This window comes from Lissotriton vulgaris, chromosome 2_1, assembly GCF_964263255.1.
Source record: "Lissotriton vulgaris chromosome 2_1, aLisVul1.2, whole genome shotgun sequence".
In the NCBI taxonomy this organism is placed as follows: Eukaryota; Metazoa; Chordata; class Amphibia; order Caudata; family Salamandridae; genus Lissotriton; species Lissotriton vulgaris.
The window spans coordinates 607,009,106-607,153,284 of record NC_141687.1 but is presented as its reverse complement, the minus strand read 5'-3'; positions in this window follow the sequence as shown (position 1 = coordinate 607,153,284).

The window sequence follows — 144,179 nt, the reverse complement described above, 5'->3', positions numbered from 1 at the left end:
GGGGGAGAACACCACAGCCTTACTGATGTAGCAGGTTCGGGTCATGGGGGAAGGGGGGCTATGGGGAGGAGGAAGGGGGAGTAAGTGGCCGGACGTCCACTTTGGTAACTCACCACAGACTTGTCCGCTGGGCATGACTGGGACTGACAATTGTTGGGGTTTCAGGGGTTTGAAGGAGGGAGGGGGAGGAGGGTGCTTGGTTGTTTGCATGAGGGATTTGTTGGGGTATAGAAGGAAACGGGGAAAGAGGGGTAGGTTGTTTGGGGGAAGTTCGCGGGGGGTTGGGGGGGAGAACAGGGACCGTCCAGTGCTATTGATTCAGTCGCTACAGCCTCACTGTGCTCCTACACGCTATCTGCACCACAGCCGCCCCTCTTGGGCTGTGACCCTCTGCTTGAACTTTGGTTTCACCCACACAGATGACAGCTCTTACCGTAGTCACCCTTAATGTGAAAGGGTTAAATAACCCTGTCAAGAGGAAGGCGGTGCTCTCCTTACTGGAAAACACACACGCAGACATTTGCCTCTTGCAGGAGACTCACCTCCTGGCCAGAGACTGTCAGAGGATGCGCTCCCACAAATTCCCCACACAATTTTTCTCTTGCAACACTACCAAGACAGCCGGGGTAGCAATTCTAATGTCCAAAACATTTAAAGGGGAGGTCCTACATAAATTTGCTGAACAGAAAGGTAGACTCCTCGCTTATAGGGTTAAGTAAGAGGGTTTGATATTCACCATCGGGTCAGTGTATAGCCCCAATGAACACCAAAAATGATTCCTTCACTCGGTCATGGTGGATGTCACCGCCACCCCAGATAGGCACATAATTATAGGGGGAACCTGAACATGGTATTCGATTCTTCCTTGGACAGGTCAACGCAGAGGTATCCGCAGACAGGGGAAATTTTGCAGACGGGCAAACGCCAACTGGAGGAGTTAGATCTCCACGACCTTTGGCGCCGCCTCCACCCCACCGCCCGAGACTATTCCTATTACTCGCACGCAGATAAGACCTAGGCACGGCTTGACCACCTGTTAGTCACGGGGCCGGTCTGTGACTTGGCCACAGCTTCCGAGATAGGGGTTCTCTCTTTGTCTGACCACGCCCCGGTTACGGGGACATTTCAATTACCACCGATGTCGCCCAAGCGTGGGGTCTGGCGCCTCAGGGATACTCTTTTGCATAAAAAGACGGTGGTGAAGCATATTCACGACTCGATACGTGATTACCAAATGCACAATGATAATATTGATTACACCCAGGCGACACAGTGGACGGCATTAAAAGCAGTGCTCTGAGGGGAATTCATTGCCATCTCCTCCGCGGAGAATAGGGAACGACAGCAAAAGCGGGATGAACTCACAAGTAAAGTGCGAGAGCTGGAACAAGTTCACCAGAGGACAGGAGCTCCCAGAATCTGGAAGCAACTTAAAGTTGCGTGGAAACTTCTGTCAGCCTTAGATATGGACAGGGCGGAATATGCTGCATTACGCTTGAAGCACGCATATTATACGGGTGGAGACAAATGCGGCAGGCTTCTGGCACACAAGCTCAGGGAAGCGCATCAAAGGCACTTGGTGAAGGAGCTTTCGACATCTACTGGGGTGTTGGTTACGGAGGATAGCCAGATAGCGGAGGGCTTTTGCCGATTCTATGCTGACCTCTATACGGGCGAACCCCCGTCGGCACAGGCGGAAGCGGACTATCTGGCCTCGGTGGACCTTCCCTCTATCACTCCAGAACAGGCGGAATACCTCGAAAGGGACATTCGAGTTGAGGAGGTGATTACAGCCATTTCCAGGCTTAAACACTGGAAGGCCCCGGGCCCGGACTGCTACACATCACTTTTCTATAAAACATTCTGCCCTGTGCTGGCCCCGATCCTCACGCGCCTCTTTAATTCCTTCTCCACTCCTGGAACTATCCCTCCGGATCTACTTTGAGCAACTGTTTCGGTCATCCCTAAACTGGGGAAAGATCGGACGCAATGTAGTTCCTACAGACCGATCTCTCTCTTGAATATCGATCTCAAGTTGTATACTGGGATCCTGGCGGCCCGTTTGACACTTCATCTCCCGGGACTGGTGGACCCGGATCAGGCCGGATTTGTCCCCGGGAGGCAAACGGTGGATAACACCAAGAGGGTGGTCCATAAACTAGAGAAAGCCTCCCGGATACCCGGGGAGAGGATGCTGCTAGCCGTTGATGCGGAGAAGGCCTTTGACCGGGTGCATTGGCCGTATCTGGAGAAGGTATTATCGAAAGCGGGTATTGGTGAGAAATTTCGCACCCTGGTGTTCAATTGCTACAAATTCCCATCGGCAGTGGTGCAGGTTAACGGCTGCAGCTCCCAACAGTTCGCAATAGAAAGGGGCACCAGGCAGGGGTGTCCATTGTCCCCGCTCCTATTCGCACTTTATATGGAACCCCTCGCCCAGAGGATACGCCAAAACCCGAGTGCGCTGGTAGTAAGGATGGGGAGGTACATTCATACCATTAGTCTCTATGCAGATGACATCATATTGACACTGGCAGATCCAGAGAGGGCACTCCCAGCATGCATTGATGAATTAGAGACCTTTGCTGCCGTCGCAGGCTTCAAGATGAACATGGGGAAGTCGGCGGCCCTTGACGGTTCGCTGTCTGTCGCCACTAGAACTGACTTGCAGGGCCGGTTCCCCATGCACTGGTCTAAAGATCTGGTGCCCTATCTGGGCATACTTCTGGCGCCCACGTTGCCCGCTATGGTGACCGCTAATTATACCGCCCTAGGTACGAAAATAAAGGAAGAACTGGGTTGCTGGAGCAAAGGCACCTTGTCCTGGCTGGGCAGAATTGCCGCGGTGAAGATGACCATCCTGCCGCAGGCGCTATACCTGTTTCAAGCCCTCCCGCTGCAGCCCCCGAAAGGATGGCTCCAGCAGATTCAGGCGGACATTGCACGTTTCATAAGGCAGGGTCGCAAGCCCAGGCTTAAAAGGGCCCTGACTACACTGGCACCTGAGGCGGGGGGACTGGGGGTACCGGACTTACGCAAATATTTTCAGGCAGCTCAATTACGCTACCTAGTGGAGTGAAGCAAGTGGGAGTCTGACAAACACTTGCTTTTTCAAGACCAGGCGGTGGCGGGCCGGACTCTGCAAGAGGTGCCCTTTTTACGTAGGGCACATCGCCCACCCAACTTATACGCGTCTTTTATTACACGGGTCCCGATGAGAGTGTGGGACGCCACAGACGCGATGCACGCACTCACCACCTTCCCTTCACCGTTCACACCACTGATTGACAACCCGGATTTCCATCCCGGAATGGAACCATGGGCCTTTGTGCGCTGGCGAGCTGCGGGATGCAGGGCACTATTTCACGTATATAGTCAGGACGGCGTCATTCCGTTTCCAGACCTCAGGAAGGAATATCAATTGCCTGAAATGGAACGGTTGCGCTACATGCAGGTGCGACATTGGGTGCTGCAGCCACAGGTGCGTGAGTCGGCAGATAGGAAGCTCCTTCCCTATGAGAAATGGCTTCTAACACGCACCTCAGATACGAAACTTATCTCAGATCTGTATAAATTCTTGCAGCCTTCTTCCTTTGATCTTTATAACCCTGGTAGGGAACGCTGGGAACGAGAACTAGGGAGATCCTTAAGTCGCACGGATTGGGACCACATCGCTTACCAAGCTCGTCACTCCGCATACCTCACTGGGCTTACAGAAACATTCACTAAAGTGCCCACATACTAGTATTACACGCCACAGAGACTGCATAAGATGAACCGCAACATTGACAACACTTGTTGGCGAGCCTGCGTGCAGATAGGCACCCTCACTCATGTTTTATGGGACTGCCCATTACTGTGCCCCTACTGGAAGGAAGTCCTGGATGAGATTGACTCAAACTTCAATATCAAATTGCCCCACTTCCCAGCATACGTACTGTTGGGCTTACCCAATGGACTAATGTATCCTCTGAGGTCTCGTAGTTGGAGGCAAATTGCGATAGCACTGGGCTCTGCCGTGCAAAATATACTTATTCACTGGCGCACCACAACACTCCCCTCCACAACAGGTTGGCTGCATGGATTATGGCATGTCCTGGGAATGGAAAAGTTGTCGCTTATGGTGGCGGGAGAGGTGGAGCAGTTTAATGACCTGTGGCAACCGTTTCACTCACTGCTTGTAAGGGAATTTACAGAACTTACATGCCCCGATATCTCCGTTTGTTGAGATTGACTACACTAGCAGATTCAGATGACCAGCGTGCCTAGGACTGTGGGCATCTGAGGGAGAGGGGCAGTTTGAGGGGGTTGAGCTGGGAGAGGGACCGTGGCACTGGACAGGGGAGGAGAGGGGGGGTTTGCGGGGTTGGGAAGGGGTGGGGGAGTTTGGGGGGGTTTGTTCATTTTGGAGTATCTTGTTGCAGCATACGCACCAACCATCACATTTGGATGACCGTTGCGTTTTGCCGAGCCCTTGCGCGCTGTTGCGCTACTATATGGTTATGTCTTATGCACTGCTTCTTTGTGACAACTGATTTTTTGTCATTTGTGAATGTCTCAATAAAATGCTTTAAACCTAAAGTAATGAGGCTCCTTCTGGTCTTAGACTCACAAATCAAATTTGGCATCTTTTGACTTTCTCTGCTAGACTTGGGAAGTAGATGCACAGAGATTAGAAAATTTCAATATTTTTTGCTTACCTATGCCTTTGTATGCCAAGATTGAATTTTTCTGCCAGGATACGTTGAGAGTAGGGGAGCACGACTCTTGACTACAAGACGTGAGAGGCAGTGTTTTTTCCATAGACCTGCACAGTATGGGTAAGCAATACTGTGTAGTTGTGGACAAGTGAAAGTTTGCAATCACTCTCAGCTGAGATTGTGGCTATTTAAGTTTCCAAAAACATAAAGGTGAGTTTGTGGTGGGTTTGCTAGAGTGAGAGAAAGGGTATTTGGCAATATCTGAATTGAGTAATGGAGAAGCACAGTAGCAAACATCCCAAGTGCTTACCTTGTCCTCTTCAAAGTCTTCACTGCTGAAGAAACGTTCAAGGCATGACTACAGTGAAGAAGATTTGGTGAAGAATAATGTTGGGTGTAGGCTGGAGATCTAAGCTTCTCTAAAAATAAATCAAACCAAGGTATATCAAAGTTCTGTAGAAGCACATAGCAGTGGCGGCCAGCATGGCTCGCGGGTGGCGAGGGTTCATTTGTGTAGGGGATCATACGGAGGGGGGTCACACGAGGTGTGAAATATAAAATAAATAAACTTACCTTGCCGCCGGGTCTTACCTCTCTGCTCCTGCTCTCCTCGTCGAACTCGAGGAACAGGAAACACAGCCAGGGCCCACTGACCAAGCACAAAGCTGCAATACAGCATTGTAATTGGTCTGAGTGTCCTGGTTGGACGCTCAGCCAGGGAATGGGGCCCTGGGCATGTTCTCCATGCAGGCTGTAATTCAGCCGGCATGGAAAACTGGGAAAGGACGCATGACTGTTTTGAGCGGCCCGAGAGCAGCCCCTCGCACTCGCGAAACAGCACGAAGCATAAAATGATAATAACTGAAAGTTATTATCATTTTAGGTTTCTACTTCACACTGCTTAAAAGCAGTGGGGCGACGCTCCTCCATCATTGTGGAGTTGCCGCCACTGGTGCAAATATATAGCTTCTGAGTCCTAAAGTACTAGAGGAGAAGATATGGAAGTTTCCTCTAAGGGCCAAAGAAGTACATATATAGCCAAAGATGTCTTACCAGACATACTAACCCATATACATATGGTTATGTTTTTGCCATTCTAGAAGAACCTGGATGTTCCTCAGAGACATTACTACTGCAGTTTCAAGGACATCTCCAGTAGAACACATTTATGAACATATTCTGAATGTCATCCATAGAGAATGGAAAGATCCTAAGAAAATCTCTATGCCCGAGTTGATGGCAAAAATGTATCCATTACAAAAAATGACTGAGAATGTTACAGATGTACTGCATGTGGATCCAATGGAAGCGAACATAGATAGTCAAACTTCCATGGCAGAGGAATCAATCCATCAACAGAGAAAAAGATAGATTCATCCTTGGTAAAAGTTTATGGTGGATCAACGCGGACTATGAGAGGTTGAATATTTTGTGCTTATGCAGCACAGTCGCTAATTTCGGGCTTCAAATACCTGTTTTAAGCAATTTTGAATGGAACATCATATTTATCCTTGCTTGAGACAAGTACTGTCACAGGCCATCCAAAAGTGCTCCAGAAAGTGGCCATAATACCCTTCCCAGAGACAGGGAAAGGTTGGGGATTGTACTCAATAATGTTCTTGCTGCTGAAGGTATAAGGAGGGTTCAGAACAGTTATAGATATGAATATGCTGAACCATTGAATTCTGTCCAGGAAATTCAAGATGGAGACACTTTAAAAATAATTCCATTGATTCAGCCTGGCCAATATATGATACAAAGAGGCATACATAATGCATATACCACATTCTGATAGCAAGTGACCATCAACAATATCATAGACTTTGTATTCAGAACTAACTCTATCAGCTTTAGGTTCTTCCATTTGGCCTGATTTTTGCTTCTAAAGTGTTTTAAAAAGTGGTGGCCCCAGTGGTGGCATGCCTTAATCTTTATGGATTGGCAGTGTATCCATATCAAGATAACTTGTTGCTCCGTGATAAATCCATTCAAGAAACACTGAAAGGTCTGGAAATTATCAAATCTTGCTTGAAAAGTCATGGATTCATCCTCAACTGTACTGAAAACCAGTGACACAGGACTTCGAAATGATGGTACTAGGAAAAAAGAAGTTTCAGGATTCCCTAAAGTAGTTTATGAATCCTGTTTGCCTGAAGATAGGGATTTGACAGTATGACAAATGATAATAACAATAGATAGCAGCTACCTTGGCTGGGGAGTTCTGATGAAGAATGTATCAACCCAGACCCGATGGAATGCAGCAGGGAGCCAGAAATCTTCTGAGTAGGGGACAAGCAGCGCTCTACAAATCCACCTTACATTACATTGGGTACCAGTGACGGCCGACACAAACATAACGTGGAGGGCGGGTGGAGGGGGGCATGAGGGAGCACAAGAAGGGGAGCGCGGGAGGGGGAACACAGGGGGTTCATACAGCTGGGGTGGAGAAACCTGACTGCACATCCCTGTTTGACGGACCTAAGACGGCCGGCCAAACAGACATGCACACTTAGAAATGCACATACCACTCCATTCCTCCCCCTCCCATGGCCCAGCCCGCCCCCTCCCTACACACACTGACTCATCCAGAAGCTGAAAAGTAAAACGATAATAAAATATTGTTTTATTTAGCAGCTGCTGGCTCTGAGCCAGTGGGAGGATGCTCCTCTTTCATTGCGGAGGAGCCGCCACTGTTGGGTTCTTACTTTATATTGTACTATATCCATCCTCTTTACCAATCTCACAAAGTGCCAAGTTATTCAACCTGGACTATTTATGAGACTTTTCTTATTTAATCAATTAATACACTGGAATGGAGTTTATGGGGGTGCCCCACCATAACACCTCAAGCTTTGACCTGTCTTCATATTAATATAGATATCTACAGCTCTTGATGTTTTGGGGTAGACGCAGCGTGTAGATCTATTTGTTGTGTAGCGAAAGAGATAAGACAATGAAAGTTGGCTTTGGATTTTATTGTGTTGGAGATGACTGATGATGTTTGCCTGCTGTTCGTGTTGTAGGATTGGAAATGTATGGAGATGGAGACAATGTATGTGTGAGAAACTGGATTATTAACTCGGAAAGGAATGCACTGGGTGAACAGCCACCAAATTAGGTAGCCGATTGACCAACAAGTTTAAATCAGGTACCAATGTGGAATCAAGAAGCTGTGACTCAAACCAGTCAGGCTTTTCTTAGAGAGAATGTGTCTAAAAAACTTTAGCAGCACCAAAACACGTTTATGATCAGTAAATTAGTGAAATACCCAAACCAACTTAGAAAAAGCACAATACGATTACCTTAACATTATGTTATGTTACGTTATGTTGTGTTACCAGATGTGTAAACCATGACAAACTAAATCACAGAGGTAGTGCTGTCAATACCCTGAGGGACATGGCTTTTGTAGTTCGGACTGGACTGTTCCCATGGGGCACAGGGTCAGAGCTGATTTGCATATCGCCATTGTCTAACCCGGGGTGGTGTGGAGTGCAAAAAAACGATGGATTTGGGCCCAGATCTTTGGACTGGGGTGAGTGTGTGACATTGATCCACACTCGGTCCATCACCTGTTGTGTTTGTCAATCCCCTGAGGAGCAGCTTCACAGATCCTAGTTATTGAAAAGGCAGATCTTCAGAATCTTTTTGAACCTTAATAAGGAAGAGACAGGTCAAAAAGGACCTGGTAGATAGTTCCGGAGCTTTGCCACCATCACTAAAGAGGCTTTGTCACCTGAGGGAACCAATTTAATTCTAGACACAACCGGAAGTTGTGGCCAGAGAGCGTGATGGAGTATAATTGAGACATTTCAGACTCAATTACTCAAGGCCACTGTGATGAACTGCTTTAAATACCAGGCAAAAATACTTAAATATCACACTCCTTTTCACTAGGAGCCAATGTGGGGACTTTAGGGCCTCAGCAGCAGTAATTGGCAAATAGAACCAGGGGTTATGTTTTTTTAGAAAGAGTCAAAAGTCACCATTAGCATATGATGGAGGCGAAAATACAATACACCAGTACTGCACTATGAAAAGTGGCAACTGGATGCCTCTTTTACACTAAAAATCAAAAACAGTACAATGAAACTGTTTGATGCTATACATATGGGGCAGAATCAGTTACTTTACAGATTAGAGCATCAAGAGGTCTCAAACTCATGAACTCTTCTGGCCATGTCTGTAAGGGGGGATAGACTTCTCCGCCTCTGCTGCTTTTGGACTACAGCCAAAAGACAAGTTCCAACCTTTACAGGATGCTAAATCTCTTATTCCTCGTCACTCTCAGTATTCCCAAACTTCTCGGAATGGATTCCAGAATGACAGTCACAGACAGCAGTGGGAGATAGGCTTATCCAACCCCCTCAGGTAAGGTATCAGCACAAGTTCCAGTTCTCACTAGTCAGATATTGTATTTGTCCTTCATTTTCCATTTGATAACAGGCGGCCGGCTGTACTGAACCAATGTGAATCAGTTGAAGAGTGTAGGTACAAGGGAAAGCACAAACCAAGGTCTCAGTCTTCTTCCAGGTAGGCAGCACACATAAACCAGGCTGTTATCCTTTTTAGGTCGAGCATTCGAGACCTACTGTAACTTCTCTTGTGGGCTTAAAGCCCTCCCCCTGCTTTCCATTTTTTTGTTTGAGTGTCCTTTAAAACTTCTGTCTATTGTTCTTTATCTATTCTTCGGGGGACTATTTTTTTTCTTCATTTCCTGATCTGTTACTGTTTACCTGGCCTCTTCTTCCCTAGAAATCTTTCTTGCATGGTTCTCTTTTGCTCTCTTTCTCTTCCTTGCTGCACCTTTTATGTATCTCCTACACTATTACAGCTCAACTCTTTCTCGCTCTTCCATGCTCCTCATATATCCTCGGCGAATGCATAGGACACGCAGCTGTTTACTTGCACAGTCAGCCCCACGATGCACAGGTGCCAGTGAATAAGGAAGGGGTGGCCCTCGGCGCAGCAGCCAGCTAGCTGTGTTCGGGCCACACGTTGTGGTTACAGGAGGGGAGCTGCTCCTGACATTAGTGGAAAGTACTTTTGAAAGCAGGATGGAATTGGTGAAGTCATGCTGCTTATTCCCAAATCGAAAGTGTAACAGAAGATAATCCCAATGCAAGGGGGAATCATATTTCCTCAAATTCTGCCCTGAAATTCCATGTATGAACACCTTTAAATGGCTTGCACGTATTTTCCACAGGAGACAAAACGCTTGTACTATTCGGGACAGCTCTCCACCAAATGTCCATCCAAGCCCTCCAACTACATGCCTCGGTCCTGGAAGAGTTGACTTAGCTGTCATGAAAACATAACTTTTTGTTTCTTTCATGATTCACCAGAACATTTCCCTATTATGATGTACTTCAATGCAAGAAATGGGCACTCTGAGCAGTCATGGTTTACAGCTAAACCATCTGGGACTGGCTGTAGATGTGCTTTCCGTGGCTACCTCTTCTTATATTTCTCTCCTCTCTCCCCATTCAACCTCTTTCTCTCTTTTCTTCTTTTTCACTGTCTATCCTGCCTTTCTCACCTCTCTCATTCATTATCTGCTTTTCTACTCCACTATCTTCCTTCTGTGTCTTGTTCTGCTGTCATCCTTCATTTCTTCCTTCCACTTTATTCCCTCTGGTCTTCCATCCTCCATCTATATATCCCCGTCCCCAGCCTCGCCTCTCTGCTATTGTCTTGTATCTATTGTGCTCTTTCTCGTACACCTCTGTTTCTCTACCCTCCCTGCTCCCCATAATATGCCTACTTTCTTTCCTTTCTCTAATCTCCTCTTTTGTCTAATGTCTCACTACCTTTTCACCTGCCTTTTTCCCTGTTTCAACCCTGCATTTGCTTCTCTGTCCACCTCTAACAATTTGTTTTCTCTTTGACTTTCTACATTTCATGGTCTTTATGTGCCTCTCTCCAGACTGCTGACCCCTCGTTCTTCCTGTGTTTCACTCCCCACAGTAACTGACTGCCTCTTTTCATTTCCAAAACACAGTCTGCTCTCGAGTATCTATTTCCAACTACACATCTAGCAACTGTGTGATGTTTATTCTATGCCAGAGCCCCTTCAAACGAAACTTGAAATAAGAGCCAATTCAAATGCTTGTAAAGAATTTTTTTTTATGGAGGTCTCTTAACATCATTGCTGGAGCCACATACATCCACTCAATAATACATGGGTAAAAGACATTGCCATTTACAACACCAATAGCTCTAGCTCAAGCAAATGCAAGACCTATTGCAATTCCATTGCTTGTTCTCCATGTCTTCACGCCTCATAGTGTTTTCTGCTCCAGGAGTAGAGCCCCAAGATACAAGAGTCACTCACTAGCAGTCGCTGAAGGACATAAGACCTATCCTTTTTTTTATCATATGAATAATGTCTCCTGCAAGATCTCGCAAACATTTCAAGAAATATTGTTGAGTTGTTGTTATACGCAATAAATGGATGTTGCCACTCATGATGCAGGACATATCCTTAACTGCATTTTCTCCAATGATCTTTGTATTAGGCTAGGGACCATCGTGCAATACATTTTACCTTGGTACTCGTGGTAACTGAAGAGGTTGCAATGAGAGGCAGGCTTTTGGAATATGAAATAGCTATTAAATCAGAGAAATCATCATATTTTACTCATATGACATAATCCTTTAAAACTCCTGGAGATCTTTTTAGTCTAATTAGCTCATTATCAAATCCTCCTATGTCCATTCAGCACGACAGCTCACAGGTCTTTTGTGATGGAATGCCTAACTATATTTACATTCTAAGATTGCTAAAATGAATCCCTCCCTGGAGAATCTTAATTCTAAGCTTCTCAACTCAGATTATAATATACATTTTTCATTTCTCAGTTATTCTTCTAATGTGGAAAGGGAACACTCTCTATCTGCCTTTCTCCCTCTTTCTAACAAACAGACCGACCAGTTTTTAGAAGGGATTAAATCAGGCTCCCCGTTGGAACCCTGCTCCCCAAAGGTAATGAGGTTAGGAAGAGAGATTATTGTCCCTCACCTACAACGACACTCAACTTGGCCAACACTTCTGGATGTTATCCATGTATCTGGAAAACAGCAGTCATCAAGCCTCTATTAAAAAAAGACAACTTAGAGTCTACAGAATTTAAAATGATCGACCCATTTCCTTACTTCTGGTTCCTGCTAAGATCTTGGAGAAACATCTGAATGCACAAATCAGTAGGTATCTGGATCAACAGTAGCTACTGGATCCCTTGCAGTATGGATTTAGAATCTGCCATGGGATGGAAACTGCTTTAATAATTGCAGTAATTAATATTCGCACCTTGATCAATGAGGGAAAACAGTGCTCCTGATGGTACTTAATTTGTCTTCAGCATTTGATACCATCTCTCCATACAAGCTGATTGATTGGCTTCAGGAATTTGGGGTCACAGACTCTGCTATGAAGTTGCTAGCTTCTTTCCTTACTGACAGAACACAAAAAGTCAAGATGGACCAATTCTATTTGGAACCCATCCTTAATGCTTGTGGAGTTCTGCAGGGGTCTTCTTTGAGCCCTACCCTCTTTAATATGTATGGCTCCCCCTTGGCTAAACTGGTTGGATCCTTTGAATTGGAGGTAATATCTTATGCAAATAACACAACTGATTGTGTCTATTAGCAAAGACATAGAGGCCTTAGCTGTCAAATTTAACAATTGCATGAAATCAGTGGCATTATGGATGGAAAACAACTATCTTCAATTAAATGGGAACAAAACGAAGGTTCTTATGTTTGGAAATCAGCACCACCTACGGGCTCATTCTAGGTGGCCTGAAATGCTTGGACCATGTCCTTGCCCAGTTGACTTAGCAAGGAATCTTGGTGTCATAGTTGACATCAATCTATCCTTTAGTCTCAAGGTTAATAAAATGGTGTCCTCTTGCTTTTGGATCATAAGAACTCTCAGAAACATATTTTGTTGCCTTTTATTGGCTGCATGAAAGCAAGCTGCAGTGGCATTGATCCTATCCAAGATGGATTATTCTAATGCCCTTTATATAGCTATAAAAAAGGTTTCCATTAATAAATTACAACTGGTACAGAATGCGACAGCAAGATTGGTGCTAGATATTCTTAAATATCATTCAGTATTGGATGCCACAAAGAAATTACACTGTCTCCCAGCAGAAAAAAGATTTTGGTTTAAAGCATTGTGCATTATGCACTGGTAATTTCATAATTCAGGACCTGAGGGAATCAGGCCTATCTTCCACCGATATGCCCCCACTATACAATTGCGGTCAGCTACCAAACATCAGCTTGTTGTTCCGAGATACAAGAGGTTATGATGGGGAGGGAGTTTGTTTTCAGTTGCAGCGGCTAAGCTTTGGAATACTCTGCCTACTTGTATCTCTGGCTCATAATCATATCTTCCCTTTCGAAAGGCTTCGCGACCTAGCTTTTTACCTTGTAATAATTTGATCTGTGAAGAACCCCTGCTCCTATCAGATAGTGAAGCTGTTGCTTCGGGTATTTGTTTGCGCTGAATAATAAAGTCATTCATTCATTCAGTATTTGCATTAGGTACCCACACTATACCCTCCAAACATTCTAGCATCTCTCTTATATTACGGCAATAACAATCTCTGTGTCCTGCTCTAGGTGTTTTTGGAGATCCCTACTGCTACCAATGAAACAGCCACAAGGCCTGGCTGTAAACAGGACAGGCCATCTTCGAAGTTAGATTCCCACTATATCTTTGACTTTACTTTAGAAATGTTCCATAGATCAGGTCTGTGCTTTGTTTCGTTATTTGGGGACATGTCTCTGCTCTCCTCTCACATTCCTTTGCATGGGTGAGTGATCGGGATCCTGAAAGAAATCTTCCAAGAGGGCAGTAGCCCCAGACAGGCCTTTGTTTAGGGCAGAGGTCTTCAAACTTTTGGATGCCGAGACCCCCCCTGTCAAAATGTTCCGGTGTGAGGACCCCCTTCTGATTCGCACATTCAACAGATACTTAAATGGTCACCAAAAATCATTTTGATAGCAAACCTCATGGATCACCTCTCAGCTACCTTCTCTCACCCTTCAACAGTCGCCCTCCTCTCTACCCTCACCTCTCCTCATTACGTTTCCGCACTTCCTTCGCCACTTCACAATTCTCCTCATCCCTGACCCCTTAAATCGAATTCTCACCCTTCCTTGCTGCCCTCGTCACCTCTCTTGGCTGTCTCCTCTCATCCTCTCACTCTTTCACGTCTCTCACCTTGCGTCTGCTCACTTCACTCACATCATCCACCCCTTCTCTCCAATCCCCTCTCATACCCGCATCCTGCCTCTCACTCCGCACCTCTCTCCTTGCCTTCCAGTCGGCCTCGCATGGACCCATCCGCATTCATAACATATTATGGTACGTGTTGTGCGCCCAATTTTTCTTCTGTATGTATAGGCACAGTATGTTTGGTTTTATATTTTAGCTGATTATTCCTATCTCTTCGTTATACATCATCTTCCAAGTATTTGCCCTTATTTTTCTCTTGCTCCTTATGCAAAGTTTGAGGGGCACTTCGCAAGTTTGGGGTAAAGTAACCCTTTAATCCAGATTGTCCTTGAGCTTTTTTGTTGCTATGGTTCATAGGACACAATATATGCAAAAAAGCTGAATAGAAATGACAAAGTCTGGCTCCATGTTTGCCTCTGTCTGTATCCTCATGCAGCACTTTGACACTCTTCTGAGCCTTAACTGCGCTTCGAAAAATATGCAAAATAATATGAGAGGCCTTAAAATTTAGCAACGAAAACAGGCCCGAGGCTAATATACACATACCTTATTAAAACAGCCCTTTTTACCAGGCCTACGGAATAATCTACCTTATTTTAAAAAAAAATAGAGAATCTACAAGGAGGAAGAAATTATAGTGGGAAACAGTTTCAGGCAGGAAATTCTTATAGATAAGAATGTGTGTGTGGTGAAAAGTCAGGGCATGGTGGACAAGGCAGCTTACTTACAAGTTCTACAAAGATTCGGTTGCTTTGGCAACATGGAAACAGCTTAGAGAGGCAAAGGCAGCCACGAGGAAGAAGCAGGAAAAGGACACCAGCTGGAAACAAACAGCAGCAGCAACGAGATAGACCGGGAAAGGCAACAGGACGGAGTGCAAGAAAGCAGGACAAAATAATAACGAAGCACTCCTGAGCATTCCAGAGCTGCATATTTATGGCCTCAGTTCCCGGCCCGCATTTCCTGATGTTCATCCTGCAGTCTCTCTGATTGGAGGACAGTCGTGGATGACGATGTATTCTTTTACAATGTCCTCCAATCAGCGAGCACATTGAGACACACCACTCTGAATCCAAAACGGAGAGCAAACGTTTTGGATTCTGGATCCAGGCAGTTCCATGCAGGAGTGCAACCGGAAATGCGCGACCCCCTTTGTATGTCTCCACGCCCCCCAAGGGGTCGCGCCCCACAGATTGAAGACCCCTAGTTTAGGGTGACTAGAAGTCCCAAATTTCTATGGACAATCCTGTTTTTTTTTTTAACTTCTGCCTACTGCTTTGCAAACATGAAATATATGTCCTGGTTTTGAGGGGACTTTCAGGTGAGCATGAGCACTATAAGTAAGTAGTTTCACAAGCTTTCCTCTCCATTGGATCCCCTTGCACGCAGCATGATACGAAGTAACACGCCTCTTTACCTTTACCACTGCTGTCTTTTCTCCCTTCTGTCCGTCATAAGTGGTAGGAGCCCAGCTGGGCACGTGCCAAGGCATGTCTAAGCTTGCCAAACTAATGTGACCTCTTTATAGGAATGTACTGAGCTGCATGCAATGCAAGTGTGCCATTTATGGAAACAAAGAGACATGGTGTTCATGTCACAGGGCATAACTGGTTCAGTATGTCCCCACTGCGCTGGATCACAATCATTTTCATTTTTTTGTAACATACTTTTATTGATTTTCACATTAATACAAATGTTATAGCCCTCAATTTTCTTCAGAAACGTTGCATTCATTCATGCAATGAAAGAAATCGAAAATACCTCCCACCCACTCACCACCCCTCCTCGAACTCCGGAGGAAGACTTTTGGTATTCACAGAAGGCATTTAGGAATCCTAAAGTTAGGACTCCTAACTTCTGTGAATACCGAAATGAGTAAGTGCCTTCTGTGAATACCAAAATGAGTAAGTGCCTTCTGTGAATACCAAAATGGTAGTAAGTTCAGGATTTTGTCTTTAGTTAGTTCTGTGATTCGGGCCCAAACTAACATTGTTATACATATCTAGTGGTCATCCTACAATCGCAACAGTGATATACATTGTCACATATACATCCCATGACATGAGCAGTACACAGAAAGGTAACTGTCCCACACAGTATCCTATCTTTGCCTGATGTCAAAACCTGCATCTCAGAACTATGCTTTCCACTTCTATGATTGTAAGTCCTTAGCCACAAACTCCTCCATCATTGAAATCCATTCTAGCAAAATAGGTATCTTTCACATCCCTTTTTGTTCCTCACGTTTAAGCTCGGCTCCCTCTGCCCTTCCCCATCGAACCATCTCATTGTACCAATCTAAAAATAGGGGCGATCTGGTAGCTTTCCACCTCATGGTTATATTTCTTTTTGACAATATCAGTGAAAGGTTTGTGAATTTGCAAGCAGGGGTTCCCTTCTTCCTCTTGGGACCTAATCCCAATAAGCAACATTCCAGTGACTGAATGTTCCTCGCCAGTGGCACACTATCTACGATTTCCTGCACTGTTGTCCAATAATGAATGAGTCTCTGGCAATCCCACAACATATGCAGTAAACTGGCATTTGGAAAGCTGCAGCGGGGGCAATCACCTGATATCTCTGGGAACATTAGACTGAGTGTGTGTGGGGTTAAGTATGCGCGGTGTACAATCATGAGCTGGATAAACTTAAACTTCGGGTTCCTAGAGACCTTGCGTGGGTGTTCCAGTAGCATCTCCCATTCCTTATCTGTGAGTGTACGGCCAATATCTGCACCCCACCTGTCTTGGGTCGACTGAAGTGACGCCAAGGTGTGCGTACGGATACCCCGATACAAGCACTTTGTCAGGTGACTACCATTACCCATCAAATATTGCATGTGTGTCACCGGCTAATTCCCCCTCCTCCCCCGGGTCCACACCATTTTTATATAACAAATGATATGTGCATGGAGCAGGAACAATCTATTCAGCACTCCCATCTCCCGCCCAAATGCATCGTGATTCATCAGCGTACTGTTGATAAAGAATGCACCTAGCGTAGACACTCCTGCCATCGCTCGATCACAATCATAACCCTTTTTTTAACTCAGCCACTCATTGCTTTAAGTCTTTACCAAAAGACATACATTTCAAATAGAGCAGACTATTTATATTTTACTTTGTGATTACTGAGAAAACACTGATATTTGTTATTTTGAATGGGGTATATTGTTGTTAGGTTTTAAAGTGGCATCTATGGCGAGTGTGATTTGCTAGCCGTGTGCTATTACTGCCATATTGTAGTCCTATTTCTTTGTCTATAGCCTATCCCAGTCTTGTTTTAAAAAATCTGGCCACGCTCTCTCCTTCAAAAGGAACCTGATGGGCTCATTTACCTATTTAAAAGTATTCTGGACTGAGGAAATCTAATTGCAGTAACTCCAGCATTCAAGAACCTGGCACACCATGTTTATGGAGACTACCATCGTTCAGGCGAGTGGTAACAATTAATATAAAAATTAATGTTTCTAAAATGTTGTCAAAATGGAAGTTTACCAAGGAACTAATCTTCTACTCCTGATCAAAAGGCTACACAAATTATGTTTCTCAATTATTCTTAGGCTGAAATAGGCATTTAAAGAGTTTACAGTTAAACAAGCTTTTACAAATTGCAAAGCTTACATTAACTTGTATATTAAATAGCATTAAAAAAATATATGATACTGAAGATGCAAGGTGAGTTACCTCTTTAGCATTTCTCACTTTTATATATTAGAACATTGGAACGTTGGAAGCTCCATTGAAAACATTGGAGTAGCTCCGGGCATATAATGGCTGGTATAAGCCCGGAGCTCCAACATTTCAATGCTGCTTTGTGGCTGTGAACAAAGGCTTCAGGGAGCCTGAGAGGATTTTAATGCCCTTGTGCTCCCTTAAGCCTTTGCTTAATTTGTTAGAACATTATGCCCTCTAGTGGCAGAATGTTCTAATAGCCTTATAGCCCTTTGTAGCAGGGCTATACCGGCTAATAAAGTCCTGCTGCCTTGTTAAAGTCCCTCACCTTCAGCGAGGGCCTTTAACTCGGCATTGTGTCTTTAATAGCCAGTATAGCCCGCAACGGCGGGCTATAAGGCTATATTATGCATCTGGGACTCATGGCCTCTAAAGCACATTTATCGGATGATTTAATATAGACTAATTGCCCGTCGTAGCGGGCTATACCGGCTAATGAAGATCTGCTGCAGCGTTGAAGGCCCCAGCCGAAAGCGATGGACTTTAGCAAGGCAGTGGGACTTTACTAGCCGGTATAGCCCTGCTACTAAGGGCTATAAGGCTATTAGAACATTCTGCCACTAGAGGGCAGAATGTTACAAAAAAAAAACAAAGCCTTCAGGGAGCTCGAGGGGATTGAATTCCCCTAGGGCTCCCTGAAGCCTTTGTTCACAGACAGAGCTGTGAACAAAGAAACATTGGAATGTTAGAGCTCCGGGCTTATACCAGCCATTATAAGCCCAGAGCACGCCATTGTTATCAATGGAGCTACCAACATTCCAATGTTCTAATTAATGTTATTTGTGTTTAAACATATCAAAAAGATTTCTTCTAGCACGAGGCTGCTCTTGTCTCGGCCTACAGAAGTTGCAGTTCTCATTCCATCTTTTAAGTCACTCATGTGGTGGATCGTGCAAACCCAGAATTTAACTTACACCTGATTCTGGCTTTAATACCACTTGTTCAGTTTCCAAACAACTTTGCTGCAGCTTTATTTAAAGGGTAAATATTTCAAATGGGGTTTGCCAATTAGATATCATGTTTTATAGACCAGAACATATGCACTCTGAGGTGTTTTGCAACCTCCCAAAACCCAGAGAAACAAGCACTGGCGTTGCCAATAGGTCTCACAGTAGGAAAGTTGGAGCTATTACAATTGCAAATAACAATGCCTTTTATTTTTGTTTTCATATTAAAAACATAAAGGGCTTTGTCATTCACAAAACCAATAGCTCCAACTTTCCTACTGCGAGACCTATTGGCAACGCCAGTGCTTGTTATTTCAGCAAGCTATGCACGCTTTTGGTCAGGGGAGAATTCATTGACAGTGGTAAATAAAAAAAATTTTACTCCCATCCTGGTTATGAGTAGGTCTCTAAGTGAAGGAAAGGGTGAGGTCCTCAACCCATTCGCAAGAAAGAATCTACACTTTTAGGGAATCCATCACTGGCGTGTTGCCAGTCATGCACAATCAGAGAACATAGCTGCAATGTTGGACTTTCTGAATATGCTCAGTGCTGCCAGTTTTATAAAATAACTATGAGAACAAATATGGTCCTTCTGAGTTGCCCCATATACATATTCTATGGTGCTCAGGTGAACGATGGGTCAGAAAGTCCAAGCTTCCCACAGTATATCACAGCTACCACGCCCCCTCCCTGCTGTGATCAATCAGCACCGCTGTGGATACTGCATCTGTGGGCGGCGGTCATGACGTCATGGACTCAGCACATCCACGCTGATGTGTTGTTTCCTGTGAGGAAGTGCACGCCCGTTCACTTTGGGTTTGTGTGAATTTGCTTTCCTCAACATGTGTTGCATATTTTGTCTGTTTCAAATGTGCACATTGTTCTTTTTCTAAATAAAGCACTTTGTGGCACAAGTTTAGAATATAACGAGGTCTTGATACTGCCTTAACCAAACCGTTAAGGGGCTACCACCTGGCAGCGCTTTGGGGTAGAATTGAGAAATGTTTTATTTCTTTATATAATTCTGTCCTCGTGAGCTTCTGCAGAACGCAGGAATCAAACGATTGAGGCAGAAGTAAAACATGTCAGTCGCTGGTATTGACCTCTTTGACCTCGAGTTCTACCCCGTAGTCTGGTTGGTTCTAAGCTACTGTGAATAAAGTACACATTTATCGGTTAAGACACAAAGTAAAGTTTATGATGTCTTATGTGTTTGGATCTGTTCAGGGCGGGTGCTTTTTGAATGCGCTATAATATTCCACGAGTTCCTTGCTGCGCTTGACAGCAGCGAGGCAACTACTGCGTACAACAAGATGTGGGAGCACTGTGAGAAACGGGCATTCAGCAAAATCATGAAAAAATAAAAAATTGGCTTCTCTGCAAAATAATGTTCACAGTGTATGTAGTAAAATATGCCTGCCCAAAGCCATATATAGGGAGTACTCAGCTTTCCAAAAATGACTGTGATTAAGGGACTCTCAGAGGAACGTCGGAGCAGACAGCGGGACAGTGAGCCGCGTGCCCGAAGGAAAGTACACAAATACACGTTTAAATGGATATAAAGCAAGGGATAGCGTGCCAAGGTGCACACTAGCTCAAAGGGAGGGTAATTGGCTTGCAGATGTCACCAGAACGCTGCGATGGCTTCGTTGAACAAAATGCCCTTTTTCGGTAACATGTTACATTTTACACTACATGCCTAGTTTCCTTTAATAATTATGAAAATGGTCCGTCTTTTTTTAAAACTTGGAAAAAACGAAAGCAGTAACTAGATTATTTTAACTAACTGATTGGTTGTCGGTGGCTTTTAACAACAAACTAAAAAGAGCGAGGAGGGGGTGCGAGGGATGAGTGAGGATGGGGTAGCAGGGGAGGGAACACGGCCTGGGGGAAGCTGTCTGGGGAGGGGGAGGAGAAATCCAAGGAAGGCTGTGTACGGGGAGAGAGGGGGGGTGCTGGAGCTGGGGAACAGATGGCCTGGGTGAAGCTGGCTGGGGAGGGGGAGGAGAAATCCAGACTTGAAGCACCGGGAAACTGAAAGTACGGCCGGCCGGCCATCCAAGAATAATTAGGGGAGGAGAAGCCACAGAGCGCACGCTGGGCGAAGCCCTTTGATGTGCTGCGAATAAGCATGGGCGGAAAATCCGTTACGCTCGCGGATTTTGCGGATTTTCGGTAAATTCGCAATCCGCGAGATTCGCGAATTTCCCGTAAAATCCACAAATTCGCACGCAGCGGATTTTTTTTCTTTGCGGTGTAAGTTCGCAATTGCGAACATGTAGGTGCGGCGGGCAGCAACAATCTCGCACTCGCGAAATTACAAAAATTGCAATTCTGCACAAGAAATCCACTAGCAAGCAGCATAGACCTTCTGAAAATGATTATTTTTATCAGAATAACTCCTCAGGTTGACATTTGCCTGCACTTTTTTAGATTTGAGGCCTTTTGATTTTCTTTGGATAACTTTTGGATTAGAAATCAACTTTCTCATATAAGCTTGGTGGGGCATTAAAGTTGCTGTAATGCTGCTCTGCAGAAAAACGAGTTTTGCAAAAGTGAAAGCAGGTTCAAAAGTTCAAACTCATCATTAGTAACCGTTCCCTGTAGTGCTTCCTGACAAGGGCCCCTCCAGAGTTCAGTTGCTAGTTGCAACAATTGTATGACCCTGCTCTGACCCTCACAGCAGGCTCATAGAATAGCTACAAGTAGGCCACAAAGGTCCTGGAAAAAAAATTGCACTGCAACAGAAAGCAAATTACAGATAAGGAAGCAGGTGCCAGACTGGAATTTTAAAACAGTGACACATTAATAAATCAACCCCAAATTAATTCATGTCAGTTGAAGCAGGCAGGTGTGCTTGCTTTTTCCCCCCATAATCTACAGTGATGATGAACCAGAGGGTGGCATAAGGCATTGATGTACCAGAGGGTGGCATGGGTGAAACAGAGGGTGGCAGGGGTGACACAGAGGGTGCTGGGAACCTATGATGATGAACCAGACGTAGAAACACATAATCGTGACCGTTGCGAGCCGACATGTAAGTTCGCAATTGCGAACTGTTACAAAACCCTCGCGAACTGTCAGAAATCCTTGCGAACTGGCAGAAATCCTTGTGCACACAAAAAAAAAATCCGCAAATTCGCGGATTTTGCGGATTGCGAGTTCGCAAATTCGCAAAATTCGCAAACGCCAGATTCGCAAAATGTACCCATGCTTAGCTGCGAAGATGAGCGGCCGGCTGATGCGCCTGCTTGTTTGGTCACGTGATTCACGTGAACTTAAACAAAACCGCACGAACGAAACCCTTGGTTTCACGAGCGTTTTGAGGACATGAATTCTCGCTCCGCTCAATGCGCTTGTGCGCATTGATAGGTCGCGAGACCTAAAAATATGCAAGCAAATCCAGCACCAAAGAAGCTGAAAAATCCGGGGAAGCAATGTTAAAAGTTGAATTTTCGTATATTATGCATTTGCAAGATATGTTTTTTAGGTCAGGCTTGATATCGCAGCAGTCTGCAAGACTTATTGTTACCAGTCTTTTAATATATTCATTTAGTGTGGCTTAAGCCCCGCCCAGAGGAGCATTTCTATCTTTCTTCGTGCCAATAACTGTTTGGTGTATCATTCCACATCCTAGGGTGTGCTGGAATTACAATGCCTGGGTGACAATTTAACATCTCAAAAGAACACTAAATCAATGCATTTTAGTTACATTCAGTTATTTATGTGTTAGCACAATAAAGTCAGCCATATTGCTTTTGCCAATGCTTGTTCTTAAAAGGGTGAGGCCCAGCGAAGTACAGTCTATGCCAGGTGAGATTCTGTTGCCGGAAGGTGATTAATTATGTAAGCCAGGTATGTTTTTTTGTTCTTGGGTGGACAGAGACTTTTTACGTATGCCAGCATTGAATATTGTTGGGTGGAGGGTGAATTTTGTTATTGCGCAGAGGGTGACCTACAGTGTATGAGTTCTGTGCAATGTGCAGTTTTATGAGGAGTAATTGATGAAGCATGCCTGGTATTTTGTTTTGTTGTTGAGTTGATAGTGATTGACAACCCGTTTGCTATGATTTGGGTGTGGGTGATGGGTGACTGATGATGCAGGTCATCTATGGGCTTTGTTGTTCATTGGAGTGTGGCTGATGATGTGTGCCAGTCATGGGTTTGTTGTTGCATGAAGGGTGGCCGATGATATGCTACAGCTGAAGGTTTTGTTGCTGGATGTATAGTATCTAATGATGTATGAAACTTATAGATGTTATTACTGGGTGGACAGTAAATGATGACTAATGCCATTAATAATTCTTAGTGTGTGGATTATAATTGTTGATCTATGATTGCTATGGAGTTTGCTGTTAGGTGGGTGGTGTCTGATGCCTAAGTCAGTTATGCATTTTGCAGTTGCATGGAAGTTGACTGATGATGTATGCCAACGATGGGTTTTGTTGTTGGGGTGTGACTGATGATGTATGCCAGCTATGGATTTTTTGTTGTGTGGACAGTGGATTTTGGTATTCTGTGGATGATGAGGATTTGTGGCAACTTTAGCTTTTTATTTTCTTGGCTGGAGAGTGACTAATTGTGCCTGCCAGCTACTGGTTTTGTTGTTGAGTAGGAGGCAGTGTATGGCAGTTGTGAACTTTTTTGTTTGGTGGATGGCGCATTTTGTAATTGCTGTCAGGATGACTCTCTGTATTCAGGCCCACTGCAAGTTTTCGCGTTGATTCATTGGAAGCTAAATGTTGATCTCTGTCAGCTATCAGAATGTTGTTGAGTAGACAGATTATTTTGTTATTGGTTTGAGGGTCACTGATGATTTATGCCAGCTATGAGCTTTGTTTTCGGGTGGTGTGGGCTAGTTATGTATGTCAGTTGCAATTGTGTAATTTGGTGGAGAGCTACAGGTAATGTATGCCAGCTCAGGTTTTTCACCCTAGGCGGAGGTTGACAGGTTGTGCATTCCAGCTATGCTTACTGTTATTTGAGGGCTGGCTGATGATGTTTGCAATAGCATCATCTTAAGGATTTTGGGGGCACTAGGCAAGAAATATTTTGGGCCCCTGTTCACAACAACTTTGAATTTATTATCTGATTTTCCTCAAATTTACGTTGTGGGAAGCCAAACAATATTGAATTATCTGATAAAGGATGAGAAGGAGATATAGAGGTAATATAGAACATGCATTTACAATGCAATAGGTCTTGCAATTACATTATTTTGAGCTATTGACATTGTAAATGCCTTTAAAAAAATTCAAAGGCATTGTTATTTACAATTCCAAAAGCAACACCTATTGCATTGAGTAGCGCGCTGTCCGTGAAGAATATAGGCGCAACTCTAGTGCCAGGTATTATTAGGTATGGGCATTGGGCTTGGAGCTGGCAGAAGGAAGTTACCAAAGATACCAGACATAATAGCAGTGTCACATATATGGGGACAAAGTCTAGCTATATGGTGGCCAGCAGTTTGGAACTTCCTCCAATAAATCGATTGTGATGAAAAGCCGACTGAGTTATTTGCACAACAGAATGGGATAATGCAATGTTCCTGCTTTAAAACATGGCAGAATGTTTAACCCCTTCCATGCTGGTGACGAACCCCAGCCGTCACGCTCTGCGGCGCTCGTGTGCTGATGACGGCTGGGGTTCATCACGGCCCCGCCCTGTTCTTTTGTTTACCGCACAGCGGCGGAAACGGCCCAGCATGGAAGGGGTTAAATAGGCTGAACTTTCAAAAGAAATAAATACAACACATTTATTAAATCTCACTAGAGTTTACTCTTTAATCAATGACCCACCAATTGTAAAGAAAGAACATATGCACAGGAGACTAAAGAAAACAAAATCCAGAACTAAGTGCTACACAAATAGAAATAGACCTATGACCCGGTGTCCTTAAAATGGGTCTGTTTCATGCAAAAACAAAGATTATACCAATTGGCAATACTATCTCGAGGTGGGTGTGCCTACAAAACGTGTACCTCTGCCACTGGGCAAAAAACAGCAGATTGAAGAGGTGCGTACATCTAAATCTCTTACCCGGTTCTTGCTCTCTGTTCCGCCCGCCCACCTAGCAGGTGGTTGGTTCAGCAGAAACACTTACATAGCGCAGTCAACCAGCATGAAGGACGAATGGTTCTCCTTCAATGGCGAGCCTAGGCTCCTGTGGGTTTACTCTAGTCTCTGGACGCACTTTCCATTCCTCAGCATTCAACAGCCAAGAAAAAACAAGCATTGGCCATGCCAATTGGTTTCGCCATATTAGTGTATTATGAAAATATGTTCCCGGTGCAGTGCAGAGTTGGAAAAGCATTCCAATGACACATGCGTGGCTCAGACAGGGCAAGAGGGGAACCCTTGCCCACTTGTAGTTGTCTTGTCATCTGACTCCAGCCTCAGAGAGGGCGAGGGCAGAGCCATGGAGAAGCACCAAGACAACTTAGCAGTAGGCACCTTTGGGATGCCTGTGCGGCCCCTGTACGTTGGTCCTTCTGCGAGTTATGCACCCCTGGAGATGGTGGCTTCATGAAATGTAAAAGTGCAGTTTTAAATCTGGGCATAATTTTCTAAGAAAACCGAGTAACAGATTTATAAATGGTGAAAAATGCAATTATTATAAGACTAAACTAAAAGCTACATGAAGCGTTAAAATACATCTGACTGGGATAAGAACTCAGGTGCTGCTCTAAAGATTGCTCTCAACTCCTTAAACATTGGCATCTTAGAGAAAATGCTAAGTGACACAACACTGCAAAAATAAAGCAAACAAGCAGGACCTATGATTATATTTAACACAAATCATTATAGGGTTTCAGAGAATAATGGCCAGATTACACCTCCTTAGATTAGAAAAAAGAAAATTACTTGAAAGCCCTATGATCATTGTGCACAAAAGCAATTAAGTGATCTTTCCCAAATTTACTATACAAAACTTCCGCACACAGTTTCTGGACTTTAACTCAAAAATATAAAATGGTCAACAAGAGTTCTGAATGGGAGGGGGTCTGATGTGAGATGAGCTCCAGGGCCGGCTCTAGGCTCATGGTGGCCCTGGGCAGGGAGCATAGGTAGGGGGCCCGGAAGAGGGGGTCCGGGCGGGGTGGAGCGCGGAGGCCAGTAAAGAGAGGAGGGGGTCAGGGAGTTTAGAAGTGGAACAGAGCCAGAGGCCGCCAAATCCCTGCCAGGGGCCACCACGCAAATATGTATCCATCCTCAGAGGATTAATATATTAAGTATATATATTGGCGTGGTGGCCCCTGGGGTTTGGTGGCCCTGTGCAGGTGCACAGCTTGCACATGCCTAGAGCCGGCCCTGTGAGCTCTGTGCCACCACTTCAAGTAAGAGCAGAGAGTGATTATGGGGGTTAATCACATGCAACTGCTACAGCGGGACACCAGAAATAAATTCTAAACTCACATCACATTTCCCTGAAACCTCAAAACGCTCTTTCATTCATCAGTGGGACCCATAACACTGCACACTTTCTTTGCTCATTTTACTTGACTTCAGGGATTGGTGAAGGAACAAAGGAGTCCTACCATAACATTTGGCGGAGTGTCTAAACCTATTTAACTAATTATTATTTACACGTTATAGTTTAAACAATTTTCCATGGTTTCAATTAAACATCATTTCATTCAGACACACCACCAAAGTGGCAATGGAACTGCTAGAATGAAAATCAGGCGTAGGAAAAACTACAAGGCCAGCTTTTAATCTTCCATTATCCTAATTTTATTTAAAGCAAACTTTTAGCATGTCTGACATTTAGGCATTAATTAATTATTTATTCAGCAAAACTTAACTTTATTTCATAAATGATCATTTAATTTAAAAGCTCGGAAAATAGACATTTATTTCAGAATTAAGTAAAGTTTAGCAAAGAACAGATAGTTCCCAACTCATATGATCCTAACATCCCTAACTAAACCCTCATCTTATCCTTTCAGTCCTACAAAGAAAAACAATCAAAAGCAAAGAGTTCTTACATCCATAATTCGATCTTCAGTCCAGCAGCTTATCAGCTTATCTGCGGTGTTTAAATATGTTTTGACATATGTGTTTACGAGGGGTGCAGAATTAAGAAGTTTGAAGACCACTGCTTTATGCTATTGCACTTGGCAGAACTGGGACCTTAAATTACCTGAGAATTGCTGAATACACAAAGTCTAGCAGGCTCAGGCTGGTGGGCAGGTCAAACACCCTTGAGTCTTCTGAGTCCTCCTCCCTTAAAAACTGGTCTGACCACACTACGCACAAGTATTCCTCAGATAGAGGTTCCACAAAACAAATCAAGGTAGAATAGACATTGGACATCACTGAACAAGTTTATTTGCCAATTCTAGAGATCGGTTAAAAGAGAAACGTGTAGTAATGTCTGTAGTGATTGTTGTGCTTGACGCAGCCTTTTATTCATCCAAGACGCACCAATCATTAAAGGTAGACCAAAATCAAATCCAAGTAAGAAAGGGTATGGGGGGTGCATCACAAATAGGTGTATGTGTGTGGAGTGCACTGTAAAAGGGGTGAAGATGCTCAAGAGATCTTGGTTCTGTATTAGGATGGACATATTAAAGCTAAGGCTTGCAGTATACAAGGAGAGCATTCAAAGAGGTACGGCCAAGAGCAAAGGTGGGGGACATGTTGGTGGCAGTGCAGAGAGGAGGGGTGCACAGCCAACGTGTGCATTATACAGTTAGTGGTAATGTGCAGGGGCGGATTGGCAAGGCGGGCATTCGGGAATGGGCCGAAGGGCCGGTGCCTCAGTGCCCTCTGTGGGCCGTTTTTTTCTCCCCTGTCCCAGCCCACAGAGAGTGGACTAGGAATGGGGAGAAAAAAAACCGGCCCACAGAGTGCACGGAGACAGAGAAAATGAAAGCAGCCTCGCTGTGCGGCCAGACAGCGATTGTCAGCTGTGGGCTCTCCTTCACCCCTGCCCTGCCAAGCAATCAAGCTGAGGCTGGGCTGGAGAGGGGTGATTGTTTGCAATAATCGGCCTCCCTGGGGGCCAGGTGTTTCTCAGGCCTTTGAGCCATTTGCACCTCGGCCCCCTGGTGCCCATGCAGCCCAGAAACGGTGTTAGTCTTAACACCTCGCCCACAGCCCTTCCCATTCAGGGCATAGTGGGCGAGGAAGAATGGGTCTTGCTGTGGGGTCCTGGTGATGTTTGGAATTTTTTTATTTAATTTATTTATTTATGCGATTTTATATAGCGCGGACTTTACCCGAAGGTGTCAGAGCGCTTTACACAAGGAACAGCAATAATACATGAGGAGAAAAATTACAAGTGGACAAATTACAAAAGCAAACGTTAAGTTACATGAATCAAAATTGACAATAGTGAGCAACCAAAATAGAAGAGGAGCAAACGATACATTACAGGAGGAAAAAGTGATGTGTGCAGGTTACAAAGGCGGACAAAGTACAAGTAGAGGTATAATACTGCAATAAATGGCAGACACTCCAGCACAAGAACAAACGTTACGTAGGCAATGGTGGCACTTGTGCAAGTATCTAAAGCAAACAAAAGTGAGAGGTAGCATACAGTGTGATACCAGAGAAAAGTGACGTGTGCAAGTTACAAAAGGGTACCATACACAGGTACAAGGGTAATACTACAGTAAATGGTAAACACTCAAACTGCCAGAACACACTGGGAAGGCACTTCCCATGCACCAGCTTCACCTCAGCCTCCCCCTGGCTACCTGGCTACCTTGGATGACCCAGAAAGCTGTGTTTTGTGCTCCCCTGCCAGGACATTTTCGCGAGGCCTGGAGGGCTGATTAATTTACTAATTGCAGGGGCCTTACCTGTTCATGTGCTCCTGAGCTGAAGGTCTGGGGAGGGCTAAGTAGGTTAGTAATAGCAGGGGCCTTGCTGCTTTTCAGGTGCTCCTGTGCTGGAGGGCTGGAATAATTTTGTGACAGAAAGGGGCCTTGTTTTTTTTAGTTGCTCAGCATGTAGGCCATTGGCACCTTTGCCCTGTGTCCTGTGCAAGAACAGTATCCTCCCACTTTCATTCCTTGTCTGTGCAAATAGTGTTTCATGAAAGGGCACACCCCTTGAATGTGGGCCACGCCCCTTAAATATGGGCCACGCCTCTTGAATGTGGGCCACTTTTTTCGTCAGTGCCCGGGCCGAATTGTGATCCCAATCCGACCCTGGTAATGTGTAATGACCGAGTACTGGGAGATTCACTGACAACGGAAACATAGGGGCGAATAATGACATGAGAATATAAGAAAGTAAATGCATGGGTGGAGTACAGTACACAGTGAGGCGGAATAACACACTGGGAGAGACAGGGACAACGAAGACGTACTGCTTCATACAGGGTGAAATCAGATAAAACCTCGGAGCACAGGCTCAAACATAGCCTGTGAACATGAGAATATAAGAAGGTAAATGGATGGGTGGAGTACGGTACACAGTGAGGCGGAACAATGCACTGGGAGAGACAGGGGCAACGAAGAGGTACTGCTTCATACAGGGTGAAATCAGATAAAACTTCGGAGCACAGGCTCAAACATTACCTAGTACTACCCAATGTAATTTTAGCAAATGACTTGTTGACACAAAGTCTATTACAGGAGATAATTTTGAAAACCAGCCTTCACAAAAATAAAATTAAACATCTGCTATAATTCATATAAACCAACATGTGTGTCAACTGTATTCTCTGCGGCAGAGGTGTAGCAGATTACCTTTGATCTAATAAAGAGAAGGAAGAGCTGCACATACTTCGGTATAAATGTCTCAATAACACACTATGCTCGATTAATTATCCGCCAAAAGACCCACTAACACAAGCATCAAAGCAGTGCAAAACTATGCTTGAAACGCTCAATAGAAGCAAGAAAGTATAAGGCAAAGCTGGAAGGTTTACTGTGCACAAGGACAACTATAGAAATGTGTGTTTTATTGAGCATTTTTAAATTACTGCTTCTATTCATTAGTAAAGCACAGGTTGAAAAGTCTAATAAACCTCACACCATGAAGAATGGACATGTTACTCTACACTTTATTTGCCTACTACAACTCTATCAAGCCGAATAACAACAACAACGCACTTTTTGGACTGGCCATAGTGGGCACCGGTGCGCCGCAAGGGTCGGGCCGGTTTTGAGCCCCTGGGGGACGATTTTGTTACAGAGCCGTTTTTGCAGCATAGCTGCAAAAACGGCCCTGAAGCAAAATCGGCTGAAAACCGGCCCTAGCAAAGCGCTCGGGGGCACCTCTAACCCACCCGCCCTCCCCCCAGTGGGGAGGGGGGGGGGGCGGCCGAGAACTTTGCCAGGGCCGGTTTTGGTTCCCAGTCCGGGCCTCGATTCAAGGTACTTAGCCTGTCTATTTTTGCAGTCTTTACACGCACCTCTGCTTCAGGGAATAGGGGGTCTTGGGGGGCAGCCGAGCCTCGAGGTCTGCCCCCCGGGCATATTGGCAGGGGGAGGGGGGCGAGATGGCGGCAGCCATATTGTGCCATTTTGGGCTGCTTTGGGATAGCCCAAAAGCTGCCCAAGTTTTCAAAATAAAGCCCAATGGGTTTATAGGGGGTTACAGCGCCTGCCCAGCCACCATTTTAGGTTTTGGTAACCTGGTGGCTGGGGGAGCTGCAGGCTATGTTTTTTGTCCCCGCCCGCCCTCCCTGGGTTTCGTAGTTTTTGGGAGGTTTTGTTAGTTTTTGTTAGGTTTTGACTGGCCCGTTTTTGGAACAGGTGCGCTGGGGTTTCTGATTGTGTGTTGTCGCTTGGAACAGGTGCTGGCGGCGTTTCTTTTGGAAGTTGGCCAAGTTTGGCTGGAGTTTTGGTAGTTAGCGTTAAGTTGGGGAGTTGGTGTTCAGGAACCCGGAAAGGTTAAACAGGTTGGAGGTTTTACATTGGTGCTCATTAGTTACAGTTGCAGGAAGACGGATAGGAGGTTAGGTTTTGGGGGGTTAAGAAGGTCATAGGTTAGGGGATAAGATTGTGTATTATGGTGTATTTATGTAATGTATTTGCATTTTATGTATTGTGTTTTGCAGGGTGAGGGATGTTTTCATCATGTGGGGGTCGTAGGGGTGGGGGAGGAAAGGCAAGGGGTCAGGTAACTCGATGTTTAGAGAGGTTTTAGTTTTGTAAGGCGAGGAGCCAGTTAATAAAGTTTGTGATGTGCACCTGTTTCAATAAAGTAGCCTTTTACACACACAATACGGTTGTCAGTCTGGCTTGTCCCCCTTCTCCCCCAATCCTTGTTCGCAGTTGGTCTCACGCTTTCAACTGAACACATTAGATGCGCGTTTAGCTGCTGCTCGCGTGTAACCTTAGCTGTTCTCTGTCACCAAACGCACCATTTTAATTATTTTAAATTCCACCTGCTGCTAATGTCACTTTAAATGTTAACTTTTGCCCAAGGCTGGAGAGAAAGGCATCACCACCCACGCTCCAACACCATGAGAGACGCTATGGGGCTGAGAGTTGCTGCTTTAATGAAAAGGGTACTGCGCTGCTCTGTGATATACCAGGTTGTGCCACTTAAGTTACAGAAGCCAAGAGAAGCTGTGACGTTCCCAGAGCACTGACCAGTACCACCCACCGGGCTGTGTTGCGGATGTAAGCTAGGGCAGGCGGCGATCAGCAGCACGGAGACCGCAAGGCTCCGATCCCCCTCTCCGGCATTGGAACACTTGACGGGGCTCTCCTCGATGCACGGGAGCCCCAGCCACACTCAGGTGGGAGACGCCTGACTTCCGTTTTTTGCGTTTTCGGTTTCCCAAAGTGGGCGTGCTTGTGAGCGCGCACTATTTTCAAACAAGCATCTGCAATGCAATACAGCTCGCATTTACGGGAGATGTATTGCATTACAAATGGGAGCTTTGGAGTTTAAGAAGGCACAAACAGGGATGGGGGAGTGAGGGGAGGGCGAAAAAACTGTGAACTGCGGGAGGGGGCGGAGGGGAGGACAGAGGGCAGGAAACAGTGTTCCGGTAAAGGGGCTGATAGCCTCGGAGGGAGAAAATTGACGACAAAGACGTCAGGAGGCGGGACTAGCAACCCAAACACCAATCACAAAGCAGGAATTATGACTTAAGCCAATCAAAAGTATGGGCGGAAAGTGGGCGGAGCTTCCCCCACTATAGTGTATACAGTATCTTTCCCCGAGACAGCGCATGCGCTGCCTAGGCGAAACCTAATTAATCAAAACACCCGAAGGTGCACGTGCTACCGCTGTGTCACAGGAAGGACGGACACATGTATGTATTTCCCTTAGCACGAAGCTAGATACAGAAAAAGCATCTTCCTTCATGGCATCCGCCCACCCACTGGACTTCAAAGAAATGAACCTGTCTGCTGTTAACACTTCCCTGAACTGCGGCCGAGTGACTGAGAGCTTGTTTCTAGTTATTGGAGGCCTCCTCCATCTAAAGAAATCTCACGCCTTTCCTTGCCACTTTAAAGCTCAGGAGTGATTTGTGCAACGACCATGTGTTACAACACTAACTGGAATATTTCACAAGAGGCCCTTTTCTCTGGAGAGTCCGCTGTGCGTTAGAACAAGCGCTCGCCATTGAGGGAAGGCAGTCGCTTGTTTATATTTGCATTGCGATTTCACTTTCACTGTAAGTGAAAGTGCGATGTAAAAATAAACACGAGCTTGAGTGAAACAGATGGTGAGTTAAGAAATTGCTTAACGACAGCCGTGAAGCAGACTAACCAGTCCGGATGGGCTGGTTAAAAGGGAGAAAGGGCAGTGGCCAAAAAGAATAATTTTCAATGGGAAGCCAGCGTTTAGCATAAATTCTGACGCGACCCAATGAAAATGATGGGCAGGGCTTCAAGTCCCCTTCTGAAATCTCCTCGATCACTATATGTCTCGCTGAGCGGGCATCATATGCACTGCAACGCTAGACAAAACCTAAAATAGTTCCCCTCCCAGGAGCCTCTTGGAAGAGGGCGAGGACCTAGGTTATGCCCACTTTCCCATGCCTTAAAACATCGCTGCTTTGTGACCTATTGTTGTTTTGGTGGTTGAAGGGTGACTGGCGATGCCTGTCAACTATGGGCTTTCGAGATTTGCAGGGGTGTCAGGATGAAGGTAATGCAGGCATATGCCAGATATGTGTTTAACAGGAGGGTGGTGGACATGGTGCACTATGGTTAACTCATGATATATATTACACCAAAGCAGAGGGTTGCTTGGCTGGGGTTTCAGATGATGAGAACCGGCTACGGTCTTTTTATTGGTGAAAGCCAAAGGGTGTCTGATTGCGTTTATAGCTATTTATATTTGCTAGCGGTAGGCATAAAAAATGCTCCATACTAGCAAGAATTTTTTTTGAGTGGAGGATACAGCGGGGAAGGTCCGGACAGTCCTTTTATTTCACCGGGCGTTTCCCCTGTGGGTTGGAGCCCGTGGAGGTCGGTTTTAAAAGCCAAGGACCCTTCTGGTGCCTCTGTCACTTTCCCCAGCCCAATCAGTTTAATTACAGCAGGCACAGGAGGCTTCAAGAGAGGGAGAATAAGAGAGAGTGTGGCGGGAAGTAGAGATAAGTGATCAGAGATGGACAAGAGAGAGGAGTAATGGATGATGGACTGTAGTTGTGAATTTATTTGGTTATGGGAGAGCCCCCATCAATATATGCCAGCTATCAAATGTGTTTGCTGGGCTGGAGAGTCCGATGGGGAGGGGGTGGCAAGGGCGATTTATGCCAGCTATGGATTTTGACTGGGGGAAGGGACAGTCTTTGCACTTCTTGTTATTCCTATTGGCAGCTGTGTATTTTCTTTCGGAGGACGGACACGTGTTGATTGGTGATACATTGTATTGCAATTGTACTGTAATTGCATTTATATAGCGCTTACTATCCCTGACGGGGCGTCGAAGTGCTTTTTCGGTGGGTAGCACGCTACTCCGGGACCCACAGAGGATTAGTGTTGAATTAGTATAGTGAAACATGCAAGTACATTTTAAGTGGTGGATAGGTTGGTCAGTTATTTGGATTTGGAATGATAGCAGAAGGATAGAGTAGGACAAAGGTTAGTATTTATTTATCGCTCGCTTGTTGACGCAGGCTATTCAGGGGGCCTATAAAGGATTAGTGGTGAATTAATATGGTGAAATATGAGGTAATTTCAGTGGTGGATATTAGTCTGTTACTTGGAGTGAGAAGGATAGCGGATGGATAAAAGGGGAAAAAACATTTGCATTCATATAGCACTTGTTACCCCTGATGGGTGTTGAAGCGCTTTTTTGGCGAGTAGCACGCCACTCCGGAACCCATAAAGGATTAGTGTTGAAATTTAGTATAGTATAAATAAGTAATTTGAGTAGTAGATATGTTATTCAGTTATTTGGGCAGTATATTAGTATAGTTGAATATGGAATTTGAGAAGTGAACATGTTAGTCTGTTAATTTTTATAGAAAAAGGATAGTGGAGGGATAAAAGAGTGAAGGTTTTTTTTTTTTTAATGAGAAAAAGGGCAGCATTTCTGGCCTTAGTCCCGACCAGTCTCGAACAGGCCCAAACAGGCAACGACCCTTGTCCTCTCCACCCTTGGCTGAGGCGCCCTAAGCCTGGCCTTTTTTGTAGCCCTAGTAATCAGGTGACCCCTTCAGCCAATGGGAACCCTAGCCCTAACACTATCCAATCACAACACTAGCCCTAACATCTAGAACCAATAGGAGACCGGGACCTTGCAGCCAATCTTAACCCTAGTTCAAGCACCCAATCAGTTCAAAAACCCTGATCTCTACGTCCAATAAAGGCCTTAGCCCTACCACTAATCCCACAACTGGTCCAACAACCAATCACACCAGAAGCACTAAATAGCTACTTCCAATTAAAGGTCTAACCCTAGCCCTAGTCCCACCCTACTCCCAACAACCAATAACATAGGAAGCCCTAGTCCCTACTTCCTATAGAAATCCGAACCCTAGCCCTAGTCCCAACCCTGCAATGATTGAATCACATACCGAGAAACCAATCAGAACCCTCAAATACCCAACCAATGAGGACATTAACCCTAACCCAATAGAAACACCAGATACAACCACCAATCAGTGTACACATGTGCCAACCACCAGCACACCATATAAGGTCCCAGCGACCTCAGAAAAGTTTTGCTGGCCAGGGAGTTGGAAGCTGCTTGCTCCTGTTCAGAATCTTCTAGGAGACAGACAGACTCAATCCACAACTTTGGACTTCAGCAGGTAAAGGCTTCACTAACTCGAAATCTAACAATACTGTTTGAATAAAGCTTTACTCCCCCTGCTGGCCAAAAAACGAAGTGTACAGGCCCCAGTAAATACAGTTTAACTAGCTCACAGAAGCATCCTCTGATGTAGAAAATCCCTGTTGAGGTGTGTGTGTGGGGGGGGGGGGGGGGGGGGGGGGGGGGGGGGGATCGGGGGAGGGCTTTCCAAATATAGATTTTGTTGGGGGGGGGGGGTTGCCTGCTTGTGAACATCGATACATACAAGTTGTGTATTACGTTTCCAAATATAGATTTTGTTGGGGGGGGGGGGGGGGGGGCTTTCCAAATATAGATTTTGTTGGGGCGGGAGTTGGGGGATTGCCTGCTTGTGGACATCGATTCATATAAGTTGTGTATTACGTTGGGAGGCTGAGAGAAAACAGGATAATAATGAATGCTAGCGAGAGATTTTGCTTGGGAGGAGGCACCGGTGATGTAGGCGCTATAGATTTTCGGAGTGAAGGCAGAGGACGACGGACTGTGTGAGCCAGCTATGGATTTTCCTACACTCTGTTAGCAGTGACTTAATGAACAAATATACGAAACCAATGCTTGGGGCTATGCCATAATTCACATCCGCAAAGCATTCTGGGTAGTGGAGGTCACTGGGACACCAGCTGAGCACACTGAGGCAAGGACTGCCAGGACAGAGACCTCTCAGCCTGCCGAGGAGAGAGAGGGGAGGGCACTGCATGGGAAGTGCGATAAAAAATACTCAATGAGAGAGAGAGAGAGAGGGGCTGAAAGACAAACAGCAACCGAGTGCGCGAGACAATGCTGGAGAAATGCATATAGAAGGAAAGCGACTAAGACCGTACATGTTAGATACAATAAACTAGAGAATTAACAAAAGGAAGATAACGAATGGGAGAACAATGGAATTAAAAGGAAAGGTGGTAGATAGGGAAGAAAGAAACAACGTGAAATACAATGACAAAGGAAAGGGCACAGTGAGCATAAGGCCTATAATGGTCGATAATGTATCAAAGGGATTTGCGGTTGTAAAGCCTGCGATGTGCAAAAAACACAGATTCTGTAACTATAAACTCTAATAGAGAATGTGCAAAACGTTCATTATTAGTTCAAATGTCTTTGCCTCTGTACCTAGTATGAATCCTTTTCATTTGAAAGATAGAAGGATATGACGATTCATAAAAAAATATATCAGTGCTTTGAGACTGCGATTGTAGTCACAAGCCATTGAGGACATAGGGAGGCCAGGAAGGAGGTGGGGTTGCATTTACAAAGTGGAAGCTGTCCATGAGAGTCACTTGCACATGGTGAAGGCAGGCTCTGGCATTGGAAAGATAAATGCCTCCACCGAGCACTTGGCATCATTGGAACTGTCTTTTTCTTTCCAGCCCTTGTCCCTTTGATAGACAGCGACTGCAATTAAAAAAACTGAATTCTAAAAAACCACAATTTTGTGAATGTGAATGGAGGGACACAAGTCTGCTGCCCGTTATAGGCTTCTATCCTTGCATTCACAGGCATTCGGCAGGATTCACAAAGCACACTTCTGCCTCTTTAATATGAATATTGAATCCTACTGAATGCCATTTTGTGCAGTGATATTTTTTATATCTACTGTGCACACAAATAATTTGCAGATGCTGCACAAAGATTGCACCTGTAGCGTGACCTGAGATTTGCACATGAGGCCATGAATGAAGGCCACTGAACAGAAAGAGAGTGTACGGAGGGAGAGTCACTGAGTGTGAAATACAAGGAGAAAGAGAGAGACCGAAGAAGGCAAGAGAGACAAGGATTGTGATACGCTATGAGAGCGAGGGTGAGAGAGAGAAAGAAACTAGTGAGATTGCAGGACGAGAGGAACGTTCAGAATGTGAGATGCATGAAGAGAGAGACAGAGACAAGGAGAGGAAAGCTGTGGAGACTCTCAATACGAGGAACAATGAATGAGAGACTGTAAAAGTTCGTGCACGAGACAATGAATGTGAGATGCATGACGAGAGAGTTAGAGGAGGAAGATGAGAGATACATGGCACGTGAGGAAGCCTGGCCACCAATTAGCCTGCAGCTCAGAGCACAGTAGGCCACGTAACCTGGCTGCCACGATGAAGCCAATCACAGCCAAGGAAAATTCAGTCCAACTTACTCACCAATTCCATCTGGGTGGCTCGTCTAGATGCCTGAGACAAGTGGGTGGGTGTACCTTTCTAATGAGATATGGGCTAGAACCATCATGTCTCACACCACAAAACTCACAGCATTACAGCTCCTCTTATCATCACCTCTATGCATCCTTTACATGTACCCATGCACCATCTCAAACATCTCAACAAGCAAAGGTTGCAAGCCTGCACGATAACCAAGTATGCATAATGCACATAATTGCATCAGCATCCCATTCCTCACCTCGCAGAGCAAAACAATCTAAAAGTGCTTCCTGTTGTTTCATGCTCATGCAGAAGCAATGTATGCAATGGACATGAGTGATTTAATCAAGAGAAATAGTTTTGATGCCATAGTGCTTGAAAAAGCCCGTCAGGGAGACCGGTGGTCACCTACAACACTACAGCATCCAGCACACCGACTTTCTGAAACAACTGGATGGGGCACTGTGTTTGTTCATCAAGGATTGGGGCCATGGACACTCTAGCCTTCTTCTTCCATTTTCTTCTGTCAATCACACAACAACGTTTCACGTCACCATCTGTCAATGTGCACAAACTCAGCCATCAATGAAGAAAAATCCAGACTGGTTCATGCATCCTACCCCAGTACAGATACAATGTTGTCACTGGTGACTTCAGTCTCCAGGGAGAGGGACAAATGACAAGAAAACCACTCACCTTCACTAGAAGCAGATGTTCCCAGTTTGCCGTATTTCACAGGTGGAGAAGTGTTCTGATTTCACGGGGGTGGTCTCCTCATCCTCTTGGCTGAAGGAATTTGTGCCCAAGAAGGGCAGCACCATTTGAGGCTTATGGCAGGTGGTGATGAAGGCACAGGCGGGGTTTCTGCTAGGTTGAGGGCTTGTGATTTCCCAGAGAGCCACGTGGGGGTGCTTGGTCAAAGGCTACTAGGAAGGGAATTTTCTTGTGCAGGGGATGGTGCGAGATGTCTGCGTTGGTCATTGGACTTGCTGAGCCAGAGGGGCTGTGCTCCAAGCATCTGCTCGCTGCACTGCGGATGTTTTTTACTGCTGCAATAGGTCACCAAAGCTCCTGTTTTTTAAAGAAACTTGCAAGCTTTGAGCTCCCCTTAGAGTGTGAAATTAAAAAAAAAATGCAATAAGCTGAGTGCTGGATGATTTTGCAACTTTGCACACCTTTAGGTATCCACCAAGACCATAAAGGATTCCATCGTCAACCTGCCTGATACCACCAACATTGCCCAGCTCATGATGACAATATCTCCTCACACAAAGGTGAACATCCTGGACCAGTTGTGCACCTAAATGACAAATCTCACCGGCCATCCAACACAGCACGTAAAGTGGATTAACAATGCTGCCTTTGCCTTTGCCCTGCTACACATAACTCCAAGTGCACTCAAAGTCTTTGAAGAAGATGTAAAGATATTTCACTTGTTCACCATGGCAGCCCGGCATCCATGTCTGACACCAGCACTTCATCCATTCCCCTAGGATGAAAGCAACTCCATACCCCACTAAAGCCCCACTCTGTGAAGGTAAGCCCTTTGCATCATGGTACACATCATGGTACAGCCACGAATAAATCAACAACAAACAAGTCATTGCCCATCAGCAGAATATTTCGCAGTGAACATAGGTGTAAAAAATAAAATTCATGATGGCTCAACAGGCCTTCTGCACCATCTACTGTCAGCCCGTTGTAGAGGCCTCCTACTACACGACCACTCTCTGCTACGCTTCCACAGAAGCAGGATGCCCTTCAAGATGATCAAGAACTGTGTAATCCCTATACTCACATCTTTGCTCGAATACTCCAAGACGAAGTACACACCAATCGCTTACTTCTTCAAAGACTAAATTGACAAGATGCTGGTGCACATCTGTCATTAGTGCAGCAGGTACAGTGGTACTGAGCCCAGCTGGTTAGGAGGCCCACTGGACCACAGCTATGGACATCCATTCAAGGACTAAAAGGGGTATTTTGTCTTGCTTTCGGTTTCGGGCCCAGGGAACCCTTGCTTTGCTGCCGACAATATCTTTTGGCACATCACATAAACCCTCGACATCACCATATCCAGACAACCTTGTAACCAAATTAACACTTTGAATCCCCTCTCCTCTCACGATCTGGAAATGTTCTTCCTCCAATATCTGATGGTCGCCATGTATTAAAACTAAATCATGCAGTCATTTCCAGCTAATCAAACATTTGCTGAAGCCCTAAACGCCTCGACTTAATATTGTGCAATCTGCATCTCCAAGGGTTCCTTTCTGGATGCCCTCAGGACAGGAGAGATTCCACCCTTCGCGAAGAAGCTCCATCCGGACCCTCTGACCTTACAGGTTACTGCTTGACGCACCCACCTTTCTTAGTCTGAGTTTAAATTGCAGTAAGGTATTCAGACAACAACCATCCAAGAGGGCGATGACACCCTATAGATCCATGGCACTGGTGACGACACAGGCTCCCTCTCCATGCTTGACCTTTCTGCATCCCTCAGTTTTGCCCACCATCAAGCCCTGCTTCAAACCCTCACATCTCACATCGCCTTGAATGGCAGTGCCCTTCACAATAATTTGACTCCAGCTGATGATTTCCTCAAAATATGAGCCCATTTTGTTGGTCCAAGACAATCACCCAATGGCGTTTTCCTCATTCAATGAGCTTCAACATGTACACTGAGCTTCTGGGAGGTCTACTGGGTGATAAGGATGCCACAGCTCACCAGTACACATGTGGCGCACAACTCTCGCTGAAAGTCTCATCTGGCTTCCAGATCTATCGCCTGAAGAATATTTTGCTATAAACCAAGACCAGTATCTGAAGGCTCGCCTTACACTTAACCCCACTAAGATGGAATATGTGCTCTTCTCTACTGACTGCAAACAAGAAGTCACGGCAGCTTGCCCAAGGTGAATCTTAAAGGATTCACTCTTGACGCGCCAAAGGCTCTAGGTCCTGGGGTTTCTACATTAACACCACCTGCAGCTTCAGAGCCCACATTGTGAATCAGATGACAACAGCCTGGAAGAAACGGGCCTGCTCCATAGAGTTAAGTAGTTAAGCATCTCCTACTGAAAGAGCCTTGAGAACTGCCAGCCAGGCCCTGGAACATTTACATTTCATCTAAGACAGTACTCTGCTGCCCATCGCCCCTGAGATCTATCTGACTCCACGGACGAGGGCGCTCCCTCCAGAAGCACACGGCATCTGAGATGTTTGCAAGTCCAATAGCAGCAGGGGCGGATTGGCAAGGCGGGCATTAGGGAATGGGCCGAAGGGCCGGTGCCTCAGTGCCCTCTGTGGGCCGTTTTTTCTCCCCTGTCCCAGTCCACAGAGAGTGGACTAGGAAAGGGGAGAAAAAAAACGGCCCACAGAGTGCACGGAGACAGAGACTAGGAAAATGAAAGCAGCCTCGCTGTGCGGCCAGACAGCGATTGTCAGCTGTGGCCTCTCCTTCACCCCTGCCCTGCCAAGCAATCAAGCTGAGGCTGGGCTGGGGAGCAGTGATTGTTTGCAATAATCGGCCTCCCTGGGGGCCAGGTGTTTCTCAGGCCTTTGAGCCATTTGCACCTCGGCCCCCTGGCGCCCATGCAGCCCAGAAACGGTGTTAGTCTTAACACCTCGCCCATAGCCCTTCACATTCAGGGCATAGTGGGCGAGGAAGAATGGGTCTTGCTGTGGGGGCCAGGTAATGTTTGGAATTTTTTTTGTTTTATTTATTTATTTATGCGATTTTATATAGCTCGGACTTTACCCGAAGGTGTCAGAGCGCTTCACACAAGGAACAGCAATAATACATGAGGAGAAAATTATAAGTGGACAAATTACAAAAGCAAACGTTAAGTTACATGAATCAAAAGTGACAATAGTGAGCAACCAAAATACAAGAGGAGCGAACGATACATTACAGGAGGAAAAAGAGATATGTGTGCAGGTTACAAAAGCGTACAAAATACAAGTAGAGGTATAATGCTGCAATTAATGGCAGACACTCCAGCACAAGAACAAACGTTACGTAGGCAATGGTGGCACTTGTGCAAGTATCTAAAGCAAACAAAAGTGAGAGGTAGCAAACAGTGTGTTACAAGAGAAAAGTGACTTGTGCAAGTTACAAAAGGGTACCATACACAGGTACAAGGGTAATACTACAGTAAATGGTAAACACTCAAACTGCCAGAACACACTGGGAAGGCACTTCCCATGCACCAGCTTCACCTCAGCCTCCCCCCTGGCTACCTGGCTACCTTGGATGACCCAGAAAGCTGTGTTTTATGCCCCCCTGCCAGGACATTTTCCCAAGGCCTGGAGGGTTGATTAATTTACTAATTGCAGGAGCCTTACCTCTGTTCATGTGCTCCTGAGCTGACGGTCTGGGCAGGGCTGAGAAGGTTAGTAATAGCAGGGGCTTTGCTGCTTTTCAGGTGCTCCTGTGCTGGAGGGCTGGAATAATTTTGTGACAAAAGGGGCCTTTCTATTTTTTTTAGTTGCTCAGCATGTAGGCCATTGTCACCTTGGCCCTGTGTCGTGTGCAAGAACAGTATCCTCCCACTTTCATTCCTTGTCTGTGCAAATGGTGTTTCATGAAAGGCCACGCCCCTTGGATGTGGGCCACGCCCCTTAAATATGGGCCATGCCTCTTGAATGTGGGCCACTTTTTTCGTCAGTGCCCGGGCCGAATTGTGATCCCAATCCGACCCTGAATAGCAGCACATGACCCTCAGAGACCTTCACTAGCTCTCAAGACCTCCAGTGGAGTGTGCACACCCTGCAGCAGCAGCAGCATTACACAGCTGGGACAAGGGAAATGATGGACAGAGAAGACAAGATGCCAAGCGTCCTCTTTCTGGGCTCATAGTATCTGGAATGCCTTACCAGGGCGTATCTGCCAGAGTCCAACCTATCTCAACCTAAACTAGAAGGTGAAAAACCATATCTTTAGGCAACTTCCCCCAGATGCCAGAGCAGCTCCTAGTTCCGCTCAGTCCCGCCTCACTCCTTTCCCTTCCCAGCAGGGCTCTCCTTTCATCTCCCAGACCTCCGTGCGAGCCTCTCCCCAGGACAATCTCCGTCTTCACTGCTAACCCCTACTTTAGATGTTCACCCCAGCGACCCGCCTGCGTCTGAACCACCTGGTGTAAAACCACCACCGCGTGCACCGCAGCGCTGCTTTGTAGCGAGGTCCGAGCATCAGCCAAACTTAAAGCGAGAGAAACACCGTGGAAGGGATCAAAGGTGAAACTCAGTGAAACAGAGAGAAAGGAAGAGGGAGGGAGAGAGAGAGACAAACACACAGAGACAAAGAGAGAGACACGGAGAGACAGACAGAGAGAAAGAGAGAGAGACACCGTGACTGGTCGTAGCGAGTGGGCGCGACAGGGACAGCAATGCACGGGAGATGTAAAGAGAGAGAGAGACATGCAATGGGGACTTAAAGGGAGGAGAACGCGCCAAAGAAGGAGAAAGAGCGCGGGCGAGAGGGGCAAGGAAGACAGTCAAAGTGAAATACAACCGGAAGAGGGAGGGAGAGAGGCGCAGACATAGACGCAGAGAGAGACAGGAGTGCGCTGTTAAGATATGGATGCAATGCAGAGGTAGCCCGGGGAGAGGAGGTGTGCCGTTTGTTCTTCGTGATGTTTAGAACTAAATACAATATTAAAGGTAACACGAGTTAGCAGGCAGCACTATTTTAGGTATATGCATTACATTTATGCGGCATTATTCATATGTACCCCTTCTTCTCCTTGGTGCCCCTAATATTCAGAAGGGGGTCCTCTTTGACAGATCAAACTGTTTGTATATCAGATGCAGTTATGCCTCGCTTTGCCAAAGCTGCTCTGATTTGGGTTGTCATGGCAATATAGTTCAACTCAAAGGCATCGACAAAGAATCCGGCGAGGGATGCCGCGGGAGCGCGAGAGGCAGGCAGGCACGCGCCCAGGAGAGTCAGGAGCAGGCGCGAGGCGGGGTCTGCTCGAGAGGACCAGGAGCTTCCTGGACTAGGAGAGGACTTGCACCGCGTGCCCAAGACTGGCCGTGCACAGCTGAGACCTCAGGGTCCGGGCAGGCACCCCTCCATGTTTACACTCTTCTTCCGCTCTCTGAGAAAAGGTCACGTGTGCACGGAACTCACCAAGAGAGCCTATGGAGTGAGCCCGCGGAGTGCGCTCTAACCCTCCGGCTCACACTGGGCTCAGTGTGGGCGGCATCTCTTTCAAGAATATACCTCCCCCACCCCCACCTTTTACATAACTCACTGAGCGGGCTCTAGGGAAGAAGGATACATTCCGCACAGAAGTCACTGAGTGTGGTGTAAAGAGCAAGTCATGTTACAATTAACTCACTGAATATGGTGTAAGGGTCGAAAATAGCCTCTTATGACACAGGACTCACTGAAAGTGCTCTAAAGGTAGACAATACTTTCATAAGCACGCTGGACACCAGTGACTGCATAGTGTGGACTGTGAATAATGTGACAGTTATCTAGGACTCGAGGAGGGTAGTCTATACTATGACAATGCCATCTCACTGATGCTTGACTCACTGAGTGCCAATTACTCAGAGCTCACTGAGTGCGGTGTGTGGCGTAAAGTGTTCTTTCTGCACGAGTATAGCAGTGTGTTATATTACTATCCCATCACAATGGACGCTCTGCATATGGTCTGGAGTTTAAGAATGTTACTCAAATGTTTCTTCCCTTTTCTGATTTGCCTTTTCTCCATACCCGTGCATCCCCCCAGCCTCCCTTGGTGCTGTGACTGCATCCGCCCTCCCACCCCGCTTAATGGAACTCCTTTGTACTCTCTACCATTCCTATGTGTCTCTTAGCGTATATCCATTCGTATCCCTTCCCTACGTGTATAGAGATAACTCTAATCACTAACATATGCAGTAGACCTTTGTACTCTCTACCAGGGCTTTAAGTGGGATGAAAAAACTGGCGGGTCTCTCAAAGGGGCGTGCCCAGTGTAATTAGGGGCGTGGCTTTAAAACACAGAAAAAATCTGTGCGTGGCATAGTGTGCCGCCCGACTTGTATTTTGTGGTTTCTGTCATTGCATCCATATATGTGATACAAGTAACATCATACCTACAACAAGTAAGGACTATTGGCTTTGTCAATGGTTGTTAGTTGCAGAAGATAAATAAGGTGTGACTATGGCTTGTATATAATATTGACAAAGCTTCCAATTAAAGCCCTGGTAACCCTACCACAATGTTGCTGCTCTTGCGTTTCAGAAAGAGAAGGGAAATTCAGCAAGAAAATGACGCTTTAGATGATTTCCCTCCCCCCAAACCCTCACACAACGCTCACCTGGCATGACGTCATGCCGTAACATCACCACTACTGAGAAGTGAGGAGTGTGAGCAGTGCACATCCATGTGCCTGCTGTCTCTAAACGGGTCTCTATCTGACTTTGTTTTGCGCCTGGCACTTTTTTCTGGACTGCAGTGACTGCAGTGACAGCAAACTACTGTGACTGCAGTCCGGAAAAAAATATGGACTGCCTATGTCAGGGCTCAAAACAGAGCCCGATAGAGACCCGTTTCGAGGCCTCCTGAAAAAAACTGCCGGTGCTCAGACCCCTTGAGACCCAGCCCACTTAAAGCCCTGCTCTCTACCATTCCTATGTGACTCTTATGCCCAGATGCATCAAAGTACTGTTTTGCGATTCCTAATTTGCGAAAATTACCGAATCGCAAATTAGGAATCTCAAAATGGTATGCATCATTTTTTTCGCATTTTTTTTGTGATTCGGTAAAAATCGCAATTTTTACCGAATCACATAAAAATGCGATTTTCAAATTGCGAATTCGCAATTCCCATTCATTCCTATGGGCTGAAATGCCCATAGGAATGAATGGGAATTGCGAATTCGCAATTTGAAAATCGGAATTCAACAAAGCATTTCAAGGGTGGAGAGGGGGGTCCAATGGACCCCCCCCCTGCACCCATGAAATGCACTTTTACGAGTAAGTTACATACACACATGTCCTAAGGACATGTGTGTCTGTAACTTAACAGTTTAAAAAATGCATTTTTGTGCATTTTTAAACAATTTTGCAAATTACCACGAGGTTCAAACTCGTGGTAATTTGCACTTGCAATTTTCAAATTTGCAAATTTTTAAACAATGATGCATTGCATTTAAGGAATCGCAAAATTGCGATTCCTTAAATGCAATTGCATTTAAGAAATTCGCAAAATTAGCGAATTTCTACAAAAACTAATGATGCATACCAAAGAGCATTTTTGGAGTCGCAAACGGCCGATTTTAAGGAATCGCACCGTTTGCGACTCCAAAAATGCTTGATGCATCTGGGCATTAGAGTATATCCATTCGTATCCCTTCCCTATGTGTATAGAGATAACTCTAATCACTAGCATATGCAGTAGACCTTTGTACTCTCTACCATTCCTATGTGACTCTTGAGTATATACATTCGTATCTCTTCCTTGAGTGACTTTACTATTTGTACATTTGCAATTTTTCTTTCTGTTTGTATCTCTTCCTTGTGTGACTTTACATCTTGTACATTCGCATTTTTTTCTGTTTGAATCTTATAGGTAACGCATGTAAGTAATCCTTACTCCTTATGTTTTGCAACTGCAAAAGCGCTCTGACACCTTCGGGTAAAGTTCGCGCTATATAAAATCGCATTAAATAAATGAAATAAAAAAATAAACTACACTCACCTAGGGTGGTCTAGAGAGCGAGATTACCTCTTCTTTAAAATGGACTCGCCGGGCATGGTTTATAGATTAAGATTGCATTGGCCTCGCTGGATGCGGGTTACGAACGAGGAATGCACTTTCTGCTCGCACTGCCCCAGCCCCTTGAGCTCACTTATTGGGAAGACCTGCCCTGCTTCCACTGAACTCACTCACTGGGTTTGATTCTTAATTGAAAGGAACCATCCCCTGGCTGTGCAGTGAAACCCTATCTTTCTCACACGGCGCTCACTCACTGCCTGAAGTCTACAGGTGGGTAATGCGCTTCATACCTACTCTAGACACACTCGGTGCGGCCTGCACAACCAGAACGCACTTTCTTGTGACGCTGCCCTGGCTCGCACAGTGCTGTCATATTGAGAAAGCAGACGAATCCGCCGCACTCTCGAAAATCCCCGCGTGGGGGCGTTTCACTGTTCGCGGCAGGTAGTGTAACAAGCTTCTTGTTTGGCCGGAGCGGCCTCAGTGTCACTCCCTGCCCAGTTCCTCGTCCGCTGCTGTGGTACCGAGGCATAGCGCCGCTCTTCACCAGCTACCTCTAGGCGGTCCTTCCGGCTGCACAAGTCGATATATTAATACGTGAAAGCGACGGAATTAAACATCTGCATGAGTTGGCCGAAGCCTCGTTATCAACCAAGGTACGCCGAGGCATCTCCAATATCCGGGGGGCGATGAACACCCAACTTTCTAAATATATCAACGACAACGACCTTCTAAACGACACCCAGTTCGGCTTTAGACAGGGCCATGGAACGGAAACAGCACTGCTCAAGGCAGCAGATGAGATTAGAACAGCTATGGACAAAGGAGGCGCAGCGGTCCTAATACTACTGGACCTTTCCGCTGCATTTGACACGGTCGATCATGTCACCGTGATCGACCGTGTCTCAGCTTTAGGCATAAGAGACAAGGCCAAAGACCTCATTGCCTCATTTTTAGCCAACCGTCCACAAACAGTTAAAATGGGTAACTTCACCTCCCAGACCTTCTCCCTCCCCTGCGGAGTTCCACAGGGCTCCTCGCTAAGTCCGACACTTTTTAATATCTATGTGTCGGACTTGGCGAGAGTAATAAAATCCCATGGAATTTCCCTCACAACGTATGCTGACGACACCCAATTAGTGCTATCTGTGCACAATGACAGAACATCTGTCGCAGCAAATTTTCAAGAAGGGATGAAGGCGATAAGCTCCTGGATGTCATCTAACTGCCTCAAGCTGAACTCCAACAAAACGGAGGTGATGACATTCGGGAGCTTGCAGCCGGCCTGGTCCCCTCAGTGGTGGCCATCACAGCTGGGTACGCCCCCCCAGCCAGTAGTCAAGGTACGAAATTTGGGAGTCACTTTCGATAACAAATTGACTTTTCTCCACCACGCCAATTCCGTGGTATCCTCTGCTTTCTTCATCCTAAAAAGAATAAAGAAACTTCTCCCCTACCTGCCACAATCCGCTGGTAAAACACTGATCAGTACCCTAGTGTTCTCCAGAACCGATTATTGTAACTCCCTACTGCTGAATGCTCAGGAAAAGGTACTTAATAAGCTCCAGACTGTGCAAAATGCCGCGGCCAGAATCCTTCTATCCATCCCCAAATTCACCCCAACCTCCCCGTACATCAAAAAACTACACTGGCTCCCTATTAGGAGCCGAATAAAGTTTAAGGCTCTCTGCATAGCCTATAAAACCTTGAATAATCCCGGACCAATGTTCCTAAAAAAAGCCCTCTGTCCAGTTGAACATCAGAGAACATTACGATCAGCATCAGCCCACCTGCTAAAAGTTCCACGGACAAAAAAAACCAACTGGGGAGACAGATGCTTCACCATCGCAACTGCCAAACTATGGAACACCCTGCCACTCTACATTAAAACCGCCCCCACGCTGCTAAACTTCAGAAAAAGTCTCAAAACCTGGCTGTTTACCTCCTAAATTTTTCCCCTAAAGAAGTGACTATCTGTAACATTAGCGCCGAGACACCCGTATGGGTAATTGTTGCGCTCTAAAAATTGCGATAAATAAATAAATAAATAAATAAATAAACGCCCCTGTGACCCTCGGCAGGCTGCCCCGCGGCCTGCAATAATGCCGATCGGACACCGCGCCTGACGCCTGCAAGGAGGGAACGCTACAACTCGCTCCCAAGGGGTCCGATAAGGGCTGAGTGATGCTATCGCATTTAGCTGGTAATGGATAACAATTTTCTTTATTGATTGTATGTAAATCCTCGGACAAGAGGCACCAGCAGGGCCTGTGAAATACTGCCCGGGAGGCAGCGGCGATGCTTAGAGCAGATTTGTAGGGTTCCTCCTCCCCCGGCCTGGCACGGCTCGCGCTTTGGCTCCCACTCCCAGCTCTTGTTCGCGCTGTAAATCTGAGCTGTGCTTGTCTGGGTGCCACTGAGTGCTTTCAGCTTGTTTCTAGTTCATCCGATGGAAGTTCCATTGATGGAGGTCATTGCAAAGTTGGCGGGAGATGTGTGGCGCTGTGGTGCGGTCCTCTGGGTACAGCTGTGCCTGTACACATGAAACACTGAAGGTGGTGGGGAGGGAGCTGCAGGGTTGTGGTGTGGTTGATAGGATGGAGCCGTTTGTGGTAGGTATTAGAGGGGCTGGAGAAAAAAGAAAGAAGGAGACCCCCTGTAAAGGCACAGAACAAGGTCAGGGAGAAGAGGGGAAAATAGTCAAACCTAAAAGATAATCTCCCTCATGACCACAGTTATTTATACATCGGAATTAATCCCAATGGCCACTGTCAGCGCCCAAGCCAAAATGTGAGCCCACTCAGAAAAAATGATTACAACATACCTCAAAAAATATACACTTTTTTATTTTCATTTCATTTTATCAAAATACTTTTTCATAACTATACAAATCCATGTAACATTTTTCAGCATAATAAGGTCGCAAATCAATACAAATGAGAAAAATAATTTATATAATCAAATCATGAGGACCCGGGAAGAGACAAACAAAAGCATCACAACAACCCATTCAAACCCAAGTCACACATATCCAGACACACCTTCACATTCATAACATATCTGGGGAACACAATTACAGAGTGACAAAGTAACTGGGATGACCAAAGATAAAAACTGCACAAGGGCAGGGTGTTATAAAGGCTGTGGTCGACGCGTTTCGGTGGCTGCAAGCTGGTAGAATGCCACCCATTAGGACCTGCCAGATATAATGCCCCAAAATAAAGGGGGAAAGGCCACTCCAACCTGGAAAGGTAACATCACACACTCCAACAGTAGGTATAAGCACCTACTTAATAGGTGCCGATATGCATCTTTAGTTATAGAATCCAGGTTTGTCAAGGAGCCCTCAGCCAGGTGAGAGCACCAATCTCAGCGTCTGAGGGAATTAAACCCAATAAATCATTCCTAGTGTTACAATTACACGAAGTTCGGAAGCCTTTATTCCTGTAGCTCGCACATTTTCTTTATTTCTACGTAACCCCTTCGATGCTGATGACGAGCTCAGCTCGTCATCACCCACGGGTGGCGTGTGCTGATGACGAGCTGAGCTCGTCATGTATCGCAGTAATTTTAAAAATGCAGCACAGCGCAAAAATCACCGCAGCAATGCGGTTAAGCACCGGGACAGTGTGGCGAAGGGATGATATCGCAACAACCAGTAAAAGAGCTCTTTCACTGGTGTGGTAAAGGATGGAAATGAGCATGCATTGAAGAGTAGGCAGGAGAATGTACCGGTGCAGAAGGTATTAGGTAGTTGCTGATGATATTGTAAAAGTATAACGATTGCCAGCGATACTACTGCATAACATACCATATTATAACATAACATAATGTGTTTGTAAAGCGCACGTTCACCCAGAAGGGTATCTTGGTGCTGAATTACAAATATTTATTGCTACCCAACTCCATGGTACTCATTTTATCGACCTCAGAAGGATGAAAAACTGACTACTAGAAATATTGGCTTTTACACCACTCACTGTTTTATTCCAGATGCAAATCTCAATCTATTGGTCTCCGCTCTTTCAAAATACCTCTTTAAACCTCTTAATTAACTCTCTAGACCCTCCTTACAAAAAGCATCTTAATACAACTTAAGGTGGAAACATGGTTTTCTGCCCAAAATGTTATGATGACATCTACTGTATAATACGAAATGCTGTTACAGCTCTTTCCCGGGGACATTTCCTCCAGGTCAACCTTGAAATAATTTTCTCCTGAAAAAAGCTCTGAAAAAATTGGACTCCAGACTTATTTTTTCCTGCTTGTAGTGTTTTAACTTGTGAACGCTGGCAATACCTCTGCCTGGCATTACCGGTGTCTCTGGCCTTAGCATTACAGGTGCAGTGTTACAGCATGTGCTAATGCTTCCAGGAAAAGACGGCTAGACGACTAATGAGGGCCCTGCTGCTTTCTTTGTTGATTAGCTAGGGTCATAAGGACTGCATTGAATGTAAACACCCAGGCCATCTTCAGTGTTGTTGAATATTCCTGCTATGCCTCTGCCCTGGTTCACACCAGGCACTCAACGTTCAGTCAAATGCGGACCACCGTATGACCACTAAACCATACCTCTTCCCTGACACCTACTGCATCCAGGTGAATGGCAAAAGAGTGTGTGGTAAATTGTTTCGGCTCGATGTCCATGGAATGGGGCATTTCACTAGTCTATCAATCGCTAAGATTGAAGTCAGTTGAACATTCCCACTTCAGATCAGACTGGCGTTTCTGATTATCTTTAGAGAAGGGAAAACAAAGCATTTCCAAAGTGCGCCATTGTCTTTATAGAATGAAAAACATACCTGCCAACTCACACAGTTCCACTGTGTGACATATGATATTGGCCCCCATCACATGGTCTCCCGATGGGGAGCCGATATCGCAAGATGTCAGGGGCAACGAGCTGAGAACCACTATAAATGGTGGTTTTCCAGCTTGTTTTCTAAGGCTTTGTACTCTTGTCGACCATTAAGGGGTGTGAAAACACCCACGGACCCTGGCACCAGCCTCAGCAAGCTTTTTTGGGGAGGAAGTGGGAGCTTGTGGGGTGGGTGGGGTTCAAAAGTGCCTCATAGGCACTTTTTGGCATGAGGCCCTGCCCCCTTCAAGTCCCCGTCCCCTCCTCACACAGTGAGATTGTTCTTCAAGTTGGCAGGTATGGAAATATCTGGTTGGATCTGTGGTGGATATTCTATTTACTCTACTTGTAAGCCCACAATGTAATCCTGGTTCAAGTGTTTTTATTCAATACCAGAAAGTCTGTGCAACCCCTGTTTCAACTTCCCAACTAGAGGCCATAATGCTGGTAACACACCATGCTCTTTCCTCCACAAATGTAATTTCCACTGGAGGATTCTTGGACATAGGAATTACCATCTCCTCTTGGCGATGGCAGTTTGTTTTCAGAAAACAACAAAACTTTGCTGAGCAGGCCCATCCAACATGGAACCCATTTAGCAAAGCTTCAGTGCCTTCAAAAGAGCTATCACAGTGGCATCTCCACTGAAGGTAGTGAGATCCCCAGCTGCATGGCAGGATCAATCAATGCTGGGCATGGTTCGCTGCCAAGGGAGTGGACGCCATAGCTTGGCCTAAGTTGCTGGGCTGTTAAGCATACCGTTAAAGGGGGCTCTAAAAGAGGCCCTAAGTTGTCACGTGGGTTGTGAGAACACTCAAATCAGTTCTGAATGGGATCCCAGGCAGCCCACTATTCTCTCAGCTGGAGCCCTGCCCTAGGTATCCATCTCTCCTCCTCCTACAATCTAAGGGTGTTTGCGTCCCTGTCTGTTCTTCGTCCTCGTTTGGATCTCTAATAGCATAAATGTATATATATCTCTGTTTCCGCCTTGGACGACTCTTTGTGTAACCATCTCCTCTCCCACTTTCAATATTTTTCTTTCAGTCTTCCATTTCTCGTTGTGTACTTATCTAGCAGTCTCTCTCCTGCTAACTTTGGTTTCTCTCTTCCTAACGTTGAAGTTCCTGCCTGCCTATCTATCCTTTTTTCTTTGTACCTTTGATGTTTCTTTTCCTACTTTCATGTTTCTTTTCCTACTTTCAATGACTAATCGGTGTGCGTGTGTGCACATATCACTCTCCTACCTTTGACGTTTCTTATTAAACCCATATATCTGTTTATCTTCTTTCCTTTAGTTTTTTCTTTCTGGACTTATCTATCCACCACTCTACTCTCCTCTCCTCCCCACACTCTGTATGTCTTCCTTTGTGTACCTGCCAAGCCATCTCTGTTCCGACATCCTATGCCTAAGCGCTTATCCACCCACCTACCTTTGAGGCCTCTCCATTTGCCATCAGTATCTCCATGGCTGTCTCTCCTTCCATCTACCTTTCTCCCTACCCGGTGCCTGCCTATCCGACCATCGCTGTGTGCTACAAGTGACTTGAAGTTGGCATCCTGTGCATCTGAGAGATGGGCTTTGTTGGCGGAACACCTGCTCCACTAAACATGTGTGTCATGGCGGCCAGCCCAGTACTTTGCTGGCTTTTCCAGTGAGACCTTCTTTATTCATTTGCCGTGAAATCAGTAAAACTGAGCAGATGGAGTGGACATAGGCACTGCCAACAAGCGCCTTGCCATTGGCTCGCGCCAGAGCTGGCGCGCACACGCGCCGCGCGCTGCGCGATTGAGACGGCTCTACGGGCCTGTCAGGAAAAAGGCCTTTTTTAGCCGCTGCAGAAATTACTTTCCGCTAGCGGGACCTTTCGATCGATCGGCCCTAACATCCATACCAGTTGAATTCCCGCGTGTTGTCAAGAGGTTTTCGGAGCCTAATTATTTCACCTGGCTCTCAGTATAGATTTTCCGGCTTTCACAATCACTTTAAGAAGGACGAGTGTGTTCTGCAGGCGCTCCCGGGAGGCGAGCATCGTGTGGGGGCAGGCCAACAGCCAGGCGAGCAGGAACCAAAATGGTGGTCCGTGATATCAAATCCAACCAAATTTGCAAATCCATCACTTTTATGAAGTAAAGCTTTTGCTCTCAAATGTTGTGCCTAGTGCTGCAGTTTGAGCGATTTTGAGACTGTGTTTCCATTCTTGCACTATAAGGCTAGCCTAAGTATAGTTGTCAAACAAGAAAAAAATGTGCCAGCAGCCCTTCTAGCCTTTCGTGTGAATATGTTGTTTTTTATAAACTTCAAATGTTTTTTTCTTCTTTCTATTGCACTAAAATGTTCTAAAGCCCGGGACTCTAGGTATGCCCTTTGTTTGAGCCTACGGTGAATGTATGCACCAAAAATAATTTTTAAAAATGCAGCTAAAAGATTCAGCGTTTGCCATTTTACTTATTCACTCAATTGATTGAATACGTAAAATGGCATTTTACTTATTAGATCCTATTCTTTGCTACTCCAAAGGACCGTCAGTTCCAGCTAGCCTTTTATACTACTGATAATATACAAAATAAAGGGCACCCAGTGTCCCCAGGAACCCGGGTAGTAATATGTAAACAAAGAATGAGGTTCCCACGAGGGAAGCTGAGCCTGTGCTTTCGAGGCAAAAGAGATACACGTGGGCAGGAAGAGGATTTTTTTTGACCATCTATTAATATTCTGCTCTGCAGAGTCCTGTGCAGGTCTCGCATATACACCATTATATATAACACACAGCCTCGGCCGGTGCAGGGAAGAGCGGTAGGCCAGGTCGGGAGTGGGGGGCGGGCGGGGGGGGGGGGGGGGGGGGTAAACAGGTAATTGAATAGACGAGGATGAGGGAAACCACTGCTCTTACCTGCACCGGCTGATAACACAGTTATTAACAAATCGTAACAAAATACATGAAGTAGGTGCTCTTGGCGGGTGGCCCACTGTAAGTGAGCGGTGAAGATTCAGTGAGCAAGAAGTGCTTTGGGAAACATAAACCAGAACATTTTGACTTATAGATGCACAAATTCAAGGTTAGTGAAGCACTTTGTCCAGGTCCCCACAGATGGCACGTTGGTAATAAAGTCAACAGAAGAACACAACGACGTTTGGACCCCAACAATTCAACTTATAAATAAAGTCTTCATCGGGACAATACAAGTAGACACTTACAGTAAAGGATACATAAACTCTTAGTAATGGTAGAAGTGTGGTATTACTCAATAAGTGATCTCCAACAGGAGAAAAAGGTAAGGCATCTTACCTCTTAGTGTAAGAGATATGTATGGGATTAGGTTGTTGTGACTCAATCAGTTTCACAATTCTGATCTTTAAGGTATAAGGCTGTCATTAGGAAAAATAAGCTGCGTGCACACAACACAAGCATTGGTGTCTGCATGCATCGATCTGATGAAAAGATAGGAAACCCTGACGTGTCGTCCAAGGATGAGGCCAGCAGAATGACCTATTCAAGAAAAAAAACACAGGGTGGATCTGTGTTATCTTACTGGCACAACATGAATGTAATGTGCAAAACACTACGTGGTGCCAGTGGGCACAGTGGGCTGCAGTGGTTTGACTTTGTATAATGCCAAATGGATAAATGGGGCACAAGCGGAAAAAAAGCAAAGACTGGTGAGCACAGCCAACAGGAGAAAAATTGTCCTAGGCGAACTCACCCGTAGCCGTACAAGTGCCAGGCCCCAGGACCATGTATAATGGTCTGCGATGGTCTGACAGAACAAGAGTCCTTTGTAGGAACTGATACAGTGATGGTCAGAGGATGGGATATTGAGGAGATTGTTTTCCTGGAGCACCCAGGTTTGTCAATTGGAGCTTTTTTCCCCTCTGGGATTCTGGAGCCACCTTACTATTGGACTCAAAACTGAGCACCATGACACCCCCATAGCACTTGATCCTCAGGGTTGTTGCATATACTAGGACACTGGTCTAGTTCTACAAGGTTTGTTTTTTTCTGCCCTGTGTTCCCAAACTTAGTTCAGTTACCAATGCTTGAGCGTGAAAGTCGCAGTTATTGTAGCCCCACATAACCCCACTTGACATACCCATCAACGTGTCCATGGTTTCTGGGTTACTTGCAGGCCTCTGAAGGAATCAGGGACACAGTGGTTATTCAAACCCAATTTCATTGTATAGAATAGCACACACAAGTACTGTACTAAGAAAACAACCTATATATTTAAAAGTGTTTATCTCAATAGCCTCATTCTTTTGCTTAACACATGGGTAATAACCACGCAGAATAGATGTAGAACAGTCCTAATGCATGTCATTAACTGTTAAAATTATATCAACACTTAGAGGGCATGGAGTATCTAACTTGCCTCTATAGTTTCTTAGGATTTGGAGCACTGCATATCTGTTCACAGCAGGAAAGCTGTGATTATCAGACTTTCTGCCAGGAGAGAATATTCACTCAAACGAAAAACACACGTATCAGCAGTGCTGCGGTTCTCCTCTCTGTATCAGCTCTTTATTGGCTCTCAGCAAAGGAACGTTTGATGGAGCAATTCCAGTAGTATGGCAGTCTGGCAGAACGACCTCTTGCGATAACCTGGGGAGAAGACCTCTCTGAATCAGTGGTCAATTAATGGATTTTTTACAGGGTTGACTGCTTGCTCTCTGTGGTTCGCATTGTTCCTGTGCATTCTTGGTAATTTGTTTAAGGTGGATATAATTACTCAATGTGACATAATAGTATAATTTTGCGAGATAAATTGGCCTTTAGAATAGCACATAGAACCTTTCTAAATAGGTGCAACACAGCCAGAAGAGCACATTTAGGCACCCGAATCACGGAAGCGAAGAGCTCCTCTAAAGAGCTCTTCAAGATTCATAAGGAGTTTACCAACCCCAGATCTAATAATCCTTCCCCCCCGCCTACGCAAAGGCTATGTGATGACTTAGCTAATTATTTTAAACAAAAGATTGATAAAATCTATAGCTCCTTTGGATCGGAAGAGGCCTGTAAGGCGGGAGCACCCCCCCTTGGAAGACATCCTATGACCTAGTCTAGAGTCTTTCTCAGCTATTACCGTTGAGCAAGTGGTGCCCTTATTAGCGCACACGGAATCAGGCTCCCCGATAGACCTGACCTCCCCTTTTATTATCTTAGAACTTGCTCCGGTCTTGCTTTATTCGCTCTCTGAAGTCTGTAATATTTCACTAGCCACGGCCTTGTTCCCTCTTAAGTGGAAGAAGGCGCAAATTAAGCCACTGCTGTAAAAAGCACTAGCTGACCCCTCAGAATTACAATACTGCAGAGCTATTTCTCTCCTTCCATGCTGCTCAAAAATTATGGAGGCACTGATTAATAAACAACTCTCTGGTTATCTGGAACAAAATAACCTACTTGATCCTTCCCAGTCGGGATTCTGTGGATGTTATCGTACAGAGTATGCATTGACTGAAGTAACTGATACAATAAGGATGTCACTGGATAAGGGGACTCCCTCGATGTTAGTTCTTCTTGATTTGTCGGCAGCCTTCGACACCATCTTTCATAGAATCCTTTTGGATAAGCTACAAGAGATTGGTGTCAGAGGAATGGCCTTAAAATTGCTGCAAAGTTTCCTGACCAACAGAACACAAAGTGTCCAGTTGGACACCTTTGTGTCATAGACCACGTTAGTGGACAAGGGGGTCCCTCAGGGATCCTTCTTAAGTCCTACCTTCTTCAATATATATGTGGCTCCTCTGGCCTCCATCGTTAGATCCTCCGGGTTCGAGACAATCTCGTATGCGTACGACATTCAAGTGATGGTCCCCAAAGAGTCGGACCCCGCAGTGACCAGAGCAAAGTTTAAAAATGGTATGTTAAAAATAGCCATATGGATGAGTAAAAACTTCCTTCAGCTCAACTCCAATAAAACTAAGATCTTGGTGTTTGGTAAAGCTGAGGAATTGTGGACTGCTGAATGGTGGCCGGTAGAACTCTTGGAAGCTCCGATACCAAAAAAACAGGCAAAGAACTTGGGTATCATAATTGATGACAAACTCTCCATGGATGAGCATGTGAAGACTGTCTCAGTCACCTGCTTCAGTATAATGCGAATGTTGAGAAAAATCTTTCCTTGGATTCCACTCATGGCCAGAAAAAACCTTATACAGGTGCTTCTAGTCAGTAGACTATACTATGGAAACTCACTACTAGTTGGAATTAGGGAAGATCAACTATCAAGGCTGCAGGTAGTCCAAAATACAGCAGCCCGTCTTGCCCTCAATAAACCTGCAACCACCCGTCATTACCTCTCCTGCAACAACTGCATTGGCTTGCTTTCAGGAAAAGAGCAGTCTTTAAGCTCTTGTGTACAGTGTTTAAATCCCTTCAGGGGGGATGGGTCCCGTCTACCTTAAGAAGAAACTAGATCTGAACACTCCAGTGCGTCAGCTGATATCGAGCAACCGGAAATTGCTCTGCATGCGGAGAATCAAGAAAGCTAAAAGGGGCGGTCGTGCTTTTTCTCACCTAGCACCTGTCTACTGGAGTAGATTGCCAGATGAGATCCGAGCCTGCCCTAATCTGGCACAGTTCAAGAAACTGCTCAAAACTCGGATATTTTAAGAACAGCTCTTTCATATGTTGTCCGCTACTCAGGCACCGGGAGATCCCTTTGGGGATGATTCGCTGCGCCCTACAAGTCTTAATAATAATAATAATAAAAGTAACAAGAGCACCACAAGGTTACAGAAATTACACTACATATGCTGGCAAATTTCACCTAGGTCTAATTTGAGTTGCAATGATCCTGCTGTCAATACTATTCATGATCCAGTCCCTTCTATATAGTAAAGGTATTAGTATGTCATACAAAAGAAAAGCAAATTCATAGAGTATATATTCTGTGAAATGATTTCACCTAAATTGCTTTCTTGAAATTTTCAAGACGAATATAATTTACTGTTTGTTGGAAACTAAGGGGGCCATAAAGACTTAGGTTTTACTGCCAGCATGCCACTGTGGTGGTCCAGATAACGCTGCCAAGCTGGTGGCATCCCGCCTGCTATATCACAAGTTTCCCACCGGGCTGGTGGTGTTTGGGAGGTGGAGTCATGGTGGCAGCACACTTCAGCTCTGGCAATGAGCTGAAAGCCATTGCCAGCAACGCTGCAGTGCCTCCAACCAGTCGGGTACACTGCTTTCTTGCATTACATTGTGTAGGAGAAACAATGCCCGCACCCAACCCAAAAGGTATTGGAGGGAAAAACATGAGCACCAGTCATTTTTCACAAGGGCACATTCACCCTGGAACCAGATGTTCACCTCATTACCTGACTTTGCACCGAATCTCGCATGACAGTGTCCCCCCTAGGAAAAGATCAGTGGATGGCAGGTCCTGTTTGGGCCAGTGGGAAGCTTGGCAGGACCTCCTCCATGGACCGCCTCTGCCTCTCCAGTAGCAGAAATGATGGCGGTGTTGTGGTAGTTGAGTTAAAATATGTTTCCCTATGGACCAGATCGCTATAATTGCACCTCATGCACACCACTCTTTTACGGATTTGGAACAGATCAAAATCAAATTAAGTATGTATCTAATCAAATGTATTCAATACAAAATAGTTAAAAAATTTCTCCTATATCTAGTCACTCGATATAATAGTACATTTTGAAATACATTACAAATTTATACATATTAAAACATATATTCTTTAAAATATTTTGAAAAGACACAGTATTTTAACAATAAATAATTAAAAAACAGTATATGAAAGGAAACCAAAACCGGGGCCCTTTTTATCTTCCCTCAACGTTGTTAATCTGTTCCGTGCTACAGACACAGCTATAGCTGGGTATACGGTTATTAGGCTCTGTGTCCTGCTTCAGATTTAACATAGACCAAGGCGTCAGTGCGTTTCGGTGGGGTAAGATTATTTTCCTCCACCTTCATCAGGACAAAGTGTCATAAATTTCCTTCCTCATTCAATTCATATATCTAACAGAAAATATATAACAAAATCGGTGCATCATAATAGAAACTAATGTAAACAAATATAAAAACCTGTGCAATTCCCCTCTACAATTTCCCTATTTATAGGCCTCATTATTTGCCAATGTCCTATTCTAATACAGAGAAATCACTAATCATCATACTTAATGCCTAAAATATAATTGTACATACTATATTGAAAAGTTCCTAATTCTATTGTTCATACGAATCCGCAAGCTCACACTCACAAGTTCACATCTTGTTTTCCCCAGTATATTATATTCTGAGGAGGTTAATTTAATCCCTCCTTTATTATTATCTCGTGGGGAACCTTTCTAGATAATGGATTTATCATTCTCCCACTTCTCCTGCCCCCTTGGGTGGCTCTCTTTTATACTTATAATCACGTTTTTACCTTAATTTTAAGGGATCGTCTCTTATTTCAAGGGTATGATTTCTAATCGAAATTCAGTTGAGGTATACTTTCTGCGGAATAAGAAAGAGTAAAAGCCCTTTTTATCATATGGGGACACATACTCTTGTCATTAGAGCTGGAGACTGACTCTTCGTGTTGCAATCAGTTTTCCATGTATGATTTCTCACCTGTTGCGTGTTACGTCGTAGCATTCTTATTTAATTGCCTGATTTAGCTGATCTGCTTTATTAAATCTCGTTTGCAGCAACCCTTCTGCCAGGCCCTTGATATGGTTCTTTGCTCCACACTCGATCTATCTATAAATGATGTATATATACGTATATTTTTATCAATTTTCTATTTTCACATGTCTCTCTCTTCTATCACGTATAAAAATTACCCGTGCTTACCTCATTTATCTTTTATTTGTAAAGAGACATGTTCTGGCTGGGAATGTTTTTGATAGCCGCCTATCGTCTTGCGTAGCGTTTTCTCTGTTGTTGTTTTCTTATGGCAGAAATTCAGGGCTGTTCAGACAATTAAAACAACAACCACCCGCATTAGGTTCGATAATTCGAATGACCGGGATTCTTCACTACGATCTATAGACCCGGGTACTACAATTCCCAGAATCCCTTTGCATGGCCCCTTTCAGACCCGTCTGCAGCATGTACCTCAATATATTGCCGTCTTGCTGCCTCCTTGTTATATCTGGGTCTATTTAATCTGGCGATATATATATAAAACGGGCACGGTCTCTTTTCACATGTTGGATAGCCCGTGATGACAGGAAATGTAAAAGTTATTTGTTCACGGGCATATCCCTCCTCCCCCGTTGTCCCGATCAGTTTGTTAAGGAGCTGTCAATGGCCATATCCCATAAGTCGTGGGAGTACCTGCATTCCTCGGGTGTGCTCCACATTTACCCAAAGGGGGTCCCGAACATTTTCTATAAACAGCTGTCAGCAGCCATGACCCGTGGGTGGCGGAAGTACCTGCCTTCCTCGTATTTATCGAAAAGGTGGATGTCCTACCCTTACGGTCTCCTTCTCTTCCAAGTGACGTGGCCCTACCCGGGCATTATAGTTACCCCTTCATCCTTACCAATATAGCTTCTGCTGTATCCGGCAGCTACCGCGTTCGTCTTCCTTTCCACGCACGGTCAAGGTACTGTTCCCTTCAGTGTGCCCTTCTATATACACGTGATGGCTCCTAAGTCTATTATTTCTTAAAAGGGCAATACAGCTCCAGCTATTCTAAAAGGGGCGATATTTTGTATACAAAACTTTATTAGCCCGGGCTCATTATACCTCCATACGATGATATTTTAGAGGCTAGATTTCATTCTAATTTCAAAATCTCACCAACGCCGGGCAACTCCCCATCGTTCTTCTCTGTATTATATGCCAGGTCTTTCGAGCTATTGTTTCAGTTGTCTTGTGCTCATGAATTATCAATTACCCCTTCTCTACTTTTCAATAAAGTGTCCCATCCATCACTAAGGAACCACCCCCACACCCCGCTCCCCAATCCTTCTCTGGGACCCGGTGGGAGGACATCGCTACCTCATAGGCCTTGAACCCTTGCCCAATATCTTCATTCTTATGAAACTCCTTAATAGCATCCTTGAGAACGAACACTCTTGTTTCTACAGGCATGGATGGTGTACTGCCACCTGAGGGAATAATCTATAAACTTCTGTCTTTCAACTCCAGCTCCCTCAACATCTTTTCAAGCTCTAACTGCATCCTATTTTCCTCCAAGGCTAACTTTGTATTCTATAACTCCATATGCCTACCCACCTTGAGCTTGGCTATTTGCATCGTATGCATTATATCTCTTTCCCTGTCCTCCAGCTCCTCTGGGAACAGGCCCTATGAAGAAACACTGCTGCCTGGCCTTGAAGGTACTTTCTCCCCGGTCAGGCCCAATGGCCCATCTGCATTCTCTGCCTCATCCCTAGAATCTTCCAGATGCTCAGTGGCATTTCTAGATTCCAACCAGGACTTGAACTCTGTAACTTTTGAGCCGCAACAGGCCCTGCGACACGCTTCTCTGGTGATGTGACGGCGACCACTGCGGAGGCGACACGCTACGTCAATGATGCGACGGCAAACAGCTGCAGTGGCGACACGCTTCTTCGGCGATGTGACAGCAACTGCTGCAGCGGCGACACGCTTCTCCTCGTTGCTGCGCGCTTCCAGCTCCCAGCGACTCGCAGTCTTGTCAGAGGGCCCAAACAACAGTAGGCACCTCTCTGCGGGCAGATTTCGACAGCAAGGTAATTCAGGGGAGCTGGTGGTGAAGTCTTGTATCCCTGAATCTTCAGGCAGGGGGCAAGATCAGTTCAAGCCCTTGGAAATACTTCTTCAAGATTGCAAAAGTACACACAAAGTTCCTTCTCTCCTTTCCTTGGTAAATAAAGTAACCACTGCAGGCCAAATCCAGCAGCACAGCACAGGGGAAGTCTCCTCCTTCAGCTTCCTTGGTTCTTAATTCCCAGAAGTGATCTAAAGTTCTGGAGTCTGGGTCCCCCCTTTTATACACCAAAATCCTTTGTCTCTGAAGGCAGAGAGTGTCTGTTCCTAGTCCAAACCAGTTCTGTGCAGTCTTAGAGCACTTTGTTTACAGGACTCCTTCATTCCTTTGACAGTGTGGGCCTAGTTCATCAGATACACCACAGGAGGTGGAGCCAGCATTGTGGAAGGCATGCACAACCCTATTCAGGCCTAGGTGTTACTCCTCCCACCACTCCTCATGCAGATAGGTCTATCCAGCCTTGTGCTGACTCACCCCGTCTCCTGGAGCCACCCCAGCCCCTGTCACTCACAAACCAGACATGTAATACACAACCTAGCAGAGGCAGGCTTGGATGGTTAGGCAAGAAAATACCTACTTTCTAAAAGTGGTATTTTCAAACACAGAATATTAAAACCAACTTTACTAAAATATGTATTTTATCATTCTGAGTTCAGGCATACTAAACTCGAATTTCTACCTAGTTCCCTGAGTCAGTTAGGATTATAAGATGTTATAATCAAACTGCCCATTATGGCCTATGGGAACAGGAAGCCTTGCAATAGTGAAAAATGAAATTGGCTGTAATTCACTATCAGGATATGGTACACACATCAGGGCATGTCCTACCTTTTACATACAATGCACCCTGCCCTTGGGTCTTCCTTAGGGGTCACTAAGATGTAGGAAAGGGAAGGTTTAGGGACTGGCAAGTGGCTACATTTGCCAAATCGTCATGGCAGCCCCAGGCTGCACACATGCTCTGCAATAGAAGGCCTGAGTCACATTTTACAAGCAACCTCTGTGGGTGGCACAAGCAGTGCTGCAAGACCAGCAGCAACATTTGATTTACAGGTCCTGGGAACATATGGTGCACTGTACTAGGGTCTGACAAGTAAATCAAATAAACCAATCATGGAGTCACTAATCCAATACAACGCTTTACAATAGGGAGCACTTGCACTTTGGCACTGAATAGCAGTGGCAAAGTGCCCAAAGCATCTAGACCAGCAAAACACATAGTAAAAATACAGGAGGCAACATCAAAAAATGGAAAGGAGACCCACGCCAATGGTGCCAGGTCTAACACAGAGTCACTGTTGCTCTAGGGTGTGCTGCTCCATAGGCCTGCCTGCAAGACTGATGGTGAACTTCAGTATGGATTGTAATGGACAGGCCTTCCAGGTTAACACACACTTGCCACATCTAAGGTCCACCTGCTGGGGCGAAGACACCAGGGCTTCTAAGGTCTTGCAGGTCCTTCTAAGGTCTAGCATGCGAATGTGCTCCCTCAGGAGAGTGGGCTAGGGAATGGTCATGAAGGCTGGACTTGGTTCCCCAGTTCCAGATTCAGCAGCTCTGGCTGTAGTGCCATATCCTCTCCCCCACTGACCATCATACTGCCCCACTCAGAGAAACGTATGCTGCCTTCAGCTACAACCCAATTTTGCCCCGCTATAAGCACCTGTATGTGACTCAATTCAAATTACACACAAGAGTAATGTGTTGCCTGAAAAAAAAGTAACAACCTGCTCGAAAAAGCAAACACTCATAGCGAATGCAAGATTATGTAAACCATGTGAAATGTAAGCAGGGACAATATGGTTACCTTAACGCTTTTACACTCACTGTTCAGAAATCAGTGAGCGCGTTTGCCTGAAAAGTTAAGGACATGACTACAGGGTCCAGAAAGGACCTGTTTCAAAGTACATTGCTTATATCCTTACAAAACGTAATCAGTATGGTTTAAAAAGACCACATCCATAAACACAGAGCCATAGTACGCATTTTGTTTTCCAATCCACCCATTACCCAGGTATTACAGTACCTCCAGGAATGGTGCATGTCTCCACCCAGGGAAAACAACACCGTTCAAAGAAAGACGAGAAAATAAAAGTAGGGTTCACTGCAAATTCTGTGAAGTGGTGCTAATGTGTTTAGGTGTGAATGAAATCAATCTGGCCACTTTGCAACCACTCTGTCTTACTTTATTTAGTTATGTATTTATTTTTCATATTTTAAACCTTTTATTTCACTCTGTCCCAAGGCTGCACTTTGGAATAGAAAAATATCAGAAAAAGACGTTTCCAGCAAAAGTGTTTTTCTCTTTTAGATCCATTTCACAGGAGAGCAAAAATTAAATAAGGTAAGAGGGGGTAAGAACCGTTTCCTCAAGTCACAGTTTTCAGTAGGTGAAGAGGAGCTAAACAGAAAGAGAGGGAATACGAAGAAGAAAGAGATGGGGCAGCTACCAGTGGCTGAGCAGAAGTGGACACTGTCCTTGTCATCTCTGGGCAGGAAGGAAGAGACTGCGCCCTTTTCTTACTCTGCCTGCCATCCCTGAATGGCCACGAACGCCAAGCCTTATCTGTAGGCCGTGGCTATTTCTGCTGTCCTGGGACGCTTTTTTTTAAAAAAGTAGGGGAACGGAATCTATTGAATAAAAGAAATAGGGGCACGACATAACTCATCCATTCCATGTTTTTTCTTCCAAACTGGAGCTCTGATACTTAGACTCTTGTTATATATTTTTTTGCTAAATAAGAATGACTTGTGTTAGCATGCAAAAGAAAAACATGTAATAGATAAATGGTTCATCATAAAAGGTCTGAACACTGCCAATGTCTTTCTAGTTTCCTTCTTGATTGCACAAGGAAAGGGTGAATCCTCCCAGAAGCCAGAGGGCCACCCCCTACTTAATAATCATGACAAATTTATCAATTGTCTCCTTTGGTGGGTCCCAGTTAGTGAGAAAAATCCACAAAGGACAGAAAAACACTCCTTGGCAATGTAAGTATATCTCTGTTGAAGATACCAGACGATACAGGAGTTGGCAAGCAAACCTCTAAAACCCCACTGAATTGGGCATGTCAGGTACAAAAATGCATCAAAGAGTGCAATGAACATGATGAAAAATAGGGGAATGAATGTGTTGTGATGCATTCATCCCCAGACTAAAACCACCTTATACATGAACTAAAAAGGAAATGTCATCATAGGAAAAGCGGTTGACACTATCTTGGATTGGGATCTTCAGGCAACAAGCACTAGAAGAATGATTCTCTCAGATAAGATTATGTTTAAGCCTTGTCATGCCCACTGCTTCAGGAGAATGAGTTTTCATAATTGGCTGGCTTAACAAAAAGAAACCCATGTTTGACAATCTTCCATACCTCCATTCTTCTGCACTTCTGCAGCAGTTTCCTTATCCCTGTGCTCCATAATAGAGGGGGCTCAGCCACTGAAAGCTTGAGCCAGGCTTGAGCCTGAAGTCTAGCTCTTGCTTAGTTCAGGGTCATGTTGGAACCTCGAGCCCCTAACAAGGTGAGCTTTCAAGTGGCTATGCCTGACATCCTCCCTGTACCTAGAATGTGCTGTTATGGCTAGAGCTGCAGACTTTGGAACTGGGGAGCCTGGTTCAAGTCTCAGCATCATCACAACATCCTGTGATTCTAGGAAAATCAAATACAGCCTGATTCATGAAGTGAAATTGCGCCCGCAATCGCTGCGAAAACGCAAATGCGGGCGCAATTTCCGTAATCGGCATTCAACAACAAAATAGCGAATTCGCTAACACATATTAGCGAATTCGCTAATATAATCGCAGAATCCCTGCCGCTGAGCATTAGCGATTCGGTAATAGCGACACACCACGGAATCTGCGTAAATAATAGCGAATTCGCAATAGAAAATCGCAATCGGCATCCAAGAAAAATCGCTATTTGCGAAATACCCAAAAATCGCTATTTGCACGGCGCAAAATAAGGACAACTCAAAGCAGGTGGTAACCATGAAAGGCATAGAAATTTTTTTTCAAAAAACCGTTGTCCTATCACCAACAGGGCCACGCCTGACCAATCACACATAAGGACATTCAGCAGCAGCATTAGGCTTTCCACAATGCCTGGGATGTACATGGTGGTGAGGCGGCGAAGGCTACAGCGAGCAGCACGGAGGAGACGCATGAGGCAGGCAAGGATTTACCGGCTGCGGGTCACCTTGCTGGGCCAAACCAGAGAACAGATTTATGCTAAATACAGGCTGAATGGGGAAATGATCACCTGGCTGATACAAGAACTCGACCCCATCATGCAGCACCCAACAAGGCGAAACAAATCTGTGCCCTCACATGTGCAGGTATTGTGTAGCCTGCACCTCCTGGCCTCCGGAAGCTTCCAGGGGGTAGTAGCGGCCGCTGGGGGAATATCCCAGCCCACCATGTCACGCTGCCTCAACAGTTTTGTAGACGCCATGCTCACCCAGCTACACCGTCACATCAAATTCCCCGCCAGCCAACAGGAATTGGACATGACAAAGCTACAATTCTACAATGTAGCCCATTTTCCACATGTGCTCGGATGCATAGACTGTACCCACGTCGCCGTCTGCCCACCAGCTGGCATGGAGTATATGTTCCGCAACAGAAAGTGCTACCACTCCCTCAACATCCAGATGGTCTGCAATGCCAAGACATACATCACTGACATTGTCTCACGGTACCCAGGGAGTACCCATGACTCCTTCATCTTCCGGCACAGCGCACTCCACACACGGCTGGTCAGGGGAGAGTTTGGGGAAGGACACCTACTTGGTAAGTACACTTTGATTGAAATGTCACATTGCAAAGATGTAACAGCGCAGCACAGGCAATCACCATCTGCTCCTCCCATTCAGGTGACAGTGGCTACGCCCTCCGTGAATACCTCCTGACCCCATACCTCAACCCTGCTACACCCCAGCAACGGCGCTACAATATTGCTCACATACGGACAAGAAATTGCATAGAAAGGACATTTGGCCTGCTCAAGAGCAGGTTCCGCATACTGCACAAGACAGGTGGGGCCATGTATTACAGTCCTGCAAAGTGCTGCCGCATAGTGGCTGTCTGCGCAATACTACATAACATTGCAACCAAGCGCCGGATACCTGTTGACATCTCTGGCAGTGAATCTGAGGGGGACAACCAGCCACCTGCACATGCGCGCCATGCACAAGGGGAGACCCCAGCAGAAGGGCACAGACGTCGCAACCACATCACAGTGAACAGTTTCTAGTACAACCACTGCCATCACCCCACTAATCAACAATGCATGCAAAATGTAAAGAAGACACAACGCTAATGTGTGTAGGAAAAGAAATGTATTTGTTCAATTCACAAAAGTAAATGTAATGGTCCGTGCCAAAGGTCAAAATAAAAGTACCTGTTCAATTCACAAAAGTAAATGTAATGGTCCGTGCCAAAGGTCAAAATAAAAGTACCTGTTCAATTCACAAAAGTAAATGTAATGGTCCGTGCCAAAGGTCAAAATAAAAGTACCTGTTCAATTCACAAAAGTAAATGTAATGGTCCGTGCCAAATTAGTCCCACAAACAGTATTACGCCATACTGCTGTGCTTGCCAGGCTTCACCTCAGCCTGTGCCAGTGGTGATTACAGTCCTCTAGGTGTGCCTAGAGCGTGCCCCTCCACAACGCCTCTGAGGGCCTTCCTCCTCCGGGGCGTCAGGCAATGGGGGGGTCCTGGTGCTGCGGGTCGGTAGTGGGGCCTGTGAGGCTGATTGCGAGCTCAGGCTGGACGCCCCCTCACTCGCATCATCACCCCCCACAACAGATGGAATGGGTGGAGGGTGAAGAGCCACGACAGCCGTGGTGAGGGTCTCCAGCACCCTCGACATGTCCACACTGCACTGTATGACAGTGTGCTGCTGTGTCAGACAGCGCCTCGCCAGTAGGGATGTGGCATTAGCCGACACATAGCTTGCCCTGCTGTAGGTGCCAAGCTGTGTCAACAGTTGGCGGTGGTGCCGGCGTTGGCCACCGTACATCCTATTCATGGCGCGGGTGTTAGCCTCCACGGCTGCAGCAATGCGGGCCATTCCATTGCCCACACCGGCCAGGTCGGCCCTCATGCCTTCAATCTGTGTAGCAACACATGCCACGTTGCGGCCAATGTTGCATAGTTGGAGGTGAATTGCCCCCTGCTGCCGTGCCTGGCGCTGGTGTATGTGCAGCATCCGTCGCTCGATGCTGAGCCGCGCCTGTCCATCACCATTGGCCCGCCTGGTAGCAGCTGCGGATCGCTGGCGTGACCTGCCACGCCTGCCCTGCTGGCCGGATTGTGAGGCTGGGGGCTGACTGGACAGTGGCGCAGCCCCGGATGTTGAGGTGCCAGCTGATGGGGATGAGGCCACTGGTGTTGCAGGTGTGCTCGTCGCTGGGGGTGTGCCTGCTGGTGTGGCTGTGGCAGTCGCTGCGGGGGCCACAGGAGTGACTGACCTGGCTGCAGCTCTGGGAGGAGCAGCGGTGGCAGGGAGCACAATGGGGGCTGCGATGGCAGCAGATGAGGGCGCTGCAGCAGTTGCAGGTGGGACGCTGCTGGTGATAGTTGATGGTGGTACAGTTGCAGCGTTAGGGGCTGGTGCCTGGGTATGTGTTGGCTCCTCCAGGACGCTGTCGTCAATCACCAGCCTGTCACTGTCACTGGTATCTCCACCTGTGGGGGTAAGTGGAGGACCATTAGTTGTATGCATCTGGCAGACGTGCAGTTGCTACATGCATGCTGGGTGACATTCCCTGAATGGCAGTGGCTTTGTGTGCATTGGGACCTGACTACATCTCCCACAACAGCTGCATTGTGGTACTACTACATTGTGGCCAGACTACATCTCCCACAATGCTTCAGGACAATCCTTGATGTGCAACAATTACATGCCTATGGGACATTGGGGGGGCCTATTTGGTCATGGACATCCATAGGGGGCAGGGTCGCAGTCGCATGCCACTTACCTTGGGTGTCTTGTGTGGGGGCGGATGAGTCCAGTGCAGTGAAACCCACAACGGCCTCCATCTCGAGGGTGTTTTCCACCTGGTCCTCCAGGGCGGTGTTCGGTGGTACCGTCGGACCTCCTCCTCCTGTGCCCGAGGACTCCCCAAGGCGCGCCGCCACCTTCTCCTTGGCACGGCCTCGGAGGTCGTACCACCTCTTTTTCAGTTCTTCAAGGGACCTGGCCGCCACTCCCACCGAGTTAACTGCAGAGGCTATCCCCTGCCAAATGCGGCTCTTCTCCATTTCCGGGACCCTCCTGGAATTTGCACCGAACAGTTGGTCGTGGTGAGCCACGACTCCCTCGATGAGGTGCTCCAGCTCCTGCTCGCTGAATTTGAGCTTTCGCTTCCTCCCAGCCGAGCTGCTGGTCCCTGGTGCAGCTTCCTCTGCCATGTTATGGGTTGTGGCTCTGTGGTTCACTCTGCAAGCCAAGATGTGCAGCTGCTCTTCTATCTGCTCCCTGTCTCTCTGCCTCGATGTGCAAAATGGTGCTGGGAACCGGCAGCTTCCTGGTTGTGATGTCATCACTGGGCTCGAAATGCGACTTCCCGTTTTCCCGATCTCGCGAGTTTGCGATCTCGCAAATAGCGATATCGCTAATAGCGATATCGCTATTTGCGAGATCGCAGTCCAGCCGCGGGTAGGCCGAAATAGCGATTAATCTGCGATTAATCGCAATTTCGATCGGATCGCTATCGGATTTTGCGATCGCGTGCGAATCGCTTTTTTTATCGCAATTCTTCATGAATTCGGATTTGCGATTTCTGAATAGCGACTCGCTATTTTTCGCTATTTCAGAATCGCAAATGCCGATTTTCATGAATATGGCGGATAATCTCACATGCCTATAAAAAATGAACGTGGCCATGTGTGATGTAACTGGTGCTCATGTAAAGCGCTCCAATACCTTCTGGTAGTGTTTGCACTATATAAAACATGTAGAAAAATGCACAAACAGGTAAAAATTAGCCTTAACATAAGGAAGATCAAATAGAGATCCATTTAGTGGCTGATTTGTACAAAGTAAAACTAGAAAATCAGGATAAATCGCAGCTGCCTATTGTGCAACTTTTGCCACTTATTTTATTTCACCAAAACTTATTTTACTTCATTATCACACATGAAAGCACTTACAAAAATATGAGGTCAGAATAACAGCTGCGCAAAAACCTATTGTGTTTGATTTAGTTGGCTATAATGTTACTCCATAATAATCTCGGCCACGTAAAAGGGTTTTTTATGACAACTGTCTTGGCACGTAGTTCACTAATGATTCGGTTTTAACAACTATCACTTTTAATAAGTACTTCTGAGTGCAGTACTATAATGGACATATTAATGTCAAAGCTTACACATGTTAAAATAATACACTTTTTCGAATTTTGAAGAGGTATTATAATATTTTATGTGATGTTTGCTGTAAAATGTATCCAGCAAACATGGCTCAGCTTGTGCATGGGCTCTAAGAACCAGCCCAGACCACTGGCTTGGCTCGCTAAGTTCTGTCTGTTAATGTGTTGGCTCAGCTGCCTCGACTCCATATGACACATGGATCAACCCTCCCATTAACCTTGCCTGTGGAAGTGCTGATGCTGGCAAAGTAAGCATGCTACCTCTTCTGGCAAGTGTGGTCCTCACCATAACATTTTTAAAATCCACAGACAAAACTCAAGTATATAACATATGTCAACAAGCATTTACAATTCAACTGCCTCGCCTTTGCAAAAGTTAGAGCTATTGGCATTGTAAATGACAACATTTTTATTTAGGTATTGGTTTTGAAAACAGATAAATAAATGGCATTGTCATTTACAATGCCAATCGCTTAATCTCTCACAAATGCGAGACCTATTTCATTTGCAATGCAATAGGTCGCGTATTTACGCGAGTTTGAGCTATTGACATTGCAAATAACAATGCGTTTTATTTGTTTCAAAAACACACACACAGCCACACACACACAGAGCCACACACACACAGAGCCACACACACACACTGCCACCACACACAGAGCCACACACACAGCCGCCACACACAGAGCTACACACACAGCCACACACACACACACAGAGCCACACACACAACACCAAGCCACCACCTTTCTTTGGTGGTGACTGTTGCACTCTCATTTTCTGGTGGAAGGGCTCTCTCAAACAGTGATCTAGCCACATTAAATTTTTTTTCTCCAGAAACGAAGTTTTGGTTAGATTCTGTGGCGGGCTTGTGTGGAGCGTCACTGCGCGACAATGAGTGCGCAGTTTACTGCAATGAACAACATTCACAGATTTGTGCACAAAATGTTACATTCCGTTTTGCAAACGCTGTAGGATCATCGGTTTAATAGTGCAGCATGATCTGGCAAGCTCAGAAAAGATGTAAACGAATACTGCACAGTAGTGTGCTAGATACGTAGCAAAGAAATTTAACAATGATGTGCCAAACTGTCAGCATCAGGACAGAGATAAAAGACGTACAGTTTACTCATTCCACACTGCTCTTGAAGGGATAGTCGAATATACTGCTGGGAAAGTCTCAAAATCAGCATCCAAATATTGTACTTTACTACGTTAGGCACACAAAAGTGACAAAAGAACTTGTCAATATTCTCAGAAATTCACACCAGCAGGAGGAAAATACTGGAGTGCAGGGTACCAAATCCGCAGCATAAATAAAGAAATATGGCATCTTAGTGTGACAAAAGCATAGCACGAGTGCCAGAGAAATTTACTCCGGTTTTGTGCGCTCGCTCATAGTGCAACGCAACGCAATGCTCTGCGTTGATTTACTTACCATTATAAAAGCCCGCAAGTGCAGAGAAAATCTACTCATGCCCACGTAACCGCAGCCTACAGCAACATCATGGCATTCTGCCCAATGTACAGAATCGGTAAGTCAATAGTGAGCTATTATGTGGCAATTGAATAGCTTTAAGAAAGGAATATTAGGTTAGATTGTAAAATTGCCAGAGAATTCCCATAGAATCCTGTAGTACAGTGTACATCTGCGGTGCCAAGTCTGCGTAGTTGTCAAAGCAACACTGCACTAAGGTGTGCCAGGAACTAAACTGTACTCATGGCCACTGGAAAAGTACGACTTTGCAACAACAGCGTTTGCTGCTAAAATAAGGATCCATAGCACACACCACACCACCCTTTGTAGAGTTTAATGGAAAAAATGTATCACATTTGTTTGGGTTCAAAAGTTACCACGAAAAATGGCCCACACATGTGCAGCACTGCGGCACAGGCCGCACATGTTAACTGATCGCCTTCTGGTTCTGATTGCTGTACTCGGGTATTATAGTGGTACTTGTTAGATTCTGTGGCGGGCATTGTGTGGAGCGTCACTGCGCTACAATGGAGGGTGCAGCATACTACGTGAAATAAAAACAGGACTAGGCAGTCTAAGCGGATATTGCCCCCTAATGAACAAGTCAATTCAGATTACATACCACAAGGGCCCGCAAGATCCAGCGCTTGGCAGCATCGACATCTCCGACGCAAGCTTCATCGGCAGCCCCGAGGAGGAGGAGGGCCTGTTCCACATCCGGCACGACTGCGTGCTGAAGGTGAGGGGGTGGTGCACTGGAAGTGAAAATGAGGGCACTAAAAGGTAGCGCCGCTCTCCCCGGGGTCAGGAGGTCTCCTGCCCTCGCAGCAATCTCACGAACACTCTCTTTGGCGTCGCCATATTTCAGCGTTCTTTCTTCCGGCTCCAAGTGTCTGTTCTCCTAGGGACTGCTCATCTTTGCCCCCAGAGGCCGCTCCATGATGTCTCACAGGCTCCCTGAATGTGGTCTCTTTCTCAGGGCCTACTCTCTTCTCTCTGTCTCGAGATACGTTTTGTCACCAAGGCTGTCTCCTGACAGAACTGTTTAGCAGTTCATGTTTCCAGTGATGTCTTTCTGTTACCCGCGACGCTGCCGCCTTACCTACCATAAGGGCCGTAGGATCCAGCGCTTGGCAGCATCGATATCTCCGACGCAAGCTTCGGCCTCAGCCCGAAGAGGAGGAGGGCCTGGCCACATCTGGCGTGACTGCGTGCTGAAGGTGAGGGGGCGGTGCACTCAAAGTGAAAATGGGGGCACTAAAAGTTTCAGGGAAGTGAATAGGACCTGCCAAATGGGAAGCTTTGGGTGGTGCAAGGGTTGCAGTGCAAAGGGTGGGTGGGTCTTGAAAATTAGAGAGTAACGATGTGAGTAACAAGCGCTGGCCTTGACGTCGTCATTTTCTCTTTGTCTGCCGACTTTCTGCTGTGGTAAAAGGTTCCTTATCTTCTTTATGGGGCGAAACAGATGGCCCCATAAAGAAGATAAGAAAGCTTATACCGCAGCAGTAAGTCAAGTAAACCGGTCTGAAAAGGACGGGGCTTACAGAGAAAGAAAATCGTCAATAGGACCTCTTCTCCAATGGTTGGCCACAGTTTAGCATGAACGGTGACCCCAGCCAATGGAAAAGAGGGGCGGAGCTTAACCTCACTAGTGAAAGTTACTCTATATCATTAAGTCTCGCCAGCTCGACTGAGCATGTGCGCAGTCTTTCGCAGGCTGAGACCTAAAAACGTTATATGGAACACAAAAATACAAAACATACATCTAACTGAACATAACAAAAATCGATAGGCACAACTATGAACATTTAAAAAAACAAATTAACAAAAATTACAAAACATTTCCTAAATATATAAAATATTATAAGAAACATATGTAGTACTTAGGTGAACAAATCATCTTTAAACGTGCAAAATTAAATTGGTTACGCGTAAGATGATTCATACAAATAATCCAAACAGTGGTACAACATAAATGAAATAAATCAAATTACTCATTGGCCCTCATTACGATGTTAGTTGGAATTGCCTCTGACCGACACTGTTTTGGTGAGGGACCGCCCGATAAAAGGTCAGCAGTTCCGAACCTCTAACTACGATGCGACCGCACATAGTGCAGTCAGAAACGTATATTTTTCTTTGGGAGCTTGTGCAGCGGACAGAAGCGGCGCCCAGCACAAGCTCCCATTGAGAAATAGACGTTTGTGAACCTCCCTGCACAGCATGGCAGGCCACTCACAGTGCCTACCACTTGGTGCAGGGATGTTCTGGGGGGCAGGCTCAAATGAGGAGGCCGATGAGGGAATGGGGCCTTGGCAGGCGTCGCCTATGTCGCATTCTAACAGCCTTTCCATGCCGGAAAAGCAGACATGCAATGGCTGTTGGAAAACGGCTCGAGAATCCTGACGGTAGAAACGCCATCTTTAAGGGATTATGGTGAGTTTCCGACTAACCGACGGGCTCTGTGAGCCCGTTGGAAAGCGTTAGTCGGTACCTCCAACTGCTGCCTCAAACCGCACATATCATAACGCATCGGTTGGACTGCAGCAGGCAATGCCGGTCAGACCGCAACCGATGAGCCATCGGTTGTGGTCCAACCTGCATCGTAATTAGGCCCATCTTTGGGATACTATAGGAAAGTCATGCAGGACATTCAGAACACAGGAGATGATAAAAAAATATATAATATTCTTTTCCAACAAAAGGAGATGCAAAAATAAGGTTCCATATCAAATCCACTGCTACTGTTCATAACCTGAAAATTATTAAAAAAGAAAGGTCCAATAAGCCAAATATTAGGAGAAAATATGAACACGTTGGGGGAAAATTCCAATGCATTTTCCCACAGTAAGTTCATAAAAATTAATTAAAGCAATTCCAAAAGGAAAGATCTGCACCTGAAACATTAAACCAGCGCATGTTCTCCACCACCCCAAGCAATACAAAAAAAACAAAAACCCCTACGAATATGGTATCACTGCGAACTATAACTTCATTACAGACTCCAAATACATTGTTAAATATACACCCCTTGATACGTTCTATAGTAATACGCAAAAACATACTAAGTTACTACTCACATGCGCTATTCAAAACATCTACATACAAAAATATGTATTTAAATTTCAAATACCTTGAAAGCTTAACTTTTCTTACGAGTTCTGATGAAGAAGGAACATGCAGCCACCAACCCCAATGTCAACTGGGCAATGATAGGAAACAAACTATTGGAAAAAATGCAGCCATGTTGAAAATGAAAGAAAGACCACAATACATTGCAGTCAAAGTAAGCATATTAGTAACGTTTGTATTATGTTTAAAACATTTTTAAAAGTGTGATTTTATATAATATATTTTTAAAGAATACATATTTTTTAACTGTATAGTAAAACTATACATATGATAAACCTAAAACATACATAAATATATTTATTATACAATGTGTTAATAACAATATTTACAGTTGATTGACATACAAAAGCATTTATTTTTTTCATAGTTTACAAACAAGAACAGTTACAATATTGTTTTTTTATAGCTTCTATTATTAATCTTGATATGAAAAAATAACTATATATATTTTTCATTTACTTTGAAATGTACCTATATGTGTACCTTTGCTTTTTTTATATTATTATTTTTACAATTGAATGGCTATGTTTTTGTATTTTTTTTTGTACTCCCAAGCAAACATTTCTTTGGTGTTATTTATTTAATTTTCCAATATGTAATGTATTATTTTGTAAGGAAAAGACACGCTATTTTAATATCACATGTAAATATCTACTTTTACTGTATTAAGTAAATTTCGTATTGTTTAATTTTTAATCACATTTATATATTGCAACTGTAGTAACATAATAACTGCAATTGATAAATCATTAGAAAAAGCACTTGAGCTGATTTACAAATCTAACTGTAACTTTACACTCATTGGAAAAAGTGTAAAAATTGCAGGACTAACATTTACTTTTCTAACTTCGGTCCCACAAACAGTGATGAAAGGAAGTGTGTAATTGAAGTGTCAGATTTAACATTGAAATGGTCCTTTTTACTGAGGATTCGTAATGGAGAAGCAACACTTTTTCGACTCTCTGTTTGAGTTTTTTTAATTAATATTTTTATTCTTTTTTGTTATAATATTTTCGATCAAAACTGTATTTGTACACATGTTTTTCAGGCTATATTAGTTTTCTTAGAAATAGGCTTCTATTATTTTGTTTAAATGAATTTACATCTAGCGAGGGCATAAATGTGGCAGATATGGCTGGGCACAGTGTCCCGGCTCTCAGAAACCAGTCAAGACTCTGTACAATATAGTGGAGGGTGCCAATGATGTCACAAGCAGAGTACCCCTGATATCAGTAGCCAACTCTGACTCTGTCCCACTCTGTGTAGATAGGTATTTGTGGATGTGTTGGTGAGAGGAGCCCCTAGGTTCTTACAGCCCAATAATCCAATAGAACCTAAATAACATGCCTACAAGTGGGTGGGTAAAGGTGGCGTTTAACTTCAATTCCATAAGGTAATGTGTTCCAAGATATGGCACAACAAGACATATCAAAAATACAGTCAACTAAGTGAGGAAAATGTATTACAAAAATTCAAAAGATACAATACAAAAATTGTAAATGCTGCTGCATAAAGGCATTGCCACAAAGGCTCTCTTTAATAGGGCACAATAAAGAATAGAAGCAAAAGCTGAAACATTTTAAGTCACAAAAGAGCAACTAAATCAGTAAGAAATTGGACAATATTCCTAGTGGCACCAGAAAGTCATCTGACTCACCCCTAAATTTGAGGGTTTTTATACAAAATCTATTCATAGAACATAACTAAAACTGAAAATTCATCATCATATGAGTAAATAAAATACGATTTTGACTAATCAATAATTATGAAACATCGTACTGCCTTCCCGTCTAAGCACTTTAATGCATGGGCAAAGTGGGCTCTGGCCCAGGACCCCAGCCTTTCAGGGGTCCCCCTGACAGAGTCAGCTTCATTCTCCAGGGGTTTGCCCTAATGACCTTGAATATTTCTTAAGCAGATTGTTTTAAATACTGTTTTCCTTTAATGTATTTTTTATGCAGCTGATGTGTGAGAGACTAGTACAGCCATTTATTGTGTTTATGTTTCATGCAATTAACACAAAAAAGTTTCATTTAGATCAAAACAAGGCCTACCATATAAGAAATGGGAGGGCATCACAGAGATTATTTGCAGTAATATTGGTGAGCTGCTGCTGTGTTACAATATTGAAAACACACATAACTATCCCTGAATATTAGATGTAAACACATTTAGGGCCTTATTTATGCGAAGTGATGCATCGCTGTGTAAAAACAGGGATGCGTTACTTCTTAGTGTGCCCTCCTTGCGACATGATGGATGCGTCATATTTACTGTATGACGCATCATGTCGTAAGGAGTTACAGATACGTCAGTATTTCTGACATATCTGTAGGTGCAAAAGTGATGTATTGCTGGGGTTTCTGAAAATAGACACAACTCCAGCAATGTGTCCTTTCACATGGGGCAAGCCCCATGTGAAAGGGCCTGCATCAGTCTTACACCTACTGTGAGGCAGGTGTAAGATATTGATGCAATGGCGTCCTAGAAGTGGCGCACTGAGTTCTCATATATTTCAATGCGCCACTTCTACGAGGCTTTTTGCGGGACAACACCCACCCTGCATACATTATACCTGGCGAAGGTATAATGTGGTGCATGGGTTTACAAAGTAATGCATCTGCTAGATGCGTCACTTTGGAAATAGGGCGCAACATGATAAATTTTTTATGCTGCCGGTGCGTCACAAAAAGTGACGTACCGGCGGCATAAAATGTGAAGCAAGGTCTCATAAATAAGGCCCTTACGATTTGGACGAGTGTTCCTTTGCACTGTCAGGGACCGTATGAAATGAAATAGTGTATTTATTAAAGCGCGCAGCTACTTAGACTAGAGAGTCCTGGCGCGTGACAGCTGGAGGAAAACATGCGTAAAAGAACCATCAGTTAATAAAAAGCCAGGTTTTTAAGTACTTCCTGAAAGAGAGAAGGTCTGTGGTTAGTCTCAGAGACTCATCGAGGCTATTCTACAATTTTGCGCCTAGAAAGCCAAGGGATCTGCCTCCAGTGCGGGCACAGCATATTTTAGGCACAATGGCCAGATTGGCATTGGAAGATCTTAGGGGTCTAAATGTCCTGTAGTGATTGACACATTTATTTAGGTAGCCAGCTCCTAAGCCCTGAAAAGCTTTAAAGAAGATGGTCATCGCTTTGAAGTCGATCCTTTCTTTTATGCAGAGCCAGTGTAGAGACTTAAGAATAGAGGTCATACTAGATCGGGGTTTAGGTCTCAAGATGGCTCTGGCCACCGTGTTTTGTACCACTACTAGGCGCTGGATAAGGGATTTGGGAAGACTAAGGTACAAGCTGTTGACACAGTCAAGCTTTGATGTCCCTAGAGCATGTACCATGATCTTTCTGCTCTCAAGCATCTGGAGTATGCCAAAACAAGAGCAAGTTAGATTTTGGATTTGAAAGCGTATAGAGAGTGTCTTGTCTATGACAATTCCTAAGTTTTTAACTTTTTCCTTCTTCCGCGAGCGGGGGCTGCAGATCTTTTGGCCTCCAAAAGCTTCAGTCAGGCGTTTCTGGATTACCAAAGAAAACAACTTCAGTTTTGTCAGGATTGCACTTCAGCTGATTGATCTAAAGCCAGGTAAAAACCTTTGTGAGGCAAGACCTAATCATTGACCTGTCAAAGTCTGTTCCTTTTTCACACATATAAATCAGCTGAGTGTCATCCGCATAGGAAACAATTTTGGCGCCCTCTTTCTCTAACAGAAATGCAAGGGGGATAGATATATAATAAAAAGGGTAGGACTGAGAATGGAGCCCTGAGGGATACCTACATTCATGGTCGTAACTGGGAATGAGAAAGGGGGGAACCAGATGTCCTGAGATCTATTTGGCAAGAAGGATGACATCCATGTTAAGGCGGTGCCCCCCAGGTCGATGTTATCAAGTCTATCCAGGAGCCTCTTACGTGGGACCATATTGAAGGCCGCCGACAGATTGAGCAGTATCAGAAAAGCCTTGCCTCCCTGGTCTAGCTTACCCTTGAGAAATTCAGTCACTTCCAGCAGAGCGGACTCCTTACTGTAGTTAGCCCTGAAACCGGATTGGGACTCATGAAGGAGCTTCCCATCTTCAATGTATTTTTGGAGGACCTTGTTTACATACTTTTCTAATACTTTGGAGAGGGCTGGAAGAAAGGAGATTGGCCTGTAGTCGGCAGGGTCCGTTGGTTTGGCGTCAGCCTTTTTTCTCAGTGGAAGAATCATAGCAATCTTCCATAATTTCAGCATGTTGCCTGAGGAGAGAGAAGCATTAAAGAACTGGTTTACCGTGGGGTTTACGGACGGAGCTAATAAGTTCAATATAGTCGTAGGACGTGGGTCGGTAGGAGAGCCAGACTTAATGCTTTGGAGAAGGGTCAGTTACTCTGCAAGCTGAAACTCAGGTAAGCTAGTAAAGATGGAGGATCCAAGACGTGAGATTTGCTATTAGAACTAAGGTAGAAGCTCAGTTCTTCCTCTGAGATGTTAGTGAAGGCTTGTTGGATCATGGAGATCTTTTTGTGGAAGAATTGAGCTATTTGCTTAGACCATTCTTCCGTGCATGGCCCTTGCTTTGTGCCGGCTTTCAGGGTGGTAAAGCATTTAACTATGCTAAAGATTTCCTTACTCTTATTTTGGTCATTTTCTATCTTGGTTTGAAAGAAGTTTTTCTTGGCTGCCTTCACGAGAATGTAATGAGCTTTTAAGGTGTCTTTATATACCTTCCTGTCCTCAGGTAGATAGGATTGAAGCCATTTCCATTCCATTGTTCTACAATTTCTTTTGCTAGATCTGAGGCAATCGTTAAACCGTGGAGCTGGTGGGGCTGACCTCTTTGAGGAGCGGGAAAAAACTGGCACCACTGCTGGTTCGGAGACATGAATCTATTGAGAGGGTGTTCGAGTCGGGGCAGCCAGACAGCTCCGGTGAGGAACGACCGAGGGCGTCTGCTAACATTGGCATGGATATTTTATGGAACCTCCTGTAATTAGGGACAATCTGCCCTGCGTTAGCCCGAGGGGCTGTGGCAGAGTTGGGAATGAAGAATTTTAATAAGAGGTGGTCAGACTAGCTAATAGGAAGAGGTAGGCTTACTGATATGTCAAAGTTGTGAAAGATTTGGTCTAGGGTACGGCCCATCTCATGGGTGGCTGAATAAATAGATGGAAACATGTTGCAGGCCTGCTGCGTCTCCAACAAGGACATTGTTTGAGGGTCTTTTCCATTGTCCATATGTATATCGAAAGCTCCCAGAATAAGGCAGTTGTTGTATTTTAAGGACAGGGAGGTGGTGGCTGCATTAAGCATAGTAATACAATTTCCAATTGCACTGGGAGGTCTGTAAATCAGAAAACCAGCTATGCTATGATGGGGGAATAAGGTACAGCGGATGCCTAAGGACTCTGCATCCTCGATGTTTTTCATCGGGATGGGAGAGCAGTCTATTTTTTTATTGTAAATTATGGCAACACCGCCCCCCTTCCCACTCGGTCAGTCCCTCCAAAGGATTTTATAACATGTAGGGATGGCCGCGGTGATAGTGGGGTTGGAGGCTTCAGACAGCAAGGTCCCAGTGAGAAATAAGAGATCAGGCGGTTCGTCTAAAAGTAGGCCATAAATATGTGGTTCAATTTAAAAGGGTGGCCTTTAAGTCCTCTTTTTTGTTTTTGTTTTTACACTTATTGTTAGGTGGGAGGATCTTGGGTGTGAGTTTCCTGGCCAGGAGGAGAGACCAGTTGCACTTATTGCATCGGAAGTCCACCTCCAAGCTCGGATCAGCCTCTGTACACTGACATAATGGAGGCCGCCTAAGGCTAAGCAGTTTTTCCCTATTGTAATATAGAGGAAGAAACTCACCGGAGGGGAACTGGGCAGCATGGTCGGTGCCGGACTCCTCTGGGCACAGACGGGCTTGCCTTTGGCGCGCCTATGGCACGCCAGTAGCACGCCTGCTGCGCGCATCCGTTTGCATCAGGAATATATAGGCTAATGTCTATGATGCAAACTGGATTGCTAATGCAGCTTAGGAAGTGGAAACTGCATAGACGGAAATGAAGAGCCCGATAGTAGCCCCAGCCCTCTGCACAATTGGCGTATCAGCTGCAGCAAACCAGGGCTGGAGGAAAAGCGAGATGCAAATCGGAGCAGCTAAGAAGGTGTAGGCAAGCAAAATCAAGTAAAGAAAATGAGCCACACTTATACAATTTAAAAAGTATTAAAAACGTAGTAGCAGGGGACAAAACACAGAGGGGCAGATTTATGATGCCCTTGCGCCGCAATTGCGTCACTTTATTTGACGGAACTGCAGCGCAAACAATGCGCCCTATTTACAACGTGACACATCTAGGAGATGCGTCACGTTGTAAAGCCCTGCGCCATAAGGAGGCGTTCCTGCGCAGTGGGGGGCGTTCCTGCGCAGGAACGCCTCCTGAAAGTGGCTGAGTGAAATCTATGAGATTTCACTCAGTCACTTTCAGGCCAATGCTGCGTTAAAACCCTGCGCCTGCTTGAAGCAGGCGTAGGTCTTGATGCAGCATTGTGTAGATGCGGCACCCCCGAGCCTTGCTGGAGCTTTGTCGCGCTTGCGACGCAACTCCAGCAATGCGCCACATTCCCGGCACAGATGCGTCACGCATCTGTGCCGTTTTTGCACCATGGGTGGCGGAGCTGTGGCGCACTGTGGCGCACGTTAACTGGCGCATCCCTGGGGATGCGCTAGCTAACATAAATCTGCCCCAGAATCTTACCGCTGTCAGCTGCGCATGTCCATTTACATAGGTAATATATAGGCTAATGCCTATGATGCAAACTGGATCGCTAACACAGCTGAGGAAGCGGAAACTACGTGGGAAACAGGGGCTCAAATTGGATCATTTATTTTTATTTTTATTTACAGATTTATACCGCGCTAGGAACTCGACTCCCTAAGGAGTATCTCTGCGCCTTTGGCATCATCTGTGAAGCAATAGCCCTGTCTGATGTACAGCAGTTGCTCTATCAGAGTTAGTAATTGAACAAGAAGGTTTTTAATTTTTTCCTAAAAGGAAAGTGTTCCCTACAAACTCTGATGTCATAGGGGAGATCATTCCAGAGTTTTGGACCAGCCACTGACAGAGCCCTTCCCCCTTGTCTAGATTTCCAAAACCTGGGGACACATAACAGTTGTTGATCTCCAGATCTCGAGGCCCTTACGGGGGTGTATGGAATGAACTTTTTGGTCAGGTAGTCAGGACCTTTACCATTAAGGCATTTATGGATTGTGCAGCAAGTTTTAAACAGCACCCTCTGTTTTACAGGGAGCCAATGGAGTTTATTTAATAGTGGCATTGAGGGAGTACGGGCCGGAGCATTAAAAACAAGTCAAGCAGCTGTATTTTGCACGACTTGTAGTCTGGCCATGACCCCCTCATTTGCGGCCAGCAGCAAACCATTGCAATAATCCAGTCTGCTCAGCACGAGCGACTGAATCAGTGTTTTCCTTGTGATATCAGGTAACAGGGGGAATACCCGTCGGAGAAGACCAATGACATGGAAACAGGAGCTTACAACCTGATTGGCATGATGTTTAAGGGCAAGCTCCTGATCCAACTTTACTCCTAGATCTTTCACTACCACTCTGGGTACAGGGACTGGGCCTAGATCATGAGGCCACCAGTCAGGAGTCCATAATCGTTTGGCTTCCCCAAAGAGCATAACCTCGGTCTTAGAGACGTTACACTGAAGGAAATTAGCTGCCATCCAATGTGCCACCTCTTTCATTCCCAGTGCAAAGGAGTTACACACCTCAGGAGTCATGATTTTGAATGGGAAGAGGAGTTGGGTATCATCTGCATATGATACAGGGATGAACCCATGAAATCTCATGATGTTAGCTAGGGGTGCCACATAGATGTTAAAGAGCGTTGGGCTCAAGCAAGAGCCCTGTGGCACCCCCTTTGAGATCTCAACCTCCTCTGACCGATAAGGACCCAGTATGACTCTCTGAGTGCGGTTGGTGAAAAAACTCCTTAACCAGGCCAACGCCTTGCCTTCCAGACCGATGTCAATTAGTCTGGAGGTCATGATATCATGTGACACAGTGTCAAACGCCGCTGACAAATCTAGGAGCACCAGGATAACGGAAAAACCCTTATCCTGTATCATCCGTAAATCGTCAGCGACGGACAGCAAGGCGGTCTCTGTACTGTGCCTGGGTCTGAACCCCGATTGGGATGGATCGAGCCCCCCCCGCACTCTCGATGTATTTAGATAAGTGCCGGTTTACAGACTTCTCAGTAAGCTTCCCTAAAAAAGGGAGGAGGGAAATGGGTCTCAGGTTTGTCAGATCTGTCCACGGAATGGAGCTGTTTTTCCGTAGAGGTCTTACCAAAGCATGCTTCCAGTCTTGAGGAACTACCCCTGTGCTCAGAGAAAGATTGACGACCTGCTGGATTCCAGCCCCCAGCTCATCACTCAAAAGTGCCATGACCCGTGCTGGGATGATATCTGAAGGGCACCCACTCTTTGTCTGAGTGATTAAGATGGTTATCTCCTCCATCGATACCAGTGGAAATTCCGCAAGTTTACTGATCCTATTATGTGCTGAGCTAGGGGGAGGCTGAGGCATGCTATCGCTGGAGCCCGTGTTATTAACAGTGGTTTTAGAGGCTAGGATCTTAGCATAGATGCCTTCAATGATCATAAATTCAAAGCTGTTCTGAACAGGGGCCCCCAAAATATGTTTGGCCCAGGGCCCCCAAAATCCTTAAGATGTCCCTGTATACCATTACATGAATATTCATGTAGACCAATCTATGCTAATGTCATTAAGATATGACAGGACAAACTAGTTACAAAATAGAGAAACATTGGTGAATGAATGCAGTACAGAAACATACGGAAGAGACTTTGAGCGGTTGCTACATTACTAAGCCCATGTTGGAAAAGCTTTCTTCGAGAACAGTGAGAACAACGTCAATGAAAATAAACAAACATGACTTTACCTGACTTTGTGCACCAGAATTATTAAACAGTGTAGGTGAGGGTGAGAAATCCATTTTAAACAAGATGACGTTGAGCCCTAACTGAGATGTACTAAGCATAAGCAAAGAAAGGGCTCTTTCACATGTCATAGAAAAATCGTTTCAAAGGCTGTAGCATCAAATAGGTGTATGGATGATAATTCAAGTGTAGAGCCATATATTGCATGCTGTTAATAATGCACAATTTAATAAAAATACACAAAAACCTCAAAAGATGTATGATATTCAGTCTCCCTGGAGGCAGTAACCAGACCAATCCCAGACCTGGAGAGGCAAGTGGATGTTGGTGATGTCAGAGGAACATTAATTCCTGTTGTCGCACCCAGCCCTGGACCCATATCCACACAGAGCAGCTGGATAAGATAGGTTCACTCTGATGTCAGCAGCAAGCATATCACACCTAGTTCCACAAGGGGCAAATGGGCGCCAGTAATCCCTTGGGCACAGTGACCCTGCTGTAAGTAGCCATTGTGGCCCTCTTCCTTCCGCACACAGGATAGGCATGATTGTGATGTCAGGAGCACACTGATTTTGTCTTAAAAAATCAACCCTGGTCTAGACCAGCAGAGGGCAGTCGTGTGGAACGTTGGGGCACAGCTATTCCTGCTCAAGAGTGGACCTGGACATGGACCAAAGATAGATCTGTTCCTAATCTTCAAGTGCCACTGGGAGCTTCTCTCCACTGCAGAGTTTTCTCAGACCAATATTCATACCAGTGAATACACATTTAATGGTGGCTCATGGGTGTGTACATCTTTAGTGCACAACATAGGGTTTATGGTGAAAGGACAGAACGCGGAAGTAGGCAAAGTCCACTGCAGATTCAAGCGCCTCTCTCACTGTGTTCAGTGTCACTTCCACCGAATACCCTGAGTGACAGCCAGTCGCACTGCCCTCAGTGCCAACTCCTCACAGTACCTTTGGTCACAGTTGCTCACATTGCTCTCAGCACCAACTCTCCATGGTGTGCCAGTTCCAACTCCCCACACATGTGGTCCCCAAGGTCACTCCTTACATCGCCAAGCAATGCTAATAGCTTACGCAGCTTTGTGTGCCTGTTTCACACTACCAAGCGTAGCCATCTGTTCACACTGTCCTCATTGCCAACTCCCTACACTACCCTCAGTGCCAACTTTTCAAAATGCCCGCAGTGGCAACCTTTCCCACTGTTCCATCACCACTCTTCACCCTGACCCAGAACTAACTCCTCACTCTGCCCCCATTTTCAAATCCTGACACTGTCCACAGGTTCCAGCTGCTCATACTGCTCACCAGTGACAATTTTTCATATGCCTCATCAGCTCCAGCTTTTCACAATGCCCATGTGTGTATCTATCTCACACTGCCACATACAAACTGCTTATGAAATCCAACTTCATACATTGCTCAATAGTGCAGCACCTTAAACTGCCCATACGTGAATTACCTTTCCCCTATCCACTAGAGCCAGTTTGTCACAGTGATCATGGGTGCCAGCCTCTCATACTGTCTCCCTCTACTCTCTTGTCACATTGCCTTCCAATGTGATCTCCTTGACCCGGCCACCAGCGATCACCAATGTCACTGTTTGCCATGGCCCACTTCTCACACTGCCTACTAGGGTCATCGGTGTTCAACAATGGCTGTTCCTTACTCTGAACCCCTAATCACTTCTGCCACTGCCCGTTTGTCTGACCTCCCTCACCAAGGACACTTGCTCCAAAGGGCTTAATCTTCCTGCCTGAGAGCACCCTCTTCTGGAACCAGACATGTTGGAGAGCTTGCCGCCCAATTCATGGGCACACTATGGTCTTTAAGGTATTCCTTCCAAATAACAGATACCCAATATATGCACTATTCCTGTTGGTATAGCGCCTTCCCTCTTACCTTTGTGAATTAATAAATTCCCTTGTAAGAGGAAGGCTGAAAAATCACCACTCTATTGTGGCGACTAGAGAGCCTTCTCATTAAGGAGTGGGTACTAAAAGAAATGCCCTGAAAGTAGGAGGCTACAAAACGACTAGCCTTCTTTAGTGGCCCTTAAGCCTTGTTGGTAAAATGAAAGAACCTACCCGCAATAATGGACTGAAGCACTTTACAATTAGGGGCGGGCAGCAAACTCCACTTCGCTGGAGGAGTTTGCAGAGTTTTGCCACTTTGTTCTCTGCTTGGAGCGCAGAGTTCGGCAAAAGCTCCACCGCTGAGCGGAGTTTACCGTCCACCCAAAGTTATGAGTCACATCTGCATCTATGAGTGACACACAGGCCCAAAACACAGGCTGGTGACGTACTCCCAGCACAGCGGCGCAAAGGAAGGGGGAACCTATAGCTGCACAAGGAGCAAGTATGTGAGGTGCTTGGGCGGGCTCGAGATGAGCCATTGTGCGGGGCTCATGACGCGCCACTGGCTCCATGCGTGCTACCCACATGGGGATATAATTTAAAAGTTTTGAGAAACACAGAAATGCAAGAGACCTGAAACCAGAACAGAGAATATGGGTGCAGAACTGAGAAGTCAACAAAGAAGAGGCAGGGACAGGCACCTGTAAGGTAGAGGAAACACCGAAAGCAACTGCCATATTAGAAGAGCAGCAAGAACAGCGTTCTTGGCACAGATGAGAATCAACGGCTGCAGGCACTACTCTCTGCAGAGCCCGCACAGCGGCAGCCCCAGGACGGAGAATGCTGCTGCCAACTCCAGTATGCAGCGCACTACTGTTTTTGCTTCCACTTGTTGTGTCTGAGCCTGCAGAGGTCAGAAACATTTGATTCCGCTGACGCTGAGCACCCGTCCTCCTGCACTGGATAGGTTCCTTCAGTGTGCGCGCGCTCCAGCAGTACTATGGACCTATGCAGTGCCGGTCCTAGGCCTTCTGAGGCCCTGGGCGAAAGGGAAGATGTGAGGCCCCTCTAAGTGACATCACAGAAAGTGACTTTGCAAATTAATTGGTGAGAACGTACAGCAAATCACCAACTACCATTCAATTAACTATACTCTCGGCTCTCAGCATACCTGCTTCTCGAAGCAACATTTCAGCACAGTATGGCTCAGGTGCGAGCTTTATAAAACGCTCTGCGTCCTGAAAGGCAACCCTCGTGTGCTATTGTATATAAATCACTGTGCCAAACAGCTAGCAATTACTGTGCCAAGTAGCTAGCATTGGAAAATAAATGGTCCTTTTGCCCTGTAAAGAACTGGATAGAATCTGTATATCCCTGCCCAAGTCATGCACTTTTCCAAAGATTACCAGCACATAAATGTACACTGATCCCTGCGTTGTAGCTCATGGACCAACAGATTGTGAGAGTCTGTTTTCCAATTTTGAAAGGGCACATGAGTTCCCCGGGAGGCTCTGGCATCAGAATACATATGTCAAAAAACCCGAAACATTTTAAATATCATGATAAAGAAACTAAGAATTGACAAACCAAGTAGGCTTGCATATTGGCACATGCACACATAAAGCACACAAATATTGGCACATGCACACATAAAACATGAAAAATATTGGCACAAGCACACATAAAGCACGCAGTTATTGGCATATGCACACATAAAGCACACACATATCCACAGACACACCAAAACACACACACACACACAGAATTTTTCTCAAGAGCCTAAAGACACACATTCACTAATGCACACACCCCAACAGGCACACATAACACTATACAGCTGAAGGCTCAGGGTGATGTGCCTCGGGGTGGTACTGAGTGATGCAACTCAGGCCACCACTAATTGATACGCCTCCATAGGACACTCGCTGTTGTGCATCTGGGAAACAGGATAATGTACATTTGAGGGATAAAAGGTTATTTGGCTAAGGAGGGCCTACAATGATGCGAACCAGAGGGCAAAGAGTTTTGTAAAGTAGTGGCCTATGGAAATGTACTATAAGGGCACACTCATGTAAGAAGCAGGTGGGTTCATGTTGGTGTCAGAGTCCTCCCATGTCAGGGAAGAACAGCTCCTCCAAACGTCTTTTAGGTGAGACACCGCAAAGCCCTTTTGTTTGTGACAAATGACACAGAGAGGGCTTTTTGGTCAGCCTTCTTCGGATATTGGTTGCTTTGGACCTTTTTTTAAGACAGTGTCATTCACATCTTGGTGGTTTTGGACTGATCGGGACTGTGCATGATTTTCATTTGCAACTAAATTGGATACCACACTTCTGCATCTTTTGTGTCTAAACGTGCTTCTGTTCCTAGAAGTGATTTTTGCTCCTAATTGTGCTTTCCCCCCTAAATATTACAGCACGATTCTGCTAAATGCGTCTGTGTACCTGTATTGATTTTTAGGTCTCGCCTTTTCCATTGGAAAATGGCGAGAATTCAAGTGCTCGATCGAGTAGTCAAACCACTGCAGTTTCGACTGCAGTTTCTTCACAGTGCATGTGACCACAAGCCTCTCGTGAAACGAGCCCAGCCAGCCCAGCCTCCCTCACACAGCTTCTCCCAGCCATATGGTTGTTCGAGTTGCCCACCCCCTCCCTCTCCAGCGCCTGCCTTCCTTGACTCGCATTAGATCATCAGAGGCAGCCCAGCCCCCTCTCCATATTGGCAGCCCACCCCCTCCCTCTCCAGCGCCTGCCTTCCTTGACTCGCATTAGATCATCAGAGGCAGCCCAGCCCCCTCTCCATATGGGCAGCCCACCCCCTCCCTCTCCAACGCCTGCCTTCTCTCTCTGCGTACTTGCTCCAAATTAAGTGGTTAATTGGGCCGCTTTGATTTCCAGTTTACTTCAAACTTCTATCACCAGTGTGCATAGGTGATTTCACACAATCTCTGTTAATCTCAGCAGAGCGTTTTTGACTTGGTTCATTTACACAAATAGCCCACTTCTGCTGCTGCACCAGGTATGACTATCTTGCCACAACCAAACCTATCCGCCACCAGTCTTCCTTTAACATCTAACCCATGTTTAACAATCTTTAAAAAAAAACATAACATACAGCCTAACACTGGCTGCTTGGCTATAATTCGTAATCCATAAGCATCAAACTATTTTATAAGTAACTGACTCAGTCCTAGCCTTACCAGCCCTTCACACCAAAATGCACTCTGACAGGCATCTGTTGCTTCCCCAGCATCTCGGCCTCACTTCTCCTCCCCCCTAATTACATCCCGCTTTCACTTGAAAGGGACCGCCAATGCTTGTTTTATTAGCTCCCCATCTCTCATTCTGTCATCTTCCCCCTCGTCCCTCCCCCCCACTGGGTCTCTTCTTTCCTTTTAAGAAGGGCCGCAGTTCACTAATGGAAATGTGGCATTGCATGGCATTTTAAACATTTTGTGTGTGCGCGCGCACGCACCACTGGGATGTGCATCTTTGTATTGCAGAAATAAGCAGCAGATTTAGGGCATTGTTTCTGCAAAATAAGAAATTCCAATGGCAGTCTGACTTCATTATGTTTCTTGCGGGAGCCCCTTCTTTGGTTATGCCCCTCGGATTTCCCCAATATCTTGCACGCACAATCAGCAGGTTGCTTGTCAGAATGGTGTTATAAAGAATAACATTATCCCGGGGCCAATAGAGAAGAACCTTCAGATAGTTTAATATGCAATTTGACGGTATGAAAATTAACAAGGATAATCTTGTGCAAAGGTACACCACATATTTGTACGCAAACAGACCTTCAATAATACTCACATGCGTGGGAATGCGCACATCAAGGCACAGGCTCATGCATGAGCACAGGTGCCTAAATAATTATACATGCAAATAGACACGCACTCACATTTCTATAAACATGCACATTCATACATGCAGTCTCATATGCATACATTGCATTTCCATACCAAACACACATGCAAGCCCACACTGCACAATCACACGTGCACCCTCACAAACAGCCTTCTTCCTTCCTAAAACACAGCTTATTTTTGTTAATGGCTTTTTTATATGCGTGTCTGTGGTGTTAAAAATGTCAGCATAGCATTCCCCATAGCTCCCCGTGACCCCCTCCCTCCCTCTTCTCTCCTCGCTCCTTGTGCTCCCTCCTTCCACTCAGCATTGAACATGTGCCCCAGTGCCTTCAGAGGAAACCACGACTCTTCAATCTTTTTAGAACAACGTCCGCTCATCTCATTCTACCTCTCCCTTCCCCCCACCCCGTGTTGGTCTGTCACCTCTTGCTTTCGGAGACAGTTATATGGCTGCAATAAAGCACAGCAGCAATGCCCCATTCTCAGCTCTTCACAGCGCACTCTCTAGCTGTGCTGTGACAAAAGGAGAAGGAAGGGCCCTCAGCCCAACCCCAGGGGGCAGCCACTTATCCTGATAGCGGGGCACTTACTGGGCAATAGTATCTCGTCCCAAGGGGATTTACAGAAATGAGGATTTAATGGCAGATAAGCACATGCAGCCTGCCAATTTCCGGTCCAATTGGACATCAAGGCCCCATATAGGCACAAAGCTTTAGCGCACAAAACTAGAAACTACTGCACATGCAACGCCACTCACACATGCAACGCCACTCACACATGCAATGCCACTCACACATGCAACGCCACTCACACACGCAACGCCACTCACACACGCAACGCCACTCACACACGCAACGCCACTCAACCACGCAACGCCACTCAACCACGCAACGCCACTCACACACGCAACGCCACTCATACACGCAACGCCACTCACACACGCAACGCCACTCACACATGCAACGCCACTCACACACGCAACGCCACTCACACACGCACACATGCAACGCCACTCACACATGCACACATGCAACGCCACTCACACACGCAACACCACTCACACATGCAACGCCACTCACACATGCAACGCCACTCACACACACAACGCCACTCACACACGCAACGCCACTCACACACGCAACGCCACTCACACACGCAACGCCACTCACACATGCAACGCAACTCACACATGCAACGCCACTCACACACGCAACACCACTCACACATGCAACGCCACTCACACATGCAACGCCACTCACACACACAACGCCACTCACACACGCAACGCCACTCACACACGCAACGCCACTCACACACGCAACGCCACTCACACACGCAACGCCACTCACACATGCAACGCAACTCACACATGCAACGCCACTCACTCACGCACACATGCAACGCCACTCACACATGCAACGCCACTCACACATGCAACGCCACTCACACATGCAACGCCACTCACACACGCAGCGCCACTCAACCACGCAACACCGCACAACCATGCAACGCCACTCAACCACGCAACGCCACTCACACACGCAACACCACTCACACACGCAACGCCACTCACACACGCAACGCCACTCACACACGCAACGCCACTCACACATTCAACGCCACTCACACACATGCAACGCCACTCACACATGCAATGCCACTCACACATGCACACATGCAACGCCACTCATACATGCAACGCCACTCACACATGCAACGCCACTCACACATGCAACGCCACTCACACACGCAACACCACTCACACACGCAACGCCACTCACACACGCAACGCCACTCTCAGACACACAACGCCACTCACACCCACGCAAGCCCACTCTCACACACGCAACGCCACACTCACCCATGCAACGCCACACTCACCCACGCAACGCCACTCACCCACGCAACGCCACTCACTCACGCAACGCCACTCACCCACGCAACGCCACTCACTCAAAGCCACTCACACCCACGCAGTGCCACTTTCACCCACACCGTGCAGTGCACAATAAGCTTCGCAGTAGGAAAGTTGGAGCTATTGGTTTTGTAAATGACAAAGCCCTTTATGTTTTTAAAATGAAAACAAAAATAAAAGGCATTGTTATTTGCAATTGTAATAGCTCCAACTTTCCTACTGCGAGACCTATTGGCAACGCCAGTGCTTGTTTACTCCTGTATATTGTTTTGTACCTTAAAGTGTCCCCACATTCTAGTTGATTAAGTACCAAAGGTGACTAGTCTCCTAACTCTGTTTTTTGCACCTAAATGCACTTAATGTCTCCAGGTTCCTGCTAATGTTGTGCCAAAGGTGACTAAGCATCTTGAATCGTATGTCTGAAACATTCTAAGTATTATAATATAAATACGAAGCAGGTCTCTTACCTTAACTGCTCAACGACGACTTAACGAGGAGGCCCGGGGCCCAACCGACTCCTGCCTGCAGCCGTGCCCACGCGGCCCGATCCGAGTAGTGACTGACTGCTCACGAATCGTGCGCGTGCATGCTGAGTTCATCACACTGAGCGGGCTGGGGGCTGGCCATAAAATCATGTCCAGGGCCGTCATTGGTAGCGCTTTCGCGTGCTACCAGATTGGCAGCCCTGGGACCCACTGTCACCCGCATCATGAGCAAGGACGGCGTCACGTCGCCACCACTAAGGCACCACCACCACCACCACCACCAAGCTAGTTGGTGGGGTGCGTGCATCACGGTGCGTGCGGTGCTTGCGCAGACAGTGTTTAGTTCCCGGCTTCCTTCCCTGCTTTACTTTTACTGCCTGCGGCCCGGCCCGGGCCCGGGCCCCTGCGCGAGCGCGACAAGAGTGCTGTGCGCACTGCGCAGCGCTTTTCCCATGATTATAATGTATTTATTCCCGCTGCCCTGAGCGCGAGGCCCTGGGCAGCTGCCCATACCGCCCATGGCTAGGACCGGCCCTGGACCTATGTCTGTTGCGTTGTCCAGCACCGGGACAAGGACACCGACAGGTAGAACTCCTTTCGGCAGGCACCAAATCCGGAAAGGCAGTCTCTTGCCTGTCTGCATGGGCAGTAGCCCACACATCCTGCAGACCATTGTCTCCTAGTCGCCCACGCAGGTGGCATTCTCCAGCTGGAACCCATCCCCTCGTGTTACGGTTTTCAGATACCTACTTAGCAAGCTTCCTCGGACAGCGCATGCGCACAACAACGGAATCTGCAATACGGGTGCATTTAAAGTGCAGGTGGTGTCTAAGTACTACAGAGAACTGTGATTTACAAGTCTTAACCTATTAGCTATTAGGAAATTTGAAAGATATTGGAAGTTTTTTTAATGAATTAGAAAAGTTTAAAGAGAGATCATAACATTAGGGTTGGTAAATCGAAGCAGCAGCTTTCACTATAATGCATTAGTACTTTCTCTTATTGCACTTTAGTAGCACTAGCACTTTCATAATTCTTGCACGTTATAGAAGGATGGATTTTGTATTTTGTTTTTTTAAGTCAATGATGTTATGAGCCGCTACAGCCACAATTTTTCTTTTTAATAAAATGTTGCAGCTATGATGGCTTTAGGCGATAAGAAGGCACTAGCACTTTATTGGTATTGCACTTTAGACGCACTAGGAGCTTTCTTCATTGCTGCTGTGTTTTAAGATAAATTTGCACTTCGTTTATTTGTGAAGGAGTGTATGACTAGCTGCTTCAGCTTTAGCACTTTTTTATTATTAGCATAGGGAGTACCACAGGGCTAGATTTTGAGCCCCACCTTATTTAATATTTATGTGACACTACTGGCAGAACAAGTGGAGCAATATAATGTGTCGATCGTATCTTATGCAGACGACACGCAGCTGATTGTATTGCTGTCTCAAGACAAGGACCAAGCTGCAATCCGTTTCTCCGAGTATCTAGTTGATGGGGCAGAGTGGATGCCGAACCACTGCCTTAGACTAAAGGGTAGCAAAACTGAAGTAATGATTGTGGGTAAGGCACCCACCATCTGGTCATCCGCGTGGTGGCCGGAATCTCTAGGCCAAGTACCCACCCCCAAGCCAGAAGTTAAAAACCTCGGAATCTGGTCCGATGACAAGATTACATTTGACAATCAGATCAGGAAAGTAGCCGGCAAATGCTATGGAGCAATGAGAACCCTGAGAAAGATAATTGATCTCCTCCCACCCATAGCGAGAAAAACAATAGTTCATGGCGTAATAACCTCCCAGTTGGATTATGGGAATGTACTATACCTTGGGGCCACAAAGAAAGGACTCTCTAAACTAGAGAGCGTTCAAAGCACGGCAGCAAGGTTGGTACTCAGTCCACCGAAAAGAGTCAATATAAAGAAAGCACTGGTAGGACTGCACTGGTTGCCAATAGAAAAAAAAGGGCTATTTAAGGCAATGTGCTATTGCCACCGCATTGTGACACTGAACAGCCCAAGATACTTGCAACCACTACTAACCCATTATACCCCAGGACGTAATCTAAGATCTATGGGTAAATCTTTGATCATGGTACCAAGAATTCACAGAGCCAGAATGGGGGGCGTCGCTCTTTTAGATACCTAGCAGCCAAGACTTGGAACAGCCTTCCAGTGACACTGAGAACAGAGACATGTGAAAATAGATTCTGCAAACAATTAAAGACAGGGCTGTTTTCCAAAAAGGACTAGTAGGAAAGGTCATCATATATCGGCTGACAGGTGTAGCAGTTGACGTCTCTCTCTCTCTCCTCAGAACTCTGTTTCAGAGTCTTAGCACGGGGACACAGCGGCGGTGTAACCAGGCGCTCTATAAATGGATAAATAAATAAATATGGAGAGGCTGTTATTTCGATTTTTTGTAGAAAATGGTTTTAATAATGATTTTAAGTGTACTATGTATTTCATGACCCTAATGTTCTGCTCAATAAAATAAAATTGAAAAAAAAGTCTTAACCTGTAAGTGGCGTATGAGGAACTCCGCTAAATCACGCAGAGTTTTTGTGTAACTCAGCAGAATTCGGCAGAGTACTACTCTGCAAGTTTCACCCACCCCTATTTACAATGCTCAAAGAAATTTATAAAACTGTGTTCAGATTGATTGTACTTTGAGACAGTCCTCAGACCTGCTTCTGTAGCTGTGCTCCCGGGCGAAGTGTTGAAATAAACCAGCTGTTCCTGTTTTGCCGAACCCCTTTAGTCTTTTATTTTTTCAAGTTAAATTCATATTCGAGCAACAGCCCCATACTAGCTGGAACCCTCACCTCCACGATCCCCCCTTAGAGACTCCTACACTGGGTTCTAGGGTTCTTTGGGCATCCTTCAGTCTCACCCATCTAGCTTCCAGCCCTACTCAACACACAAAGTTGGTCTGAAAAGACAGGTTTTAGAGGTCGACGACCAATAAGAGAATAGACTAGCCAGTAAGTCTTCATTTCTACTAACTTTCATACTTGCAGCCCTTTTTAGCTCTCGCCTAGCAATGCAGCGCATGCGCTGCTTACTTGCGAGACTATTGTCATCGGTTTTGCTTTGAAAGCAGGGTGGAAGCTCCACCTATGCTTCTGATTGACAGAGGTAAAAAATGCGTGCTTTTCATTGGAAGGGAGGCATGTTTTGTTCCCTCCCTGTCTCCTGCTCACCGTGCCTGCCCGGACAGGGAATGTGCACGGTGGCCTACCATATACACACGTGCCTGTTTTAGTTTGAGTTATGACCGTTACTGTATTTTTAAGGTATTAGTATTTTTCGTTGCAGTTTACATGTTTTATCGATATTTGTTCTACGATAATTGTTCACTTTATGATATTCCAGCTTAAGCATATATTTCTCCTCCGTGTTAACAACACGGTACCACACTCCAATATGGTGGCCATGAGGCTATGGTATACACTCACACTAGGCTTCTACACTTGCTTGTATTGCCTTGTATTTCCACACGCAGAAACCGCGTTCCACAGCAAATCACTTCATGCATGGACATGCAGACTGATACTACACGGAACGGTACACTGTACACAGATTTGCGTCAACGCGCAGCATGTAGCGCTTTTTTTAATGAGAATATCACAGTGGGATATGGATAACGCATTCGATTTCACGTAGTATGTGTACCATCACAATACACCGATTTATAGCTTGTACACACCTGCACAGGCACAAAGCATGGAGCGTTTCGTTTTTAGCTTCTTTTCACCTTGATAGCACCACAAAATATGCGCACAGCATGGAATTTGTTAGTTCAGCAATACATACACTAGTTTACATGTGGAGACACAACCTATATTGTCATTATGTGGATGATTGATCTGCTCCAACACATCATGTAGGTATTTCGGTTTCATCGATTACGATTACGGTTATTCTTTAACCTGACAGCTTTGGCATGAATACGGGGTTTCATGTACTTGTTCAGCGCATCCATTTAATTGGAGATGGTTTAATTAAATTACTTTTTCATTCACACTGTTTCACTATGCGAACATCGAATCACACCTTTTCTCCAAGTCACAAATGGAAAATTGGGCTTTCCTTCTCTTTACCCTGGATATCGTACAGAGCTACACCCAGACTGGACTGGACTCGTCTGTTGCTCGTCACCCTTAGACCCGCCCACCCGCACTGGGCTCGGATTAGTCTGTTGCTCGTCATGCGAGCGCTCGTTTTAGGAAGGCACAGAGAGCAGACGCCGAGTCTTGAACCACGTTCCCCCAGTTCGAAAGTCCACAGCTCTGCATGTTATCCCACATCATCTCTCCAAAGCAATCAGCTTTTTTATTAGTTAGGGGGATTTGTCTTCATTTGCTTAAGCAGGGGCGGCCCTAGGCTCATGGCGGCTCTGGGCAGGGAGCATAGATAGGGGGCCCCGGAAGAGGGGGTCCGGGCGGGTGTAATAACCGACTTTTCCGACCCTCTTTAGAGGGAGGATGATGGAAGATGACTCCAGCCTATTACCCGTATAGTATAGGGATTAGGACTATAAGTAGGACCTATCCATGAGGCACAGTAGTGCATTTTCGTACCCTTTTCTTTAGATCAGGGCTTATAAATTTAAGCTAGGGGATAGATATATAAGTATTAGTGAGGGTCCATCCTTTTGCAAGAGTGTTAGTATATCTTCCATGGAGTTATGCGTATTTGGGCCTTGTAGGCCTTAAACGGGACAGACTCCATTTTGCTTTCTGCCCGGTAGCTTGAGAGGCTTTCTAGGTAAAGTGTAATGTTTTAGTTTCGAGGTGTTGTTCGCTTGGAGAGATCCGGCTCAGGCTGGCCCTTATCGAAAGACTGTATTTTTCTCCACTCCGAAGACACAACTTCAGGCCGGCCGGCTGGGAACGTGTCCTTGGTACGGGGAGGTACAAGAATTTGGTGGGCGGCAGGTTACTGGCCGTAACTTTCCATGAAGGGACAAGCTTCCATATTAGCGAAAGTTTTAGGCAGTGAGTCAGTCAGTCTGTAGGCGGCAGCTAGTCGTTAGCATCTATGCCATTAATTATTTCCGAGGCGGACAGTCGCCATTTTGAAGTTCGAGGAAGATTTTGAAACCGAGACTCTTTCTGAGGAAGACTGAAGGAGAAGTAGCGCGGAGCGCACAGAGACAGAGAGAGAGAGAGAAAGAGACGGTAGTCAAGAGCAAGCAAGGTTCCAGTGACTTGGAGGGAAGCAGAGGAGATTTTGCATAGCGGTGCAGACGTGTACCCGTGACTGCTGAGGTGTGATTCCGAGACGAGCCAAGACACAGAGACGAGAAGGGAACCTAGATGACTGCCGAACCCCAACTTCATATTAACCAGGTGACCTCCGCCCTTTCCCATATTAAGCGCGCATTCTAACCATTACTTTTCTTTGCAGAATATACATTGTGTAGTATTGTGTTTATTTTTATTGTAATAAAACACCCCAGTTCTTAGTGAACCGACATGTGCCTTGTATTCTTGTTTGATCGGGGTAACCTTGTCTTCTAGTCATGCATAGTTTGCGTGAACGGATGCGAATCCCGCTCAGGTAAGAGATGGATGAATAAAGAGGAGGAAAAGGGGACATTTGATGTCAGGAGCAGAAGGTACATATTGCAATCTGGAAAGCAATACCAATTTCTATTATTGTAGTTTTATCCTGAGTAGACAATGAGAGAATTCCCTAAGTATACATAGGAAAGTGATTGTCGTTGGTACACGGCGTTAATGAGAGCACCTGAGATAGATGGTGTGTAGGTCTGCTGGATTGCGGATCGTGTGTGAATGAGAACACCGGAGGGACACGGTGTGGAGGTCTGCCGGATTGCGGACCGTGTGTGAATGAGAGCACCTAAGATAGAGGGTGTGTAGGTCTGCCGGATTGCAGACCGTGAGTGGATGAGAGCACTGGGACTGCAGGCCCATGTGTGTAGGCGCGCTGGATTGCGTGCCGAGTGAGCACTGAGGGAGATCAGTGTGTGAGAGTATATAATCAGACCTGCCCCGGGGTAGATTAGTCTGGGCCTAAGTGGCCGCGAGACTAGATGGTGTGAATAGGATATTGTAGAAAACCTATGCATGTTTATTGCAATTTTCCCTATCCTTAGGTACGAAATGTACATACATATATCCATACCCATTGTAAATACGTTCTAAGGAGGGAGGTGATTACGTTCCGGCTGGGTTAGAGGGGCTCTCAGGAGCTGATCCCATCTGGTCCAAAAATCTGGTCGGTACATCTGGCGTCACGAACTGATTACGAAGCCTGTGTGCGCTGTATTGTTTTCATCTTGTTGGTTTGCACTCGGCTCGTATGTATTTTCTTTGTTTATAATTGTGTATATATTTTTTTTGTGTGTAAAAATGTTTTCGAGAAAATCGAAGTCTACTTTCAAATTGCCTGTTAATATTCCCGGCTGGGAATCAACGCCTTACGAGGTCTTGGCCCGTGAGTGGGCCGATTCTACTGGTTTGAGTGAGAATTGGACTTCTTGTTTGGAGCAGGCGGAGCCCGCTGATTTGGTTTCTTGCTTGCAAAAAGCACCAGTAGTGAAGGGTGATGAGCTTCCTATTTTAGGACGCAGAGGTTGGATTGTGCTGACTGCATACAGAATTCTTCATGAAAAGTTTGTTAAGTTGCAGAAGCGATTTGTGGATATGGAGGAAAAGTTTGTTGAAGTGCAGAATGCGCATACTCTTTTGCGGTGTCAAAATAAATTGCTTGCCAACAAACTTGAAACTTATCAGACTATAGCCGAAAGGGCTGCAGTTCGCATTGCAAAATATAAATACAGACACCGTCGTGGTCGTGTGTCTACACGGAAAGTACGTCTGGTCGTGGCGAAAGCCGGACTGGATTGGAACCCCGATGAATGGGATGGTAATATCTGGGAATCGAATGATTCTGGCTCCTCGGCTGAGGAGGGTGACAAGCGCGAGTCTTCTCGCTCCGGACGTGATTGCAAATCGGCTTCTTGTAATAAAGATGACATTTCTGGCAACCGTGGTCGCTCTACCCATTCTGATGACGTATTACGACCTGATTGTTCTTCTAAATCTAAGGATCGGGCTTCCTTGGAGGCTCTTCCAGAGGTTTCTGCTCACCCTGTGTTTCGACGTAAATTACAACAGGCTCCTGGTATGCCGAATGGTATTCAATTGGATAGTATTGAAGATTTTACTCAACAGGAGGTTAGTGACATTTTACAAAGATTTCGGCAAAGGCCCGGTGAAACTCTGCTTACTTGGATGGTGCGCCTTTATGAACTGGGTGCTGCTGGTATTATGCTTGATGCTGGTGATTGTTTACGTTTTTGCTCTTTGAGTTCCGATTCTACTGTACAAGATCATTTTCGGAATTATAATGGTGCTGGCCAAATTAGTTTGCTCCAGCTTGCGAATGATGGCTGTAACCATAAATACCCTACTGAATCTGATTGGCCTGTCAATGACAAGCCATGGTACACTTTGCGCGATGCGTCGCAACGTTTGAAGGAGGAAGTGATGAAAACTGCGATTTTTCTCAGTACTTCTGACAGATTGTTGGATGGTCTTTTAACATCTTCTGTGCGTAATCGCATTATCCGTTCTTCGCCTGTTGCTTATAAGCAGGTTATGATGACTTTGTTGATTAATCAAACTTGCAATCCTTTGTCTATGGTGCTTGAATCTGTTCGTCAGCTTGGTGAGTTGGGTGAATGGTTTAAACCTGAGAGGCAATCTCGACCTGAAGGTCGTACCGCTGGGGATTATAAATTCTCTAGACGTGATATGTTTCTTGCACTTTTGGCTGATGGTGTGAAAAGGGAGGACATTGATGGTGAACCTAATAATCGCTTATGGGACATGTTTCGTAAGCGTGGTTTAGATCGGAAGGAGGGTGCCCGTCGTGTACGAAAGAATGATTGTGACCGTGGGTCCGATGGCAGTGGTGATGAGAGGCGTCGTGTGGATGCTGATCGCCGTGATGACCGGCGCTATGAACGTGATGTTTCTCCCCGCCGTGAAAGCATAAGTGAGAGAGAGGGAGAGAGAGACAGAGGGAGAGATGATCGTGTCTCTATAAGACACAGAGATGAGAGGAGTTCTTCCCCTGACTTCAGACGAAGGGAGGATAGTCACAAGCTTTCTGATCGCAATTCTCAATTTTTTTAACATGACAATAATCCATTTCGTAATAGGGATGGATATGAGCAAGACATTCTGATTCCAAAGAAAGTTGAGAACATTTATCCTGATTTGTCTTGGTTGACTGACCACGGTAAAAATGACTAGGAAATAGTTTTTTACAATTACTGGGTTAGGTGGTAAAGAAACCCCCGCGGTGCAAACTACACTTGAGATGAAAATTGGCAGAATTCCCCGTAAAGAATATTCTGTGTTGGTTGTACCGCTTTTGGAATATATCATTGGCATTGATATTTTGAAAGGAATGACTTTGCATTTGGATGATGGTTGCTATCAATTTGGAACAAAGCAGTACATTTCGTCCAGACCCGTACGGGTTGGTCGTTTGCGGATGCCCCCCATTAAAATTCCCCAAGCTACGAAAGTTGTTTCTCAGAAACAATACCGTATTCCAGGTGGTCATGAGGAAATTAGTGCCACAATTCAGGATTTGATTGACGCAGGGGTTATAACTCCAGTCACTTCTGCTTGGAATAATCCCCTATGGCCTGTACGCAAGAATGATAATTCTTGGCGCATGACGGTTGATTATCGAGAATTGAATAAACTTACACCTCATTTGGCTGTTGCAGTGCCAGACATGGTTACTTTGATTCAGAGAATTCAGAAGCATCCGGGTACATGATATGCGTCTATTGATATTGCTAATGCTTTCTTTTCGATTCCGATTGCCCCCGAGCGTCAGGAACAATTCATTTTTACCTGGAATGGACGTCAAATGACGTTTAGGAGTCTTCCTCAAGGTTATGTACATAGTCCTACGATCTGTCACCGGCTGCTGGCGGAACATTTGTCTGAGGTGCCTGTACATCCACAAATTCAGGTGTGTCACTATATTGATGATATTTTGATTCAAGGTGAGACGTAAGATCAGGTCCAGTCCCATTTAGATCAGATCCTTGACTGTTTACGTGCAAAAGGTTGGGAAATTAATCTTGATAAATTACAGGGCCCTTCCCAGAATGTTAAATTTTTAGGCATTAATTGGCATTAAGGTCACAGAGAAGTGATCCCGCAAGTGAGACGCAGAATTTTAGATTTTGCAATCCCGAGGAACAGAAAAGAGGCTCAGTGTTTCATTGGCCTGTTTGGTTTTTGGCGTCAGCATATTCACCATTTGAGTCAGATTTTGGCTCCTTTATATCGAGTCACTCGTAAAAAGAATGCGTTTGAATGGGGTGAACCACAACAGAATGCATTTAATTTGGCAAAAGAAGCAATTCAGTACGCCTTAGATTTGTGGCCTGTGGGCGAGGGTGATGTGGATTTGAATGTTTCTGTGGAAGGTCTGTATGCCAATTGGAGTCTGTGGCAAAAGCAGGGCAGACGAAATGTACCATTAGGTTTTTGGACTAAAAAATTACCTGAGGCTGGTGAGCGTTATACACCTTTTGAAAAACAATTGCTTGCATGTTACTGGGCTCTGGTGGATACCGAGCAATTGACCCTAGGTCATACTGTGATTTTGAGACCTGAAATTCCTATCATGCAGTGGGTTTTGAGTTCGCCGAAATCCCATCGAATTGGACATGCTCAAGAGGCGAGTGTGATTAAATGGAAATGGTACATTCAGGACAGAGCGCGTGTTGGTCCGAAAGGTGTGGCTGTGTTGCATGAGCGAGTGGCGCAGGCGCCATCGAATGAGACTGGAAATGATTGTTCGGTGCCTATTGTGCAGGAATCTCCTGTCAGGTGGGGTGAGCCATTTAATGATTTGTCCGCGGAGGACAGAAAACATGTATGGTTTACAGATGGTTCAGCGAAATTCATTGGTGAGAAACGGCATTGGAAAGCAGTGTCCTATAACCCGATCACACAAAAGTTATTGAGTACAACTGGTGATGGAAAGAGTAGTCAATATGCTGAGCTATATGCAGTTTACCAAGTTTTGAAACAGGAACTACCTGGCACATGTCACATTTTCACTGATTCCTGGTCCACTGCTAATGGACTGGCGGTGTGGTTACCGACTTCGCATTCTCATAATTGGGAATTGCATTCAAAAGAATTGTGGGGTAAAGAATTATGGCAGGAAATCTGGGAATTACTGCCACAGAGTACTGTGACAATCTTTCATGTGGATGCTCATACCCCGATAGATTCCCATGACAAATTTTTTCATAACATTGCAGATGAAAAGTCTAACATTTCTGAGGCAGTGGTGGACATGCAAGATTCTGATTTGGCGGGATTGGCGAAATGGGCCCACCAAAAAGCGGGACATTATGGAGAAAGAGCCACTAGCAGGTGGGCTGCCGATCGAGGAATTCATATTCCTTTAAATTTGATTAAAGATGTCATTCTGCATTGTCCTATCTGTCAGCATGCTCGAAAGAGAACAGTGCCTCATATTGTTAAAGGCCATTTACATCGAGGTAAAATGCCTGCTCAAATTTGACAAATTGATTATATTGGCCCGCTCCCTATGAGCAAAAAATTGTCAATATGTTTGCACAGCTGTTGATACCTATAGTGGCCTATTGGTTGCTTTCCCTTGCAAACAAGCTACCCAAGTCAATACCATTAAGACTCTGGAATTGCTTACATTATATTATGGTGTTCCATTCCAAATTCAATCTGATAATGCATCCCATTTCCGTGGAAGATTGGTGCAGGAATTCTGTGTGGCAAATAACATTGAATGGATATTTCACATTCCATATTATCCGCAGGCCTCGGGCCTCATAGAACGCATGAATGGTTTGTTAAAGGAACAATTACGTAAGTTAACCGATGAACATTACAAAAATTGGAGAGATTTTTTACTTCAGGCATTATTGATTTTGAATAATCGTCCCTTGTTGCATGCTGAATCTCCTTTGATGCGTTTGTTTCCTCCAACTGTTGATGCTAAGCCCAATACCATGTCAAATACTGTTATGTACTGGGAAATTACCCCCGGAGCTTTGGCTCCATGCAGAGCAACCCCAGGTTCCGCAGGTTTGGATCTGCATGCTATGAATGATGCAGTCCTGAAAAGTAGAGATCGAATAATTGTTGAAACTGGCATTGGTGTCTGTATACCTGCCGGTAGTTTTGGATTGATTGCCCCTAGATCGGGCCTTGCCTTAAAAGGTATTCAAGTTCTCGGAGGAGTGATTGACAGCGATTATCAGAGAGAGATTAAGGTTCTCCTGCTTAATAGCAGTGAGATTGATTTGTCAATTCAAAAATCTGACCGTGTTGCTCAGTTGCTAATTATGCCTGTTTTCAGTGGTGAGATTAAGAAAGGCACTGCCCCGACTTTGCTAACGATACGAGGTCAAAAAGGGTTCGGTTCCACGGACAACCCTGGTGCGAAAATATGGGTGCAATCGCCTAAACATCCCCCTGAACAAGCTGAAGTCATTGCGACCGGTCATGATAATACCATTTTGGTGATGAGACCAGGGAAAGATAGCTGGGAAGCTGTCCCGGCTGACAAATGTTATTTACGAGAATGAGTAAGGCCTGTATTTGTTTTCTTTCAGATCATTCTTTGGACTGCTGCTGCAGGATGTGCCGGCGTTGGACTCCTTTTGGTCTGCTACGCCGGGAGAGGAGAGAACCCACCGACTTCGGTTGATTGGAAAACCCGAGTTCCGCGTTCCTTCGCTGCGTGGGATTCCTCATCGAACTTTTGGATCACCCTTGCTAAACGGGTTACTAACTCTCCGCATTTCTGCCTCACTCCCATGAGGTCTGTGACTGATATCCTAGCGACCTGCTTGGTTGCTGTCCCTGCCTCCACTGAAACGTTGCGGCACATTTTCAATATTTCGAGTGCCCGATCCAATATTATTCTAGGCGATTTTGCGGCCCATGAATTTTGCCCTTTGTGTGCTGTCCTTTCTGACTCCATTCCCCCGATTCATTCCCAAATTACTACTTACAATATCACGCAGGGTGATTTATGCTTCATTTTGACATGTGATCCCAAGGCCATTTCAGAATGTATAAAATTGAAGTTGCAGGCTGCCACTTCTTTTTCAGCTCATCAACGATTGCTGTGTTTCCAAAGACTTCCAAATTCATTCATTTCTGTTAAGAACAATATGACATGTAAACGTTTATTAGTTGCTCCTAGTTATTACCGTTCGATGTTGTTGCCATCTGGCTGGTTGTTCTCGTGTGGAAATTCCTCTTGGCCCTATATTCCCGCAAATATTTCTGGAGGTCCATGCGCTATCACTAGATTAAGTTTGTTAATGTTTTCCTCGCACCCTGGTTCCCATTCCCGTGTAGTACGCGACTCTATGACATTACATGAGGACTGTGACTCTTCCATTCATCTTTATTCCAAATCTGAATATCTCAGTTTAGCTATTTCCATTATTGGTGTCCCGGCGTTAGCCGTTTACAATGCTAAAACAATTGGCAAAATGGCTTGCTGGATGGTTAAATCCATTAATCAGACTTCTACCGTGTTATCTGACCTGTTATTAGATGCCCAGGGTGAACGCAGGGCAATTTTGCAAAACCGTGCAGCCATTGACTCTCCTGTTAAAACATGGACATGACTGTTCTGACTTTGAAGGTCTTTGTTGTTTTAATTTGTCCGACCACTCTAAATCGATCCAAGCCCATATTGACAAACTTCACGACCTGACTGCAGAAGTTAGAAAACATATTGATCAGGGTTGGTTTGACTGGCTCTTTCATTGGTTGCCTGATTTACATTCTTTACGACAAATTATAGGGGGTGTTATGATTTCTATTTGTATTTTAGTTGCCATTTGCTGCTTTATTCAGTGCATTCCTTCTCTATTCCAATATTTTAGATTTGGTAAGAAAAATAGATCAGTTAATTTTGTTTCTTATTACTCTTCCACTGATGTTAGTTCTATATAGGACATGGCTAATAGACTGGAGTCAAGGGTGAAATGTAATAACCGACTTTTCCGACCCTCGTTAGAGGGAGAATGATGGAAGATGACTCCAGCCTATTACCCGTATAGTATAGGGATTAGGACTATAAGTAGGACCTATCCATGAGGCACAGTAGTGCATTTTCGTACCCTTTTCTTTAGATCAGGGCTTATAAATTTAAGCTAGGGGATAGATATATAAGTATTAGTGAGGGTCCATCCTTTTGCAAGAGTGTTAGTATATCTTCCATGGAGTTATGCGTATTTTGGGCCTTGTAGGCCTTAAACGGGACAGACTCCATTTTGCTTTCTGCCCGGTAGCTTGAGAGGCTTTCTAGGTAAAGTGTAATGTTTTAGTTTCGAGGTGTTGTTCGCTTGGAGAGAACCGGCTCAGGCTGGCCCTTATCGAAAGACTGTATTTTTCTCCACTCCGAAGACACAACTTCAGGCTGGCCGGCTGGGTCCTTGGTACGGGGAGGTACAAGAATTTGGTGGGCGGCAGGTTTCTGGACGTAACTTTCCATGAAGGGACAAGCTTCCATATTAGCGAAAGTTTTAGGCAGTGAGTCAGTCAGTCTGTAGGCGGCAGCTAGTCGTTAGCATCTATGCCATTAATTATTTCCGAGGCGGACAGTCGCCATTTTGAAGTTCGAGGAAGATTTTGAAACCGAGACTCTTTCTGAGGAAGACTAAAGGAGAAGTAGCGCGGAGCGCACAGAGAGAGAGAGAGAAAGAGACGGTAGTCAAGAGCAAGCAAGGTTCCAGTGACTTGGAGGGAGGCAGAGGAGATTGAGCATAGCGGTGCAGACGTGTACCCGTGACTGCTGAGGTGTGATTCAGAGACGAGCCAAGACACAGAGACGAGAAGGGAACCTAGATGACTGCCGAACCCCAACTTCATATTAACCAGGTGACCTCTGCCCTTTCCCATATTAAGCGCGCATTCTAACCTTTACTTTTCTTTGCAGAATATACATTGTGTAGTATTGTGTTTATTTTTATTGTAATAAAACACCCCAGTTCTTAGTGAACCGACATGTGCCTTGTATTCTTGTTCGATCGGGGTAACCTTGTCTTCTAGTCATGCATAGTTTGCGTGAACGGATGCGAATCCCGCTCAGGTAAGAGATGGATGAATAAAGAGGAGGAAAAGGGGACATTTGATGTCAGGAGCAGAAGGTACATATTGCAATCTGGAAAGCCATACCAATTTCTATTATTGTAGTTTTATCCTGAGTAGACAATGAGAGAATTCCCTAAGTATACATAGGAAAGTGATCGTCGTTGGTACACGGCGTTAATGAGAGCACCTGAGATAGATGGTGTGTAGGTCTGCTGGATTGCGGATCGTGTGTGAATGAGAACACCGGAGGGACACGGTGTGGAGGTCTGCCGGATTGCGGACCGTGTGTGACTGAGAGCACCTAAGATAGAGGGTGTGTAGGTCTGCCGGATTGCAGACCGTGAGTGGATGAGAGCACTGGGACTGCAGGCCCATGTGTGTAGGCGCGCTGGATTGCGTGCCGAGTGAGCACTGAGGGAGATCAGTGTGTGAGAGTATATAATCAGACCTGCCCCGGGGTAGATTAGTCTGGGCCTAAGTGGCCGCGAGACTAGATGGTGTGAATAGGATATTGTAGAAAACCTATGCATGTTTATTGCAATTTTCCCTATCCTTAGGTACGAAATGTACATACATATATCCATACCCATTGTAAATATGTTCTAAGGAGGGAGGTGATTACGTTCCGGCTGGGTTAGAGGGGCTCTCAGGAGCTGATCCCATCTGGCCCAAAAATCTGGTCGGTACAGCGGGGTGGAGCGCGGAGGCCAGTGAAGAGGGGGGGACAGGGTGTTTGGAAGTGGAACAGAGCCGGAGGCCGCCAAATCCCTGCCAGGGGCCGCCACGCAAATATGTATCCATCCTCAGAGGATTTTAATATTAAGGATATATATTGGCGTGTTGGCCCCTGGGGTTTGGTGGCCATGTGCAGGTGCACAGCTTGCACATGCCTAAGGCCGCCCCTGCCGTAAGTCAATTACCCTCACACCATGCACCCACCTTTAACCCCTTCCTCTATTTTACTTCCCTGGACGCCCCCGTGAGCGCTTGGGAAGGGAGTTCCCTTGATTACACTGAAGTGTGCTGTTAGGAGGTTGACGCAGATGATCATGAGGATGGCTCTTCATTCCATTTCAAGGCCGCAAAATGAGGAGAGCAGTGCCGTAAATACAGAGTGTATCATTAAGGTAAGAACGTCATAAATACAGCTTCAAGTACAATGATTCCAAAGACTATAGAACATCTAATAACCTTGCAAAGGCACCACAACAGCAAGAGAACAAACACATACACTTAAAACTTGCAGAGCCTCGCACCCGGAGTCTCTCTTCTGGGACCCCTCCCTGCCTGCTCTCACAACATCCACACACCACGTATAGCATATCTCCCTCATCGGGCCATGAATCTCAGGCTGCTTGTTTCCTTCCCTCTCACATCCTAGCCCAGCCATTGCAGACCCGTCTGGAAAAATAACTTGTAATATGTCTCATGATTTTGTCTCCCCAGCGGTCAGCAGCAGTCTGTGCCACCCCCTCCCTCTCAACACCACCTGCCCATCACTACTTGTTTACCATCTTATTGCCAGTTGTCCATTGTGCTTGTCTCGCCCATTGTTGTGGGTTACCAATGCTTGTTTAACTGTAATAGTGCCGTAAGCTGTTAGGGGGAGAGGGGCTCATGGTTACTTTTTCAGAGTTCTTTTAATTTTAAAATTATTACAAATCACATCCCAAATTCACCTCACTTCATGATATTACTTGAAGAAATTTACGGTTTTGTAATATCTTAGGGGCATATCTACAAGGCACGGCGTTAGAATTATCGCAGCTTTCGCGTCTGTTTTGGGACGAAAAGCAGCGATAATTCTAACGCCCTACCAGCATGGACACGCTAACACGTGAATCCATGCCTTTGTGCATATTTTCCTAGCGTCTCGCATCGCTAATGAGATGCGAGGTAGGTTTTCCCGACTGAAACTCTGCGTGAATAAACACTAACAGGGCTACGCTCTATTATCTAGTAAATCGCTAACACGTTTATCAGCATTAAATGTAGCCCTAACCAGGTATTTCACCGGTTCCATTACATCTGATAAAATCACGACTTAGCAATGTTTCGCATGGGAGGTGGATCATAATGCTAGATCCACCTCTCCCTATTTACAAGGTTTTCTCTAACTGTTGGTTATAACGCAGGTATTCCTGCGATATTTTATTCCTATCGCCGCTTTTGCCGGGATTTTTATCGCCTCGGCGATGCGCGATGTAAATATTGCGCTGACTGGGTGATAGAATCCGGCGTTAGGCGGCGTTAGAATTCTGCACGCTATTTCCGGCCAGCGATAATTATCGTTTGCATTGCCTTTTTGTACCAGTGTCTTTAATATGCGACACAAAGTAAGGGCACACAAAGATAATCATTCATTCCATATGGTTCGGCACTGTTACTTTCCATTCCCCACCCCTTGTTGCTTTTTACAAAGCTACATCTAACTTGAATTCTGCCTTTTCTGACTTCCCAGTCCGCCTACGGTTATATATTATTTTTGTGTTACTATTTGTTTTACCTTTGCCTACAATTCTGGATGCCAATAAAGTAATTTGATCAGGTTGCATTAAAGCAGTTCACAACCCCAATAATTCAGTCATACAAGGATGACCTCTAACTGAGCATAAATATATATGGAAAAAAATCATCTGATTTACTTTATATCGCAATCCACTACACACACAAAAAAAGTAAAAAACAATGCCATTTACAACGCCAAAAGCTCTAGCTTCTACTAATGCGGGACCTATTGAATTGCAAATGCTTGTTCAATTTCGAGTGGTTCCAGCTGTCTCTTTTCGCCTTCTTGTGTATCTTTTTAGGATGATTTAGTATCTATTATTCCGTGTTTATTTACACCATATTGGACGCCCTCCAAGCTGTGCAGGCTTCGTCTGAAAGAAAGTAACAGATGCTCGAATATCAGAAAGAAGAGGCTAGTTTCACACACGTGGCAGCAAAGTGCAGCAAATGACAGCCACTGGGAGAAGGTTAATGAAAGAGTCAGTGCAATAACAGCAACAAGCGTCAACGTGAATACATGGGTTTAATGACAATAAATCCTCAAATTGTAAAGACAGGACAAACGAGCAAGAAGGACCAGCGAATAAATATGAAGTCATTTTGATGCAATGCACAATTAAGATTGCGTTGTCACAGAGGAAAGCTGTTGTGTTTTATTGTGTATGCCCCACTTATTTCCATGCCCCCTTCCTGTCATTTTTGTGTAATACTGGTAGAGATTGAATGCTATTGTTTATTTATTGATATGGTACGCGTGACATAGCATGATAAGCACGTAGGGTGAGTAACAGAAACTACAGTGAGTGACTGAGGCACACAGATGCTGCGTTGTGATCAATCGATAGCAAAACCAAACAAGCATTGACAAAGTCATTAGATCTGGCCTTGGTGGTAGGATTTGGCTTTGTAAATGCTAGTTTTGTTTTATGATGTTTTTTGGAAAAAAGTTTTTTTAGGAAGGTGCCAGGCACTCGCCATTGCTAAAGAAAAACACATTGGCTAACAGCAAAAATATGATTTGGCCTAAAAAAGTACACATTGCCTTAGTAGTCGCAGGCACTGACAGAAATAGTTTGTGTGTGTATGTGCTCCTTGTGATAGGTCAGAATGCTGTCATTCACAGTGAAGTTAGCCAGTACCTAAAGTGTGTGGAACCACTGCACCATGCGGTATGTTGTAGTGAGCACACCTCAAAGTATGAATGGTACAAACAAACCAGCTTTCGAAGAGGGCTGGCGAAAAGCCCCTATAAGCAAAGATATTACTATATATTTTTAATAAAAACAAAAGGAGTTGGCTATGGTATGTCAGAAACTGATTAACCAGAAAACTCAACAGACTGCCTAACAGGAGATCTCTGGGTCCAGCAGGAGCAATGAATGATGCCTGATCTCTGATGCCCAACTGTTCTCTCCAGATCAAGCATTGGATACGCGTAATCTGCGACAAAGCCAAGGTGCAGGGGAAAAATGGAATGAAAGAGAAGATATGACACAGGCTTCCGCAAGTGGCTGTGCTGATGTGTATCTTTATACTGCCCTGCTTCGTGACGTGCCTCGCTGCTTTTAAATCGCTGCATCTCTTCCTTTTGATTAAATTCTCTGGGCACATCAGGATAAAAGAGAATGTTTGCTAAACCTCCGCTTTGTGGCCTTCCTTGTGTGTGCAACCCCCCTTCCCTATCCCACCCCACTCCCCACACCTTGTTTTTCCTTGGAGACTCTCTTCACTGCTGGGCAAAGTATTAATGTCCAACCTCAAAGGTTTTTCTACTGTAGATCCGAACTCTGAACTTGGTGCTTGAGAATTTGCCTAGATGTGCTTTAGTCTCTGAGCGGCTAAAATTTTGCATTCTCTATTGAGCGAAAGAGCTGTTAGCTTTATCTGGTTGTTAAGTCCTTTTTCCGTTACAGCAACTTCCTCAAATAATCATGCTTAGCCTCACACAATGACTCACAAATGTTCTCTGAAATCGAACATTAGTCTATCATATTTCTAGTTAAACTAGATGTTAAGCGTACACATAGTTCAGAAAGAATTGTACTCATCTGAGTCTTTTCTTTTCCAGTTTTCGTAGTGCTAGAATCGGTGCAGGGATGCTGGGATGCTGTCCACTGGGAAGACTGGACAATCAAGAATGAATTTGTTGCAGGAAGCTGGACAGAATTGTGTAGGTAAGTCTAACAATCGAACAGGAGCTTACTTGCATTGCTACGGAGTTCCCGATTGCCTAACAGGGCATGTCAGGTGGGCATGCCGTGTATAATCTCTGGATTCAAAATGGCCAGAGAAGATTTCAGAAGTTCTAGATTCAAAATAATCACTGAGAAGATTCCAGAAGGTTCCATATTCAAAAATGGCCACCAAGAAGTTTCCAGAAGGATCTCAACATAGGTAACCTAGTGCAAGTGGGCCAAATCGGATTGGTGGTGAATTCTGAGGACAGATGGCTCTTGGAACACTTGATAGCTTCAATGCTATGATGTTAGGCCTGACCACTGGTTGTGCCTCAAGGTACACAAGTTACAATGTCTTCCTGACGGCTCCTACTGGCTGTGCCACTACCCCCTTGTATTGTGTATCAAGCAATGTTTTAGGGGGGCCCAGGTGATCTTGCTGGATAGTTACGATACACAACTATACTTAAAGGTCACTTCGCTGGAGGACATCAAATCTCTCAACTTAACTCTACAAAAAACTCAGACTTGGCTGGCGGAAAACCACATGAAATTAAACACCCTCGATTCCTTCTAATCTGGGGTCTTTCCTAGATATAAAAAAATTATTTGAAAAAATAGCAACAGATAGGAAATCTCAGTCATTGCAACACCTAAAGTATTCACAAGTATATTGTAAACATCAAATCCAGGACCCAGACGTTACATTTAATTACAACCATGTCCTTCAAATGGGGGGAGAAAGACTGCATTTAACCTCTTAAGTGCCGCGTCGGGGCGTTGGCCGACGGCAGCACTACCTCCCCAGTGCTGCGCACGTCCATTGGACGTCCATTCAGCACTAGTTCCAATGGACAGCGCAGCACTGGGGAGGGATATTTGCACCGCATCTAAGGTGTTAAACCAAGCGTGCACATTACCACCTAGCTTCTTGTGAAATGTTTACTCCCAGAGCATTTTGCTCTCGGGAGACAAGTGCAGGCACGCTAATTAAAAACACACACATGGACCCTGCTCGCCGCTGCTGGCTCCAGGGAGCAAAACTATCTGGGAGTAAACATTTCACAAGAACGGTCCACACGCCTGTGACCAATTGCGTACTAAAGCCAGACGCAAGGGCCAATCGCGTGTGAGGAACTCAGGCACAAGCTTCTACTGAAGCTGAAGTGATTCCAAGATGTCGATATCCTATGCAGCGCATGCGCACTGCCATAGACTTGACCTAAAAAAAGGGTGGTGTTTATTAAAATGGGTCTGCACACAAATGCTCTCCAAAATGACAGTATTTGTATTCCCAACACACAAAAATCACAATATTTGAAATTATTGGAGACGCTGAAAAACATAACTTTACCACAAACATTTTCTTTTTTATACAAATGTATTTTATTTCAAGTATCATCATAAGTTCATGGCAAAAGAAAGGGCTACCAACACATATTTTGCAACAGAACATCTATTGCTTACTCAAGGTTATCACTTTATATTGGTTCCTATGCATTTGTGTTCAGATCTGTTTGCAATTCATTTAAATACTAGTGTGAATAACATTAAGGGCCTTATTATGAGTATGGAGGTCCTCAGGAACGCCATACTCATGGTGGCAGTCCAACCACCAGCACCACTACAGTTCCGCCTGCAGCACCACGAGACCGCGGGTCCAAGGATCCCTCCGTGCCGGTGCTCTACAACCGGTCCCAATATGCTGGTGGTGCCAATGCCGGCACTGCCGAGCATATTATGGGTTGGCTTTCCAACGCCTATTTCATGGCGGTGAGCACGCCATGAAAAGGGTGGCAGACAGCAAAAATGTGGGGCCTAACAGGGCCACTAGTCACTTCTGGGCCTGGGGGTGGATGCGGGTGGCAGGTGTTGTGCCCCCCTGGAATTGCACCCCCATTCCAGCATGGTGTGGCATGCATGCCACATCGTGCAGGAATATGCTACAGGTGCATTCACGGTGGCAGTTGCTTTTAAGGCTCTTCTGTGAGCCTTACAGAGCCGCCACCGTGAGACCATCGCAGCACCGCCCGCCCACCCTGGATTACACTCTTAATCTGGCGGGTGGGCGCACAAAAGGCTTGCGGTTCTCCTGTCGGCGCAGGAGTGGTGGGTTGACAGGAGGACCGCCAAACTCTTAGTAAGGCCATAAGTATATTCCTGTCCATCCAAGCTCCATTAGTACAATGTACTTCAAGATTATAGTGAAGCAGTGTTGCATTGCAGTATTTATATAGGGTTTACTACCCCTATGTGCAGAGCTGAAGCGCTTGCCTGCATGATTAACACACTGCACCGTGTTGGGTGTGTGTTTGGAAGAATATTATCTTTATTTTGAACATATGTGAAAAATATTTCCATGTCGTGCGTAATGACCACCGAGATGTGGTGATTGTGTTATGGGGCGCAGAGCGTAGCAGCGTGTTGGATGACGACGTGTGTGAGGCAGACATGCAGTCTCATGCTTTTCAGAATGCTGGTAGCTTTGAACAGCTCTTCATGATATTTGATATTTAGTATGATATAATTTGCTTAGCTGGTTCCTGCACTTGTTCGTCCAATCTGAGATGTTGTGTGTATTTATGGTCCTGAGCTAGCATGGTTGTAGGGAGAGAGAAAAGAGAAATGGAGAGACGTGTTGGGGTGGGCATTTTTATTATCATCCCATATCTGAGTGTCTTTGTGAGATGTGAAGAAGCAGTCAGATTAGATAGATAAGGAATTTACCTGGAAGAATCACCACATGTTCACACAGCATCATGCTTGTATGTTACATATTAAATAGAAACGGTGGTGGGAAAATGGTTCTTCAACATCTTTTTCAGTAAGGTGAAACTTCTTTGATTATTGCAATCTGACTCATAAGAATCTGTTAAAAATCCATTACTTTACCTGTAGTAGAGTTCTCCATTGTTGGTATTTTTCATAGAATCAAATGCAGCACACAGGCCTCTCCAGGCTGATGGCCACCAACCCAATGGATCATTTCACTTCCCCAACGAAATTTAAGGTAGACGATGTGAAATTCAATGTAGTCTTACCTTATCAACTGAAGTTTGGGTCTTCTCACTGAAGTGATTGTGCGACAAAAGTTGTATTGTTTGCAGATGTTCACATTCAGTTAAATCTCATACTAGTATTTTAAGGTTACTGTGGGCCTTTCAATCCGACAATGGTGAATCATTCAATCATGAGAGTCTATGAAAGATCCAATGATGGCAAATGTGGAAAAACATGAAGACTAGGGAATGGGAATTTCAATGGTTACTATTCGTAACTCTTGGTGTAGTGGAACACACAAATAAACACACCCATCTTCAACACAAAACCACTTGTTCAAAGGTGAGCTGTCCATTAAAAGCTTGTAGTGGTCATCCAACCGCATGCCATATACAGCAGGTATGGAGAATACCCTTCCCTATGCAAAGTTCCAACTAGCAAAATCCTCACAAGATACAAATTATTAGTCCTTGACAGAGGGAACAGCCAGCATGCAGTGTAGCTGGATAAAAGCAGGGCACTTCAAAAGGAAGAGTTAGGCAGATTTTAAAACTTTCTTTTGCATGTGCCAGGGGCGTGCCTCCTGGTTCTGAAAAACCATTTAATCCCAATACTTACACTTCTTTTAACACATGGCTTTTGAATCAGATGACGTCACTAGTCAACTTATGATGTGCAGTCTCAAAGGTAGGTTCTGCAAAAGAGCAGTCATCTCCTGGCACATGTTTTATGATAGTAATGCAAAGTCTGGACAACAACTTTACCCCACCAAGGAAATAACCGCCAATTATCGAGAACTGAGCCCAAACATGAAAATAAATGTAAAGGGATCTCTTCGAACCTTAAACAGACTGGCCTGAGACAGTAGTGGACCATCGAGATGCCCCACAATATGCTTAAAGGTGTTGGTCAGCAATGGCAGGAGGCCAAGCAGTGAAGGATACTGAGGGGCATCAGATGGCTGCCAATGTGCTGACATAGTCTGTGTTTTACTTTTGGTTTCCATCTTAACAGTGATTTCAGCAAAATTAACCTTTGGCACAACACCATGCCATAGCCACTCAACAGTGAAATGTTTCAATGTGTCAGATACAGATGGTGTAGTCATGCTATGATTTGAGAATGTGAAAGAATTAGGAACACATCGAAGTGGGGCAAGGGCGCAGCCTTGAATTTGAAGGTGTCAATATGTGCCCCAGTGGTGGACACCAGGAGGATGGCGAGATCAGAATCTGGACTCTGTAGAAGATTCATGAGGTGTGACCAGGAAGTTCATACTCTCTCTGTGGGTGCGTAGCAAGTCAGAATGTTGGCAAGGTAGCCCATGGCAATGCCATGGACGACTTTCATCATGATTACCAACAACTTGTAAAGGTCTCTGCTTTTATCAAAGAGGTTTTTCATGGCCCCTACTTATAGATTTGCATCTCAACAACACTTTAATGATAAAAAAATGGCATGACTAATAAAAAACAGTAGCAATTGCAGATTTCGACTGGTGTGGCTGAATTTAATGGAAAGGGTCTGGATTCAATGTAGGGTCAAGCAAACCAAGATATATTATTTCCCTCTAAAACTTCCCAACAAGCCTAAAGGAGGAATGATGTAAAGCAATAAGACAAAGAGAAAATGGTGTGCTGTTTACTGTTCACTGAATAAGAGCTCACAGAGCTACCTACCTGTACACATTGCAAAGAAAGGTGGTTCCATCCGGCGCCCTAATATCTACTAATAGTTTAGCTTGAGGTCAATGCAAACTGTAGACAACAGTGGGGGTCGTTATAACCACATTCACTTTCTAACACTTGAAAATATGTTGAAGAGGCAATCCAGTGAATGATGTCACAATATACCTCAAAACCCAATCATCCATCATCAAATAAAGGAACACTGTACAACACTTATTGTTGGTGATTGCTAGATATGCCATTTTAGAATGCTTATTGTTGGTGATTGCTAGATATGCAATTCTAGACTGCTTCTTGTTGGTGATTGCTAGATATGTCATTCTAGAATGCTTATTGTTGGTGATTGCTAGATATACTATTCTAGAATGCTTATGGTTGGTGATTGCTACATATGCCATTCTAGAATGCTTATGGTTGGTGATTGCTAGATATGTCATTCTAGAATGCTTATGTTGGTGATTGCTAGATATGCCATTCTAGAATGCTTATTGTTGGAAATTGCTAGCTATGCCATTCTAGAATGCTTATTGTTGGTGATTGCTAGATATGCCATTCTAGATTGCTTATTGTTGGTGATTGCTAGATATACTATTCTAGAATGCTTATGGTTGGTGATTGCTACATATGCCATTCTAGAATGCTTATGGTTGGTGATTGCTAGATATGCCATTCTAGAATGCTTATTGTTGGTGATTGCTAGATATGCCATTCTAGATTGCTTATTGTTGGTGATTGCTAGATATGCCATTCTAGATTGCTTATTGTTTGTGATTGTTAGATATGCCGTTCTAGAATGCTTATCATTGGTGATTGCTAGAAATGCTGGGATGTGTAAAGAGGATTGTGTTATTTCTTTACACAGGATGGCTTCTTCCCAGAGCATCACACTACACACCTTGCACCAAAGTGGAACCCTCTAGTGGTATGGAAACATTTATGTATTTGTTTTAGTAAAACGCTCCACATCACCAGTAGGCACTGCTAAGAGCTTGCCATGAGGAAGAGTTATAGAAGTTCTCGATATTCTGAGAACGTTTATGTGCACTGACTGCACAATGTGTTGTGGCACCAGAGTAACCTCATGTTGAGTCTGTAATGCAAGTACATTTGTAACACTGTGGTTGAAATACCAATGAAGTACTAGAAGCCGAGAAATTCCATTACAATCTGTGGGCAGTAGGCTTTCAAGCTTGTCATGTGGGCTTTGGTCCTCAGATTCTGACTGGCCAGGAACCAAGAGCTGCAGAGAGTGTATAATCTACATCAAGTTGAAGCAAGGCAACGAGAAAAGGGACACCTCTCTTTGTCAAAAGTGAATGAAAAGAGCTGAGTTTTAAATTCTTTATAAACGGTAGATGGTCTGCATCAACCCTAAGATTTATTCTGAGAGTATTCAAGAGAGCAGAGCCTTTGAATATGAAGGGATTTAGCACCAACTTTTCATAACTGGATGGACGGATGGTCGATAGAAGGAAGGTGGTAAAACTCAAATGTCTTAGTGGCTGTGAAGTTTGGCAGAGCTTGGAGAGGTGGCTGATAATGCGGTGGAGTAGCAAGGAGAACTCAGGGCCGGATTTAGCTCTGGTGACGCCCAGTGCGGCAATCAGTTTTGGCACCACTCCCCCATGACCTCCTCCTCAGATTCCCTGGCTACCACTGGGCAAAAGTGACCTTTATCCCTCCATAGCCCCTCTCTCTCATACATTTCATTCATTTTAAAGCACTAGTAAAGGCTGGCTTTGCTAATAAGAATCTATATCTACCCAAATGAACTCTTTTAGCAACATTAGGAATAGATAATGAAAAACCAGGGCAAAAAATATAATGTCCTATCTATTTTACGAAGTTCATGCAGCTCTTTCATGACAGTTTGTAACAGTCACTCTTCTATATTTGGGACATATCTTATGAACTGCAGTAACACAAGGATTTCTGTGATAAAAGCAGTAATCCACTCAGCTCTCCATACAAACAGGGCCGGACTGGGAACTGAAAGCAGCACTGCCAAAATTAGCCAGGCCAGGCCCTGTCTGGCGCGCAGCGAGCAAGCGTAGCGAGCGAGCCGGACCACTATTAGAGGGGTTTGGGGGGGGGTTCCCCCCATGAAAATATTGGAAAAGTAAGACCAAAACGGTGCATTTTACAGCACATTTTTCAGTACATATTTATTTGTATTAACTTTCAAAGGACAGTAAATAGTAGACGATTGACCTTAAAGAGCACCAGGTTACCCAGTCATATGTACCCATAGACATTCTTACAGAGAGCACTAAAAATAGATACAAGAGTAGTGAATCAGAGAGCACAAAGTATAAGTGAAACCATCCCTCATACGGTTTGAGGGTTCTCCCCCAAGAAAACTTTGGATACAGAAAGGCCAAAACAATGCATTTTTCAACACATTTTTCCTTACATATTTAATTGTATTAACTTTTAATGTATGGTAAATGATGACCTTTTGGTGCACCAGGATACACAGTCATAAAACCACAAACATTCCTGTAGAGAACACCAAAAAAAATACATATCGAGCAAGGAACATTAATTTAAATATAACAGACTTATTCTTCATATAAAATAGTATAAAAAGATTTTAAACACATTTAACCTCAAACAACTGTGCAAAGGTTTAGGGGAAAAATGTACAAGACAAACACCCTTCAGGCCACTCTTGTCTTTTCAACCAAAAGTGCTATGCGTTTTAGGCTTTTTTAAGACTGTCTCAATGCCATAACTTTACAGCATAATAAAAACATTCTACTATTGTTTTTTATATTTTCAATAAATTGTCACTCACATTGTCACACCTTAAGCACTGAAATGTCACATGAGCACCCAGGCCAGTAAGCATGGAAATGTCCCACATAACCACCCAGGCCACTGAGGCCAGAAACTGTGGAAATGTCACACATAGGCATCCAGGCCATTGAGGCCAGAAACTGTGGAAATGTCACACCAGGCCAGAAAGCATGAAAACGTCACACACAAGCACCTAAGCCAGTAAGCATGAAAAAGTCACACATAAAACCAAGGAATCTGAGGCCAGAAACTATGGAAATATCAAACATAAGCACCCAGGCCTGAAAGCATGGAAACGTCAAACAGAAGCACCAACGCAGCCAGAAAGCATGGAAATGTCATACATAAACACCAAGGCCAGAAAGCACAGACACGTAACACATAAGCACCCAGGAAGCCAGAAAGCATGGAAATGTCACATATGGCACACAGGCCAGAAAGTATGAAAAAAAATTCACAAAGAAAACCAGGCCAGTGGCACTGGAAAAATTTTCAGTGTGTGGGTGCTGCCTTCAGTGTTACATCACTGAAGTCATGGGATTGTGAACAATTCAAGAATCACAATAAGAACAAGGGTAGCAAATGAGTCTCGCTTATTCTGGCCGAGGTGGTGAGGGTGTGGTTCAGAGTGGAAGAGGTCAAAATTTCATGTCAGTACATAACATCCCTTCAGAACAGATCAGATACTTTGACAGATTCACCATCTTTGGGGGTGTCATGGAAGCTGAAAACCCTTCTGTAGCAGATCTGAGCATTCCCACACACACACATTCATCACCACTATAAGGGAGATATCAGCATTTATCAAACTGCACTATAGATGCCACTCTACCTCACAGACAAATTTACATAAAGCAAGCACAGCACATGCAGTCTTAGGAAGGCTAAGGACCAGAAACTGCAAGAATGAGAACCAGAAGATAGGCCTTCCACATCATGCATTTTAGTTTGGCTGCTTGAACAGAGAAGGGTGTGCCTGAAGTGTGTCAATTAAACATACTAACTCAAACCAATGAGCACCATAATTACTTTGGTTGTGAATATTACATTTTTCTCCAGCCGGTCTTAACTTCTAGTAGGTGCATGGGATTTACAGTCACCATAGAAGATTCTCCCTCTTACATAGTATGGATGAATACAAGTTGATAATAAAATAAAGTGACAGAATACACACATTTGCACCATTACCACAGAGGATTGCAACAAAGCAACGGTTAACAAGATCTTCTAGTCACCAGACCCCATGATGCCACAGAATCAAGATTTTACCTTTTTTTGATTTGGATACTTTTAAAGAAATGTGACCTATGATGGAAATACTAACATAAAGGTGTCCTGTACCCACATCTTCACCACAACACATGTTTAATGTCCGGATGAAGTGATGGCATTTTTTCACCGAAAACGTCGACACTCAGTTTGGTCCCAAAGGAAGGAAAAAGACCACAAGACTGTAGTGTTGTACAGAAGGAATAAGTAGAAAATGTTTGTATGAAGCTCTATTTAAATGTATAGTCAAGTAGGGGAATACTACCAATACTGAGGAGTAGGAATTTGAGCACTTCTCGTCTCCACTAAGTGGGGGAATTTTAATATTTCTTTGATGTATGTAGCATGATTGATGTACTGAATTGGCAGTGAGTGCAGGCTCTGTTAGCAGGATTTAGAGTTACTTTACAAGAAAGCTTGCAAGAACTGATACTTACGAAATATGACTGAATCCGGAGACTGTTAGAAGATATACGTGTATTTCTGACTATTGTATGCATAAAATGACAAATGAATTGAACATAATATTGGAAATTATTTGTCCCTATTCTGACCTTAAATGCAAAAAAATATAGGTTAGGCGGGTGTTTCTGTTTTATGTATACGTCTTTTCCTTGGCCTGATAACTTACAATTCGGGGTACCTGACTAATATATTTGAAGCAAACAACCAATAACTTATAAACCCAGTTTCCAAATGCAACAGGAATAAACTGAAGATCATACAAGTCACCACATAACTATGGAGGATAAATAGAAGCAGATGAATGAGGCGGGGTGATTGCACTAGTTTGCAACAACACATCTGCGTAATAGTGTTTGCTGCAGTCTTGTAATCCCCTCATGTTCCTTAAATGTGTCTGCCTATCACCCCCCAAAATTTAGTCTTATGTGTGCTAGTTCACAGCTTCTTTTTAACGCTGTGAATGCTGGGAGTTCAGCTGTAGTTTTAGTTCACTTCTATTGACTAACTGGACGGATGCACCACACGTCAGTGATTTGTTGGAGCACAGGAGGTGGTCCCGGATGACATCCGATAATCCCGCCAAGGATCGGAGCTAGCCAACAGGTGGGTGAACCGGTATCCTATTCACAAGCGGCCCATAACAACGGCACAAAACAAATATACAAAACACAATCATTTGTGGCACGGTTTGGACACAAAAATCCTAGTCTGCAAAAGAGACATCTTCGGCAAATGATTAACTCTAACGGGACGGATTAGTGGGTCTTAAGAATTAGTTGGAGAACAATGAAGAGTAAAACGTAGTTCAAGTGTGCAATGGAGATATCATTAACCCCCTCTGCCCTCTCTTCAGCTTCAGGCCTGCAGTAATGGCTGACGACTAGACTTTCCTTCTCTGGCCTGAAAAGCAAGGATAACGTAACGGAATAAATGCCACTGGAGTCAGGCTTGAGTCAGGCTTGAGTCATTCTTTACCTGGGAGCTTCGAGGCTGTAATCGCAGCTCCTCCACCAATGGACCTGCACTCATGCTTCCCAACAGTCTCTGACACTGACTGAATAACAGGACGTGCGACGGAACACCAGCGGGCAAACTTGGGGAGTGGGGCACAGATCATTGGTCTGACTTGCGCATTACACTGCGCGACGCACGAGTCAGACCAATGATCTGCAATGGACCTGCACTCAAGCCTCCCAACAGTCTCTGACACTGACTGAATAACAGGACGTGCGACGGAACACCAGCGGGCAAACTTGGGGAGTGGGGCACAGATCATTGGTCTGAATCATGCATTACACTGCGAGACCCACGAGTCAGACCAATGATCTGCGCCCCCTCCCCAAGTTTGCCCCCCTGGCTTGCGCAGCCGCGCCCTATAGTTGAGCTGTCATTGGCGCTCTGAGCAGGCTCTAATAGATAATAATTCTGGCGCTACATGCACTCACTACCTACATGAAGGTGGGTCACGGCACCTGGCAGGGCGGGTGGTGGCGCTGAAAGTGTACGCAGCGTGCACCATGTGCACATGAGACACTACTAAATTCAACTTGACAAAGTGGGGCATCATCTCGCTCCCAAAAATCGCACTGCTGACTTTCGCCATTTTGGCAGTATTTTTTCCCCACTTTAATCAATATATTCCACATATTCACACACTTTTGCTCCTCTCTTTACTTGGGTATCTTATATTTTAATGCACATGCAGTTTTCATTGCTATTTTCCAGGTTTCTTCTGTTCAGACTGTGCCCCTCCGGACCGCTTGTAAGAACATAATTGATGCAGAGTTCATTAAAAGGCAGTGTTTATTCAATACACCCAATGCATTTCGGGCTAAAGGCACCCTCAATCAGGGGTCACTACAAATAACAATAAAACAATAACCCATTATCACTGCTGATCGTGATTTAACCTCTGATTTAAACTGTCATCACAGGTTCATATACAATTTGACAATATGCTGTTTTACAGTTCAACCCGTCCCCCTATGACAGTAATCAACCTCTATTACAACCACACTGTTGAATACCCCACACTATACTTAGCGTGCCAATATCTCAAATGAGTCCTGGTCCCCACTGTATCCCTTTACTCCTTAGGTTTCCGTTGAATAATCACCTATTTTCACTTGCTGCCAGTGTACATATGTCACACGTCCTCATCCTTCCCCGCTTTCTCTCTACCTCGTTCCTAATTCACCTAAAACTTCAAACCACAACTATTACCCAAACCTACTTAAACTCTCAGTTTCTCTCCCCTCCATTCTGTGCGATTACATTCATACTTCCTCTCCACTCTCCAAAACCTCAGTCTTTCACCTTGCTTTTACACTTCAGCTCAGTATCACATAATATAACTTTAAAGCTGTTCCCGCACCTGCCGCAAGTATTTAAAAACACCTATCCTCGTCCCCAATTTCAAAAAGTGATTATTCACCATATTCCCTCCCACTTTTAACCAGATCCAACCTTCCTGATACCTCCCGATTTGCCCACTCATTGGCTTTTCCCGCCTTGCAAACTACAAAAATCGCGCCAATTAAATATGTGCGAACTTCATTTCCCACAATGCACTATACTTATGAAAACTCAACAGGTGTAATTACGAACACATAATTCAATACAAGACATGTTTCTTGTCCAATAAACATTCAATGATAATGGTTGTTGCTCCTATTCATTTCCTTTGTAGTTTAACACAGTCTTATTTCATGAACATAGCTGAAACACCGATCGCGCTAATTGGAATCACTCCCTCCTGCATTGGGAGGGAGGAGTGGGAGGAGGGAACAGACCACGGACAGAGAAATATGTGGAAAAGGCTGCTTTTATTGGAACAGGTGTACATCACATATTAAATAAACCTCGGCAAAAGCCTTCCAAAACTAAGCCTCACTAAATAAATCGCATATCTAACCACGCCCCTGCCCCTCCCCTAAAATTCCTTGACCCCGCCCCCACCCATACAATACAATATTTCAAACAGTAGAAAACATTACATCACCGTATCAACCAGTATAAACGGATGTATGACGTTACAACGCATACCATTACAACGCATACCATTACAACGCATAGCGCTTAGAGGTGCTGGATAGTGGTAAGTATAATTTATTATTCCAACTCCAGTCCCCGTGGACACTAGGGAAGGTGTTGGATAGTAAATTAAACTTATTCCCTATCCTAGAGCTCCCCCCAGCGCAATGCGTTGTAATGGTATGCGTTGTTAAAGTTGCGTTGTAATGGTAGGTAGTTGTAAAAGTTGCGTTGTAACAAGTATAAACCTATAAATACAAGCCCTCCGTTAACCAACTCCCGTGCCTGCCCCTTCACAGCTGTCAATCCCCTAAAACGTGTAACCGAACTAAAAACAACCAACCTATCCTTTCCCTGTCGATAACACAACTTAACAATTGATTAACAAACCTCTGACAAAACTGTCCAAAAACAAATAGTCCCTGCACAGCACCTCCTCCAAGCGACAGTATACAGCAAAAAACCCTGCTCACCTGTCCAAAAAGAACACCCAAACTGAAAAATTAAAAGCAAAGATCCTAGTATACCAAAAAGCAAGGAAAAACACAACAAACGAATATAGGGAGGGAGGGAGGGATGGAAAACATTCCTGACTAAGCTCCCAGCCACCAGGTCACCAAAGCTAAAATGGTGGCTGGGAGCAGAAGCCCAAAGCATTCATGCTTGGGGTCCTTTTGGGCTACAAACGGACAAGCCCAAATATAAAATGGCAGTAGCCTTAAGCTCCCCACCCCCGCACCTTTCAAATTGCCCGGGGGGGACCTCCCTGCGGTCGCCTGCCCCCACCAAGCCCCCTTTGGGAGGGAGGGGTGGGGGGGAACAGACCACGGACAGAGAAATATGTGGAAAAGGCCACTTTTATTGGAACATGTGATTATCACATATTAAATAAATCTTGGCAAAAGCCTTCCAAAACTAAGCCTCACTAAATAAATCACATACATTACCCTGCGCCCACCCCGTCCCCTAAAATTCCTTGACCCCGCCCCCACCCATACAATACAACATTTCAAACAGCACAAAACATTACATCACCGTATCAACCAGTATAAATCTATAAATACAAGCCCTCCGTTAATCAACTCCCGTGTCTGCCCCTTCACAGCTGTCAATCACCAAAACCGTGTAACTGAACTAAAAAAACAATCTATCCTTTCTCTGTCGATACCAAAACTTAACAGTTAATTAACAAACCTCTGCCAAAACTGTCCAAAAACAAATAGTCCCCGCCACCCAGAAAGACGGGGGGAAGGCATTACCCCCCCTTTCTGCCCCCAACATAGGAAAAAAAAACTCAAACTCCCAACCTCTGAACATTCAAACATCTGGACAACACTTCTCTGATCTCTAGCAAATATAGGTCCATACCAAGCCTGGATAAATGCACTCCATCATCCCTGAAAAACTCTACTGTCTAAAAACGCATGTCCCTGTGCGACACTCTTCCGAACCCCAGATAACGGCAAAACCTTGAAATTTCGGAGTTCACTTTCCTCCTCGCCCTGTCAATAGCTCTAGGATTCACTACCCCTCTCCAAGTCCTCCGCGGAACCAACGTAGTCCACAACCCATGTCAACCCGACCAGCGCTCCTTTATTAGAGACAAGTCCCTCTTCATTGCCCTCAGCAGGACCACACCCTTTACTCCACAAAGATCATTCTCCCCAAGGTGTACCAACAAAATACACGGGCATTGGCCCTTCACCATTGCTTTATTCAAACATGGTATAAGTTCCTTCCAAAGCATACCACCATTGCCCTTCCACACAATCCTAAACATTTGATCATTGAAACCCAACATTTTCCCAAAATAACTTTGGCACGCCTGAACCTGTGCCCATTTGATGAACGAATGCCCCACTATCCAAACGTCATCTCCTTAGACTGGGGTCCAGCCACAGAACCTCTAAAGAGAAAAATACAATGAGTCTCAAAGCAAGGAGGATGACTCATGCGCCTCCAAAACGTTCCCTCTCACTTAGCGCTGAAAACAGTTTAACAACCAATTTCATAATTTCCCCTTGAGACCAGCCCCTGTTATGCGCTTCAGTTGCTGCACCAATCCTAAAAGAGTTGAGTTCCATATTGCGCCCTGTCCATCCCAATCTTCTGCAAGGCTTTACGCAGAACCATGGGCAGTTGGTAGTCAGTTACACGGGCACTATTTATATGTTGAAAAACCAAATCGCACTCTGCCCCCACTGACAAGGTCTTCCAGGGGCGAGCCAAACGTAGGGGGCAAGTAGACATGGGAGCCTCCGCTTCCAACCAAGCCCCCTTTCCAGGTTTCCTCAGATCAGTTTTTGAACTAGCCAGCCAAATATGCAAACCTTTTTCTGAGAAAAATACTTCTTGTCACGTAATGCCCTTCTTTAATTTGGTACCCAAGAGCTCTGTGACCCAAAATGCCCCAAAAAACATGAACGCCATCAGAGAGGCAAACAAACATGCGTCAAAATCATCCCTGCACACCAAAGGTAAAACCTCCAACAAACGTGCCAAAGTCTGCCACGAGAGAGGGAGAACGGGACAGCTGAACCCCTCCCCGCTCCCTAGCCTAACCTTCGAGCATTCTCCTCCCCACTTCACCAGCAGAAGGGAAAGACCCCAAAAGAGTTTCCCCATAAAAGAAATTCCTGCCAATTTCCCGGCGATGGTAACCCTAGAAAGGTCTCTCTCAATGAGGTCTAAGATAAACTGTACCACATCTTCAGAACGATGCCATGCCTCCTCCCGCCAACATGCCCCAGACGCCAAAAATTCCTTCTATGCCAGTGAGTATGCCGCTTGAGTGGCGCTGACAGAGAACCTACCACCAGTTGTAGTACCCTATGTTGCCTACATACCAAAGATGCTCCGGCATTGGGGTCCGTGTCCTGTCCTGTTGGCCAGCCCACGGAATCTCCCCCACTGCGAACGAGACAAAGCATCAGCTATGTCATTGTCCTCACAAGGGATATGTAAAGCTCGAAATGCAATATCATGTCTAAGGCAGCCCAGCACAAACACTCTCAACAACTTCAAAATCTGTTTATCTCTCGCTGACTGCCTATTGACGATCTCGACTACTGCCATGTTGTCCACACGAAAAAGAACATTCTTGTGTGCCAGTTCCTCACCCCAAAGGGTCAATGCCACCAGCAACGGAAAGAGCTCCAGAAATGTTATGCTCCTCCCTCCATCCTTTCAATCTTTTGGCCACTTCTCTGCACACCACCTGCCCTGCCAGTATAAGCCAAAACCGCTGCTGCCTGCTGCATCCGAAAACATTTGAACATCCAACTGTACATCCTCTTCCCTGACCAATGGCACTCCATTAAATGAGGTTTGAAAAACGGACCACATATGCAGATCCTCCTTCACTCCTGCTGACAAGCGGACATGGTGGTGAGGGAAATGCTGTCCCGCTAATGCTCCGCCCAACCGCCTACAGATATTCCTCCCCGCCCGACTACCCTATAAGCAAAGTTAAGATTGTCCAGCAACACCTGAATGTCCTTCACCTTCACCTTCTGCCTTGACAGCATTCTGTCCAACAATTCCAGCATTTTCAAATTCTTGTCAACTGGCAAGCGAGCCCGCATTGCTTCTGAATCAATTTCAATTCCCAAAACGGAAAAAACTGTAGCAGGTCCCATTGTCTTTTCAGGAGCCAAGGGCACTCCTAGATCCTCCATGAGCTCATGGAAAGTGTCCAGAGCTATCTGGCACTCCGCGGAGCCCGGGGAACCGACAAAGAAAAAGTCATCCAAATAGTGTGTTACCAACGTATGACCTGTGTGATGCTTGAAATGCCACTGCAAAAAGGTGCTGCGACATTCGAATAAAGCACATGACATGGAGCAACCCATCGGTAATGCTTTGTCCATGTACCATTTACACTCAAAATGGATACCCAGAAGATCCCAATCATCTGGATGGACTGGAAGCAAGCGAAACGCTGACTTAATGTCACATTTTGCCATCGCTGCAGTTGCGCCCGCGGTCATTACTAGTGACATAGCCACGTCAACTGAGGAATATGAAACCGAGGCAGCCTCCTCATGAATGAAATCATTCCCCGAAGACCCCTCTGGTCATGAATAATGCTGAATTAACCTGTGCTGCCCTTCCTCTTCTTTGGGAACCACTCCAATAGGTGATAATATCAAGTTCTCAATTAGCCAATCATCAAAAGGGCCTGCCATCCTCCCGTCACGCACTTCTTTGCACAGTTTTTCTCGCACCACCCTGCTATGTTCCACCGCTGACTTCAGGTTATCCGCCCACCTTCTCTGCCTTGGTCCATGGTAACCCAAATGAAACCTCCATTGAAAACCGTCCAAAAGCTTCTGTTTCACCCCTGCATCCTTGTACCCCCGTAATGCCTCTTCTAGCTTTGTCACCCTAACTGGTGTAGGAGCCCTTTGGCCCAGTGCCCTGAGCCCCTCTTCTCCCCCTACCGCCCTGAAATTTCTTTGGAGTGCCAGATGTGCTTGCGCCTGCCTGTTGCCCTTGCTGACATCCTTGTGGTTTAACTCCCCAACAGTTAACGAGGGGATGCCGCTTAACACACTTGGAGCATTCGTGCCGGTTCTTGCAGTACTCCCTTGTGCATAGTCCTTTATTGAAATCCCAGCATGCCCACATTCCCGTCTGTGTTGCGGCTGTGCCTCCCACCCCACGACACCCCGGGTGGGCTTCCCCTGAAAGGGCCGACAGACTAATGGCAGCCCAATAGCTGTAAAAATGGTCTTGCTGCCCGCTGCCGCCCCCATCGTATGCTGCCATAAATCTGTATCTAACTCCCCCTACTTTGCCTCTGGGTCCCATGCCAATCCGAGCCTGAAACTCCTCATCATATTGAGCACAAGCATAACCACCCCCAGTAATCTGAGCTTTACGAATCACATCCATATACTTAAATATAGCCATGCTGCGCTCAGGGAACTTGTCACAGTATATGCTTGCGTAAATCAAAAACACTGCCGTCCAGTTCTCAATGGGCAATGGCACTTTGGGGAGCTTAGGCAACTCATACTCCTCTTCCGTAGAGCCCTCTTCTCACCTCCCTATGAAGGAGTTTCAGTATCTCAACATACTCTCCTTTCCATATGCGCTCCTTAGTTGCCAACATTAAATGAGTACCCATAGGCTTGGTTACCCCCATGTAAGCCGGCTTCTTAATTTTCAATTCCTTACATTCCAGCGGCACCTTAACTCCCCCAGCTGCATCTGTGTTAGTCCCGCTCTCCACCTTAGTACCCAAAGCCAAACCCCCATCGCCAGTGCCTACTCCTGTGCCCCTTGTGCAATCTCCCTTCCATCTCCTCCCCACCCCCTCTCCCTCCGTCCCCACAGACACCATTTTTGGTTTGGCCTGTGTTCTAGCGGTCTCACCTGGCTCCAAAGAAGATGCCCGGGCAGACTCCGACCGCTGTGTCAACAAATCTGATCGATCCCTTGTTCGAGGAGCCCTCACCGAGGGGCCGCGCTCTCTTTAGTCTCCTGCCGCCATGATCTGTTTCTGCTGTACCACTCCTGAAACCTGTAAAACACTATGAGACAAGTGAGAGGGCCCGCCCCCCTCCATATCCCACAATTCCCTTTCCTCTGGGCTGTGTTCATCATAATCGAGCAAAATCGGCTCCACCACCTGAATCCCGTTCGTATCAAAATCCACATCACAGGTCTTACCGGACCCAGCATTACCAACACTAGCCCTCATGGCTTCCAAGTGTCCTCCTGGCGGGGGAGCAACTGTACCCGCCGGTACTCCCCCATGCGTTGACTCTGAAAATCCATAGCTGCCAGGAAGGTAAACCACCTAGACCTGCTTGTCGTTGGGGCCAGTGAGGTCGAGCTGGACCTTTGTGCGCTGACCGCAATGGGATCCCTCATTGGCACAGAAAGCGCCACGCGAGGCTCCACCCTCCCTTCACCTCGGCGCAATTGGGCCGCTCCATTCCCTACCGAGTCTACTGCGCTGATCTTTACCCTAAAAAGAAAAAGTTTGGTCTGATGTGCTGGGTCCCTTGCTAATAAGCGCCGATTCTGATCCCCGCAAACCAGAGACTACCGGCCCCGCCGACCGCCTCCTGGCCTGACCTGACTGCTCTGCCCTGCTAGTACTTACCACGGGGGGTAATCCCCCCCCTTCCTCGTTATCGCTCCACTCTAACTTAGCCTCCACCACTGCTGAAGCGTGGCCCCAATTCTTACCCCCCTACTAGCATCTCCCTCCCCTTTCTGCTGCCTCACCGGCCCGCCTACATCCTCCAAACCCCTCAAAGGTGCTTGCCGATCCAAAAGCTCACCCATAGCGCGACCCCGCACTCCTACTGACCAGGAGGGAAAAATGTCTAAACCCTCCCAAGCCTGTCCTCCCCCCGCCTGCTCCAACTCCCTTTGCACCTCTGAAAAAGAACCTGAAACGACGCCCCCGGCCCCGTCACCTCGAGACAGGTCCCACGCTCCTGCTGATTGAGCCCCAAAGGCACCCCCGCTATACGAAAAACTCCCCCAACCTCCCCTGCACAAAAACCTGAAAACCCCTTATGGACACTCCTCCTCCCCCACTTGTGCCCATTCTCCATCGCCCTTAGAACTCCCCCTACTGAAAAAGCCCCCACCCTCAGTGATGTAGGGGGCAAAAATAGCAGGGGACTGCCAAAAATTCCCCTCAGTACCTAATTCCCCCTCCTCCTCTTCCACATATTGTCTGTCATATTTAGTGTCACGGGAAGGAGGGGTCCGAACTACCCCCAAAACGTTTCCTTGCGTGATAATATTCCTGCCCTCTGTGCCCTCTAGCCAAACGCCCTGCTTTCTCCCACACAGAACAACATGACCAGCCTCCTTCGGCTCCCCTCCCGCCTCCCAACCGCTCCGCCTCTCTCCCAGCACCAGGATACCTTTGCGCGTGCTCTTGTCTGCTTCGCCGACTCCTGTCTCCGCCACATGCCCCGCAGCAGACAATGATGAGGAGCACTTCTTGCCCTCCCTGACCGGCCTCCACACTTCCTGCTCTCAAGGGGCGATGCACCAGCCCCCTCCCCTTGCTCACTGGGCCAGACCGCATCAAAGGCATTCCCCACACCAGCTGGATGCATCAACAAGCCCTCAGCTTCACCCTGTGCAAGCCCACCCGCCATGCCAGAGGCCTCCCCACCCCCCCAACCTGTACCTGACGGGCCGACTTCCTAGTACGGGACCGGCCCCACTCACTCACCTGAGACGACCTCCGCCGCTTTGGGGATGTGCATGCAGCTACCGCAGCTGCAGCGCCAGCGCCAGCAGAGGCCTGCAGCGATGGGCGCGCTGACCCCGCGCCGATGACCAAATCCATCCTGCCGGCTTCGCTCAACGAGCGAATCGCTTCCAGCCCCGTGTAATCCTCCATTCTACAGGTAATGCATTTTTATAAAGTAATGCACCTGAATAAAGACAACCTAACGTTCTGAAAACCCTATCGCAGGCAAACTAGAGAAACCAAAAAATTCCTGACTAAGCCCCCAGCCACCAGGTCACCAGACCTAAAATGGTAGCTGGGAGCAGGAGCCCAAAGCAATTATGCTTGGGCTCCTTTTAGGCTACAAACCGACAAGCCCAAAAATAAAATGGCCGTAGCCTTAAGCTCCCCACCCAGCACCTCCCGAATTGCCCGGAGGGGACCTCCCTGAAGTCGGCTGCCCCCCCCCCCATATCCTCCTTCTTCAAGGTCACCTTATCTAACTTTCCTTCCCTGGCCTGAAAAGCGAGGATTACCTAACGGTGTAAAGGCCACTTAAGTCAGGCTTGAGCCTTTCTTTACCTGGGAGCTTCGAGGCTGTAATCGCGGCTCCTCCAGCAATGGACCTGCACTCAAGCTTCCCAACAGTCTCTGACACTGACTGAATAACAGGACGTGCGACGGAACACTGACGGGCAAACCTGGAGAGTGGGGCGCAGATCTTGGTCTGACTCGCGCATTACACAGCGAGACTCACGTGTCAGAACAATGATCTGCGCCCCCTACCCAAGTTCGCCCGCCTGGCTTGCGAAGCCGCACCCTGTAGTTGCACTGTCATTGGCGCTCTGAGCAGGCCCTGATAGGTAATAATTCTGGCGCTACATGCACTCAATGCCTACATGAAGGTGGGTCACCGCACCTGGCAGGGCGGTTGGTGGCGCTGAAAGTGTACGCAGCGTGCATCACGCTCACATGACACACTACTAAATTAAAAAAACACTCCAACAGGGCATTCTGTCCTCTATGTGGGTAAAAAGCACCACTGTCTTTCGTGAAATGCGGTCACCTCACCAAGGGCAGTGGTGCTTTTTCCCCCACACAGTGGTCAGAGTGCAGAGAGACTGTCACGGACCGGTGGCCTTCTGATTTTGTTATTGGTGGCCGATTTTGCTAAAAAATCGGCCCCAGTAACAAAACCGGCCCTCTGTGACAAAACCAGCCCCCACCCCTTCCAGCCTACCAGGGAATTGCCCGGCATCACCAGTCCAGGCCCTGCATACAAAATACAGATTTGTGATCTACACAATAGGTGTTCTTTGCAGCTGGAAAATGAATCCCCTGAGCTACTTTATGCCACTAGACAAAACTCTGATCTCTCTCTCTAACAGGAACATTAAACACAAGTTATCTTGACATTTTGATTGCTGCCTGAAAGCTGGATGCACAAGGTGTGTTGAAGTCATAAGCTATTGATAAGCTCTGTGACCCCCCCTCCCCGAGGTCAGCACCCTTCCCCTGGTCAGCGCCCAGTGTGGCTGCACCGTTCACATTTTTCCAGTGCTTAATTTGAGCCGGTGCTTTCGGGTGCTTAGCACCAGCACTTAATTGGTTCCCAGTGCTCCGCACAGGAATCCAAAATTGTCAAAACAATACATAGAACAGTCCACCACATGGTGGAGCTGCTCATCTAATTTAGAGATGAGCAGAACAACGGTAGTTTAGGACTACAATATTCATAGAAATTGCTAATACCTACATCCCCAACCATTCCTTTAGCTTTGGGGACCTGGAATAATCTGAACTGTTGCATTTACATGTGAGAAAGATGGTTAGTAGTTGTTTTGGCAGCGAAGACCAGGGCGATGGGTGGTGCAAGCTGCTGTGGCCTCCTGGTCAGAGCCCTTGCACTTAATATTTTACAAATTAAGCACTGCATTTTTCCCATACTAGCATCAAGAAACAATTCAAATGGAGGTTGGGTGGTTTAGAAATAATCCAGGCATAACAACCTTCCTGGGTTTAAGCTAAATTGTTCATCTTCCCATCTTTTGTTCCTTCTTTTTTCCTTCCTTCCTTTCTCCTTCCTTCCTTTCTCCTGTTCTCCTTGAACTCTTCCTTTTTCCACAGTTCCTCCCCTTCTTTTCTTCTTCTTACTTTCTCCCTCACTTCCATCCTCTCTTGTTTCCTTCTTCCCATCCTATTTTCCTTCTTCTGTTCCCTCCTCTCATACTTCTTCATCTTTTGCCCTCTCCTCCTTTGCTTCATCCATCATCTCATAATATCCTTATCTCTTCCTTTCGTCTTGCACCTCCTCTCTCTCTCTCCCTTCCTTCATTCCTTCCTCCTTCCCTTCCTTCCACCCTCCATAGTTCCCCTCTTGTCTCCATAGCCATACAATATTGTAATTTCTCTTTCTCCTTTCTGTAAGAGTTAGCGGTTTAGTGGTCACCGCTCATGCACCCTAATATCCGCAGGCCAGGCGTGGCCTGCTGGGAATTAATAAAAGGAAGGCGGCCGCTCAGGGCACGTCACTTCAAATCTCATCCGTGATGTGGGTTCAGTGTGTGCTGCTCCACGCGCGTGCCAGCCCCCGCATTAGGCCGTCCACGCCTGTGGCCAATTCATGCCCTGAATCCCAGACATCACACTGGCGACGAGCGGAGGGGGCCCAACCCTCGCTCCCGCCTTGCGATGCTCGGCCGGACAGGCTGCCCTGCTGTGCCTCCTCACAGGCTGCCCTATCGTGTCTCCCCAAGACAGGCCGATCAAGCTGACCACACCCCCGCCTAGCTGTACCACGCTGGGCCCTGCCAGGGGATCAAACCTGCCTGCAACACCGCCTGGTGAGTGACAATTGTGGAGCTGGGACACAGACACTCCCCAGCTGCTGGCTCCTGAGGCCCAAGAAGCATTGGTAAATTCAAGAAAAAAAAGGGGGAGAGGAAAATGCATGTAACAGCACTCAAGTAAGGAGAGTGAGAGGGGGAATCAACACATTTCAAGACAAAAGAACAAAGCTGAGCCTGATATAGAGCACCACGTGGGACATCCTACGCTACCCTACCCTAGGCCCTGCCAGAGCACGTGGCACCCCACTGGCCTAAGCACACCCTGAGGCTCACTGCCAGGCGCTATGGCGGACAACAACAACGCCGCTGCACCAGCCCGCATCCCTTTCCAGCACGCGGCATCAGGGGTCCTGCCTCCCTTCAGTGAGCTGAAAGATCCCGCGTCAGCCGCCCCCGGTGGAGAATATGGATTGAACGCCTAAATAACTACTTCGTCACGACCAGAGAAACAGACGAGGAGGTAAAGAGATCCCTGCTGCTACACTACGCTGGGGACGAGATATTCAAACTTTTCAAGCACCTGCCCAACACAGGAGCTGCAAATGACTACAATGCGGCAGTGACAGCGTTAAACAGCCATTTTGACCCGCAACTAAACCCGGATTTCGAAGTTTTCAAACTCGGACAAGCCCACCAGAGGGAAGGAGAGTCCATGGACGTGTTCTATGCACGCCTCCGGGAGCTTGCCAGCACGTGCACCGATGAAGATCAGCCAAAAGAAATAAGGAGACAACTCATCCAGGGGTGCCGCGATAAGACCCTACAAGGGCTCATACTGCGCAAACCAAGGATCACACTAGAGGACATACTGATACTAGCCAGATTACATGACCTATCCCCGGCTAGGGCAAACGAAATGGATCAAGCTCTAACCAAACCCCATGCAAAACCAGACTCCATCAAGACGGAGCGAGCTGATGCAGTAAGGGCCAAACCCAGAGGAGACACGTTCAGGGGCCCAAAAGGAGACGCCTCCAGGTCAAGGTGTGGATACTGTGGGCACGAACCACATGTGGCTAAAGACTGTCCTGCCCAAGGGAAGACCTGCACCAATTGGGAATACCCAATCATTTTGCATCCGTCTGTAGAAGGTGCAACAGAAACTGAGTATTTCGAGGACAGAAGCCCCCAACGCGAGCCGTTCAACAGCTGTCGGTGGCTGACACTGCCCCTCCCCACCACACACAGAAAACACCTGTGAAACACCTACCGACCATAGAGAATTCCTCTGAGGACAACGAGGAAGAGGGATACATTGTATCTTTCGCCAGGGAAATCAAGCAGTGCCGCCGACCACACCCCACGCGCATAGTGCAAGTCGCAGAAACCAAGGTGAAAGCGGTCATCGACACAGGAGCGACTGTAAACGTCATGGGCCTACAACAATACCGAAGCCTACGACCTCGCCCTCCTGTAGTACCATCCAAGACCAAAATCTACACGTATGGGGCAGACACGCCTATGCCACTGAAAGGAAAAATTGCAGTACCTATCAAGGCCGACGATCTGGAGGTGATGGCCATAATCCACGTCATCAACAGGGAAGCGGATACCCTCCTGAGCAGCCACACTGCCGAAGATCTGAAGCTGATCGCTTTTGGTCGACGAATCCGGATGTACCAAGTGGAAGAACCCCTGGGGCAGTTACCCGAGTTGTTCAAAGGCCTCGGGTGCATCAAGTGTGACCCCATCAAGCAACACATTGATAAGTCGGTCGCTCCAGTCGCCCTGCGACATAGGAGAGTCCCGTTTCACCTATGCCCGCTCGTTGAGAAGGAGCTGGAAACATTGGAGGAGCAAGGAGTCATTGAAAAAGTATAAGGGCCGACACCATGGGTATCCCCGATGGTCACCAAACAGCCAGGAGCCATACACCTGTGTATCGATATGCGGCTGCCCAATAGGGCGATTAAGAGGGAACGTCACATCACACCAACAATGGATGACATCATTGCGGATTTCAAGGGATCCAAATGGTTTTCGAAAATTGACCTGAACGCCGGGTATCACCAGTTAACCCTGTCAGAAGAAAGCAGATTCATCACCACGTTCAGCACCCACCTAGGACTTAGGAGGTACAAGCGTTTGAACTTTGGGATATCATCGGCAGCCGAGGTGTTCCAAAACACAATACGAGAGCTGTTATCAGGTTTGCCGGGAGTACTAAACGTGAGCGATGATATCCTCATCCACTCAGCAACAGCCGCCGATCGCCACAAACATCTCCGCGCCACGCTGAAGCACCTCAGCGAATATGGAGCCACTTTACACAAGGACAAGTGCCAGTTCTTCCAGCCCTCACTCGAATTTTTTGGCTACGTGTTCAATCAGGAAGACATACAGGTAGACCCAAGGAAATCGCAAGCCATCAAGAACACCCCCCACCCACGACACCAACGGAAGTGCGGAGCTTCCTGGGAATGCCAACATACTGTGTGCGATTTATACATGGCCTGGCAACCCGGAGCGAGCCGCTACGTGCGCTCACGAAAACTGACGCAACCTGGCACTGGGGCCTGAAAGATGAAGAAGCCTTCCAAGGGATAAAAGATGCCCTCTTAGGAGAAGCCATGTTAGCATACTTTGATCCCGCGAAACAAACGGAAGTATTAGTCGACGCAATCCCAGTAGGACTCGGTGCAGTACTGGCTCAGGAGCGTGAACCAGGCCAGGGGGCTGCTCTAGCGTTCACCAGCAAGTCCCTCACCTCCACAGAAGCAAGGTATGCCCAGATCGAGTGCGAAGCGCACGCCATCAAGTGGGCCTGTAATCATTTCCATATGTACCTCCACAGACAACCATTCACCATGGTCACTGACCATCAGCCTCTGGTCTCCCTTTTCAAAGGGACTCTACCGCATCCACCTCCACGCATCGAAAGCTGGGCCGTCCAGTTCCAACCGTACGAAATTGAGGTGGTGTACCACCCAGGGTACAAAAACCCGTATGACTTTCTCTCCAGACACCCAGTTCAGTCCGGGAGTCAAGGAGAAGATGAGGACGTCAAAGAATATGCCCATCTGGTAGCTCTAGCGTCATGCCCCCAGAGCATGTCCCTAGACGAAGTAAGAGAAGCGGCTACCACTGATACTGTCTATACCAAGACACTAAGTGCCGTGCAGGAAGGCTTGTGGACGGACTGCCTCCGCCAGTCCAACTCGAGGACCCCGGAAGCTCGAGAAGTCCTAACGAAAATGTGGCGGGTCTGTCATGAACTGAGTGCCACCAGCGATGGCATTATGCTGAGAGGACCCCGGCTAGTCATCCTGCAGAGCCTCAAGAACCGGGCTGTCCAACTAGCCCACGGAGGACAGCATGGCATAACCAAAATGAAGGCAAGGAAGCTAGAAAAGGGCTGGTTCCCAGAACTTGAGGACATGGTAGAGGAATACATCAGACGGTGCTCACTGTGCCAACTAACAAGTGGCCCAGAGAGGCCCCTCCCGATCATCACCGAAGAAGCATGCACTGTTCCATGGTCCAAGATAAGCGTAGACTTTAGAAGCTTCCCCGGAGGAAAACACACCGTCGTCATTATAGATGCGTATTCAAAGTATCCTATTGTGGAACCCGTCACATCGACGGCCTTCAACCATGTCGGACCAGTACTAGAGAAGGTCTTCGCCATGTTTGGTTTCCCTCAGGAAGTCCGCAGTGATAATGGTCACCCGTTCCAAGGGGCCGAATTTGCTACATTCCTCCAACAACGAGGCATAACGCATCACTGCATCAACCCGCAGTGGCTTCAAGCCAACAGGGACATTGAACGTTTCATGCGAACCCTGAACAAGATGTTCTGCATATCAGTCGTGGAACAAGTAGACCCGGAACAGAGACTACATGAATTTCTGAGAGAATACCGAAGCACCCCTCACTGTACGACTCAGCAGAGCCTGTGGGCCCTCATGCTCCATGGCCCGGGCCGTAACCTACTCCCTACCTGCCCGGGATGGTCACCACTTCAACTGAACGAGGAGGAACTACAAGAGAGGAGAGCGCAACATAACCAAGATGGGAGTGTCAGACGCCGCGCCCCTCATCGGAGCCTTAACCATGGAGCCACAGTCGTCCTGCGGAGCAGACGACAGAGAGGAAAATTCCAAACACCTGGACCGTCACTGCCAACCATGGCTCCATGATAACGGCGCGGAGAGGAGCAGAGGAAGTGTCCAGAAACATCATGTGGTTTGAGGAAGTCCCACCAGAACAACACCCAGAGACTGCCAGCTACCATCCCAGTCCCATGGCTACTGAAGCGCCCGGAGGACAGGCTGATGAATCGGCGAATGGCAGAGTCAGTGGAAAATCCTGAAGTAAGCCCCTCACCAGAACACGAGGTTTGTCCCGACGACTCCGGCCGGAGTGGATTGGGAGAGCGTACAGGCACCCGAAGATACGGCCTGAGGCCAAACCGCCATCCGAGTCAGAGGTTGAGAGACTACGCTTGCTGAACACCTGAGGCTCGCCAGCTGCTAATCACGTAAGTACCCCTGCCACAAATTGGACTGAATAATGTATGCAAATAGTTGTAAATATGTTGAAAAGAAGTTATAACAGAAGAACTGAGTTGGATAGGGATGTAATAGTTAGCGGTCTAGTGGTCACCGCTCATGCACCCCTACATCCGCCGGCCAGGTGTGGCCTGTGGGGAATTAATAAAAGGAAGGCAGTTGCTCAGGGCACGTCACTTCCAATCTGACCCGTGGTGTGGGATCTGTGTGTGCTGCTCTGCGCGCCCGCCAGCCCCCGCGTTAGACTGCCTGTGGCCAATTCATGCCCTGAATCCCAGACATCACACTTTCCAGTCTGTGAGCACCAGGGGGTCTCTTGTCCCCACCCTAACTATTCCCAAAGCTCTGATTCTTCATGTGTTTTCTCCAGCAGTCGAAGTGCATTAAAAAAGTAAGGGAACTGTGTTGCTGTGCACAATGGGGGCGAGGGTGAGTAAGCGTGTGCCGATTGGAGCTCTGTTGTCCGCATTGACCTCAGCCGCAGCCCACGCCCTGCACGCACACAGTGTGGAATCGCAGGAGGAGAAACCGCGAGCCTGTGGATGCCGCACTAAAGAGATCAAAGGCAGCCTTAAACCTCAGGGATTGGAGAGCAGCAGAACGTGAAGGAGGGGGGTGTAGTACCCTAAAGCCCCGGATGGGGAAAGGAAGCCGGAAGATATAAGTGTCAGAGAGGGGCAGGAGGCTTGTGCTGTTCCAGGCTCTGTCCCCCCGGGTTCCAGAATGTGATATTGTCTCCTTGACATAAGTGGATTATCGCCCTAACCATAGGTAAGTGTGTGTGCTGTATTTATTTGTCTTAGCCCCCTCTGTATCGGCTAACTAAATAGCAGATCTCAGGGGGCTTAAACACTCCTGGAAGCTGCCAGGAAGGACGTTGGTGGCATAATAAGTTTTCTCCTTCGGGAGCCTAGGCTGATTTACACTGGACTTGTTTGTCTAATAAGGAACTAATTAAGCCACCTTAAGTATGAGTGACTATTGATGGCCCTAAGAAGGAATAACCCCCAAAAAGAGAATACTGAGCAAGGATCCGTGACTAAAGAGCCCTCAATGGAAAATAGGGCTTCAGGGGAGAGTATGGAAAGCCCAAGAGAAATAGCAAAAAGAGTACCCACGAGGAGAGCAAATAAGGAAGCAGTTAAGGGAGCCACACAAGGAATAAAAGGGGGTGCGGTATTCTACCAGTCGATAAAGGACTTTGTGGGCAAACATTTTAAAAGAATAGGCTCACCAATGAAGCCCCTAGGGGTTGAACAGCAGAAAGGGAATGGATCATCTAACCATAGTGTACAAATATTGGATTCATCTTTTTTGGCAACTCAGTCATTTCCAAGCCACAACAACCTCATTACGGAACCTCGGCTGTCCTCATCCCCACGGATTGTCTCATTGCAGTATCAAGAAATGGGGGGATTAGACCCACTGGAGAATAACAGTGAGGGTTCAAGGATTGGTTGGGGGGACACCTCAGATACAGCTTCAAGGCCAAATTCAAATATGAGCCTAGAGCATCCAAGCAACCAGAGAACAGAAACAATAGAAGGCTTGTGGCGAAACCTCACACTAGATTTAGACATTTCAGCAACCCCCGCTTCCTCAATGTTGGACATAATGGTGATGTTGCAAATAACTTTACAAGGGTTATTGGAAGTCTCAATGCTATACAATGATGTTCTAAAAACCTCAAAAATTCAACTACAGGAGATCGTGAGGGAACTACAGGGAATTAGGGGCCAAATGCCAACTTTGATAAGACCAGTCCCGGACCCGCAGTCTCCTCTGCTGGTGACACAGTGATACCAGAAGATTTACAGAATATATATATTTCAAGATATCCAATGTTGATATAAAGAAGGGGTGATTATTCGAGATATAGGCCAAGTAACTACATGAGACAAATAGGAAGGAAGAGACAAAAAAAGGTGAAAGTAAAGGTCGAAAAAAAAAGAGAGGGATGAAGAGGGTACTCCCAAAATTGTCTCCCAGGAGATTCCGTCCACTAAGAACCCCAGGGAAGTGCGAGAGAGAAAGCGATTAAAAAAAAGGAAGGAAGAAGTGCACCATAGTGGGATTAAGAAAGGCCCAATTAAAATCACCTCCACAACCCAGCAGTGAGAGCCCTATAGCACTAACGCTGGGGAAAAATCCCGGAAGAGAAACTTACCCAAGGGATAAAATAGAAGTTAGGAGTAAACCCAGGGCTGCTACCAGGGAGAACAATTGGCAGTCACGAATGAAAACCCCAAAGGTGGGAAAGGAGGCAGTTGGAAATAAGTGGTTATACTTTGAACCCGTACACTCAGAGAAGGGGGGGGATAAGGAAGGTCTTACCCCTAAACAGGTCTCAACTCTTATATTCATTCTCAAAATGCCTGAGTTTGAAAGGAATTGGAACCAAAGACCTGCAACAGGGTTTCAGATATAACTCTGAGGGGAAGGAAATCACCAGGGTGTTAGTTTACTTTGATTTGGTAAAGGTGGCAATTGGGAAAGCAGAATGTGAGGTACTGAAGAAAGTAAGAAGGCAATCCTGGAGGGAGAATAAGAGGGGAGTAGCCAACCAGGTGGAGGATTCCTAAAGTGCCATTCAGAATTAGGTAAGAGACAGGTGAGGCTGCTTGAGGAAGAAGGGGAAGATGATGGAAACTTTAATATAGTAGTTAATAATTCAGATATTTGTAAATTATGGGGGAACTGGAGTCAAAGAAGCAGCCTCGCAGGCCCCTCCCAGTGGTATAATTAGGAAAATGATTATTTAAATGATGTGGAGTAGGATAACGGGTTGTCGCATCGCCTTAAGTTTGTATCTTGGAACATAAATAGTCTTAGAGAATTGGTAAAACAAGAAAGCATAAAAGAGCTAGCCCAGAGTGCCGAGCTTATATGTCTACAGGAAACCTGGCTATGTTACAAAACCCCAATAATTGATGGCTTTGTCCAACTTCACCGACCCTGAAAGAAAAAAAGGGTTGGGAGCCCTTCTGTCTACAAAAGTTGTGAAGGATGTGACGCCCCTAAGCGTAAAATGTAAATGGTTGCTTGCATGTAGGTTATCACTGTTGGTCACAGACAATAAGTATGAAAACTTGGTTCTTATAAATGTTTCTATGCAATGGGTGTGCCCTGAGGCGTATGGGGCTGTGATGGGACATTTTAAAGAAGACATGGATACTCTAAGTGAAAAGTACGGCACTGATATATTTTTAATAATGGGTGATTTTAGCCATAAATTGAATCGAAATAAGTTATATCCTTGGTACATGGAAATTCTGGAAGTTTACGCTATAAGAATGGCAACCTTCGCAGACTGTGCTTCCTCAAGTCAAGGCGTAAGCTTAGGAAATTATTTGGGGACAAAGGACCTATTTTGCCTGAATGGCAGGACATAAACAGATTGCCCGGCTAATAAAACATTTATAATACGTTCACAAAATTTCTCAATAGACTACGCTTTTACTTTTGCTTGGAACGTTGCATTAATAAAGGGGTTTAGGGTATGTCAAAGGGAAGGCAGTGATCATAACCCCCTGCAGTTTGAGGTCCGAGGCGTGATCCCGAGCCTACGAGACAAAGTTATTCCATAACAAGTAGAGTATCCTAGGTGGGTGACAACTAGATTAATGGACGAATACATAGCAAAGTTGGCAAAATTACAACAGAAGCTAGACTTGGGAAGAGCCAGAGGGCACAATTTGGCATGGTTCGAGGAAAAAATAGAACAGGTAGTGCAATGCCTCCAAGTTGAATTAGAAAATGAGAAAACAAGGGCAAAACAGCAACATAAAATCCAGGTAAGGCAAGCTAAGTGGTTCTCCTTAGAATGTTTAAAGAAGAAGAGGGAGATAAGGAGAGAAGCACGAATCCTCAGAGCTAAATATGACCTGGGTAGATTTTTATATCTCCAAAAATTGAGAAGGGAATATAAAATGTTAATCAGCAGCTCGAAAAAAGTTTACAAAGAAAAATGTTGGGTAAACCTGTTGGAAACCATTGAAACAAAGAATATATGCCAGTTCTTGAAGCTGATACAGGCAGCAGCAGAACATCCAGTCGGGGCTATGAATTGCGTGGTAGAAGAGGCTGCAATGGGTGGAATATTGAAGGAACTGTGTAGCTCCAGTACTGCACCTGAAGAAGGAGAGCAGCTTTATTGGAGTGGGTTAGTGGAAGATTTAAAAAAACTTTTCTGTAATGATTGTGATGAACACAATAAAAAAAGCTAAAGCTTACCAGGGCTGCAGGACCAGATAACGTCCCGGCCATTATAATAAAGTCTCGGTTGAACCGGTGGGCTGAATTTTTGTCCCATGTGTTTTTAGTCATTTTAGACTCAGGAAAAATTCCTAAGAATTGGAAGGGAGCAGTAATCAGACCAGTGTACAAGAAGGGTGATGCGAAAGCCCCGAAAAATTACAGATTAATTAACTTACTAGACATTCGGAAAAAAGTCTTTGCAAAAATATCATTAGGCAGACTTAAGGATTGGGTGGATCTGTGGTCGTTTGTGCCGGCAGAACAGGGGGAATTCAAGGAAGGCCACTCCACCGTCGACAATTGCTTCGCACTATCGCCAGTGGCACGGAATTTAATTGAGCAAAAAGGGAAGCTATATTGCTGCTTTGTCGACTTCCATGCTGCGTTTGATTTAGTGGACCGTAAATGCCTCTGGGAGACTTTAACGTACAGGAAGGTCTTCTGGCTATAATTAAAGAGCTACATAGAGGAAACTGGATGCAAATATTAAGGATACGGGGGGTCTTAGACGTCAAAAATAGCGATTAAAAACGGTCTCAGACAGGGCTGTGTGTTGGTCCACTTGCACTTTACCATATTCATAGCAGATTTGCCCTAGGCCTTAGAGGTCGATAGAAGTGCCAGCTCGAAAATGAATGGTAAAAAATTGTCATGCCTGTTGTGCGCAGTTGACCTGGTAATTTTTTATCAGACCGACCTAGGCCTCCAAAGGAAGTTAAATGCTTTTAGAGAGTACTGTGTGGCAAAGTTTTTTAACTGTAAATATGGATAAAACAAAAATGTTATGCTTTGGGAAAAGAGACCCCAGTTTTAGTTAGTTTTAGGCCCATTAAAATTGGAAATTGTGAGAGAATACAGATACCTTGGGGTCTGGTTCGATTGTACTCTAAAGTGGCATTCGCACTTAGAAGCCCAGAAAGCAAAGGCCTTTACATCGGTTTGTGGGTTGAAAAAATTTAATCGAGATTACATTAAAATAGACCGTTGTTAAAGACCTATAGCGCAATGATTCCCCCTCAAGTACTGTATGGAGCAGAAGTCCTTTACCTAAGTAGTAAAAGTTACTGGGACTTAGAGGAAGGGAAGTGCCTAAAATCTCTACTGTCGTTACCAGGTTTTGCAATGATCCAGGTCATTAGAATTGAGCTAGGAACAACATCATGGGGCACACAGGCTCAAGTGACTTTGTTAAGGTTCTGGAAACACCAGGTTCCCGGGTGGTACAGAAGGTCTCACAGTGGTGCAGAAATGAGATTCAGCTTAGTAGTCTAAAATGGGGCAAGGAGACTAGAAAGAAATTGAATATGGTTGGTGAGAACTTAAAGGTGAGAATCTGTCAACAATCACTGCAGGCAGAATTTCCCAAGAGTATACTTAGATCACAAGGCCAGGAATTGTCCAGGAGGGTAGGCTTGGAGTACTTGACCACGTAAAAATCGGTAGAATTTATGAGGGTTTCCTGGTTGAATGAAACCTGGTACCCTTACCTGGACTCAGTACCCAAATATTTGCTCAGATGTGAAGTTTTAAGACTAAGAATTGGCATTAATCCTTGGTTGGCAAATGAGAAAATGAAAGCAGAAAGGCTACAGCCTGATGGAAACTGTAAATGTATGCTGGGAGAAAAAAGTGATATTTTGCACATATTAGATTGTACTGCAGTTTTAGCCCAGGGTAAATTATTTTGACACCCCGTTTTCTTAAAATACGATACGGCGTCACAAGCTCAGGCAGTACAGTTACTTACAGATATGTCTAATCTCAAGATTGCAATAGCAATTGGAAGTTTTATGAAGCCCGTACAAATTTTAGGGAAACATTATAGTATTTTTAGTGATCTTAAAGGCTGAATGTCATTAATATGTACTAATTTATTAACAAAACAATAAATTTACTTGAACATTTATTCATTTTAATTGGGTCGTACTGATAAGGTTCATATTAGAATATTATGTTATTGTGTCACTCAATGTGGGATATTCATTTTGTAAATTTGCAGCGTAAAGGTTACCTATTCATATGGAATCATTGATGAAATTGCATTGTTTTATTATTTATAATCGTTGTTTTATTGCTGTCTAAATAAACATTGCTTTTGACTTGACTTGAGTAAGCATGGGGGCAGGTGTCAAAGGCGTGGCTAAAAAAAACAAAATATTCTGTAACTTTTTTCGTTCTTTCACCCTCAGGTATGTACATATAAAATAACACACAGCTTAAATATAAAATAAATGCAAGTTAAACCTTTAACTGCAAAGGTCTGTGTCTGTAACCAGATACTCACGGAACGGAAACCTGGCTGTGGCAGTGGAGAATAGTTAGAGGTGTATGTACCACAGGCTCCTGCAACAAGCATTTGCAATGCAATAGGTCTTGCATTAGGAAAGTTTGAGTTATTGGTATTGTAAATGAAAAAAATTGTATTTATGTGTTGGTTTTGAAAATAACTAAATTAATAGCTTTATCATTTACAATTCCAATAGTTTTGACTTTCGCAAATGTGACACCTATAGCATTTGTAATGCAATATGTGTTTTATTTACGTGACTTAGATGTATTGATATTACAAATAACAATGGCTTTTAATTTTTTTAAATAATTAATACTTAAATAAAAGTTATTGTAATTTATAATGGCAATAGCTTAAACTTTTGTAAATAACTTTTGTGAAGATTATGTTCAGTGTATTTTATTGTGACAAAAATCCAAGAACAGAAGTGAAAAATTAACATCTTTTTGTGACATTTGTAATAAAGCTTGAAACATTGAGAGAACATATTTGAAACAGTTGTTGTTGAATGGTTGCACAGATTGATGCTGTGGTGGCGCTGAGTTATGTTGTGGTGGCAAAGAGTGATGCTGTGGCGTTCAGTGATGTTGTGGTAGCGC